Source organism: Musca domestica, unplaced genomic scaffold (genome assembly GCF_030504385.1).
Source record: "Musca domestica strain aabys unplaced genomic scaffold, Musca_domestica.polishedcontigs.V.1.1 69, whole genome shotgun sequence".
NCBI classification, from domain to species: domain Eukaryota; kingdom Metazoa; phylum Arthropoda; class Insecta; order Diptera; family Muscidae; genus Musca; species Musca domestica.
Window position 1 is genome coordinate 674,954 of NW_026712380.1, and position 144,179 is coordinate 819,132.

Sequence of the window (144,179 nt, forward strand, 5' to 3'; positions counted from 1 at the left end):
AAATTATTATACCTAGAGAAATAGTTTATTCTAAGATATATTCGACCGAAATATTCAATTTTCGTACCTTATCTAATACAAATAAAAATATTCGTATGAGCAAAATTACACGAAAATCGAACATTTATATCCGTTTTTTTTTGCGAAATCATAAATTCCATATACATATCAGGTTTCTGGTTTAGTACAATATTTTGATATAGCAAGTTGTAAAGAATCGCTGACTAGTTTCGTAAGTTATGACAGATATAAGTATTGAAAATTGTGACCCTTTTAACAAAAATGTTTGTATGTGGGAAATTTGAAGAGAGTTGGATACTTATCACGTTTTCTTTCAGCGTTTTGTTTTTCAAAATCTTAAACCTTATGTGGTGGAGGTATCAGAAGAAATGGTCCGATCTCTAACATTTTTTAGCAGATCTTGTATTGATGGAAATATTGAGATGTGCCAAGTCTGAACGGAATCGAATGTTAATTTCTAGTTTAATGAGCTTCATGGATATTCAAAATTTTGACCCTTTGTGAGGGAGGTACCAGAAAGAGTGGACCGATATATTTCATTTTCAACCCAAACCATGAGTTAGTAAAAATATTAAAAAAAAATCAGGCACTTACATCCAAATTTTAACCCATGATGTGGGCCGATATTGTCCATTTTCGCTCCTGACCCAGCACTGATGCAAATATTAGGTAATGCAAAGTTGAAGCAAAATCGGAATGTCCATTCTCTTTTCTTTGAAAATATTGGCATTTTGTGGCTCGATCTAAGTTTTACAATAATATTACGTTGTACCAAGTTTGAATCAAATCGGATACTCCCTTCGAGGGTTATCGTGCGCACCAGCCAGACTGACAGACGGGCGGACGGACGGACATCGCTAGATCGGCTCCAAATATCCTGAAACGGATTTGGTCCAAAGAGACCAAGGGTTTAAACCACTATTTCTATGAGGCGCGTTTTTGCCGTATCAAATGATAGCCTCTCTAGCCATATGGCTGTTCATTTTCGCCACATTTTTGAATGGAATTATATAAACTTCTATGCAAGGAGTACTTTACCCTCTTGGAAGATATTTGTGTACATAGATCTACGATGCTGTGTATCCCCCATGCAAGGGTACCCCCGTGATTCTGTATGGTGGTGATTGTAGTTAAATTGTCAATGGAATTGTCTTAAAATCAACAAAAGGAGTTCCTTGTAAGTACATTACCGCCTGGAGAGAAGGGAATTGTCTACATATGTCCACGTTTTAGCATAGGCCCCATATAACGACACGTCCCGATATTCGATATTTTCATGACTTTAGCGACATTCACCGTAATTGTTAAACATTTCGTATTTACGGAATCGGTACTACCCTATTGAAATCGAAGATAATCGGTCAAAATTTAGATTAGCCCCCATATATATTTAGATATTAGTGAAGCTCTACTAAGTACGCAAAGTGGTGTAGGGTATCCGACTTTTAGACTTTCTTTACTGGTTAAGAAATTAGTTTTCAAAAAAAAATTGTTCAAAAATGAATGATAGTCCTTGATAGAAAATCCACTATCATTCCTTTGATAGTCCCTGAATACATATTTAAAAAATAACGACTAAACATCGGATCGTAGGTCTTGAAAATCCAGAATTACAGCTCAAATAGTCCCTCAAAAATATTTTTTTACTAATCCGTAATTATTTCTCTGGTAGTCTATCAGAAACTATTTCTAGAAATATGAGGTTTTAGATCGAATAATCCATCTAAAAATAAAAATCATCGATTGATGCTCCGATAATCACTCAGAAAATAATATTGAATTTATATTTCAAAGGTCACTCAAAATATTCTTTAAAATCAAAGATTGTAGCTTCACGATTAATTTTCCTTTATTCGCGAATAATATTCCCTCAGTCCCACAAAGTATACTTTTATAACATCTTCAATTTTTGATTGTCTTCAAAAATGTTCTTGAAAAGTCGTTGATTATGGCTGTGTTAGACCTTCAAAAATATTTTAGAAAAATCTACTTTAATTCCTCTAATATCCGTTTAAAATACAGGTCTAAGAATCTCGAATATATTTCTCTCAGAGCTTTATCCAAAAATATTTCAAAAACAAAATACAATTTCCCCATTATTCCCAATACCTCTTTATTGCCTTATTTTGTTATTCAAAAATCATTACAACATCAGACCCCCACAATCTGTCGGTAATAGGTGCTACTTTTGGTTCTCTATGCCTAATTTAAATTTGTTGTTGAAAAAAAAAACAAAACCCCAATTGGATTAGCAGTCACGACATTTGGCTGTTGTAATCTTCAAATTTCAAATAAAATAAAAAATAAATAGAAAAACTTCAAAGATGTTCACTTGTTGTTGGCAATGGGAGAGGAGGTTGCATCGAACACTGTTGCCACTTCAGGTGTTTGGACAAAACAACAATCTGATGAAGTATTGTGGGAAAATGCATTTTTTATGGTTGGGGATTTCGTTTTTAGTTTTATTGTATTAAATTGTGGGAGTTGAATTTTTATAACGGATGGAATTGTCTGCTAACTTTTTATTAAATTAACAGAGTTTTTTCATTGTTCAAAAAAATTGTGGAATATTTGTAGGTGGCTAATTTTATGGCACACAACGATTAGGCAATCATGGGAGATTTTCCTTATCACCAGCTGAGTATGAAAAATGCAATTGGAAACATGAGCAAGAAAAGAGGAAGCTATAAATTATTAATGTTTCTTCTATAGTTAACAATGAATTCGAATGGTCCTTGGCTGCAAAAAGACAAGGACATGTGGTTTTAAACAAGTTTTTAGAACAGCTGTTGAGGTATCATCAGAGCCACAAGCGTGGATTTTTTAAGAATATCGTTTTGAGGCACCATTAGAACCATAAGCGTGGATTTTTTAGGCTCACGATGATTTCACCTAAAACAGTAGAATTTTTAAAAAAATTTTGCCACGAAAAAAAATGGTCTAGAGGTATAAGTTTGGTTTTTTAAGAATATTTTTAAGACCATTAGAGTCATAAGCGGTGATATTTAAAAATATTTGTTGATGATCCCTTGTTGTCATAAACGTGTATTCTTTAACAATAGATTTTTTTAAACTATTCCAACTTTAAACGTTGATTTTTTTTAGAATATTTTTTGAGGACCCTTTGGAGACATAAGCGAGGATTTTTAAAGAAAATGTTTTCCACGACCATAAACAAGGTTTTTTATACCCTCCACTACATACATAGTATGGAGTAATTCATCGAAAGTCTTTTGCCTGCAGTCAGGTCAAGTTCGAAGATGGGCTATATCGGTCCACTATATCGTATAGCCCCCATATAACGGACCCCCCACGATATTTGGTATTTAGTATTTTAAGCTACATTATTCATCGGATTTTATACCCTCCACATTACTCAAATGTGTATAATGTATGCAGGACTTTTGGTATTGAAAATGGGTGATGGTGATGGGCGTTTTGGTATAGCCCCCACATAATGGCACCTCCCTTTTTCCGGTATTTTGGTGATTTAAGCAACATTATTCACCTGAAATGTTTTAAATTTGGTATTTGAAGTTCGTAATGGATACTACAGCCTAAGCCAAAAAATTGTCTGTGCAGATCCACGTCTTCGTATAGCCCCCATATAACAGTACCTCCCGATATTCGGCATTTTGATGATTTTAACGACATTATTCACCGGAATTGTTTTAAATTTGGTATTTGAAGTTCGAAATGGATACTACACCCTAAGACAGAAAATTGTCTGTGCAAGTCCACGTCTTCAAATAGCCCCCATATAATGTTACCTCCCTATTTTCGGTATTTTGGTGATTTAAGTGACATTATCCACCGGAAATGTTTCAAATTTGGTATTTGAAGTTCGTAGTAGATACTTCAGCCTATGACAGAAAATTGTCTGTGCAGGTCCACGTCTTCGTATAGCCCCCACATAGCAGTACCTCCCCATAGTCGGTATTTTGATGATTTCAGCAACTTTATTCACCAGAATCGTTTCAAATTTCGTACTGGAAGGTCCTAATGGGTACTACAACCTATGGCAAAAAATTACGTATGTGGGTCCACGTCTTCATATAGCCCCCATATAACGTTACCTCCCGATATTCGGTATTTTCATGATTTTAGCAACATTATTCGTAGCAACATTATTCGTAATGGGTACTATAGCCTATGACAAAAATTGTTATATGCAGGTCCACATCTTTGTGTAGCCCCTATGTAACGGTACCTCCCGATATTCGGTATTTTGCTGACTTTAGCAACATTTTCCACCGGAATTATTTCAAATTACGTATTTGAAGTTCGTAATGAGTGCTACAGCCTATGACGAACATTTTTGTATGCAGGTCCACATCTTCGTGTAGCCCCCATATGACGGTACCTCCCTATATTCCGTATTTTCATGATTTTTGCGACATTATTGACCGGAGTTATTACAAACTTCGTATTAAGAATCATAATGGGAACTATAATCTATGTCGGTTCAGGTCTTCGTATAGGCCCCATATATCGGCAACTCCCTATTTTGACGATTTTAGGTACAATATTCACCAAAATTGTTTGAAATTTCGTATTTGAAGTTCCTAATAGGTACGACAACTTGTGACAGAAAATTGCATATGCAGGTCCATGTCTACGTTTAGATCCCAATGTAACGGTTATATTCGGTATTTTCAAGATTTAACAGAATTTTTAATGGATTTTATTTTTTGTGAAAATTTCCAAATTCGTTCCAAATGGTGGAGGGTATTCAAGATTAGGCCCGGCTGAACTTACTGCCTTTTATTTGTTTAAGTGTATTATATCCACAACTATTGGAACCATAATCGTAGATTTTTATCATTCTTTCAGGGATGGCTTTGTTTTTTTTTTTTATTATTTATCATTCGTCTTCCACGCTTTTTTGTTCTTTTTGGAAATGTCAAATATTTTTGCACGGTCCGCTAGACAGTAAAACCGGAAGCTTTTTCATTCTTTTCCAATACTACTACATACAATTTCAATATATTAAAACAGTATATAACAAAAAACTGCACAAGCTAACATAAATTATGGACATAAACTGCATAATCACATACAAATGGCTGAAGAGAACACACAAAAAAATCACAGCTGAAAAAAAGTGAATTAATTTATTTGGCCGCCGAACTATAACAACAACTACAAAAACAGTGGCGTAAACCCCGCGCGACTAATAACCATACAAATCACGTTTACTTTCAATATCAAGTGAATCAACAATCAAAAGACAGCTTGATGAAAATAAAACGAAAAGAAACAAAACATAAAATTCGAATCAACATTAATATCCATTAAAATAAAAAATTCTACGAAAATATTTTTTTGTGATTTGAAAAAAAAAGAACCCAACTTTTGCCGGATCATCAACAGAACATAGACAATATTTAATGATTTGTTATGGAAAAATACCCAATTTAATTATTTGCAAATTAATGTGTGTTCTGAAATTGGAGGTGGAGGGGCTGGGGGTTTAATATTCTACACCTCTCATCGAATTAATTTTATCCCATCTATCAGTTGATCACATAATTTACAATCTCTTTACATGTCGTGGCGACATCTCTTAGCCATTAATTTTTTTTTTTTTTTTGAAATTTGGGTTCCGCCATAAAACATATTTTTTTGGAGGCATATTTTGGTTTTAAAAGCCAAAAACCGGTACCCAAAGATGATAGAAAACATAACTGATGGCTACTGATTGAAAAATGTAAATAAAATTTGGTTAAATATTTGAAATTAGTGCCAATATTTTATGGACAACACGCAACAACGTAAAATATGTAAAACAAATTATGTCTAGAATTTCGTAATATATTTAATATATGAGTTATTTTACAGCAAAAGGAGCAAACTTTTAGAAATAGTTTTGAGAGCAATAATAACAAATTTTTTGATGAATATTTTCTATTGGATTTATCAGGATGATAAACGTAGATTTTTATATAGCTACTAGCTGGCCCGGTCCGCGTTGCCGGCCCGTTCTTTTAGTCTTTAAAGCATAATAAATCACAGATCTGACTTATGTAGGCGGCACAATTTTGATTATAAGTAATGACTTGATTATGAGTAATGACTCCATGACTAAATATAAATTAATATTCATGGCAAAAATTATAATTACCGTCGGTTTTAGATATTTTGAATACCCTGACCTTATTTTTCAGCTATAGGCTTTATTTTGAGTGTTAAATACCTATATGATAAAGAACATCTATAATAGCCCCATGTGAAAATTCAGCTCAATTTTTGATATTGTAAAAAGCATTCAAATGAGCTATAATTTGAAATTTGTATTTCCAACGTTTAAAATCCCGTACTGCGTGGTATTCAGTTTTGTCCACCTCATTCTTGAAGGCAGAATGTTGTCAGAATTGCCAAAAAATTACTCTTTTGCTCCGATTACCGTAAGATGGACATTAATTGTTTGTCATTTAAAGTATGCGGTTGGGATCCAGTTTCGTAGTTTTTCATGTTTCTGCCACAATTTCCGACTGAATGAGTCCCAGATTGACATTTAGGAGTTTATTTCATACCAAAACGTGATAATTTTTTGCAAAGATGGTTTCTTTTTAAATTATCAACATAAGCTAAAATTAGTACGAAAAATATGGTTAAAATGTAGAATATACTTGAAATCGGGTTGATCCGTTATCAGGGGTTATGATCCATATCATGACCTGGCAAAGCGATTAAAGGTATATTGAATGTTTAGGTAGAATTTATATTTTGCGTTCTTTATAGTCGGTATTTGACTGATTGCATTTCCAATGTATTTTGCATTTTGTGTTCTCATTTAACAATTTATCCACTTTTTGAAATTAGCCCCATAACGCATCTTTGGTCATTTTTGTTTGTTTAAATGTGTTCGCATCTTCCAGCTGAAGCACGATGTAGGTCCTGGAGCAGAAAGCATTTAACATCGTATTGCGCCCTCAATTCATTTTTAATATTATTCATTCAGAATTCAAACCAATAAAAAATGTACACTTCACTATAGAAAAAAGAAAAAGAATCTTCAACTGGTTCGCTGATTTTTTTGCGGCAAATTTTTTAAAGGTCCTTACGAAGTTTGTCGGTAGAATGTACTATTATTTTGAAATTCGATTCCATTGAAAAATTGTCGATTTTGCCCGATCTTAGAATTTTCATATAAAGCGACAACGGATAAAATTGTTCCAGATTTTATGTATTTATTGGGTATTACGAATAAATACATAAAATCTATAAATAACAATTTTATCCGTTGTGGCTTTATACTACCCAAAAAAAACCTACACATCATATTAGAATTCCAAAAAAAAACACTACAAATGTACATTCGAAAATAGTAAGTCAAAATGGAAAAAAATATGCAATATAAAACATTACTATTGTACATTTTAAAAGTCAAAATGAAAAATGTTCAAATTTCACATTTTTACGCGATTTTTTGGATTTTATTCTTTTCTGCCAAGAGGCAATTTTCGAATTTGTCAAGACCGGCGGTCTTTATGTTATAAGAGTAGAAACTAACACAACTTTCTTTTACATAAAGAGAGATAGATTTAAAAGTAGGCGCGTTCCTCAGCCCCTAAATAAGTACTTAGGGTTGGATGGAAAGCCAACAGCATCTCGTGTAATAATTCTCAAACCGATATCTTCACTATTTTGGCAAATATAAAGATTTTAGATAAATCGTAATAGTGGGCGTAAAAGAAGGCGTGGTCAATATTTTTTTTCTTTAAAAACCTAACTCGGGGTATGACGAACGTTTGTACAAAAAATTATGCAAATCAGTCCAACCGTTTCCAACTGATTCCGTTACCAACAAACAACAATTGATTTTTATATATATAGATAATGTTCTATTTCAGAAATATTGATTGAAAAATCTCTAGAAAAAAATATATTCGGGATTTTAAAAACTAGATTTTATGGGGTTTTTTATACCCTACACCACAAGGTGGTCGGGGTGTTATGTCTTTGTGCATTTGTTTGTAACTGGCAAAAGGAAACGAGATAGACCCATAGTTCCTTTTGATGATCTGCATAGAATCACATTCTGAGTCGATTAATGCATGTCCGTCCGTCTGTCCATGTACTTTTGGTTAAAATATATATACATATATATATATCTTCGTCCGATTTGCCTTTTACAGCTCAGCTCAGAAATACATTTGCTAAATTTTATCGAGATCGGTTCAGTTTTGGATATAGCTCCCATATATAACTTCGTCCGATTTACCTTTGATTGTGCACCTAACGTCTAATATTTACCCAAATTGGATGAAATTTGGCACTTACAACTGAATTGTCTAGTCTAGAAGGTAGTATGTCAAATTCGGTGAAGATCGGTTCAGATATAGCTATAGCTCCCATATATACTGTTCATCCGGTTTGTCATATTTGTTACCCACAGCCGTAACAACGATATTTAGGGAATTATATCAAATACAGCTCAGAAATATCTTTGCCAAATTTTATCGAGATCGGTTCCGATTTGGATATAGCTCCCATATATATTTTTATCCGATTTCAAATTAATTGTGCACCAAATGGGCAATACAAGTCCGAATTTAAAAGATACAAATGCTTCGGCATATTTAGTCCTTTGAACTTTAAATTAGCGTGTATGATTGAATTCTCCCATTAAAACTTTTAATTGTTATGCGCAGCTCTACTAAATTAGCAAAGTGGTGTAGGGTATCACAAAGTCGGTCCCGTCCGACTTTAAGACATTCTTTACTGGTCTTATTATTATCGAAAGTCTAACAGACCATATCAAATGTTGTGGTTTTTATAGAAGTATACGTTGAGGGACTTGGGAGGCCAAAACACTCTTAAAACCACGATTTTAGGAGTATTTTTCACTTTTCTTAAGATCAAATATTACGGATTAATCAAGATTATTTCATAAGGGACCATCAGAACTTAAATAGTAAGTTCTTAAATAATATTTCTCGGACCTATCGTGGATTTTCAAAAGTCAATCAGATTAACAATATGTATATGTATTAAGTATACATCTCGAGGAACTATCAGAGCTAAAATCTACAGTTTTTAAAAAATAATTTCAAATGGCCAATAGAACCCCAATCTTAGATTTTTTATGATTTTTTTCGGAGTAAATTTGTGGATAACACTGTGCGACAAAATTCAATTTTTTTCAATAATTATGGGAGAATTCTGCAGATTATGAAAGTAGAGCTAAAACAGAAGTGACTGTATTAAAGTTTGCAACGCCAATTAACCTTAATAGAGGGGGCAGGGGAATTTTAAGTATGAAGTGTCTTCGCCAATATTCCAGATACAAATTTTGGGGAATATTTTGGTCGAAAATGTTAACCATCAAGAGAATCCTTTTTTGAAATATGTTAAAAAAATAACAGGGTGAGATGAAAAAACTCCAACCAACTTCAGACGGCTGTCATTTCTAAGGCACTCGTCCGACCGCTGTTAAAATTATTCCAATGACAGCTCATTATATTGTTTACAAGCGTACCAAAATGCTTTTGAGAGAACTTTCCAGAAAAAAAGTTATTCGTGATGGAATTCAAGCGTGATATCTTTATATTTGGCTGGAAACCCAAAAGTGGCTATCGTTAGGACACTCCAGCATTTAAATGTGAATAAATCTTTTGTGTCTCGTACCATCGCCCATTACCGTGATACTAGTACCGTAGCCCGACGTCAAGGAAGTGGACGGAAAGAAAACAGCAACATCAGCAGAAATGGTTCGAAAAGTAAAGAAGCGACTTGATCGAAACCCGCGTCGCAGTGACCGAAAAATGGCTCGTGAGCTGAACATATTGCAATTTTCCATTCGGCAAATATTGAAAAATGAGCTCGGGGTAGAGCCATTGAAATTCCAAAAAGTGCTAGAACTTACACCGCAACAGAAAGAAAATTTGGTTGGAAATTTGGTTTTCTCCGATGAGAAAGCATTCGTTGTCCAGCGGTTTGTAAATAAACAAAATGATCGTGTTTATTTGTCAAAGACGTCATATGAAAAAGTGCACCTTCGGTTGGCCACCAGAACTCAAGCGCCGGCCATGGTAATGGTGTGGCCCGCCATAACAACCGTTGGTCGCTCTCCGCTCGTATTAATCGACCGTGGCATCAGAATAAATGCCGAATATTATCGCGAAAATATTCTGGAGGGTGTATTAAAGCCTTGGGCACGCCAACAGTTTGGCCGCATACCTTGGACATTCCAACGGGACTCAGCACCATAGCACTCAGAAAGAATGGTTACAACCAAAAATGATTACAAAATGAGGTTCCTCACTTCATTTCCAATCCGATGAACTATTGTGTCTAGAGTAGTTTGGAAAGCAAGGTTGGCGCTAAATAATACCAATGTGTCGATCACCGCAAGCAAACGCTTCGCTTGAAATGCTCCAAAATACCGCAAGCCAACATTCGGGCAGCGTGTGACGGTTTCATTGGCCGTTTCAAGGCCATAATTCGTGCCAAAGGTGACCAATTCCAACAAATCTAAACTTATTCTAAAATTTGATGGTTAGTCCTTTTGTGATACCTCCAAATATTAATAGGAGATCGCATGAAGTATATTTATACCCATGATCAGCATAAAACTCTTTATGGATGTGGGGATATCCGCATGTCTGTTTCTCTGTTGAAATCAATATGCGTCGCATATTATTTGAGGTAGAACTTCTAAATTTAAATTTAAAATAATAGTTTCAAATGTGTCTGGAATAATTGGTATTGAAAATTAGCTTGATTTTTGGTATTTTGAAGGATTTGATCCCAATTCGGGATATTTTTCGCGAAAAATATTTCTTATTGGTTCACAATTTGATGTAGCCCTCATATAAAGGAACTCACCGATATTCTGATGATTATTGTCGCATTTTTAAAGGAAGTGTTTTTCAATTTTCAATTTAAAGTTCAAAATAGTTTCTACCTCCTGTAGCTAAACATTGTCTTTATTGGCCCCCTTTTAAGTCATCCAAATAACGGTTCCCAAAATTTTGATAATAATTTTGATTTTAGCCACAATTTTCAACAGATTTGTTTCAAATTTTGGCATTTGAAACTCGCAACAGGCAACAAGCCTTGTCTATTGTCTATGAAGTTTAAAGTGTTGGTATGGCATCTATTTAACATTGCCATCTACTTAATGATATGTTAAAGACTCATTCCGATTTTGTATATTGAATCTCGATACCTTTATTTATACATTTTTTCTGTACCTCATGTCAGAGGGTAAAACTTTGGTTATAATTGTCTAAATTGAGAGAATATTTTTTTCAGGGGCAATCATGGGGATTTTTTTTATTTTTGAGAGACTATCACAAATGTGGACTTCCTTGAATTTATCCTGAAATACATCTGTCTATGTGTTTCGTACTCCCCAGCTCCATCTCTCACTTGACCTCTCTGTTTCAAACCCCGTCGAACTTGAGGCGGCATTTTCACACATAAAATATGGGGATTTTAACTACTACTTTTAACTACTTAATAAAATTACATTCAGATTTAAAAGTATTTTGCATCATCAAACTATGCAACAGTTCTCAATACTCTTGACCCACATCCCAACAAATCGTACACATGATCTCGTCATTACATCTAGCTGACAAAGAAAGAACGAAAACAAACACTTGCAAAATTTCAAAATTGTCAATAATAAAACAACTGATATGCTGCAGTTGCTGCTGCTGAACACTTGTTGCAAGTGATTAATTTACAAAAAGAAAGAAATCCGACAACAACAACAACAAAAGAACGACACTCAAGAATAATCCCATAACTAATTGTAATTTATGATAATAATGATGTTAAAAATTTTTTTATTTTGAAAAAATAATAAATTGCAAATCATTGAATGCAAATATTCAATCACATCAAAAAAATTAGAAAATAAAATAAGAATAAAATGTCAAATGGCTGCAAAGATTTTCCTTCCTTAAGTTTTCAAGCAGAACTTTAAAGTATCATTTCAAATCGATGCTTAAAGGGCTGACTTAAACTGTATGAATAAGGGAAATTAGTGGAAAAGCAAGTGTAATAACGTTAAGTTCCGCCAGGTCAAACTTTTAATAGCTCCCATCATGAGGTTAACCAAGATTTTATAAATAAAAGTATGGCGATTCTATATTTCGACGAGTTCTATTTTGAATGGCAAAGGCCAGTGAAATCGGTTGGAGTCTTCAATACTCCTTAAATTCGATGGTACTGTTATATGAGCGCTATACCAGAACCAAATTAAAACAGTGCCATTGAGAAATGTGCTTAATAACGTTAGAATACCGACCTCTAAATAACAAATTTAACAAAATAACAAAATACCATTACGAAAATGTGACTTAACTCGTCAAAATAGCGAATATAGGGAGGCAGACTTATATGAGATATCCGTCTGTTGTAATCACGCTAGATACAAAATGAATAAAGATAGGAAGCTTACATTCTGCACAAATCAGTTTTTTTCTGCACACAGGTCAAGTTCGAAACTGGACTATATCACTTTACGATATCGCATAGGCCCCATATAAGGTACCCGCCGATATTCGGTATTCTGATGACTGTAGCCAATTTTTTTTCAATAAAATTGTCTGAAAATCCAGAAAAGTAGTTCCTTCCTTCTCCCCCTGGAAGAGTGTTGTCAATATACAGGGTGAGATAAAAAAAAACTCCAACAAAGTCAAGCGCCATGATTTTTACTTTTTTTCAATTTTATTGAATGAAAGCAAAAAATGTCGAAAATAGCATCAAATTTAGTTTAGATTTCTTCGAATTGGTCACCTTTGGCACGAATTATGGCCTTTAAATGGCGAATGAAACCGTCACACGCTGCCCGAATGTTACTCTGCGATATTTAGGTCCATTCCCGGCGAAGCGCTTGCATTTTTGTATTTTTTAGTGTCAACCTTGCTTTCCAAAATAATCAAGACACAATAGTCCAACGGATTGGTATCCGGAGATTTTGGTGGTCATTGAGCGTTGGAAATGAAGCAACCATTCATTGGTGGCACGTGGCGTGTCCAAGGTCTGCAGCCAACATTTTTGCGTGCCCAAGGCTTTAATACACTCTCCAGAATATTTTCGGGATAATATTCGGCATTTATTCTAATGCCACGGTCGATTAATACGAGCGGAGAGCGACCATCGGCTGTTATGGCGGGCCACAACATCACCATGACCGGCGCTTGAGTTCTGGTAGACAACCAAAGGTGCATATTTTCTGCTGCTGGACAACGAATTTTTTCTCATCGGAGAAAACCAAGTTCGGCAGTTCACCACTTTCGGCCAAGCGAAGCAGCTCTTTTGAGTTTATTTTCAATGGCTTTACCCCGAATTTCAATGGCTTTACCCCGAGATCATTTTTCGATATTTGCCGAAGATTTATTCACATTTAAATGCTGGAGGGCTCTAACGATAGCCACTTGTGGTTTTCCAGCCAAATATAAATAAATCACACTATCACGCTTGAATCCCATCACGAATAACTTTTTTTTCTGGAAAATTCTCACCAAAATTCTTTTGTACGCTTGTAAACAATACAATAAGTTGTCACTGGAATATTTTTAACAGCTGTCGGACGATTGGCATAGAAATAACAGCAGTCTGAAATTGGTTGCAGTTTTTTATCGCACCCTCTACAATAGGTAGGCATGCTTATATGGGATATCCGGATATTCGTCTGTTGTAATCACGCTAGATTCAAAATCAGTCTTTTGTCTGCAGACAGGTCAAGTTCGAAGATGGGCTATATCGGTCCACGATATCGTATAGCTTCCATATAACGGTACCCCACCGATATTCGGTATTTTTATGATTTTAGCCAAATTTTTCAATGAAATTGTCAGAAAAATCCACAAAAGGAATTCCTTCTGAGTACTTTACCCCCTGGAAGAGTATTGTCTATATAAGTCCACGATATCATATAGGCCACATCGAACGCTACCCTCGATATTCGTTATTTCGACGATTTTCGGGACATTATTAATCGGAATTGTTTCAAATTTCGTATTTAGAATTTGTAATGGGTATTACAGGCTATGACAAAAATGTCGTTTGCAGGCCCACGTCTTCGTATAGCCTCCTTATAACTGTCCCTCCCAATATACGGTATTTTGATGATTTTAGCGACATTATTTACCGGAGTTGTTTAAAATTTCGTATTTCGAGTTCGTAATGGGAACTACAGTCTATGACAGAAAATTTTCTATGCCGGTCCAGGTCTTCCTATAGGGCCCATATATCAATACCTCCCTATATTCGGTATTTTGACGTTTTATCGAAATTGTTTGAAATTTCATATTTGAAGTTCTTAATAGGTGCTACAGCCTGTGACTGAAAATTGCCTATGCAAATCCAGGTCTTCCTATAGGCCCCATATATCAGTACCTCCCTATATTCGGTATTTTGACGATTTTAGGCACATTCTTCACCGGATTCTTTTCAAGTTTCGTATTTGAATATTTAGGTTACTTCGCGATGTAAACTTTCAAAACGCCGATACACTTCTCTTCCTTTTCAGCTCTACTTTCATAATCTGTTGGATTCTCTCTTTAATTATTGGATAAATTGAATTTTGTCGCACAGTGTAATCGACTGTGTTTTTCCTGCAATTGTTTGTTTGCTGCACAGTGTAATAATGCTAAAATGTGAGTACCGTTATTTGAGGACTCTTAATTAATGCAATGTTATGGCCTAACAAGGACACTACCATGCTCATAACAACTACAAACTCCAACCTCGATAATAAGCACCTTACGGACCCATAACATTTATTAATTCCTTTTATTCTACCCAGACAATTAATTACCTTCCAAGAGCAACACACGTTTGATATTTCTTCTATTCATTTCTATTTGAATATAATTTCTCAGACTTATCGACAACCAGTTTAGTTAAAAATTAATGACTTGAAGAAATATAGAATGTCAGCGTAAGTTAGCTATTCCCAAATCTTTTTCTATTTGCACTGGAAATAAACTATATAAATTATACAATTATAAATAGTAAAAGACCAGGGTTAAAGTCTAAAATCAGACTTGCTGTCGATACAATTTGAAATAAAGGCCCCGATGTAGTTTCCCATAAAACACATTAACCGGCTAAAAGTAGGCTTATAAAATTCAATCAGCAACTGTTAATGTTATTAAATGGCATCAATAAATAAAATTTTATTGCGGAAGGTGTTGACCTCACATGTCATTCTGGTTACTTTCAATGTGAGGGAAATGTTTTGTTGTAAGTGTAAATAGAATTGTTAAATTTTTAAGAGAAAATACGAATTTTACAATTATAAAAGATTTACAGATAATCTTATTCAAGACTTACATATCACACTATCACGCTTAAATTCCATCACGAATAACTTTTTTTTCTGGAAAATTCTCACCAAAATGCTTTTGTACGCTTGTAAACAATATAATAAGCTGTCACTGAAATAATTTTAACAGCTGTCGGACGAGTGGCTTAGAAATGAGAGCAGTCTGAAGTTGATTACAGTTTTTTTCATTTTAGCCTGTATGTTTCATCTGATTTGGTGTTTAAGTCCCTCACATTCGTAATATGCATTCGATAAAAATGAGATTTGGTACCAGATATCAGATACAGCCCAGAAATACCTCTGCCAAATTTTATCAAGATCGGTTCAGTTTTGGATATAGCTCCCATATATATCTTGAACCGATTTCGGGTTAATTGTGCACAAAATGACCAATATCAGTCCAAATGACCTGCATTTTGGGACATCCGACCGAATTCAATCTAGATGCAAGTACATCAAATTCGAAGAAAATCTTTTCGTGTATAGCTATATAGGTTTCATCCGATTTGGTTTCATCACAAGTGGAGTGAATTTCGGAACGTACGTTTCCATTTTGTGGAACTCGGCTCCGATATATGGAAATCACTCTAGCTTCCGAACGAAATGAAGTAGGTTGATAAAATTTTACTCAAATGTGTATTGTGTCTGCATGACTTTTGGAATTGAAAATGGGTGATGTAGGTACACGTTATTCGGTACCAATATTCGGTATTTTGATGGTTTTTGTGACATTTTCCACTGATTTGTCTAGAAATCGGTATTTTTAGTTCGCAATGAGTTCTAGCTAATGTGGCGGAACATAGAATATATAGTTCCACGTTATATTATAGCCTCCATATAATAGTACCTCCCTATATTTGGTGTTTTGATGATTTTTGTCACATTTTTCCAAGTATTTGTTCAAACAGTAGTATTTGTAGTTCGTATTGGGTTTTGCTCCGGTGGCAGAACATTGAATATTTGGGTCCATGTTTTCCAATAGCGCATATACACTCGCCGATATTCGGTATTTTAATATTCCTAATCACATTTAAGATTTGGTAGATGAAAGTCCTTTTCCTTTTGGTATGAACCCCATATAGCGGGCTCACCCACTTTAGCATTATCCAAACGGTCCTACTCTTATTTGTAGTTCAAAGTGGAACACGTTCGAATTCAAATACTTTTATATAAAAATGTGTTTTTTTTAACGAATGGCGGAGGGTTTTAAAAGTTCGGCCCGGTCGAACTTAATTTTTTTCCTTTTTATCGAAAAGTTTTGTCCAGCGACGAATCTTATTTTTGGCTCAATGGAGAGCAAAATCTACCAATGCATAGTGCATAGCGAACCGAACTTCTTAATAGGAGCTGTGAATCATAACGTAACTGTGAATTCTGAGCACTACCGTTAGATTATACCCACCTTGTTTGCCCAAACTACAAGAGGTTGATTTGCCTGGTCAAAGCTCATGTCCATAGAAACAGCCCCGCTTTAATTAACACATTCGAAAACGACATTGAAGTATTTTTTTTTTTTTTTTTTTTTTTTTTTTTTTGAGATACCGATCTAAATGTATGAAATAGTAGTCCGGGTCCAAACATCTCTGGATCCAGGAAAGATTGGATTGTTAGCAATAATTTGGTTTATATTCTATGAACTTCCATAATGGACCTTTTTCCACTTTTTGGAGGTTTTATTAACAAATTGGGGTCAAAAAACTTATTATCTGGATATAACTTCCCGAATAACTTCTCGTTGGAAATATAGTTTCATTAGCTTTCAAAAGATACCTATATTGTCCATATTGTTTGAGTAGATTCGTTTCTAACCCGGGTAATGAACACGGAATTTCGAAATCCAGGCCTTCCCCCAAGAAAAAATACTTTCCCGGAATCTTACCTCTAGAAAAAATTTCATAAAAATCTGAGAGATTTTAGTAAGTTAGAGATATTCCCATAGATGGTCTGTCAGAAATTGTGACGTATATGACATACTTTTCCGACGTATCATACATTCGTGGACACATGGATGCTCAATTCTTGTTCTATGAAAATCTGAAATGAAAACTTTAATAAAGGCAAAAATTGCGAAATGAACAATTTTATAAAGAAAAGAATTTTTATTTCATATTTTCATAGAACAAAAAACCAATCTCAGGTTTTAAGCTCTTTGAAGTAACTTGGCAGGATTTGGGAAATTAACACAAGAAATCTATCATCATTATGATTAGCGAGGTTTCAATAATACGACCTAAATGTTATCAACCAACTTAGAATGTATTATGTGGTATATTAAAATATTTTAGCAGTTTATGACATTTTATAGTTTTTTTACGTTTTACACATTTATATGACGTTTACAACTTTTCGACAGTCGAAACCTAAAATTAAAACGGACCAATTCTGGTTATTCCAAATAATCTTCAAACATGAAATTCTATAAATATTATGTGTTCTTTTTGAAAATCGTTCCTATAACTCTTAAATCATCACCCTTTACAATATATTCCCATATAACCAATAAAACCATTGAAATTAATTATAACTGCAAGCCATGCTACTCACTTTGAAGGTTTTGACAGCGGATGCAATCTGCTTGAGGGATTTGTAATACCAGTTTCAGACAAAGTAAAGCCGGATGAGAATCGCTGAGGCGAACCAAGATTTTCCAAACGAGATGTGAAAACAAAAGCGAAGACACAAAAAAACTAGATTTTACACTTTTCAATAAAAAAAAAAAAAGAAGAATAAAAAATTATAACTTTTTAATTGCACGAGTTTTTTATTTAATTTCGAAATTATTTATGCTAATTGCATTTTAACGCGATGTTGTCAAAACCGGCATTGATGCACTATTTTTAGAATATTCAAGTATTCAATTTCAACAACTACAACACTTGATACATTTGGTGTTGTTGTTTTGTCTCCAAACGCACTTTTCTGGTCTTTTGTTTTGTTTTGTTTAACAACATCAAAACAAGAATTTACAAGAAAGAAAACACCAACAAAAGAGAGTAAGTGTAACAAAACTATGCCGTAGAAGAAGAAAATTCAAAACAAAAAAATAAAATTAATTTCCATGGCACTTTACCCACTGGCCGTCGTCGATTGCAGCAAAATATTGAGCGCCAAATGCTGATCTCGCGCACAAAAAAAAAAACAACAAAATACCAGTTTCACTTTCCGTTGTTGTCCGTCTCTATTTTAATTTTTTGTTTTGGAATTTGATTTGTTTAACGACAGAAAAAAAAACACAAAACTATTACAACAACGCACTCTGTCGCACAGTGTCGCCTCAGTTCGTTGTAAAAGACACAAAACAAATAAACGACGAAGAAGACGAAATAAAAAAGAAATTATTACCCGATGATGACGATTCGCTGAATGTTGTGTTTTCAAATTCGCTCTATAACCAAATTTGTTTAAAATTGTAGATTACAAAATACTATTTATTTATTTTTTTATTTGGTTACTTGGATTTTCTATTTCTTTATTTAGAGTAAGAAACACACACACACTCCACGTTTTAGGGGTTTTTATTATTTGCTACGAATGTTTAACCGCTCACAACAACTGTTGCCACCAATCGCCGCTATTGAACTGAGCTTAAACTTAGTACAGAGGCTTAAAAACACCAGCGAAAATATCATCAAATCCCCCAGGTTTTTTTTAACAACCAACCAGTCAGTCAGTTAGCCCGCCAGCCAATCGACCCATCCAACCAACAACAATGCCAATCAGTCGGTGAGGTGCATTTACTGCCTTCTCACGCTCTCAATGCTATCGATCGAACGAACACACTCAGAGCTTAACTAAAGAGAACTCTCAGCATTGGCTTAAAAATGTTGCTAAACAGTTGGACCTACCGGAGCAACTTAGATATGTTGTTGAAAAAGACGTTATATTTTCGAATTTGAATTGGTAATAAAAATAGAACAAGTTGGATAGTATTAGTCAGTATGCCGACATATATTAAGAGAGATATTTTATACCCTCAGCTATATGGCTAGATAGGGTATATATATCATTTGATACGACCAAAACGTGCCTTATCTAAATAACGTTTTTAGACCCTAGGTCTCTTTGGACCAAATCCGTTTCAAGACATTTGAAGTCGATCTAGCGATGTCCGTCCGTCTGCCTGTCTCACTGGACGTGAGTATCCGATTTCTCCAAAGGGAGTAATATGGTAATATTTGCATTAGTGAGGACAATATCAGTCCACTCCATCAATAACCTCCCCCACAAATGGTCAAAATTTAGAATAACTACAACTCTCATAAAATGTGATGTAAAAGTCCGATTGTCTTCTTATTACTATCAGCACAATATTTCTATGAACCCAAGGTATGGTGTGAAGATGGAAGATGTCGGTTAACTCCTTCAGGTACCTAGACCAAGACTTACCCTCGTCCAAAAAGAAAATTACACGCTACGAGTAAGTTCGAAAATTCTGGCTTTAAAAGAAAAAAGAATTTTAGTCAAAAAACAAGTAAGCAAATGCCATAGTCGTGCAGGGCCGACCATGTGATACCCTACAACACTACACTATGTTAGCAGCCCCTTTATGTCCAAATCCATTTTGGAAGATTTCACTTTTGAAATTATGTCACGGTGCACTGCCCTGATATTACCCTTAGCATTTTTAGAGACATTTGCCCAATATTCACACACTCCGTCGTATTTTGCGATCATCTCAAAAAGCAAGAGGACCCCTTGTATCTCCAAATTAAGACTCATCTATATGATATTCTTGTCTACGATATTTGGCTATATTCGTCAACGAAATCAGCAAAAAAAAGTCTAAAGTTCGCCTTTTGTGTATTTCGGATATCGCCTGTAAGTAATGTTGGTATTTTTCAGACAAAATAGTTGTCCATTCTACCCGTTGTCCTAAACGCTAACTTCATGTGAGATTTCATGTCCTTTGCTTTCTATTTATGACCTTTATAACGGCTGCAAAATCAGAAATATTTTTAGTTGTTGGTCCATTTTAACCCCTAAATTTATTGCGGAAATCTTTGAAAACAATAGGCCTAGCCCTTCTGAAACAAAATATACACTTCAATTGAAAAAATCGCATGTGATACAAAATATGAAAAAAATGTCATAAAATCCTACAAAATCTATATCAACATTATTATTGGCATCTTTTTATGCGATTTCTTTAGATTTTATTCCTTTATGCAAATAGGGCATTCTGAATTGACAAAATTTGTCAAAATCGGCCCAGCCATTCTTGAGCTATAAGCATTCTAGCTTACATCCCTTTCCTTTGTATATACACATTGTATATATTTCGCTATATGTATCCGATATATTTACTATCGGCAGCTACGTAACGGTCAGAATTTACCTGTTCGTCTATTTGTGATTTCGCCAGGATTAAAAATATTCGCGTTTTAATGGAACATTTGACTTTTATTTAACACAAATGTTATGGTATATTTCGCCCATTAAATATTACCCGATGACCATCCAAATTGGAAAGCTTCTGCCCAGCCCTAAGCTCCAGCCCATGCTAACTTCCGCTTCGATTGATCCATAATTACGACCTGTAGGGCAACTGCAAAATCAGGATTTTTTTTAGAGTAATTACAAATTAACATGGACAGACGGACGGACGGACATACAATTTTACCAGAATATTAAAAGAAAATATGTAATATCCGCAAAATACATTGTTTACAAATGGAATTTTGTTAGTTTGTTATTGAGTTTTATCATGGAACTACGTCAATTCGGTACAAAACACATCGCGACCGGTGCACATTCTAGTATAGTCGCATACAACGGTGCCGCCCAATTTCTGGTATAATAAAAAAACTGAGTCTATTTGGCAATGGAACTCCTTCGTCAATTATTATTCAATATTTTAAGAGTCCATATTTCAGGTTGTTAAATCTACTACCTGCAATATAAACCCCACAAATCAATTAAGATGATAGCTGCATATAATAAAAATTCTGTCTTTTATTCAAATTGTATAGAAAACTATTATAATTATCATTTTTTTATAGGACTTATTTAAATAATTTACCACTTCGTTGATAAATAATTGTTTTGTAATGCCGTGACAATGCAAATTCGAAAGAATAGCCTCAACATTTGTTTGTCGGTTAGTATCATTTTTTTTATTTCAATAAAACGAGAATTTATTTCGTTATTAAGTAGAGGTTATTAAAGATTAACATGTTGAGGGGATGATAAATAGGTACACACAGTTATTTATTACCAAAATTGAATCACTATATACACACAAAATGTCAAATTCTTGAAAACTCCAGAAAAATATTAAGACCATTGTTATATAATTATTATTGACAGATGTACATTTTTAAGCCATCATTGTAAAGATACATCATTTGATATGAATCTCCAAAATTGAAGAAAGAACAATTTAAAAAGCAGTAAGTTCGGCCGGGCCGAACTTTGAATACCCTCCACCATTTGGAACGAATTTGGAAATTTTCCGTTAAAAAATCCGTTAAAAATTCGGTTAAAATCTTAAAAATGCCGAATATAGCCGTTATATTGGGGTCTCTACGACGTGTAACTACATAGGCTTTGTTTTTCATAAGCCATTACCATATTCAAATTCGAAACTTCAAATAAACGGTGTATAATGTAACTAAAAGCATCAAAATACCGTATATAGGGAGGTACCGTTATATCGAAGTTACACGAAGACCTGGACCTGCGTAGACAATTTTCTGTCACAGGCTGTAGTATCCATTATGAACTTCAAATACGACATCTCAAACAATTTCGGTGAGTATTGTACCTAAAATCATCAAAATACCGAATATAGGGAGGTACTGATATGTGTGGCCCATACGAAGACCTTCACCAGCATACACAATTTTCTGTCACAGACTGTAGTTCCCATAACGAACTGTAAATACGTAATTTGTAAATACTCCGGTGAATAATGACGCTAAAATTATCAAAAATACCGAATATCGGGGGTACCGTTACATGGGGGATATACGAAGACGTGGACCTGCATAGACAATTTTCATTACGAACTTCAAATACCAAATTTGAAATAGTTCCGGTAAATAATGTCGCTAAAATCATCAAAATACCGAATATCGGAAGGTACCGTTATTTGGGGGCTATACAAAGACGAGGACATACATGGCTCATTTTCTGTTATAGGCTGTAGTATCCATTACGGACTTCGAATACCAATTTTAAAACAATTCCGGTAAATAATGGGGGCTATACGAAGACGTGGAACTGCATGGCCCATTTACCATACCACAAGTCCTGCATAATACATATTTGAGTAAATTTTTATAAATTTACTTCATTTCGTTCGGGAGCTAGAGTGATTTCCTCAGGCGGACAGATGAGCAGACGGACGGACATTGCTAAATCGACATAGAATTTAATGGAGGGTATAAAAATAGAAAAATAGTCTCTCGAGTTTACACTCTAACACTCTGTAAACAAACGTGTAAAGTTTGCCGGAAAGAAAAGTGAGTGTTTGAGAGAGAGAGAGAGAGGGCTGAAAAAAAGAGGCATTTCATCTATTCAACTTCCCCCAATCGCATAAAACGCATTATTCCCTTATGTAAACTTTCGCCGTCTGTTTATCGAAAATTCGATCCATTTCTTAATCGTTATTATTTTGACATTCAAATTAGAATTGTGCACGTCATTTTGAAATAGTATTTTAACAAGAAGTCATAAATTTGCAAAAAAAAAAGAATTCAAACCAAATAAGTGAAGTGCAAAGTCTAAAGAGTCATTCGGCGAAAGTAAATTTAAATGAGTGACGGTCAACAGAGGGAATCCCCTTGCTTTAGATTCTAAGTTCACGTAATTATCCACAAGTTTATTAAATAAATAAAAAACTTATGCAAAAAGGTAACAGTGAACGGGGTCGATTGTATGATACACTACCACAATTAAAAGTGCATCATTAATATGAATAAACGAATAGGTATATATATGAAATAGCAGTCAAATAACTGACTGACTGAACTACAGGGTGAGATAAAAAAAAACTGCAACAAAGTCAAACGCCATAATTTTTACATTTTTTTTTTTTTAAATTTTATTGAATGAAAGCAAAAAATGTCGGAAATAGCATCAAATTTTGTAAAAAGTTTATATTTGTTCGAATTGGCACGAATGATGGCCTTCAAACGTCCAATGAGACCGTCATACGCTGCCGGAATGTTGCTCTGCGGTATATTGGCCCATTCCCGGCGAAGCGCTTGCTTGAGGTGATCGAAACTTTGGTATTTATTAGTGCCAACCTTGCTTTCCAAAATACTCCAAATGGAAATGAAGCGAGGAACCTCATTTTGTAACCATTCTTGGGTGCCGTATGCTGAGTGTGATGGTGCCAAATCCTGTTGGAATGTCCAAGGTCTGCGGCCAAAATGTTTGCGTGTCCAAGGCTTTAATACACCCTCCAGAATATTTTTGCAATAATATTCGGCATTTATTCTGATGCCACGATCGATTAATACGAGCGGAGAGCGACCATCGGCTGTTATGGCGGCTGTTTGGAGAAAACCAAATTCGGCGGTTCACCACTTTCGGCCAAGCAAAGAAACTCTTTCCTTTACTAAGTACTTGTACTTTTTGGAATTTCAATGCCTGAGGTATGGAGATTGTGTTGTGTAGATTGTTCAAAATTGGACATTGGATGAAGGAATAGAGCTGGCCTTAAATTTGATATGGATATCTCTGCTGATGTCTGGGATTGAAATATGGAGGGGTAATTGGAAATGTGTACTATAATTGTGCTAAATTGGGTAATGGAGGAATTACAGAGCTGAAATTTAATACTGAAGTCTCTGTTGGTGTCTGAGATTGATTTGCAAATGAGTACTTAAATTACACGAAAATTACTAAATTGTACTAAATTGAGTATTGGGCGAAGGGATAGCGTAGGAATCTTCAAATTTGATATTGTGGTATCTGGAATTGAGATATAGAGGGTATTTTGAAAATGTGTACTTTAATTGTACGAAAATTGCTAAATAGTACCAAATTTAGTATTGGATGGAGGAATAGAGCTGAAGTCCTAAAATATAATATTTATGTCACTATTGGTGCCAGTGGTAAAGATGTGGAGGTGGTTTTGGAAATGTGTACTATAACTGTTCGAAAATTTCAAAGTGGTACTAAATAGGGTATTGGGTAAAGGGTAGGCTGAAATCCTGACGATTGATTTTAAGTCTCTTTTGGTATCTGAGACTCAGATTAAGATATAGGTGTGGTTTTGGAAAAGTGTGCTTTAAATATTACTAAGTTTGGTGTTTAGGATGGAGAGGTAGGGTTAGACACATTTGCTAAATTTGGTATTGAGTGAAAGGGATAGAGCTGAAATTCAGAAAAATGATTTTTAGGTCACTGTTGGTTTCTAGGGTTTACATATGGAGACGTTGAAATAGTTTTTGGACAGAAAAATAGGATGTGGGTCCATTATGCAATGGTTTTACTTTTATCCTCCTCGGTTAACTTCAAAAAGAAGAATTTTGAAGACATTTTGTTGCAATAGATAAATATTTATTATTCTTTTGAGGCCAAAAACGAACTATTGGACGAATCTAAAATTTTATGGTCGATTTTTCGCTGATGAAGCAGTGCGCACTTTGCTAGTTAACTATAAAATTTAGCTCATTGATTTGTGAAAAATTAAAGACAGAATAAAGCTGTTAAAATTGAGGCAAATGAAAAGACATAAAGTTCGCCAAGTGCGAAAATTTTAATTCCCTTCATTATGACCAAAAATCCTTTGAAATTTAATAATTAAAAGTATGGAAACGCAGTAAATATATGACCATTAAACATTAAACCAGCCAATAATGTTCGTAAAAAATACCAATTTTTAATTTAATTTATTTATATATTTATTTAATTTTATTTATATATATATATTTTTTTTTTTTTTGACCAACGTTCTTTTTTATCAATATTTTTATTTTTAAGTCATTAGGCCCACAATGAACTTATAGCATCCTCCCCCTTACAAATGTATAATAACCTCCTCCATTATTAACCGAATAGCACACGAATGCTATTAATTAACGGTTTAACGTCTTTTACATGGAAAGAAATCATCATAATTAAAATAAAATAAATTTCAGATCCTGACAACGATATGACATTAATTATAAATTTATAATAAGTGACAAAAAAAAAACAAACAAATAATTGTCGATAACAATAGCGGACAGATGTGATTAATTATCTGTAATCGTTATTAATCAACAGCTCGTTTTTTGTGTAGGAATGGATATATAAAATCCTCATGCCTGGAATAACGGTGACAAAGCAAATATATATGACTTGGATATATTATTTTGTACAAAGGTTATTTTCTACAATGAATATTCAAAAAGATTTTTTTATCCATCATTGCCATGCTTTCTCTTTGGAGAGAGAGAGAGATCTGAGATATTCACACAAAAACAAAGATTCGCCTCAGAAAAGTTTTTGACAAATTTTATCCCCTAAATACCATCGAAATCCGTAAGAATCTAGAAATTTTGCACGAGGGTCGGTCTTGGTGGGTAGGAGTGTGATAAGGGTTTTTTTTTTGAAGAATCTTGAAGAAGGATCATTCTTGGTGCGTAAGGGTGTGATAAGGCTGGGTTTTTGGAAATCCGTACTAAAAGTACTAAAATGTACTAAAAATTTAATACTTTCTATTGAACAAACGGAATGAGGAAGAATTTTAAAATTTGAAATGAGGGTCACTGATGAAGTGCAGGATAGATGTACCATAGAGTTTTTGGAAATTCGAATTTTAAGGTTACGAAAAGTTTTGAAATGTTACTAAACTACCAAAATGGTACCATTCGGTATTTTGTGAACGTGTAGAGAATCAATGTTGGAAAGAAAGTTTGACATATGAATGTGGCTTCGGAAATGTGTACAATTACTTACTAACTTACTGCACTGAAATGAAACTGGAATTTGAAAAATTTCATATTGAGGTCCCTGATGGTGATATGTTTGTGATAAAGAGTTGGTTTTGGAAAAGTGCTAAATAGTATTATATTTGGTACAATTTGGTATTGGTTTAACAGAAAGAGCTTGAAATCTAAAATTTGGTTTAAAGATCGCTCTTCATAGGTAGGTTTCGAAAATGTGTACTAAAATTGTACGAAAAGTACTAAATGGTTTTATATTTGGCATTGGGTTAATGGATAGATATAAAATTCAGAAATTTAAATCCTCAAATTTAATATTGAAGTCTCTGTTGGTATTTGGAATTGCAATATGGAGGTGGTATTAGAAATGTGTACTTTAATTGTACGAAAACTACTAAATAGTACCAAATTTGATGATTAGTGAAAGGTGAGGGCTGGAATCCTGAAATTTGATATGATTGTCACTGTTGATGTATGTGGTTAAGATATGGAGGTGGTTTTGGAAATGTGTTCTGTAATTGTACGAAAAGTACGAATTGGTACTATATTTGGTAATGGGTAAAGAGATAGAGCTAAATTTGATATTAAAGTCGCTGTTGGTATCTGGGATTGTGATATGGAGGTCGTTTTGGAAAAGTGTACTACAAGTGAACGAAAAATAATAAATAGTACTATATTTGGTATTGGGTGAACAAATAGTGCTTGAAATCTAAAATTTGGTAAAGGGGTCGCTGTTCATGTGTAGTCGGGACATGTTGAGGTGGTTCGGAAAAGTGTCCTATGTTTGTACGAAAAGTACTAAATGGTACTTAATTTGTTATTAGGTGAAAGGATAGGGCTGAAATCATCAAAATTGATATTGAGGTCTCTGTTTGGTATTGGAAATTTATGCTTTAATTGTACCAAAAGTACTAAATAGTTCCAAATTTTGTGGTGGATGAAAGTATAGAGCAGGAATCCTAAAATTTGATATGGATGTGATTGTTGGTGTCAGTGGTTAAATTGTGGAGGAGTTTTGTAATTTGTATTATAATTGTACGAAAAGTACTAAATGTGGTATTAGGTGAAGGAATAGAGGTGAAAGTCTGACAATTGATATCTAGATTAGATTATCTCAGGCAGTAGTTTGGAAATGCGTCCTATATTTGTACGAAAAGTACTAAATGGTACTTAATTTGTTAATGGGTGAAAGGGCTGAAATCCTCAAATTTGACATTGAGGTCTCTGTTAGTATCGTGCATTGAAATATGGAGATGGTTTAGAAAATGTGTACAATAATTGTACGAAAAGTACTAAATAGTACCAAATTTATCATTGGTTGAAAGGGTAGAGCTTAAATTCTGAAATTTGATATCGAGGTCATTTTCCTATTATTCTGTTCGAAGAAGGAAAAAATTTAATTATGTTATGAATTAAGACCTTGAATATTTTGGGTACTAAAAAGGCCTAAAAAATCTGTTGGACAAATCTAAAATTTTAAGTTGGTTTTTCGTCGACGAATTAGCGGGCTCTTGTTAGTATTTTTATAAGGCCGGTTTATAATTAAATGGAATTTTTAAACATATTTTGAAAAAAGCACCAAAACTACGCCTTGGATGAATAGCTCAACGGTTTAAAATTTCGACCAAAAAATCCTTATCAGTAATATTGAGATGAAAAAACTGCAACAAACTTCAGACTACTATCATTTCTAAGCCACTTGTTCGACAGCTGTCCTATATTTGTACGAAAAAATATTTCCAGTGATAGCTCATTATATTGTTTACAAGCATACAAAAGCATTTTGGTGAGAATTTTCCAGAAAAAAAGTTATTCGTGATGGAATTCAAGAGAGATAGTTTGATTTCTTTATATTTGGCTGGAAAACCACAAGTGGCTATCGTTTTTTATTTCACCCTGTATGTACGTCTTTTATAATTAATAATAATAATAATATTAATAATAATAATAATAATAATAATAATAATAATAATAATAATAATAATAATATTAAAGTTACTCTTACATAAAATTGCTACTTTTTAAAAAATACAATATGTGTGTGTGCTTTGTTACTTGTTATGGCGCCCAAATGTTTTTTGATTTTTGCATTTTTTTATGAGTTAAGCAGAATAAACGTCTCTGGTAGACCGTCTGTAATAATAAACCCGTCTTCGACATAAATTTTCTATAGAAAGGCCGAGGTCTTCTATTCTTTCCGCAAAAATAACTTAGATATTTTGATATGCCTTGTTTGACCCAAAGATCACCAAATTTCTTGCGCTATCTCTACAATTCCTTTCTTCTCTCTTTTACTTATTTATCTTTCCTTACCTATCACCACAACTTTATTCTTCCTAGAATAAACATAATGGACGAAAGGTCTCCGAGTAAAGCAGCTGCCGAATCCCTTTTAACTGTGCATCCTGAAACCAAACCATTGTACAAAGCTAGAATATATATTTTTAATAGAAGAGCTAGAAGTTAATTCTGCTCTTAATAAAAAATCAAAAAAAGAATTGAAGGGAAGTCTTGTGTTTTATATTTGCGTTTTTCGTTTTCCATAAGCTAGCATGAAATCGATCAACAAGAATATCGGAAATAAACCGGCATCACGGAAAAACTTCTAGCTGCTATTCACGTTTTTCACGCAAAATGATTTTCTTCTGTTCGTGAATTGTTGTCACAGCCAACAATTGCCGCCCGCCGTCAAACAAATCAAGCGTAAACCATGCTTAATAAAAAGCTCATTTAACTCCAGGTCCAACAGTTGAATGCTTTTGCAATTTCATACATTTAATATCTGGCCAGTCATGTTGAAAAAGCAGTTATTTTTATTAGATTTTTTTCCTCCCCATTTACAATTGGCTGGCTGGGAGATGGTATGGGATATTGTCAATCGATATTTAGAGATGATTATAGAACAGCAACAACAATATAAAAAAATACAAATTAGAATTATTGCGAAAAAATCAAATGATTTGCGACGAAAATGCGACAGACAGCCTGCCGGACTGACTGCCCGTTGTTAATGTTAGTAATTAATTAAATGATTAATAATCAAGTAGAGGAATGCAAACGCAAAAAAAGTAAAATTATAATAAAAAACGAAGATGTTCAACAGTAATTATACGTTTGAATAGCAGCAAAACAATAATGAGGAAATAATAACGAAGCTACTGCCGGAATTGTCAAGTGACTTTATTCGGCAGCCTGATTGTTTTTTTATGAGTAGCATCACCTATCGGTCAATTCCAAATTTACACAACCTGAGAATCCATGAAGACATCTTTTCAAAAAAAAAAATGTCAGCAAATTCCGTCTTTGATACATTATGTAGTTAGGACGAAGAGGTCCTCCTGAATTCCTTTAAAATAACCATTCGCTCAGTTCGTTGCCCAAGTTTGGACTTCGTTCTTAAGAGATTCTCGGAGACCTGACATAATCCCCATTGAAATAACGAGAATTGTGCAATTCCGCTTTTTAAATGGATATAATGACCCTTTGCTGTCGGGATTATGTCCTAAAAATTTTCCCTATAAAGAAACCCGTAAGGAAATGTCAAAAGTCGGGTGGGGCCGAAATTCACTCCATTTGAGCTGATATTAGCCATTATTTGCACAAAAGACCTGAAATCGGATTATTTTATATGTGTAAGCTGTATCCAAATCTTAGGCGATCTCGGTAAAAGGTATTTCCGACCTCTATAAGATATCTGGTATCAAATATCATTGTTGTCGAATGCATATTACGAATGTGAGGGACTTAAACACCAAATCGGATCAAACATATATATGGGAGCTATAGCTATATCTGAACCGATTTTCTCCAAATTTGATGTACTCACTTCTGGACTGAATTCGGTAGGATGTATGGGAGATATATAATCTGAACCGATGTCGATAAAATTTCTGGCTTTTATCTGATATCTGGTACCAAATTTCATTCTTGTGGAGTGCATATTACGAATGTGAGGGGAAAAAAACACCAAATCGGATGAAACATATATATTGGAGCTATAGCAATATCTGAACCGATTTTCTCCTAATTCGATCTATATTCTACTGGATTAAATTCCGTCGGATGTGCCAAAATTCGGGACTTTTGGACTGATATTGACCATTTGGTGGACAATTAACCCGAAATCGGTTGAAGATTTATATGGGAACTATATCCTAATCTAAACCGATGTCGATAAAATTTGGCAGAGGTATTTCTGAGCTCTATCAAATATCCGGTACCAGACATCATTGTTGTCGAATACATATTACGCATGTGAGGGACTTAAAACGCCAAATCGTATGAAACATATATATTGGAGCTATAGCTATATCTGAACCGATCTCCACCAAATTTGTTGTACTTGCTTCTAGACTGAATTCCGTCGAATGTACCAAAATTCAGGTTATTTGGACTGATATTGCCCATTTGGTGCACAATTAACTCGAAATCGGTTGGAGATATATATGTGGGAGCTATATCTAAATTTGAACAGATTCTCTCCAATTTTAAATAGGGTTCGTCCTTGGGTCAAACCAATATTGTTTGCAAAATTCCATCTCAATCGGATAATAAATGCGACCTGCATTTTGTTCACAAAAAGACATGGCAGAATTAAATCGACTCCCACTATCTTCTCCATGTTAAAAACAAATGCACAAAGACATAGTACCCTGGTGGTGTAGGGTATAAAAAGGCTCAAATTGAGTTTAGCGAATATTAAAGACGAAAATGGAATCGTTTTGTCTTTCTAAAATGTTGTCCTATGTGCTGATATCTGTTGTAGTTCCGAAGATATTCATTTTAAAATCAAAGGTCGGCTACTTATAAAATTATAAAATTTAGAAAAAAAATATTCTAACCCTAATCCCACCTCCATTCTCAATTTCGAGAAGATTAGAACATTAACATGGACAGACGGATGGACGGACATACATAGCTAGATCGACTCATCTCGGCGAGATAGGAAGATCCATACATACATTCCTATGTGCTAGACCAATATTTTGAGGTGTTACATATCTTTTGACCCAATCATACTTATAATACCCCCAACACATAGTGTTGTAGAGGTATAATTAGTTATTGTCATGCCACAATTACATGTTGCCAAAATATACATATTTTTCCAATATGCGTCCCGGGTAGTGGACCAAACATTTGTTCAATTAATGGTAATTATATTTACTCAATTTACAATAGAACATTTTACGTTAATTTCAGTCAAAGTTCAATGTACACTTTATTGCCAAATCAGATACCTAATAAATACGTTTAGATATCAAGGCTATCTCAGATTTAAATGGCTATGAATAAAGCAGATTTAAATAATTGATTTTAAAAACATATAGGAAAGAAGACCTTGATATAATTAAATCTATATGATTGTCACTGTAGGTAATACGTTGTAACCATTTTACAAAATTTCGAATCTTTTTAAAGATATGTAAATTTATTTAGAAAAATATATAGATTTTTTTTTTCAAAATATTACAAAAAGAAATAAAAACATTTTATATCTATAACAGTATAAATGGCCAAATTCAATAAAAAACAATTTTATAAAAAAAAAACAAACATCTAAAATCCATAAAACAATTAAAGAAAAACATTTTAAAAAATAAAAAAGAGGAAATATAAACAACAGTTTATAATATTTGTTTTGTTAACAATTTATGTTATTGCTTGTGTTTTGTGTATTGCGGTCACTGCTATTGTTCCAGCAGACGTTTGTATTCGGCAAGAATTTGTTCCTCTTGCACGAGCGGTAAATCCAAGTAGTCATGTTCATTGTCAGGCATTTCTTCGGTGAAACGTTTATAGGCCTTTAGGGATTCCATTTCTTTTTGAGCCTTTTCCAGGGTTTTGCTTACCAACGACGAGACACCAGAGGATGTAGAAGGTCCTTCGTTGTCTTGGTTGGCAACAATGGCAGAGGCGGCAGCAGCAGCACTTGTCGAAATACGTTCCATTGCTGACAGTAGTTCCGTTTCGCTGCCATGTGTTTTGATTAGAAATTCAATTGCCTTGTCTAAACTATTTTGGGTGGTTTCCAAGGCAACGCGGGCCATTTCTTCGCTGAAACCCAATTGTTGCAGTTGTGTCAAAATTTCTGTATCAGCTGTTTGTGGTGGAGGAAGACTACGACTTAACTCATCGGCATTGGTGTTTAATAAATCCAACTGCAAAAAATAAGGTATTTCATTACTTTTTTCAATTATTTCTAAGTTCAAGTACTTACGGCCTTGGGAACATCATTTTTACTACGTTTCAAGGCCTCAACGACCACATCTCTTGCATAGCCCATTTCCATGAGGGTACAAACACTGCGTGGATTCACCCAATCCTTGCCATTGCCATTATTTTCATTAGCCAATTTCGCATTCAATTTTCGTTCTTCTTTGGAATTTTGTCTTGCCTCTCTCAGTTTGGCTTTACGTTCATGTATAAAATTAATAGCTTGCTCTAGATTTCCACCACAAGCTCTTAGTCCCAAACGTGCTTCATAGGGTTCATAACCCATTTCCATTAATGCCACCACCAAACTATCATCCACTTTAAGTGCATCCAATTCAGTACCGGCAACTATTAACTTTTCATAGGCTTCGTTGCGACGATTTTGATGGAACAGCACAACCCCTTGCAACAAATGTAAACGCATTATGAGCGCTTTTTCAGCACAGCCATTTCCCTTTAGGGTTATCAGACGTTGGAGATTTTCGCCATAGGAGCGGCGAAAACTTTTCTCGCATATATCAAGGCGACGTTGAGCATGAGGTAACTGGGTTACATTCTGTAAGAGATTAAGGAAACTATATTATCATAGCAAAAAGGCAAATATGAAAGGCGGGTGTGCCACACCCATTTGGATTTGATTTCAACCCAGCAGAACCTTTGACGCGTCATTTACATAAATTTCCTATGGAATTTATTCTTGGGTCGAGTGGGTTAACTGGACACTGGCAAGCTTTTAGAACATCGTCTGTTTTAAACCCTGTTCTAGGCTTTTTTCTATTGGAATGCAAATAATGGCCTTTTTTCATTCTATCTCTCTTTCAATTCCTAAATAAACTGTGGATTTTCTGAAAAATTTTCTTTCATTAAAATCTGTCTGGATGTATCTTAACCGGCTTAAACGCGGTGCGACAAGAATGAGGTCCGCTTGAAGGCAAATATAAGTATAATAGATGACAATATGTAGTTTATGTTCATTAAAGATGTGGCAATTCGATAAGTCAATATTCAAAAATTTAAAATTTTTCTTCAAATAATCATTTCATTCAAATATTGTGCCGCTTGCCCAGAGCATGTGGACCGTATTGAATCTTTCACTGAGGAAGTTTTAATTTCTAATGTAACAAAAAATGAATGAACTGGAATTTCTGTTAATCCACAAACGACTGATGGCACACCTTCCCTCTGCGCAACAATATTTAAAAAATTCCCCAAAAACCATAGCATACCTTTAGGCACAAATAACACCAAACAATATCCAAATTGACTAAGGCATAATTATCAACTGCTTCCAAAAATTTCGAATTACACGTTATGAATTTTTCATCTGATTCCAATAGGAGAATTAAAGCTTCATCATAGTGTTCACGTTTCATGGCAGCTCGAGCTTTTTCATAATAACTCATGGCCATCAGAAGGGCACGATTTTCGGCGGGTGGTAGAAAAACGGGATTGCCATCTTGATCTTCCATCTATTACAGAGAAAATAAAAAAATACTTTAAAACAAAAACTACAACACATGAAACCACATTACCTCAAACAATTGTTGACTAGAATCGACAATGGCCTCAACATCCATTTTAATTTTACGTATACGATCATACATGGCCTCCTCTTGATTTTGTGCTGATGCCAGATCAATTTCACTGACAATCACCATTAGCTGTTGATTGTTCTTAAGACCCTGCGAGTCTAGTGTCATCTCGGAATTGACAATTTTACCCGATGATATACACTTTATGCGACTAGCATCAACCACATCCAATGCCTGGGCTATTTTTTCATGTAACTCACTACCCAATGCCTTCAGGGAACATTTTACTTCAACTATGTTTTGGGTACCCTGACGATTGTTTATGCGTCGCACACTGAATGTGGCCAAACCTGTAGAATAAAATAAATTGTTCCACGTCACATGCATATTTATGTTCTACAATTTCATAGTAGATTTAAACTATACACACCAGTCTGTTCAAACTCTTTACGGGCAGCCAGCTTCCTTAAGGCACCTTCTTGCAGTTCACTTAAGGCCAGTTTACAATTGGATTTTGATATGCCCAAATTGTTGCTAAAGCTTTCAGCCAATTTCTATACCAACAAAAAAAGAAACACGTGGTACACGTGGTGTTATCATTGCAAGCAATTCGATCAGATAATGCAACTTACCTCTATCTCATCTTCCACACAACCAACTTCCTCATAGTAGTATGGCTCCAGCCATAATTTAATGGCAAGTGCTTGTAGACGTGCCCTTACTTGAATGATAATATTATCTATTTGGGACATCTTTATGGAATATTATCACCAAGATTATTTCGAGTTTCGAAGGCAAGTAAAGCAGTTCATCAAGGTTTATTTTTTCCTTGGCTTTCCGACGCTGATTTTCCGAATTAGTGTTCCCCCAGGATGATATGCACTTCTCTGTGTATTTCACAATTGATTTGACGTTGTAGCCTTTGTTTATTTATATTTTTTTACTTTGTTTTTGTTACTGTTTTATTTTGACCACAATTACGTTGTCCAGCGTTGTCAGTATTGGCAACTTTTTCCCCAAAATCGGGGGATTTCATTCTTGCGAATGCAGGAAGAGGCAACACGTCAAATGTAAAATGTGAACTCGACAGTCAGCTTACAGCTGACCACGTTGTACGTTGTTGAAGTGGGGGTGATTAGTATAACGTAACGATTACGTAGACTTGACAGGACTGCATGTAGACATAAATAACGGTTACATATTTGTATTCATTAAGTAGGTTAATGGCGCATTTGCACTTTTGAAGATTTAGCCACAGGGTTTAATAGATCCAGTGGCTTAACCCTGTTTGTTCAGAAACACCTGTATGAAGATATAAATGCTGCTGAGCTGATTTTTGTTTACGTATAAATACGCAACCAAAGGAGAATTAAAAATAGTCAAACATTTTGTATCAAAAAGTTAATGTGTAGAAATTTATGTTGATAATAAGTGTTTATTCAAATTGGAGACCTTCTGCAAGGAAAATAATGTGTATTATCGTAAAGTATCCATTACAAACTTCAAATACCGAATTTGAAACAATTCCTGTGAAAAATGTCGCTAAAATCGTCAAAATATCGAATATCGTAAGGTACTTTTATATGGGTGCTATACTAAGACGTGGACCTGCACATACAATTTTCTGTCATAGGCTGAATTATTCATTACGAACAAAGACCAAATCTGAAACAATTCCGGTGAATAATGTCGCTAAATTTATCAAAATACCGAATATAAAGAGGAACTATTATTCCAAAACGTGGACCTACACAGACAGTTTTCTGTCTTAGGCTGAAGTATCCATTACGAACTTCTAATACCAAATTTAAATAATTCTGTTGAATAATGTCGCTTAAATCATTAAAATACCGAATATCAGGAGATACCGTTATATGGGGGTATAAGAAGACATGGACCTGCGCTGACAATTTTCTGTCATAGGCTGTAGTATCCATTACGAACTTCAAATACCAAATTTGAAAAAATTCTGGTGAATAATGTCGCTAAAATCATCAATGTACCGAATATCGGAAGGTACCGTTATATGGGGGCTATACCAAAACGTGGACCTACATAGCCCATTTCCAATACCAAAAGTCCTTCAGACATAATATACATTTGAGTAAAATTTTATCAAACCTACTTCTAATTCGTTCGGAAGCTAGAGTGATTTCCAGAGACGGACGGACATCGCCAAATCGACATAGAATTTTATGCTGATCAAGAATATATATACTTTGTGGGGTCTAAAATGTATATTTCGAGGTGTTACTAACGGAATGACAAATCTCATCAAATCCATTATAGTATGGAGGGTAAAAATCGGCTATCGTAGTAAAAAGGTTTTCATTGTTGCAGTTCTAGAACAAAGCAATTATTTTGAGTAATTCTGACGGGAAGCGGGCACAGTCTTAGAGCTGTATTTCTCTAGTTTTAGGAAGCTGTTCTATCGCCTTTTTGTTAACATGATGTATCACTTGCAAGAATCTACAAGTTTTGATTGTTTATTTTTTTTTCGATTAGAGAAAATCGGTTATCGCAGTAAAAACTTTGACATTCTTGCAGATTTGGAACAGATAAGTTTTTAAGAAAACGGGCACAACCTGTATAGCTGTATTTCTCTTGTTTTACGAATCTATTATCTAAGAAGTCATTTTTAGGAAGTCTGGATATTCTCCTATTTTTCCAGAACTTCCCAGTTTTTTTTTGTCAAATCCAAGCATTTTTTTCTATTGTCTGAACGCAACATTAGCAAATATTATTTGTAATCCTTGAAAGTTGATGTGTGGCCAGTAGTCTATAGAAACATAGTACAAATCATCACTATTCTCCATCTTCTCATTCGCAAAATTTTCACATTTTCTTTGCAACCTATTCTAAACAAACGAGTAAACACTAACAAATTTTCACCACATTCCATCTCAACGTGCGCAAAATTTTCCCATTTTGCTTTATAACCTATTCTAAACAACATATTTTCACCATACTTTATCTTCACATTCGCAAAAATTTCACATTTCCTCTATCGCCAGCCATTCTAAACAAGCAGCAACAAAACATCAACATCAAGTCGAAGATGTTGGTTTGACAGACAAAATTTTGCCGTCGTCATTTGTCGTGGATGGTTGTGTATTTAGTGAGACGCCTTGGGAAATACACAAAAAATCATTTTGCCAATTTCGGTGCAAAGAAATCAAGCGAAAAAATACCTAAAATTGCATTACATAACGGTCGGAAGTGTGGAATTGTTTTCTTCGAAAAGTGTTAAAAATTTGGAAATTTTAAAGAAAGTGTGTGCTTTTCTTTTTTTAATTACGAGTGCTTAAAGGTCAACTTGAAAATTTTTGGGTTTGATATGCTTCGTTTGTTCGCTGCTTCTTGTGTGTATTGTGTGCGAAAAAATTTGAAAAATTCGTGAAGAAACCCCGGAACACCCAGCAAAAGTTGCAGAAAAGTTTAGATTTTTTGCACTTTTCACCCCCCACAAAAGAAAAGAAAAAGTAATCAAGTCCGTAATTTCTTCCTTCGTAATTGTGTGCATATTGCAGCAAATTCAGATTAATGCATTCACTACAAAATTCCCCAAAAACTTTACTAAAAACACCATCTACCCCTCAAAACCGTCAGACATCTGAAACATTTCGCCTACTCACGGATCCACAAAAGAAGGCACACCTAGATTTAGCAGCACCAGCATCATCATCAAGCACCAAGACCTTGACACCAACACCACCACCGCCATCAACACATTCTCAAGGTTCTTCGCCAGTAGCAGCAGCAGCAGAAGTAGCAGCAGCATCAACATTAACTGTGAAAAGATGTCCTACACCGAACTAGAGTCAGGTTACCAGGATCTGCGTCAACAATCTTCCCAACAAGCAGCAGCCGCGGCCGCCGCCGCTGCAGCCGTGTCATCACAACAATCCCATCATACCTCGTTAGCAGGCAGCGGCGGCATTGAGCGTACCCATCAACGTCCGGAATTTTTCTTGGGTCATGATGGCAATGTAATTTCCTGTTACTAATTATAAACGTTTTTGCTCCTTCTTCTTTCCTCATTGGCTAGACAATTAATAATGATTTATGTAGAATTTGAAATTTGTCATTTGGCGTAGTCAAAAAAACCCCCTGCTCAATTCCTCTCCCACTTCCCACTATCTAATATCCCATGCATGCATTTGTTTAAATGTTTTGGTTTATTTGTGGTTCTTCTTCTGTATTTTAGCAAAAAAAAAATGCACACACATATCGAAAAATCAATAAGTGTTAAGTTTTCGCTTAAAATGGCCTTGAAGTGTAGCGTATATAATTGTGTTGTAGTTGTCGGAATTTCTGTACACCAAGTCATATGTTCCTCAACGATGATGATTTTGTTGTTTTTGGAGAGTAAGGATATGATTTTTTGTTGGTCGTTGTTGCTGCAAAAGAAAACACAATTTGCTGTTGCTTTTATTTACTTCTTTAGGGAGGAACAAACAAGGACGACGACATTGTGTGGGAGGAAAGTAAACGAGATTACTTGTTATGTGAATGACTTACTTGGATTTAATTGGATTTCGATAAGGGTCTTAACGATGATTTAAAGAGGATATTGACAAATCAATTTATTTTCAAGAGTAATCGTGGGGAATTAAACGTTTCTACGAATGTCCCAAAAGCCGGATATTACTCTTGGCTGCAATTATTTGAAGGCGTATTATGTAAAATTAAATTACTATGTGACATTTAATTGGCTATGAATGATAGCTATTTATTGATATTATGAAACGGTTGCAATGTTGGCACTTCTTTATGGCGAGTATTTTTGAATCGATTTTATAGGGAAACAAGTTGCACACAGGGTGAGATAAAAAAACTGCAACAAAGTCAAACGCCATAATTTTTACATTTTTATACCCTACACCATTCTATGGGGAATATATTAACTTTGTCATTCCGTTTGTAAATCCTCGAAATATTCATATTAGACCCCACAAAGTATATATATTCTGGATTAGCGTAACAATCTAAGATGATCTAGCGATGTCCGTCTGTCTGTCTGTTGTAATCATGCTATCTCTCGAACAAATTGAGGTAGAAGACTACAATTTTGCATACATGCATAGTTTACCAGTAGGCAGGTTAAGTTCGTAAATGGGCCCTGTCGGTCCACGTCTTCGTATAGCCCCCATATAACGGCACCTCCTGATATTCTGTATTTTTATGATATCAGCGACATTATTTATCGGAATCATTTTAAATTTCATATTTGAAGTTTGTAATGGGTACGACAGCCTATGATAAACATTTTTGTATGCAGGTCCACGTCTTCGTATAGCCTCCATATAACGGTAGCTCCCGATATTTTGTATTTTTATGATTTGGGCAAAATTATTCACCGGAATTGTTTCAAATTTCGTATTGGGAAATCTTAATGGTTACTACAATCTATGAAAAAAATTTCGTATGAAGGTCCACGTCTTCGTATATCCCCTATATAACAGTACATCGCGATATTCGGTATTTTGATGATTGTAGCGACATTATTTACCGCAATTATTTCAAATGTCGTATTTGAAGTTCGTAATGGGTGCTACAGCCTATGACAAAAAATTTTTGTATTCAGGTCTACGCTTCGTATAGCCCCCATATAACGGTACCTCTCGATACTCGGCATTTTTATGATTTGGGCAAAATTATTCACCGGAATTGTTTCAAATTTGGTGTTTGAAGTTCGTAATGGGTACTACAGCCTATGACAAAAAAGTTCGTAAGCAGGTCCACGTCTTCATATATCATTTCATTTAATTGGTAGTTTCCGAAAGTTTTTGGAAAAGTTTCAAGTTCTTTCCAAATGGCGGAGGATATTAAAAGTTCGGCCCTGCCGAACTTAGCTCCTATTTTATTTGTTTTTTTTTTTAATTTTATTGAATGAAAGCAAAAAAAAAAAAATGTCGGAAATAGCATCAAATTTTAGAAAACGCTTAGATTTGTTCGAAGTGGTCACCTTTGGCACGAAATATGGCATTCAAACCGCCAATGAAAACGTCACACGCTGCCCGAATATTGCTCTGCGGTATTTTGGCGCATTCCCAGCGAAGCGGTTGCTTGAGGTGATCGATACTTTGGTAATCTTTTGTGCCAACCTTGCTTTCCAAAATACTCAAGACACAGTAGTCCACCGGGTTGGTATCCGGGGATTTTGGTGGCCAAGGTTTGCGGCCAAAATGTTGGCGTGCCCAAGGCTTTTATACACCCTCCAGAATATTTTCGCGATGATATTCGGCTTATTCTGATGCCACGATCGATTAATACGAGCGGAGAGCGACCATCGTCTGTTTTGGCCCACACCATCACCATGGTCGGCGATTGAGTTCTGGTGGCCAACCGAAGGTGCACATTTTCAGCTGACCTCTTTGGCAAGTAAACACGATCCTTTTGTTTGTTTGCAAATTGCTGAACAGCGAATGTTTTCTCGTCGGAGAAAACCAAATTCGACAGTTTTCCAATTCCGGCCAAGCGAAGCAACTCTTTAGCTGTTTTGAGTCTATTTTCTTGCTGTTGCGGTGTAAGTTCTTGCACTCTTTGGAATTTCAATGGCTTTATCCCGAGCTCATTTTTCAATATTTGCCGAATGGAATATTGCGATATGTTCAGTCGCTTCATTACATTTCGAACCATTTCTGCTGATGTTACTGTTTTCTTCCGTCCACTTCCTTGACGTCGGGCTACGCTACCAGTATCACGGTAACGAGCGATGGTACGAGACACAAACAATTTATTCACATTTAAATGCAGGAGTGCTGTAACGAGATAGCCACTTGTGGTTTTCCAGCCAAATGTAAAGAAATCACGCTATCACGCTTAAATTCCATCACGAATAACTTTTTTTCTGGAAAATTCTCACCAAAATGCTTTTGTACGCTTGTAAACAATATAATGAGCTGTCACTGGAATAATTTTAACAGCTGTCGGACGAGTCGCTTTGAAATTGTAGCAGTCTGGTTTCAGTTTTTTGATCTCAAATCCTAAAATTTGCATCAGTGCTAGGTCAGGTGCGAAAATGGACAATATCGGTGCAGACTACCATTATTTCTACTAACACAAGATTTGATGTGGGGTTGGGATATATCGGTCCACACCTCCTGGTCCTCCCCCACAAAGGGTCAAATTTTTGAATATCCATGAAGCTCATAAAACGCGAAATTAACATCCAAATCCATTCAGACTTGGCACGTCTGCCATTCCTTCTGGTACATCCCTCACAAGGGGTCAAAATTTTGAATACATAAAATGATCATAAAATCCGTAATTACGTCCGGTTCTCCTCGAATTACACACATCACAATATTTGTATTAACCCAAGGTCTGATGTGAAGATGGGACGTATCGGTTCACTTCTTCTGGTACCTCCCCCACAAAAGGTCAAAATTTAGAGTATCCATGAAGCTCATAAAACGAGAAATTAACATCCACAACCACAAGATCTGTTATAAGGATGGTACAGATCAGGCCAATTCTTCTGGTACCTCCCCCACATAGGGTTCAAAATTTCTGAAAAACAAAATGCTCAAAGAAAGCGAGATAAGCATCAAACTGTCTTCACATTTCACACATCCAAATATTTTTGCAAACGCAAGATCTGTTGTGAAGATTAATATTTTATATCTGGCAACACCTTCTGGTACCTCACCCACAAAGGGTCACAATTTCCAATACTTATAACTGTTATAACTTGCGAAATAAGTCGGTGATTCTTTACAACTTGCTATATCTAAATGTTTCTCTTAACCAGAAATCTAATATGAATAAGTAATTTATCGTAATTTATGATTTCGCATAAAATTTAGATGAAGTATGAAAATGGAATATTTCGGTCCGTTATGTCTGTTACCTCACGCATATTTCCACATTTTCCAAAAAATTGCATATGGTGCAAATTTCATAAATCTCAAATAAATCTCATATAAAGTGTAGGAAGTAGAAGATATATCTATCAATTCAAACATCCAAATTCAATACATCACTATAATGAGTGTTGGTTTTCTATCAAAGGACACACACGAATGGCAATAGGAACAAAATAAAATTGCAATTTTCCTTGCGTTTCTAAACATTTATGTAATGTGCGTTTTCATGTCCTCTTGTAGCCAATTAAAAATCAATATTTTAAGAAAATCTCTTGCAACACAAAGCATCTAAAAAAGATTGAAATCAAAAAGACAAATCTCCACCTACCCATACAATGGGAAATAGTTTTGAGAAAATCGTTTGTGCTGCTGGTGGCAATTGTAATGAGCCAGCAAATAATTGGTCACCATATCGTCGCAGTTCGCATTATAGACGTAACAATGCCCACAGCTATTGTCGTCAAAATCATATGCAATGTCAAATATGCAAACGTCAACAACAGCAGCAACATCTGCATCAGCAGCAACACCAACAACAACAGACAACATGTCAAGAGTGTATGAATTGCAGTTCATGTGCTGAAGGTTTAACAGCAACAACATTGTTACATGTCAGTTCGACGCCTAATCTAGGGGGTGGGTATATGTCGTACTATGATGCATCACATGCACATGGGATTTGCTAAGAAATTACTCATATCATTATTTGTTTTTTTTCTTCTTTTGTCACGTTTCCGTTTTCTTTTTTTTTTTTTGTCAACTTCCTCCTTTGCTGTCTTTTTTTCTCTTTCGATGATTTTTATTTTAGAATCGGCATCCTCTACTACACCCACCATGGACTTACGTTGTTCTTCATTTTCTTATGGGGTGGGTGTATCTCTTTACATTTCTTTAGCTTTACTTTTACTATCTTATAAATTGTTTTCGTTTGCTGTTTTATTCCTTTCTTGCATTTTTTTTTTAAATTTGTTTACTTGATTTCTGGCCCATTAAATATTTGCTTTTTTCGTTGTTGTTTTTTTTTTTTTGCCTTCATGCATACATGTACATATGTATTTTTTTATTTATTAACTGATAATTAGTTCGATTTTATTTTGTTTATCTTTTAGGAAAAAATTATTAATTAGTTTGACAAACATTGCATGAAATTCATGGGTCTGGTCAGGCCAGTTGTAGATAAAGATCGAGCCAATGAACGCATTTTTATTTGAGTGGAGTGTTGGAAATCTTCTCATTTTCACAATTCATTCATCTTTTAACAATAATCATGCAGCGCATGGCATGCGACGTTCATTTTTAAAATAGCTTAAGTCTTCTAATATAGAATTAAAACTAAGTTTTAAATGAGCCGACAGTCATGATGGGTTGGTTAATGTGATGACTATAAACCCATTTAACCCTTTCAGTGTCAATGAAAATTTTTGTCGAGATAAAAATCTGAAATTCCGTACTAATTTACTAAAATGTGCTCAGAAATTCGAAAACGAAACTAATAGAATATAACTGCAATATTTTTAAATAGCGAACGTGTCTGTTATTAAAAAATATCAAAACTAACGGTTCGTAAGAAAAACAAAAAATGGCAAAGAAAGAGAGTACTTTTAAATGTCAAATATATTTGACAAAAACACTGAAAGGGTTAAGCTTTCATGTTGTTATTTTTAGGTATGTCATTGGTGGAAAAATCGCTCCACAAAAACCTTTTATATAGTTTCAGATTTTACAATTTGTCATTTTAATATCATATTGAGTGGAAGACATACTTGCAAAATATCTTGATTGTAAATCCAGGAATTGAAAAGTAGCATTGAAATAGGTGCATTCATATTTATTCCCTAAAATATAGTGGCTGATGATATAGTTCGAAGCGGATCCCAGTCGATTGATATACCGATCGACGAGACTGTTAAACCACCAATAAGCTATTACTTTAGCTTCTTCAAAAATCCCTTATCGAAGAAGCTAGAAAAATATGGTACTTGAAAACCGGTTGCATGGTAACTAAGGCCTTCCGGCCGGTAATCTTGAGGAGAAGAACAAACTTTCTTCTTTCAATTAGTTGGTCTGATCTAAAAATCATGGTGGGTATACTGACTGGTCACTGCAGTAGTAGATATGTGAACTCAAGATGGTACTATGTTGCTTCTAAATACAGTAGACTATGTGAAGATGAAGAAGAGGTAGAGACGATTGAAAATCTACTTTGCAGATGTCCCATGTTATCCAACAAGAGGAATAGCCTATTTTGAAGGTGAGAGATAGAAATTCCAACATTCTTCTCAGACATAGATCCTTGGAGAAAGGTCTCTAAGTGAATCAGTTGCCGAACTCTTGTTGCTGCGCGTCCTTAAACCACAACCTTGGATTTTGGAAATATTTTTTAAGGGACTTTAAGAGGATTTGTTTTAAAAATTTATATCAGAAAGTCTCGGAGCAACAATCAAGGATTTTTAGAATAATTCTCCAGACTTTTCACAGCAATAATCGCGGTTTTTAACGATTATTTGTCTTATGACGATTATTGGTCTTATGACTATTTGTAGTTGTATTTGTTGTAGAGAAATAATTTTGTTATTTCAAGAAAATATATATATTTGTAAATTCTTATTTATATTTAAAGGCATCTATATTAAGAAACCCTTACTCCTAATTTGGATACCTTCCGATGGCAATTAGGACGGAATTCATCCTAGAAACCATTAAATCGGTTCAGATATGGATATAGCTCCCATATATATCTTCAACTGATTTCGGGTCAATTGTACAACAAATGGTCAATATAAGTCTAAATCACCTGAATTTTGGCACACATAACCGAATTTAGTCTAGAAGCAAGTACAGCAAATGTGGTGAAAATCGGTTCAGATATAGCTATAGCTCCCATATATATGTTTCAACTGATTTGGTGTTTAAGTACCTCATATTCGTAATATGCATTCGACAACAATGATATTTGGTACCAGATATCATATACAGCCCAGAAATGCCTTTGCCAAATTTGATCAAGATCGGTTCAGATTTGGATATAGGTCCCATGTATATTTTCAACCGATTTCGGGTTAGTTGTGCACCAAATGGCCAATATCAATCCAAACGTCCTGAATTTGTGTACATCCGACCGAATTCAGTCTAAAACCAAGTACATCGAATTCGGAGAAAATCGGTTTAGATATAGCTATTGCTCCCATATAGATGTTTAATCCGATTTGGATATTTGGTACCAGATATCTTATAGAGCCCGGACATACACTGTAAAATTTTATCAAGATCGTTTCAAATTTGGATATAAGTCCCCCATATATATTTTCAACCAATTTCGGGTTTATTATAGAAATCATGGCTAATACCAGCCCAAATGGAATGAGTTTCGGGACGCACGTTTCCATTTTGTGCAACTCGGCTCCTATATATATTTTTTAATATAATCCTTCTCCGAGTGATATCATGCACTCTATAGCAAACTATAACTGCTCTAAACCCAAATGTTGAGGGGTGGTATGATCTACTTGAAATAAATGTTTTTCTTACGGGAGCTCTACTAAATAATTATAGTGGTGTAGGGTATCATATAATCGGCCCCGCGCGATTTTTGCCTTTTCCTTACTGTTTTTCTTGCACATATAAACTTTTGTGAATATATTGAACTCTATAACGTTTAGATATAATTAATAAGCCATTTACGCTACATTATTTCAATTTTTTGCAAATTAAAAAAGGGCTAGGTGAACGCCGATTTAAGGAATAATCAAAATACATTTGTATTAAATTATTTACAAGTTTTTAAGTCTAATTTAATTTTGTTTTAGACTTTTAAAATAAGATATCCCTCACTAACATTGTGAAAGCCCCCTTCCCACCTCAGGCTATTTATATTTGTTTATTTGGCCTTATCATCATTTGTGCTCCCTCCTCCATCCAAGCCTACTTTGTTGTTTCAATGAAATTTTGCTCTCCTTCTATTTTGCTTGTAAGTTTATCTCTATTTTTAATCAGCGACAGCTACAACAAATAAGCAGCATGTGTATATTTTTTGTTCTTGTTTTTTTCTTTTTTCGACTTTGTTATGCTAAGCATGCTCTACAGGTCTTACAAATTTCATTCATTTGTTTTCTGGTCTGACTCGTGTCAACAGGTGGTTTATAATTATTTTTGGATCGAGTCGAGTAATATTGGTCGTGTTAAAAATAATAACATTGAAAATTATAAATAAGACAGTTTAAAATAAATATGTTTTACTATGACGACGTAAGTATTTTTCGCAAACGAAATAAAGTGGAGACGTATTGAAACATTCAATGGAACAAAATAATTTAGGAAAGAGCGAACGAGACTAGTTTTGTTTTTTTTTTCAATTAGAAAACCAAAACATAAATTATGACATTTGAAGAAAATGCAAAGTGTAAAATTATCGAGCAATGCTTTATTTTGATATTTCTATTTGAAAAATAATTTTCAAGCAAATATCTCAATATCCCAAATAATTAAGAATTATGATTTATTCAAACAATTCCATCAATCAATATCGTCTGTGTCTATTTCTGTGTGTGCATAAAATATTTAGTTGCTAATCAAAATATTTGTGTTATATCAATTATGATAAATGACAACAAGTTGATGGAGTGTGACTGGCAAGGGCTGACTGATAATGTCAGTGGAAAATTAACTCTTCTTGCCAACATCATCATCAAGGTTGTTAACCGTAAAATTTGTACTTAGGTATGTACATTGCGTACGTGTATTTTATAGATATTCCATATTGGACGCCACAGAATATGTTGGAATATGAATGGCAGATCAGAAACCGTTGAAATCAATCAATCAGTGAGAAGACTGCGAAATATCGGCATTTTTGTCATTATTTAAAAAAGGACTAACATTTTAAAGGGATTGATGGCGAATATCGACTACAATCGTTACGTTGTAGCAGCAAAGCATAGCATACAATTTTAATGTAGATTTTCTTAAAGATATTTTCACATCTCTCTAAAAGCCTCAAGTGGATTTTAAAAGAGCCTCTAATGACCCCGAAATTAAGGACCATAAGACGTGGATTTTTAAGACATTTTTTGCGTATCCCTGAAAGTTCCCAAAATGACCTGTTCAGGCCTAAATGGATTTTTTAAACCTTTTTGAGTGAATTTTAAAAGAATTATTTGAGTATCTCTACAAATTCCCAAAACGACCTGTTAAGACCATAGTGTATTTTTTAAAAATTTGAGCCTTTAGATTTTTCCAGATATTTTGGAGTATACATAAGCGTTCTAAAACCAGAATTTTTAAGGGCACAAATTATGGATTTGTGCATATTTTTTTTTAATATCCATAAAGGTTCCCAAAACGTGAATTTTTTTACCTTCTTAAATGTCACATAAGATGGATTCTAAAGAATTTGTCGAACATCCTTAAAAGTCATAGAGCGTGGAGTTTTAAAGATTTATTTATTATTCTTAAATGCTATCAAACTTGAATTTTTGTAAAGGGTTTGTTGAACTTGCCAAAAAGTTACAGAACGTGGATTATTTATAGATTTGGTTGAGATTCCCTACAGCCCCTGAAAGGTGGATTTTTTTAAAGCCTTCTATGAGGTCATTAAGCGTGGATTTTTTGAGACGAATATATTTTGAAATAATGTTTAAGCCTTAGAATGCAAAATTACATTTTTTCTGACCTCTCAAATGGTCCTGGAACATGGATTTTTAAAGAATTTTTCAAGCTTATATAAAGGACATAGAACGTAAGTTTAGAAAAAACTGTTAAGCCTCCCTTGAGGTCATGGAAAGTAGATTTTCAAGCCTCCTTAAATTCCTTGAAACGTGAAATGGTTTAAAGATTTTAGAAGCCTCCCTAAAGGACGTAGAACGACGTTTTTAAAGATATATTTTGGTATCTCTTAAGTTTATGAAACATGGATTTTTCAAGGAATTTTTAAGTCTTTCTTAAGGTCATGAAATTTAGTTTTTTTAAAGAATTTTGAATGTTTGAGACACTCGAAAATAACAAGATTTTTACAGATTTGCTAGAAATTATTTTTGAGGAACTGAAATCGAGGGTTTTTTAAGAATATGCCATAAGATCCTAAATCGTGCACTTATCAAAAAATTAAGTCCTAAAACCCCTTAAACACTCAAATTTGTTCTTCAACGAACCTGATATCGAATACAAAGAGAATACTTTAAATGTTTGTGTGTACAAATACATTTGGATATTCTTTAAATAGAGGAATAGAAAAGTATTTTTTATCTTCACGAGTGGTTAAGTTTACTCTAGAAGTTATTGCGGCTCCTTAAAGGTCACAAATCGAAGATAATTTTTAAGATCCTTAATCAAGGACTTATTAAATAATTTGAAAATTTTTCTTTGAGACTCAGGTTCAAAAACGATCATGTTTTAAAGATCCTTAATCAAGAACTTATTTAAAATTTTGGTCCTACATTGGCTATCTTCTAAAGTGTTTTGTTAAAATTCCTAAAGTTTTAAAATTTTCGATTTTAACGAACTTTTTAAGTCTTCCTTAGGTTGGCGAACCCGATATCGAACATAGATTTTTATACCCTCCACCTTGGAAATAAGGGCATATTATTTTTTTCATTCCGTTTGTAACATCCCTAAATATTCATCGTAGACCCCATAAAGTATTTATATTCATAATCAGCATAAAATTCTAAGTCTGTCTGTCCCTCTGTCGGTCAGTTGAAATCACGATACAGTCCACATTATTTGACGTAGAGCGTCAGAACAATTTGTATTGTGCCTAGGATAGTTGGTACTGAAAATGAGACATATCGGTCCACGTTTTGGTATAGTCCCCATATAACAGTACCTCCCGATATTCGGTATTTTTTTGATTTTTTGCAAATGTTTTCACGGATTTGTATTTGTAGGTCATAATAGATTCTTCTTCATGTGGCGAAACATTGTATGTACAGGTCCACGTTTTGGTATAGCTCCCATGTAACGGTACCTCCCGATATTCGGTATTTTGATGATCTGTGCCACATTTGTTTACGGATTTGTCTAAAAATATGTATTTGTAGGTTATAATAGGTTCTAGCTTGTGTGGCGAAACATTGTATATACAGGTCCACGTTTTGGTATAGCCCCCATACAAGTGTATCTCCCGATATTCGGTATTTTGATGATTTTTGCAACATTTTTTCATATTAACACGTGAATACAATTCGATATTCTTGGAATATAATATGGGCTTATAAAGAATTTATAGCTCCTCGAAGGGACCAAAACTTCGAAGATTTTTCATGAACTTATTTCAAAAATTAATACAAATGTAAGTTTCCTAAAGATCCCAAATTGAGGATATTTTCAAGATCTTTAATCTTTCACATAAAAAATTGGTAATACTTTTTCAAAGAGTGTATTGACCTTTATCAAGTATTAAAATATTCGATTTAAATAACTTTTTGAGCTCCCTTAAGGTTAATGAACTTGATATCGAAAATACCTTAAATAACGAAAATTTGGCGTCATACTACAAGATTTTTAAATATTATTGCGATATTTTTCAAATCGAATATGCCTTTATTTTGCATTTTATGCAAGGTTATGGCATCATGTGAATGAACCTTCCAACCATCAGAAATTAATGCAAATCTGGCAGTCCCGCATTGTTGTTAAAACCAAATTTTTCCAGCGGTAATAAAAACTACAATTTTTTGTTTTCCTACCCAATTCGTGACGTCAGAAATGGCAATATTGTGATAATTTTATTTAGATAATAACAACATCAATCTAAATGAGAGCGAATGTCGACTGTCTGATAAGGTGCTAAAGATAGCCGGCCGGCTGTTATCCATCCTACCCTTTAAACGCTGCCAACGCTTAAGAGGCAAATGTAGAACGAATGCTTTAGTGGAGAATAGAATTTTTTATCTCTTTGTTGAGAAACAGTAAAACACAACAATAAATTTAAATTATTGTTTTAAATGAAAAAAAAAAAAAACGTACACCAACAACAACAAAAGCAATAACAAAATAATTATTATTTTAAATGAGACCTCTTGGTGAAATGAGAATTGCACAATTTTTCAATACCAAAGAGTCAGTAGATTGGGCGCACTTGAGTATGACAGTCGTTGTATTGTTGACGGTATTGCGGGTTTTCGGAAAAAAATATAACGTGCGTTGTTATTGAAAAACGATTCCATTGTAACGGTCGATGGAATTTCAAAATATTCAATCAAAGCAAGGATTCAATTTTTGGTTCGTGTGTGTGTGGGAAATTCAATTAAAAAGTCATGGAATGGACTTGGCTTAAAGATTGGTGGCGCTTGAAAAAATATCGTTCCCAACAGAGGCGCCGTAAATTGAAACATGCCCACTTGGGTGATCCATCATCATCGTCGTCCGCCTTTGGCCCGGATGGAAACTATGATGAAAACAATGACTGCGCTAGGGGGGCAAATGGCGTTGAAGGTCATCGCCGCCAATGCGGTGCTACAGATGACAATGGGGAAATTGATCCTAATAACACAAAATGTAGAATGCAAAATCGTCGAAAACGCAGAAGCCGTCTTCGCCGCCGCCGTTCTCGCTGTCCAAGTGGGCGGGAGGCGGTGATTAACAAAGAAAATGCCAATAACAATGACGATATTAAAAATGAATCCGGTGATGCCGTTGCAGCTGAAGAAGGCATAGCCGCCAAACAAGACAATGCTTGTGTAAATGACGCTGATAATAAGGAGGATGATGAATTTGAGGACGGCTACGATGACTACTATGACGATGATGATGATGAAGAAGACTACGACGACGATGATGATGATGAAGTCGATGACTTTTGCTATTGTGATGAATGTTTAAATGTAGGTTTGTCGTACACTTTTGTTTGGTTCGTCGTTGTTTTATTTTGATTATTGTTTTCGTTTTTATTTTAGTATTTTTTCCATTCCTCTATTTTCGATGGTTGATTTTATCATTGCAGCCACTAAAACGGGCATTACCGTCACGGACAATTACAATATTTTATAAATATTGGCATTTGTTTATTCATTCGTTTGGAAACTTTGTTTCCGCTTTTGTTATTTTCGCCGTCTGCTCTATGATATTTAGCGCCAAAAATATGCACAATTCTTAATTGGTCATTTAAATATATATATTTATTTGTGTATGCAATACGTGCCCCATTTATCTACCCACCTCGAACTAAATACTTGCAATTACAATTGCTTTGTCATAAATTATTGAGTGTTTGTACCCCACACTATCTTAGGTTGCGTACATTTCGGGAAGGAAGGAAGGCAGGTACTTTTCACCTGTTGTCACATTTCGAATTCTCCCACAAATTTTGTTTCAATGTATTTTAGAATTAGCTAAAAACTTTGTCATTGTATTTTAATTGTTTGATTTTTTTGTGAATGAAAGTGTTTGCCTTATTTCTGAGATAAGAAAAGTTAAATTTAACGCTACTTAAAGTCAAATAAGTTTTTAAAGAGAAAGTCTTCCATAGATATAAGGCATTTTATAGGCGTTCTATAAACAAATGAGATTTTACAGGTCATCTAAAAACAGAAGAAGTTAACAGACCTCCTTTGAATGTATGATAATTTACAAAGAGTAGTGAAATAACTGACTGACTGAGAATCAACGCCCAGGCGAAACGGCTTAATTTTGCACGGGGGTCGGTCTTGATACGTAGGCTGGGTTTTTTAAAATACGTACTAAAGAGTACGAAAAGTACTAAAATGTAATAAAAATGAAATACGTTGTATTGGATAAACGGACTGAGCTGATGGAGTGCAGTATAGAGACACAAAAGTTTTTTTTTTTTTAGGAATTCGAACTTTAGGGTTACAAAAATTCCTAAAATGGTACTAAACTTCTGAAACGGTACGATTAACTAAAAGCTCGAAATTTGGTATGAGAATCAAGGTTGGAAAGATTTGTGCGGTGTTTTGGAAATGTGTTCTGACTTTTTGAAATTGTACTAAATTTGGTATTGGGCGAAAGGTTAGGGCTAGAATCCTAAAATTTGATATTGAAGATTCTGTTGATATCTGGAATTGAGATATGGAGGTGGTTTTGGAAATGTGTACCATAATTGTACGAAGAGTACTAAATTTGGTCATTTGAATAGAGCTGAAATCATGAATTTGATATTTAGATTACCGATGGCATCTGTGTTCGAGATTTGGCTGTGGTTCGGAAATTTGGTAAAGGGTGAAAGATTGGGGCTGGAATTTGATATTGAGACCTCTGTTGGTAAATGAAATTGAGATATGGAGGTGGCTTTGGAAATGTATAATAAAATTGTAAGAAAGTACTAAATAGTACTAAATTTGGTATTGGATGAAGAGAAATTTAATACTCGGCTCTCTGTTGGTATCTGGAATTAAGATGTTTGGGTGATAAAATCGCACGAAAAATACTAAAAAGGACTAAATTTAGTATTACGCAGGATAGTTTAATATTGGGTGAAGAAATAGAACTAATATCCTGAAATTTGGTATTGCGATAGTTGTACTAAATGTAAGTAAATTTGGTATTGGGTGAGTGTATAGAGCTGGAATCCAGAAATTTGCTATTGAGATTCTGTTGGCCTCTGGTTTTGAGATCTGGTGGTACTTTTGAAAATGTATACCAAATGGTACTAATTTTAGAATCACTGTTGTTTTCTAGGGTTTATATATATCCTCCTTGGTAAAGTTCATAATGAAAGATTTTGAAGACATGTAAAAGGTAAATGTTTTCCTATTAGTCCTTCTAAACGAAGAAAAAAATTCAAAATTCAAAATTTAGTACGGCGGATTAAGTTTTAATTTAAAATTGTCAAACTGGACAAATTGTACATTTTGGGTACTACACGGACTATTGGAAGGAATCTAAAAATTTAAGGTGTGCCTTTGGCTAACGAAGCAACGGACACTTGAAGACAACTTCCAGAACTTCTGTAGATGGAGGGCTTTGGACAGGCCTTCTACAGGTAATAGACCGTATATACAATCCTTGAACGTCTTCTATCTTAATATCTTCCATGGGTATAAAACCTACTGCAGCTGTTCTATAGAAGACCCTCTAAGTGGGACCAGCAGGAACATCACCAGTCTAAATATCATTGACACTCGGGTATTTAAAACTCTCTACACAGACTCGCTGACTGCTTATTAAAGTGCAAAAAATGCTTCCTAATTTAATGTATAGAGAAGTGGACATGGTCAAAATCATCATAGAGTTTTACGCTGATCAAGAATATATATACTTGGTTGGGTCTTAAATGATTATTTCAATAAGTTACAAACGGTATGAGGAGGTACGATGGTAGGTATAAAAATATTCTTTTCTTGATTGCATATTGGGGCAGGTTATGAAAATCCCTCTTTCTAACTGGTGGTTAATTTCTATTGATTTTGTTTGGCAAACGATTGTTCATAGGTTTTTTTTTTGCTTATTGCAGTATGGCTGTGTTACATAAATATTACCGCATTATGATATTCTTTCAATATTTTTTCTACTGTATTTTAAAAATAAATTCTAGCATTTGTTATTGTGTGTGACATTGACAAACCAGAAAACAAATTGAATTTTTTTCATTTTTTTATTTCGTCTTCTAAATTTCCTTCAAAAGCACGTAAAATTTACAGCTTGCATTTATTTATGTCGCTAAAACGTTTTACATTCTTGGAATATTTAACATAAATTTCTTCAAATCTATTTCCAGGGCGACACCGATTTCTGTGAAAGTAATGACGGCATGGATTCCGATGCCAGTACATCTTCAAATACCGGCAAACAAGTGGTTGTGGGCATTTGTGCCATGGCCAAGAAGACACAGTCAAAGCCGATGAAAGAGATCTTGACACGACTGCAGGAATTTGAATTCATTAAAATGGTCATCTTCGAGGAAGATGTCATTTTAAAGGTAAGCGTATTTCATTTTAAGTTTAATACAATTCACCTAATATGCTTCTTTGTTTTGTTTCCCCAGGAACCCGTCGAAAATTGGCCAATTTGTGATTGCCTCGTTTCTTTCCATTCCAAGGGCTTTCCCCTGGAAAAGGCCATACAATATGCTCAATTGCGTAAACCATATGTCCTCAACAATCTCCACATGCAATATGATATTCAAGATCGTCGTCGTGTCTATGCAATATTGGAAAAGGAAGGAATTGAAATACCACGTTATGCGGTATTAGATCGTGATTCACCAGATCCAAAACGTAAGTATATGACAGTGAGGATTTGCTCAAGTTTGGTGGATATTTTAAAACAAGTTTTGGTAGGAAGTTTTTGAACTTGATTTAAAGCAATTATTTCAGATATTTAAAAAAAATATTTTTTAAGAGATACTCAGAGCAATAATACTATAAGAATACTCGTTTGAAAACCGATAGAACGACTAGGCGTATATTTTTTTGACAGTTTTAGTGGTCCATTGATTAGCTTTGTTGAATTGAATTTTTGCAGAAACAAATGTTTATATATTTCTAAAACATTTTGGATATTTTTTGTATTTTAAACAATTTTTAGAGCTGAAATAATCGCGGTTTTTTTAAGAAAAAATTTTGAAAAACTTTTGATGCAATAATCGTTGGTTAGTTATGAGTATTTTTTGAAGGTCTATCAGATCAATAATCGCGGAATTTTAAGATTATTTTTGAGCCACTAGTCATTCATTAGAATACTTTTTTCCACGTTAAGATTGGAATTTTAACCATATTTTTCCAAGGCCACTAGATATACATAATTTTAACAATAATTTGTCTATAAGTGTGTTTTTTTCACGAGATTTCCCAACAATCGAGAATTTTTTGAAAATATTTTGGAGAGGTCTGTCTGAGCAATACAGTATCCACATAACGGAAACTCCAGATGTTTGGAATTTTGATGATTTATGACACATTTTTTAATAACTAATATTAGCATTTTAAGAAATTATAATGAATTTTCGAATGACCTGAGGAATATTTTGTGAGGGTAAAAGGTGATTTTTTTAAGAATACTTTGTGTCATTTCAACAACATAAAATCTGCCTATAACTAATAATTATTAGACCCTCAAAACAATTTGGTATTTTTTAGTGCCAACCTTGCTTTCCAAAATACCGCAGACACAATAGTCCAACGGATTGGTATCATTTTATTTGTTCACAAACTGCTGGACAACGAATGTTTTCTCATCGGAGAAAACCAAATTTGGCAGTTCACCACTTTCGGCTCTTTAGCTCTTTTGAGTCTATTTTCTTTCTGTTGCGGTGTAAGTTCTTGCACTTTTTGAAATTTCACTGGCCTTACCCCGAGTTCATTTTTCAATATTTGCCGCTGCGACGCGGGTTTCGATCAAGTCGCTTCTTTACTTTTCGAACCATTTCTGCTGATGTTGCTGTTTTCTTCCGTCCACTTCCTTGACGTCGGGCTACGCTACCAGTATCACGGTAATGAGCCATGGTACGAAACACAAAAGATTTATTCACATTTAAATGCTGGAGTACTCTAACGATATCCACTTGTGGTTTTCCAGCCAAATGTTCCAGCCACTATCCATCATGCATAACTTTTCAATAACTTTTGCACGCTTGTAAACAATATAATGGGCTGTCACTGGAATAAATTTAACAGCTGTCGGACGAGTGGCTTAGAAATGAAAGCAGTCTGAAGTTGGTTGCAGTTTTTATGTTACCTCACGCATATTTTAACATTTTCTAAAAATTAACACATATCTCATATAGAGTGAAGGAAATAACCAATATAGTCCGAACCTGGCACGTCGCAAGTTTTACATCATATTTATTTAGGTGCGATACGAAATGGACAATATGGACCCATTCCTTTGGAACCTACTCCATAGAGGGCCAACAATTTGTATAATCATAACAGAAGTCAAAATATATTTAAAAATCGAACATTGACTGAGGTTATACATCTGTCGACAAAACCGACTGATACTTATTAACTTATTTAGAATCTTTTTGAGGCCATGCATTGACAGTTATCGAATTTACATTTAATTGTTTCTTCTTTTCTGAGGTCCATCTGTAGTTTATTTAATTTTTCTGATTCAATTGTGATATAATTCAAATTTTAATCGCTTGTATTTTACTTGTGTTTGTATTTCCAGAACATGAATTAATCGAGTCCGAGGATCATGTTGAAGTCAATGGTATTATATTCAATAAACCTTTTGTTGAGAAACCCGTTTCTGCTGAAGATCATAACATTTACATTTATTATCCAACTTCGGCGGGTGGCGGTAGTCAACGATTATTCCGAAAGGTTTGTCTAATTTAGTATTACTCTTAAACAACTTTTACAAAATAAGATAATTTTTTACTTACAGATCGGTAGCCGTAGCAGTGTTTATTCACCTGAATCTCGTGTTCGCAAAACGGGTTCATTTATTTATGAAGATTTTATGCCCACAGATGGTACGTATTTAATGTTTTTTACATTCTTGTTTTTAATGTTGTTTTCTTTTTCTTTATTATTTTTTTATTTGTGTTCGTTTTTAAGAAGAACAAAACAAATTGTCAGACTTTGTTTCTTAAAAACTCTGTTTTTTTTAACGAAATAATTTATTTTTTTTTTCAAATGTTTTTTTTTAATATTCAATATTTTTTGATTTTAAATGACAATATTTTTTTCAAGTTTTATTTTTGTGTTCTTTTTGTATTAATCACAGTTTGTTTTTATTCTTGAATGTTGCTTTGATTATTTTAAATGAAGCCTCAATTTTTTAAACTTCAATTTGCTTGTGATTTTTGGTTTATTGTTGTTATTTTTTTATTGACTGATTTTTTCTAATACTGTTTTACTGCTAATTAAAAGTTTTGAATTACAAACGAGTTTCTAGTCTACTATCGTTAACTAATGTTTTTTTTCTGTGAAGAGAATTGTAGAACTGTTCTACTTGCTTTGTAGGTAACAATTTCCATTTCTACACTTGGCTTCAACACCATACTCATTGTAGTAAAATAAAACGGCATTCTCACCATTTCCACTGCTATAATTTTTCACAAAAATATCATCCAAACAAATTCGTTCATTCGTGATGTGTTGCATCTTTTGAAAACATCTTTTAACCTTCAAACTTTCCTACATTTTAATGCATTTTGTTCAAAAAGACGACTTCAGTGTTCCGTATATAACTGGTCTAAAACTAATCCTTTTGTAGGAAGAGGAGCCCTATCCACCACATGAAAGTCTGGGTAGCTCCCTTGGATAAGTTCGATACACTGCCGAGAAGCTCTCAGTCTGCGTTCCCGCAAGTCTGAATACTTCTATATTATTAGGTTAGGTTAAAGAATACGCGGTTGTATAAACAACCATTCAACTCGGAGACTTAATGGTTCATTGTGTTCATCATAATTTAAGAAGATAGAAGAATAGAATCGAGAGAAAAGAAGGAAATGGATAACGGATTAGTCTCCTGGCTAACTGAAGAATGACTGCTGGCTCAATGTCGTAGAAGGAGGAAAAGTCTGGCAGAATTTGCTTACCCAGTAGCCTCTGTCTCATTCCTATAAGAGTTGGGCAGTGGCAGAGTAAGTGCTCACCCTTGTCCTTGATCTCCATTCGGAGTTCACCGGCCAAATCTTTTGGAGACATTACATCCCCTTCAAGTTAGCCAGTTCTGTTGAAATTTCCCAAGATTATGCTTATATAGTACTTGTATTTGCCAACAGCTCTATGGCCTTCCTGACAGCAAAGATTTATGCCAGAAAAGCGCTACAGTCGTTGTTTGAAGGATCGTTGGATACTCAGACTTTCACAGTACACTCCAACTCCCGTTCCACTTATTTATATTATTTAGTGCTAGTATTCTCGGACCATATTTACGCCAGAGGACAATCTAACGCCTTTCAAAATGTCAGGCAGATCTTTTTGTCTGTACTCTTCGCTTTGCCCTGTCACTCTCGGTGCGCTCCAAGAATTAACTGTTAATACAATCGGAGTACTTCTTTCGAGCGTTCGCACCATCGTTTGCAATGTTCCCACATTTTCCTCTTATGCTACTCGACCCAATTGTTGAACTCTAAGACCCTGAGATAAGTGGAGTGGAGTCGTAGTGCATGGTCATTCACTAGTCTTTCAAAGTAAATAGTGAGCGGATACAGCTGTGAAGGTGTCTTGGAAAATTATTAAAAATGATTAGGAAGTCCCTGAATCGATGATTAATGAACCCTTTGGGGAATTAGCTTTCCAGTAGTTAAGGATAGCTCGACCATCAGAGGTTATTAAATGGGTGGATGTGTTAATGGACCCGGATAAAGGCAGTTTATCTGATCAAAGAGAAATGGCGGGTTGCCAGATCTAGTGAAACGTTGGTTAAGTCAGGGAATTTTCAAAAACTTTTCTCCCCAATCCACTCTACAGGGTGAGATAAAAAACTGCAACAAAGTCCATCGCCATATTTTTTTAAATTTTATTGAATGAAAGCAAAAAAGGTGATCGACACTTTGGTATTTTTTAGTGCCAACCTTGCTTTCCGAACTACTCCAGACACAATAGTCCAACGGGTTGGTATCCGGAAATTTTGGTGGCCATTGTGCGCTGGAAATGAAGCGAGGAATCTAATTTTGTAACCATTTTTGGGTGGCGCGTGCTGAGTGCGATGATGCCGAGTCCTGTTGGAATGTACAAGGTCTGCGGTCGGCATGGCCGGCGCTTGAGTTCAGGTTGCCAACCGAAGGTGCACATTTTCAGCTGTAAACACGATTATTTTGTTAGTTTACAAACTGCTGGACAACGAATGTTTTCTCATCGGAGACGGAGAAAACCAAATTCGGCAGTTCACCACATTCGGCCAAGCGAAGCAAATCCTTAGCTCTTTTAAGTCTATTTTCTTTCTATTGCGTTGTAAGTTCTTGCACTTCTTGGAATTGAAATGGCTTTACCCCATGCTCATTTTTTAATATTTGCCGAATGGAATATTGCGATATGTCCAGCTCACGAGCCATTTTTCAGCCACTGCGACGCGGGTTTCGATAAAGTCGCTTCTTTACTTTTCGAACCATTTCTGCTGATGTTGCTGTTTTCTTTCGTCCACTTTCTTGACGTCGGGCTACGCTACCAGTATAACGGTAACGATCGATGGTACGAGATACAAAAGATGTATTCACATTTAAATGCTGGAGTGCTCTAACGATAGCCACTTGTGGTTTTCCAGCCAAATATAAAGAAATCATACTATCACGATTTAATTCTATCATGAATAACTTTTTTCCTGGAAAATAAGTAGTAGTCCCTTAACTCAATTAAAGTGGATCCATTTCAAAAAATCTCACCATCTTGAAATTACTCACATAGCTTGTCTATTCGACGTTGCTTCTATACCCAGTATGATTCCACATAGCAACGTGTAAATTATTTAGGAAGATAAGTCTTTTGGAAAGATAGGCTTAATTAATTTTCAAAATTGAGATCTGGAGCTGATCCTTTATTGTGAGGCATTCTGTTGTGACATTGTAGATTCCTTCCCTTTTTTTCTTATTTTATTTGATCCAAAATTGGTACAGGTCGTGGTTGTATCGGATTTTACATTTTTTTGTACGACTTTCATACCGAATTAGCCGTTTGTTGTGTTTCGAAAAGAATCTTATCTTCTGGTTTTTTAAAAATTTTTAAGGTTTTTGAAAGATTTTCAAACCGAATTAGCAGTTTGTTTTGTTTCGAAAAGACCCCTTTCTTCTGGCAATATGAGTCCATTACTTTACGGCATTTTTCATCTTGATGCCACTGTGCATTTATCATTATAAATCATTCCAGCATTCTTTTCATTCTTTTACATGTTTTGCTTATTCTGTTTTTTTATTAGTTGGTTTGTTTCTTAAATTTTCTTTTTATAGTTTGCATGCCATTAACACGACCTTGCTTTTTTATGAAAAATCAATTTTTATTTATTAAAAAAAATATATTCTAACAATTTCTTATTAAAAAATATATAATTATTAATCACAATTAAATAAAATCAAAATTATTTTTTCCATATCAGCGGCTGAATAAACAAAAACATTAATAATAATTAAAAATATACAAAAACTCAACTTTGCCCCCCAAAACTCATTCTTTCACAGTCTATCGAAACGTATATTCAGAAATCATTTGCGAATAAAATAAAAATGTCCTGCCTGAACGTTAAACGAAATACATAAGTTGCGCAAACAGTTTGTACACCCACTCTTGCTGTTGTTGTTGTTCTCGTTATTTTGATGTTCGTAATGAAAAAAGAGAAAATGAAAAAGAAAAACGCAATTTTTTAATAATTTTTAGTTTTTTCTTTCTTTTCAAAATATTCCAAAAAAAAAAAGAACTACAACATCCTCAGATATCCAATACCTTTGTTTTTTTGGTTTTTGAACACCCAACCCCAAAAATACACACCCACACCAACCACTCTCCTTTACTAGTTAACCGAAACCAAAGATCACAAAAACAAAATCTTAAGAAAAAATAATTGAGATTTTATATAACAACCCGGTATTACTTTTAAAACGTAGTATATTTTCCAGGTACCGACGTTAAGGTCTACACCGTTGGCCCGGACTATGCCCATGCTGAGGCACGGAAAAGTCCCGCACTGGATGGGAAAGTGGAACGTGACAGCGAAGGCAAAGAGATTCGTTATCCGGTAATACTTAATCATGCTGAGAAGCTTATTTCACGTAAAGTTTGCTTGGCTTTCAAACAGACCGTTTGTGGATTTGATTTGTTAAGGTAATATGAATATATATTCTATTTATATTTTTATTTGGAGTTAATTATTAGTTGGAGAAGACCTGTAAATACGCTAAACACGTTTTTTGTTATTAATATCAAAATATATCCTAGCTTTGTTTTATAAATTCAATATCATTATCGCTTTGCTATAAAAAAAGTTGCTAATTTATGGCTCCGAATCAAGGCTTACAATTTTATGATTATCAATCGTGAAAATAGTCCTAATTGATATCAAAGTATTTATTCAAGCTTCATTGTATTATAGCATTCTCGTCCAAAATACCCTTTTCTATAAAAATGATAATTTATGTTTTAAATTCAATTATTGACGGAGGCGTAAAAGGTTTTCATATATAGATCACAAATATTTTATTTTTCACCTATATGAGATGGCCATTTAAAAGAATTGAATTTGAAGATAATCTATCTATATAATCTATCTATATATATATCTATATATATATTTTTCATATTATCCATCAGGAAACGCTTCCTCCTGCGATAAATTTGATTTAGCTTGAAATTGTTTTTTTTTTTTCTTTCATTTAGATTTAATATGTTATTTGGGAAACTTGCTGAATGCATAACGCATAGGCAGCTTTTTATAAAAGGCCCATAATTTTATGAATCTTAGCTTTCAATGCTATTATAGTCCAAGTTATGCTTTGCTTTAATAAATTTGTTAATTTTTGGCTCCTATTACAGGCTGTTAATTTCTTGAGCATGGACTTCAACAAAATCATATAATCGTAAAAATAATTCTAATTGATATTAAAATATTTGTCCTAGCTTCGCTTTATCATTTCATTAGCATTTTCCTCCAAAATGTCCTTTGTTATAAAATATGCTAGTTTATGTCTTATATTCAATTATTGGCGGGCCCTAAATGTCTTTTTAGTTAAATGAGACCCATAAATGGTAAACTTTATATGTGGAAGACCACTTGAAGCCGTAACATATGCTCGTTTCTAATCGGCTTCTGCTTCAATATCAAGATTTAGGAAATCAGGTGCTCTAATGGGCTGTGGAGTAAGTTGGGTAGGTTTAGCAGGACGATTGAAGAGATGAAACGCATTATGCGTCAAAACGGCTTTGGTTTGTCTAAGCAGCCAACGTTCTTCAGTTGCGATAGATGGAGGTGGCCTCCGAGGATGGTATTCATACTGTAATTGTTGATAGGATTCTTGATTCTGCAGATGTTGACAGGCTTCATGATATATTGGCTCTCTGTTATAGCTTTCGACCTCTCTCCTCAGATCATGTATGTCCTTCCTAGCACGCCTGGGTGGGGTAGTAGTATCCACCATATGATAGTTTGGATGACTCCCACATTGCATGATGCTGACGTATGGGAACCAGCACATTCAGCTCTGTTGTCATCTCTACAGACCATGTGGTAAAGGTTGTTCCCGTTGATTTTGTGGTGAATATTTTCATATTCTCGCGTGGTAGTAGGTGACAAGCTCCTGGAGATAGGTGATCAAACTTACACATAGGTCAACAGCAACACGGCCCGTTGTCATGATCGTACAATCGTTCTTCACGTTACGATCTGTATGCCGTCTGGAGCGCGAGGAAAGTTAGAAGTTAAAAAGTTTCGGAGATATCACCCCAGAGGTTAAACAACTTCGGAGATATCACCCCAACTGCCTGTTTTACTCTATGGGGTTTGGACTTCTTGCGCTGGAATTCCACATACGACTGGTGTCCGCATATATAGTTAATTATCGGAGGGTAATTCCATCTACATCAGCAAACAGTATGGCGTGGTTGACTGTAACAATTGCCTTTTGTAGGACAAGGCCTACCCACATTGTTCAATGACACGACTTATTCTGATTTAATCCTCGACTGCATGTGTGAATGTGGCGTGCAATGCTGTTGTGGACGGAATACTTGTTGATGATTGGCAACTGGACATTTGTCTCTCATGCTGGGGAGGAGTGAAGCCTCAGGAGTCTTTGCTACTGGTGACAAAAGTTATTAACTTCGTTAAACGTGTCTGCTGTCCTGTAATCCTTATTCTCAGGGTGTGAGAGTGACTTAACCGTTACACATAATTTATTTATATCAGTCCCAATGTCGCAACCCTTCAGATGGTCTCTTATGCTCCTATACCAAGCGATTGACTTCCACAGTAGGTTTTGGAACAACGGAGGTCAACAGGCCCATTTGCAGTCTTTCTGCCTCTGTAGGGAATTTTGGTCTTATTTCGGGTATTCGGCAAACAGGTTTATATACCAATCGGGCGCCGATTTCATGATGTCGCGGAATTTCTTGCAGTGACCTGTTATCATTCCCACCACAAGTTTTGTTTCAGATTTCGCCATTGAGATAAACGACATTATTCTCTTTCAGGAGAGTGGCCGCCAAATTAAGTGAGTTATTTTACCTTCCCGCGGGGCGATGTTTCTTTATCATTCGAAAGATGTAGCATAGAGGTGTCTTCAAAGAGTGAACTATATCTATGTCACTTTACTCGGATCCCCGTCCTGCTTAATTATCGCTGGAAGATTTGCTTTTTGTTTTGGATTTGGATTATGGATCCTCCTCTGACTAAAAATTCGTATAAAAATGCCTTATAACAGTTTCGGACGATTTCGAAGATATTCGGGTCAAAAAGTTCCCTTTTTTATATAAGCCCAAAAATATAATTTCTTTGTTCAAATTCAATTATTCAAAAAATTAGCTGCATACCCTAGCCGAATAACAAACGACGAATCCTGTGCCATCATTTTTCAAATAACGAATAAAGTAATAAATTAGTGAACATCAATAAACTAGTTGTTCATATTTTTTCATGAATTTTTCAACCAATACCAGAAAATAACAATACAAAATGTATATTTTACAAAGAAATGTTTGTCTTGTTATTGTATACTTTCTTTAACTATTTTTTTGATCAAAATTTTACTCTATTATTCTCTTTTACTTTTAGAGCAAATGGCAAATCGTTTGTGTGCGATGTAAACGGTTTTAGTTTTGTTAAAAATTCCAATAAATATTATGACGATTGTGCAAAAATATTGGGCAATATGATACTGAGAGAACTTACACCCACGCTGCACATTCCCTGGTCGGTACCATTTCAATTGGATGATCCACCAATTGTGCCAACAACATTTGGTAAAATGATGGAACTGCGCTGTGTTGTGGCCGTAATACGGCATGGTGATCGAACGCCTAAACAAAAAATGAAAGTTGAAGTTCGGCATCCAAAGTAAGTCTTTAAAAATAATTAGAAATATAAGTGATATTTAAAATAAATTCTCCCTTTTCAGATTCTTTGAAATTTTTGAAAAATATGATGGCTTTAAAAATGGCCATGTCAAATTGAAGCGGCCCAAACAATTGCAAGAGATCTTAGACATTGCCCGTTTTCTTTTGGCCGAAATTGAGACAAAAGATAATCCCGAAATTGAGGAGAAGAAAAGTAAATTGGAACAATTGAAAAGTGTTTTGGAAATGTAAGCGTAAATATGGTGCAATAATAATTTTTTAAAATCTTAATTTGCTTTTTTTTGTTTCAAGGTATGGCCACTTCTCTGGCATAAATCGCAAAGTACAAATGAAATATCAACCCAAAGGCCGGCCAAGAGGTTCCAGTTCTGATGACGGTAATAATGTTAAAAATTGTATGTATAATTTGGTTTTATTTATTGTTTTGATTGTTCACTATTTCATTCTGAAACTATCTTACAACAGAACACAGCCAGACACAAACGATGCACGTTTTCGTTTTCCAATTGCACGTTGCACCTTTATTAACTTTTAGTACCTTTAATTCGACATTTTAATTCAACTAGGATTTTTAGAAGATTGTTCTATATATATATATATATTGTTCATTTGACGCAAAGTGTAGAGTAATAGTTACTTTCAGAGGGCGTCTAAACAAGAAAGATTTTCTGTAGGTATTCTGTATATATAAGATGTTTTGAACGTATTCGGTACATGTTAGATCTTCTGGAGATTTCTTATAAAAGGATATCTATATATACCTAAAAGTATCCACTTAAATGACCATCTACAAGCCCTGTTTATATTGGAAGATTATTTGGAGCTGTTCAATACAGAAGTCTTCATATACACAGTACTACTTACAGTCTACACCCAAACTATAATTATTGTGCATTAAGGACATTCAGGATCACTGATGAAAAATATTTTCTTATATCGTTGCAATGTAGACATCGTGTATTGCCTAATTTCATTTAGGTGTCCCCTATTAAAACCCTGAACTTCACAAAAAGATGCACCAGAACTCTGTCCTCCTATCTAGTAGCCATACTGAAATGTTTGCGTTTTCCCACGAGCACTCATCCGCGAGAAGGCAAGTCCTCCAACCATCGCTTAGAAGATAATTTAACTCATCTGAAGTTCGAGTAAGCTTGGCTAGTCCACTATAAGATATTATCGTGTCGTTTCAGCCACTTTAACCTGCTTGAAGAATAACTTCTGGTTCTGTATCGCAGAACTAAGGCAGATCGTGTGTTATATGTTATCCCATAAGCCTAACCATACACAGAAGAGAATTGAACAATTGTAGAGCAAATCTTTGACTGTTTCAGTCTTCTCAACGTCATCAAACCCTGCAGTAGACAGTGTGGTCGTCGCTCCACTTGCAATTTATGGCCCTTACATTGCAGTGAGCTGTAATGATTCTTACCATAAATTTTATATCAGCGACCTTGTTTTCATTCTGCCAGTTTTGTTGGACTAGTGTTTCTCTATAATTTAAAAGAAATGTAATTGAATGTGGAGCCAGGAGGGATCTATATACATATCTATTGATTCGGATCCTCATCTTGCAGATTCATTTGCTGATTTATTGCCGAATATTTTGCGAATTCCAGGAACCCAATAAAGCTTGATGGACGACTTCTTCTAGCGCATTCCTACACTTCAAATCAGCCATAAATATAATTGAATTCGAGTCCAATACGAATTGAGGCGCTTTTTTAAAATTCCATTGCCCTACAATCGCATCTTGACCAAATGGTCGACACAGTTTCAGCTCCTAGAGTCCCTTAACACACTTGGCTTCCTGTTTCTCTACAAATAGACCTAAAGGCTTTAAATTATCTAGAGTGTCCAATGTTCGGTAGCAATAATTATTTTTCCAGACATTATCACGACTGCCGCGCGCTACACATATTCTAGTCGAATATCCGAAAGTGAAACCAAACATACCAATAACCGAAGATAAGATCGAAGAGGTGCAGCTGCTGTTTATCGTCAAAACGTCGGGACTCCCGAGACCAACAAGGCAGTGGTTTTCGGAACGACTATAATATATGTTCCCTAGGGGTTACACGTAGGCTCTCTGTATCCTCTTCTATTCAAAATTAATCCCTATACTTATTAGGACTATCTGGAAATATTTCATTCAATTTTCAATTATATCATCTTTTATATCCTGAATCGTCCATACACTTTTAATTATGTTCTTGATCAGAAACTAAAACAAGATACACAATATTGGTAAACTGAAAATGATTCGTAATGTTTAAAATTTTATATTTTTTTAATATAATTACAATATTTAAGAAGCAAGGAAAAATCTCATTTAGCCTTGAAGGAATCTCCCTTCCATATTTTTATATCGGTCAAATGTTTTATACCAACCACAAAAATTCCATTGACATTTATGATCAAAACTTCCCCAATTAAGAAAAAAACAATTTTGGGCAAGCTTTGGTAGCAGTCCGGCGATATTTAAAATCGTCATGTAATTGTATCATGATTTAATGTTATAATAATATAGATGAAGAAATATTTTCAGTATACCAACTAAATACACATATTTCCTAAATATCTCTAAATAACTCTTATTTCCAAGAAACAAATCTAACATATCCGATTTTTCTCTTACCATATAAAGTAGACGCACCATCAGAGCCATCCTTGGTTTTGATATTGAAATGGGGTGGTGAATTGACTCCAGCTGGTCGCATACAAGCCGAGGAGTTGGGACGTATTTTCAGATGTATGTACCCAGGTGGACAAGGTCGCCAAGATTATTCGGGAACTCAAGGCTTGGGTTTGCTAAGGTAATTCATTAATTTATACATAACAGGAATATTACAATTTTTACATCGTCAATTTATTTAGATTGCATTCAACATTTCGTCATGATTTAAAAATCTATGCTTCCGATGAGGGTCGAGTTCAAATGACAGCGGCAGCCTTTGCCAAAGGTCTTTTGGCATTGGAAGGTGAACTTACTCCAATTTTAGTACAAATGGTTAAGAGTGCTAATACTAATGGTCTATTGGATAATGATTGTGATTCAAGCAAATATCAAAATATGTAAGCGTACAATTATGATTTCCCCTAAATTTGTTTTAATTATTAATTAAACTTTTCTTAAAGGGCCAAAAATCGTTTGCACGAACTCATGCAAGTTGATCGCGAATTCACAGCTGAAGATCGGGCCGCCATTAATCCCAACAATAGCATCTCCATTAATCAAGCCCTGGACTTTGTTAAGAATCCCGTAGAATGTTGTAATCATGTACACAGCTTGATAAAAGAACTTTTGATCATAATCAGCGTTAAAAAAGATGATCCCAAGACCAAAGATGCCATATTGTATCATGGTGAAACATGGGATCTAATGCGTTGTCGTTGGGAGAAAATCGAAAAAGATTTTAGTACCAAATCGAAACTTTATGATATCTCTAAAATTCCTGATATTTATGATTGTATCAAATATGATTTGCAACACAATCAACATACCTTGCAATATGATCAGGCTGAGGAATTGTATATTTATGCCAAATATCTAGCCGATATTGTTATACCGCAGGAATATGGTTTGACAATGCAAGAAAAACTAACCATAGGTCAGGGTATTTGTACACCCCTGTTGAAAAAAATCAAATCCGATTTGCAGCGTAATATTGAAGAAGTCGAGGATGAATCGGTGAATCGTTTAAATCCTCAATATAGTCATGGTGTTGCCAGCCCGGGTAGGCATGTACGCACTCGTTTGTATTTCACCAGTGAAAGTCATGTCCATTCATTGTTGACGGTATTACGTTATGGGGGATTATTGAATGTTCTAACCGATGAACAATGGCGTCGTGCCATGGATTATATTTCCATGGTCTCCGAATTGAATTATATGTCACAAATTGTCATAATGCTATATGAGGATCCCACAAAAGATCCTACATCAGAAGAGCGATTCCATGTTGAGTTACACTTTAGTCCGGGTGTAAATTGTTGTGTGCAAAAGAATTTACCACCTGGACCAGGATTTCGACCACATTCACGCAATGATTCGGGCACATTGAAAACATCGGTAAGTTGCGGAATTTTAAATAAGATTGGGGTTTTTATTTTGGTTTTCTTTTTAATACAGACTCATGAAGAATGCTCAAACAATCCCTCGCGCATAGATGAGGAAAATGATACGGATGAAAGTCCAGTCAAAACTCATTTGGTAAGTATATTTTAGTCTTATAGTGGGTTATTGTTTTTAAGAATAATTTTTAGGGACTTATATGTGTAGATTTTCAGAATTGAATACGAACCCTTTTGAATTTTACAATAATCGATCTGAATATAAAAATAGCTCCAATATATATCATCGTATTTCGGTATTTTGATGATTTTAGCGACATTATTTGCCGGAATTGTTTCAAATTTAGTATGCGGAATGTATACTACAGCCTAAGACAGAAAATTGTCGGTGCAGCTCCACGTCTTCGTATAGCCTACATATCGGTATATTCCGATATTCGGTATTCTGATGATTTTAGCGACATTATTCAGCGGAAATGTTTAAAATTTGGTATTTGATGTTCGTAGTGGTCCACGTTTTTGTATAGCCCCATATAACGGTACCTCCCGATATTCAGTATTTTGATGATTTTAGCTACATTATTCACCAATATTTGATTTCAAGTTTCGCATTTGAATATTGTAATGGCTTATGATAAAAGTTCCCTATGCAGGTTCACGTCGTTGTAAAGACCCAAATATAACGGCTACATTCGGTATTTTTAAGTTTTTAACAGGTTTTTTAACGGTATTTAATTTTTTTTTTGGAAAATTCGATTCAAATGGTGGAGGGTATTAAAGTTCGGCTCAGCCGAACATACATTTTTTTACTTGCCAAACTTTTATATTAAATTTTCTCGAATTTGTTTATTCCTTTTATTTCCATAGATTTCTCCCGATGGTTTTGATTGTGAAATACGACATTCCAAGTCGAAACCCATACCGATTGGGTCTCATCACACTGTGGCTGGACATGAGGCTATGGATTTGGCAAAGCGTTTGAATAAGGAATTGGCTTCACAGCAGCAACAGCAAACCAAACAAACGGGTTCATTGGAAGCCAATCGGCCCATTAGCCCTGATGGTGAACCACGTTCTCGTAGTTTTGAGCAAAGATCACAAAAATCAAAAGGTATGTTCTTTGAATTAGCTGTTGTTTTTGGTTATGTTTCGTTTTTGATAATTATTATTTGCCCTTTCTTGCATAGACGTTATGCTTTCGTTAGTTACATTTTATTTTTTTAATAATTTAGATTTTCTTTCTTTAACAACAAATCCCTAACTTTATTGTCTAATAAACATGCGGGAGAAAGTTGTAATTAAAAAAATGCATGACAATATGGGGTGTTTTGGAAAATTAATAGCCAACAGCAGGTTTTTTTTATTAAATTTTTAGAAAAAAAACATAACTGTGGTTTAAGGCTTCAAAAGTCATAAATTCAAAAGAATAGTTTTTAAATTGTATAATATTAGAATGTAAAATATCGGAGTTAAAAATGATACACATTTCAAAAAACAAAGTTCAGGTTTTAATTGTGAAGAAGTATATTTATGCGAATATGAATAAAAAAACTACGGACCTGTTTCTTTATGAAGATAGGAATGTAAATAGGGGTAAAAATTATCATTTCTCATAAGTTTTTAAAATTTTGGATTTAAATCAAATTCTTAAAACCAATTTAAACTGGACTGTATAATAAAAATGACCCATTTACATTGTGCTGTTGGCAATAATAGAAGCGAGACGAAAGAAGGATTTACAAATTTGTTGTTAACCCAAATTGTTATTTGCAAAAAAGAATTTGTCCATGTAAATATGTCTTTGTGAATCCCTACTTTCATAAATAACAAGGGTACTAAACTTTTATTTAACCCAAGGGGAATTCTTTTGATTTAGTTTTTTTTTTTTAGATTATAACTTTAATATTAATTTTTTCTAATACAAATTTTCTTTTTATTTAATTTCATTTGATTTATGTATATACAAAATACGACCTCTCTTGTGTTTTGTAACATAAACGAATCTCTACAAATCCAATCCAACAAACAAACAAAAAAATCGAATTTTTTGTGAACTTTCAAAATGAGTTTATATAAGCATCTGGTCGGGAAATTCCGTGTATTTGGCTGAAATATATTATATTAAATTGTGATGTTAAATTAACTACTGACAATACAGTTCCTCTGAATTTTCGGCCTATTCAATCCTTATAAAAGTTTAGCGTAAACTTTTATTTGAGATAAATGCATTGTGTATTGCCAGTAGTTAAATTAACATATTTACTCTTGCTGTGTATCTTTCAAATTCAAACGACAAATTTTTGGGAGCAATAATTTTGGATTTTTTTATTCAGTATAATTTTTAGAAAAAATTAATGTTTTTTCTTTGGAAAAGTAAAAACTAGTTGAAATGTGTTTTTATAACACAAACATATCATCTATTAATATGAATTCTAAAACGTATATAATCCCACAGTAAAAATTGTTCAGGAGAGCTACTACTTGTGTCTGTCTCTTCTATATCTTGATATTTTTGGAACTTTTTAATCGTCAATATAAAATGTTACATATTAATTACATTGAATTAATTTGAATTAATATTATAATATATTGAGACTGTGAGATTGTAGAAAGAGAGGGGAGAGAAAACGAAGCAGAAAGAGAAAATATTTAGCGGTAACGGCTAAGGTTCAGAAAACGAAGGTTTACCTTGTCTACTCCATAACACTTATAGACAAGGTAGCAAGATTTGCAGGTTCAGTGTCCGAGATTTGTTAATGTCCACGCGAAGAACGAAAACAACAGCAGGGACTCAACTCTTCCGCATCCTCACATTGTTTATAAGTCGATATCATCGTCCCCCAGTGCGTAACAATTTATATATTACCACAATTGCCATTTTTACCTACGATATACAGTGAAAGTGTTGGGATCTTGTTTATCAAGTTGAGAAGACCGGCTACTTCGGCATTAAAACCTCCCATCATGCCGAATCTTCGCAACTTCATTCCTAATGGAATGTGTCAATGTAGTAGTAGAGGACCTGATTATCAAATTAACCCTAGGTGTAGTTTGCAGATGGGATATATCGGTCCACTCCTTCTAGTACCTTCCCCACAAAAGATCAAAATTTTGAGTAGCCATGAAGGTCCTATAATGCGAAAATAACGTCCGAATTTATCCAGACTTTTTTAAAGATGATAGAGATCGCACGTTTTCTTCTGGTACCTCCCACACACAGGGTTCAATATATTGAAAAACAAAACGCTTAAAAAAAGAGAAATAAGCATCCAAATCGCTTTAAATTTCACACTGTCATAACTTGCGAAACAAGTCGAATTTATGATTTCGCAAAAAATTGGATATAAAAGTTCGATTTCCTTCAAATTTTGCACATACCAATATTTTTATTTTCCAAATCTGAACCATTGTAATATTTATATCAGTCTTAGTTCAGATACGAATTGGTCAATATTGGCCAACTGCTTCGGAACCTCTCCCATAAAGAGTCAACAGTTTGAATAATTATAACTCAAGGCTGGGTGTATACATTTTCGTACATTTCGCTCTTAGAATAACACTTTGGTCCATTGTGTTTATCCTAGAAAAAATATAATTGTTGCCGATAGAATAGATAAAAAAAGAAGTGTTTATAGAGAGAATTATATTTAGTAGGAAGGTCTGCTTAGCCAGGAATTCCTTGTAGCAAATTTGTAGATGATGATGGGATCTATGTACTCTTCGAGTACTCTAACTCACGAGTAAAATCGAGTAAGACGGAGCTCGGAATAAAAATTATATCTCCTTGAAACATGTTCTATTAAAATAAATCATTCTAGCATCTAAAGGGTCCGCCAAATACTTATTTTTATGAAAATTAAAAAAGTTACCAATATCCTCCTCCATACCGGTTCAACGCAAGGGTAAAACAAATTATTTTTTTAAATCAGAGATGGGCAAAGTATTACCATTCATGAAATAAGCACTAGTTGAAAAAATTATGATTTTTTTTCTACTTTTTAGGTTTTTGCTCGTTTACCCTCCCATATTTTGTGGGGAAATTGATTTTTTCACATTGTTTAAAGCAGATAAACTTTCTATTTAATTAATAAAATAAATACTGAATACAAAATCCAAAATTATTTGATATATTCTATGAATTAACAATAATAGGGACCCAAAAAATCACTTTTCAAAAACCGTGTTTCCAAAAGTGAAACAAATCACAAAACTTTTTGCATGCCTGTAAAAATGTTGTGTTAATACTTGTTGTTGATTTATATACTTCCTAAGTTCTGTAACATCACTTCTACTACTTCTTCTTCTAAAGCCATAACCTTACTAATAGAAAAATGTACATTTCACCAAAGAAATAACTAGCCAATTAAAAAAAAAGAAAAAATAAAATAATTGCTTGCTTTGTCTGCCTGCCTGTTGATTTCTACTTCATTCGTCCTTTTCTTCTTCTTCAATGTGTTGTGTGCGCTGTACAACAAAAAAATCTTAACACCATAATTTTGTCGCTCAACTAAACCATTCACGTTTCACATACTACCACCATATGGTTGGCACAATTCTATTGTAAAGGTATGCCTCAGATGATGGAACACGGATCCAGTTTCGATTTTATTGGGCACAAAAAAAAAATTTGTTACAATTCGAATTTCGAATATTTCCAATTATAGTATCTATTCCAAATTAAGCTGTGAAGAAAAAATTTTTTTTGTCAGATTTAGAAATCTTAATAATATGTAAATAGTAAATCAAATATGCCAGATTTTTTATGACTCCATCTTCCCAGCTCAGTATGTACTTTGAAATAACCAACATTTGTTTCTTTAAGGACAATATTTTGAAACTTCTGTAATTTCATACCCCAAAAAATTTATTTTATGGACGAGCAGAATAGGGAAGCTACGTAATTTCTGCTCTTTACCAAAAAACCGAATTTTCTTTTATGGAAAAAGTCTATCTCTTTTAAAACAAGAATAAAACTGAATCAATATAATTTTTCTGTAAAAAAATTCAGGTTAAAAAAATTTTATTTTTTACCGCAGAAAAAGATGCATACATTTTGGCCTCTACCTTTACAATATTGTTTTGTTCCCTGAGCCACCACCAATCAGCCGGCTACTCACTCGTTCCAAAAATATGTTCGCCTAACCTTAAAAACGAAAATGTTATGCATTATTGTTGTGTCATACCTTTAAGTTTATGCCATATAAACATTTATTAAACGTAAATCTACAATTTTTTCGTTTATTTTCCAACAACAACACAACAACAACATTACATTTCAAAACCTTCTGACCCAAAAATAAAATCAAACAACCTGTCTTATCTCTGTGAATGCCCGCCCGCCCACTGCCTCTTTTAATATTCGCTTCATTCCTTGCTCTGTATGTGTGCGTGTTATGGCTTAAAGCTGATTCGCCTTGCAACGACGCCCCCATTACACCCTCTCCACCCCCAGCTCATGTCAAAGAATTCAAAGAGATTTTAACATCGCGTCCCAATACTAACCTCAACCAATCTTGTTTTCAAATACGTGTAACCGATAATCTGACCTTCTTTAAAATCGATTCTTCCACCAATGAGTTGCCTTTGTCGGAAATAGATTTCTCCCTCACTCCTGGCACGCCCGAATCCCATAACATGTGTACAGCCCACAAATCGCCCTCGCCCAGTAGTCAAATGCAAAAGAAACAGGCCCAATTGTTAACCATGCGACGCATGGAAAGTGGTGATGAGGGAGATTTTATGCACAAGCTAAGAGAAATAAGACGTATGTCGCCATTGGCCACAAATGAGAGGCCTTTGACCTGTAACTGTTCAGGCCATTTGTCAGCCACTCAAGAGGAGCTGGTCCAACCCCATGCCCATTCGAAAAGTGAGACAAATCTTTGTGACATGGGTAACTATACAAAAATATCCAGTCCTCCTTTGGCCATAAGCAATGTTTCCTCATCGTACGACTGTCCCACATCCTTTGAAGAAGAAATACAAATCTCATCTTCGGCCCCAGCCTCTTTGCTAAGTGGTGAATTTCTTACGCCAGCAGCCAGAAAAAGGCACATGAATAGTTTGAAGGCCCCAGGCGGTTCGCCCACAAATTCACCCACCGCCTCCACCCTAGAATTGTGTGAGGCTTTGGATAATTCCAACAAACATTCTTCAACACAACATAGCAACAACAACAGTAACAACAAGCATGCCCAAAGTCTACAACAAAATCCCCAAATTAAACGAAAAATGTCCAATTTAGTTGCTTCACAATCGGCACCGGTTATTGCTGAGCTAAACTCCTGCAGTCCCTTTAAGTTTCCCACAATTAGTAGTTTTAGGCAATTCGATCCGATTGCTGAAAATGCTCCGGCCTCTAATAATACTGCATCATACAATTTAACTAACCCATTTCAAGAATTGGACATGGATCTTCTACCCACCACCAACCAGCCCCCCAATTCCTCCTCTTCTAATCAACTAACAGATGACCTGACCCCAGCTCACCGACCACATCATATGCATTATCATCACCATATACATCATCACCACCATCATCATCATTATCACATTCATCCACATGCGGGTCACTATCGTTTATATAGTTTGAGTTCAAGACCCTCCACCATCAACACCACCAGTACCACCAACACCACTAATCCAAGTAATTCTTCTTCTTCAAATCTACTACTTTCTGCTTCCCATGATAATGATATTGATCTAAATGAAACTAACAATGATGAATTTCCCATTTCCTCTGCTTCCTTTTTCCCCACAACAATAACCATAACAACGACCACAAACACGTTGCGTCCCACACCTCCTTGCATAACCATCAATGACGATCATACACCATACAACAACACCCATGCCCCATCGCCATATAAAAAACTTCAAAAAACCATTTCCCTTGACTATTCCTCCACTCCCCCCTCAAACATTTTTGATAATTACAATGACCATGAAAATAACGCCACCACCGACCCTATCATATCCTCCATTATCAACAATCCTCCTATTACTGATACCACTACAGATAATACTGTCACTTCGACATCGTCGTCGTCATCGGTATCATCCAGACGCCAAAGACACAGTATTGCCGGCCAGATGTCTTATATGAAAATGTTGGGATTCGGTGGTTTTAGTAAAAAGATGACCACAAGCGCCAACAGTCTATTCAGTACAGCGGTAATAAGTGGCAGTTCATCGGCTCCCAATTTGAGAGATATGATCCCGGTATCATCGTCGGGTAAGTACTTTATTTTGTTTGTTGTAATGTATTTTAAGTAAAGAGTTTCCTTGGACATTTAAACTACTGATATGGAGAAGACAAATAAAAAAGTCCTTGCTGTAAGGAAAGTACTTAAGGGCCACTAAGGGGAAAGTAAGGAGAAAACAAATTAGCTCAGGCATTTCAGTGCTTCAATGGATGTCATGCAAAACTTGTTTATATATACGTTCAGGGTTTTGATTATGTCTCATATAATGGCAAAACCATATTTTAGATATTGAAAGACCTTTATAAAATTTTCCAGCCGATTTTCATCATGGCAAAGGGTGTGCAAATTTGTTCAAACTCAAATAACTGTTTCTAACCTTAGTCATGGGATTTCAAAATGCGCCTCATCGAAACAACAGTTTCAGACCCTTTGTACGCAATCAGTTTCAGGAAGTTTGGAGTCGATTTAGAGATGTCCGTTTGTCTGTCTGGCTAACTGGTACACATGATGACCATCGATGAGAGATTAGATCCAATTTGGAAATTATGAACGAAAAACATTACCTCACAGAAATCATAATATTTGTATCGGTGCTAGGTTAGGTGCGAAAATAAACAATATTGGTCCACTTCTTCTAGTACCTCCCCCACATCTCAATGTATATACATATGTTCGTGTTTCTGTGGGTTGGCAACCTGTCATTTGTCCTTGATTAGAGCATCTCCCCAAAATTATCTCAAATAGCTGCCGTCCGATTTCCTAACCTTTGGCCAGAATTCAGAAAGTTCACCAACCCTCGCTTCAGAACTGTCCACACCTTCCGATGTTCGGGTAACAGAAAGGGTTTTCCCGAGATATCATCAGAGCTGCAGCCACTCGTTATACACCTGCTGCGAACACCCGAAATTAGACCAAAGTTCAAAGCAATGGCAACGGGAATTGACAGTGGAAGTCAACCGGTTGGTACAGGAGCATAAGAGGAGAAGGGGCTAGAGAAAATATGGGTAACGGTTAAGTCATTCTCAACCACTCGGAAAAACGATGATAGGACCGCAGTCACGTTTAACGACGTCACAGTTACTGATCCGAAGAGGCGCGCTGGCCACTTTAATCGACAATTCGTCGAGCACTCCGAGATTGATAGGGCTTTTCTTTTCGCCGCGAAGGTACCACCACACTTTACGATGGATGATGTTGCGAAAGTCATCAGAAAGCGTTAGGTCCGGATGGAATTTCAATGGTTTCAATGTTGAAACAGCTGGATACGCCGAGTATCTCACTAAGTCCTCAACCACATCATTCCCGAAGCCTGAAAAATTCTTTGACAATTCGTTGAGCACTCCGATGTTGATAGGGTTTTTCTTTTCGCCGAAGAGGTCCCACCACAATTTACGATGGATGATGTTGCGAATGTTATCAGAAAGCGTTGGGTCCGGATGGAATTTCAATGGTTTCAATGTTGAAACAGCTAGATATGCCGAGTATCTCACTAAGTCCTCAACCTGTCGTTAGCCACCACATCGTTCCCAAAGCCTGAAAAATTGATAGGGTGGTCCCGCTACTGAAGTCAGGCACAGATGCCAACAAACTCGAGATATACAGTCCAAATTCGATTTAGTAGTCAGTAGCAAAGACCTTGAAGCTTTACTCCTCCCCAGCCTCAGTGGGAGCTATCCAGCTCCGGATTCCGCCCACAACAGCATTGCATGCCATATGTGTAATGCTGAACAAAAATCTTCCCTATCGCCTACTTCTATGCGAGAAATGCAAAATTATCCGCCACTAAGTCACATTCTTTGCCACATGGTCTGCGGAGATGAGAACACAGCTGAATGTTTGCAGCTCGAGGTGTACATTAATTCCACCACTAACTACCCCAAAACCCCTGGGGTCACATGTTCAAGTCGTCCGCGCAAGCCACATCTATCTGTGATCAATTGAAAAGTAGTAGCAAGATTCTTAAGGCACTAGTCCGGAGCACATTATAACGGCCAGTGTGGTCTGCGAATACGAATGCAACGCAATGGAAAAATATTCAGACCTTCCAGAAGGCCGAACTTTGAACTATAACAGGGTGTTTTCTCGTGATACCAGTGGACCATCTATTGAGAAGGTTCTTCCTCTACGTCAACATAACCATATGTTTGTATAGCAGTACTTTCTTGGGTGAAATTGTGAGAGTCATTCAAACCATCATATGGTAGGTAAAACTCTTCCACCCAGGTGTGTCCGGAACGATATACACCATCTGGAGAGGGGGTCCAACGCTATAAGAGTGCCTCTAGCTCAAGCAGGTCTGAGTGGCATTCGTACTAATAGAGTCACAGATGTCATCAACAATTCCATTAAAAATGTGGTCTTGGAGACCACCCCCAATCCTTGGTGGTTGAAGAACGTCGGCTTTATAGACAAACCTAGGGTAGTTTTTGCAGCCGTCTCCATTAGTTACATTTTCAAACCTTGAGTTAGAACCGGAAAAAATCAAATTTTGACGCTCATGTGAATTGGACCACAAAGCTCCAATGTTTCCCGTTAAAGTAGGAGACCCGTTAAAGTATGACATTTGGTTGAGAAGAATTTTGAGCGTCATTATTTTTAACAAAGGTTTTCGCAACACTTAAGTGTTGAACTTTCTCTTTTAGTTTGATTATCTCTTACCCCACCTACGATAAGTGTTTAATCGTAAGCAAGAGTAGGACATACTGTTCATTAGTGGGCGTAAAACAAAAATTAAATATTACTTTCTCTATATCAGTAGCAGGGCTGCAGGGTCTAACTTCAAGAATGCAGCTGTATTTATATAATTTTTTTTTTTTTTTGTTATTCAAAAACAAATTTCTACTTTTTTTTTCCAAATATTTAACCAAATATCCTCATTTCATAACCTCTCTGGATGTTTTTGTACTCTACTCGACAATATATGAACTAACTAATAAACCAAACAACAAAAATCACCTTCCATATCAATGTGTTTTCATCTAAAACCGAAATTCTATTATTCATTTGTAAAGTCTTCCCTTTAACAGTTCTGGACGGTTTTGGTGGTGTACCACCGATACGACCCTTAGAAACATTGCACAATGCTTTGTCGCTCAAACAACTTGATAATTTTTTGGAAAAAATGACTTCGGCACCGCTATTCAAGACACCCACATGCACACCCCCGAAAAATCCCTCAACACCGCTGTCGATGATGACAACCATAACGGATGAGGATATTTGCTCGGCAACGGCCAGTACACCAACCAATAACATTTGTCGTTGTAATGACAATAGTATTCTGAATGAAAAGAATCCGGAACGATGTGGTTTGTGTGGATATCAAATAAGGAATGCTGTACCAGATGCCGAGTCAACACCCGTGGCAGCTGGTGGGGATCAACAGCAGCAGCAACAGCGTTTGCAGACAACAAATCCAGTAGCAGCAGGGTCAAGTTGTAAGTTATAAATTACAAGTTTAAATGATTTCAAATAGATTTTTCTGTTCAATGTTAAATGAATAAAACAAAGACATTTTCTTAAATTATTTGTTGTAATTAAAAATTTTATATAATTTCATTTGATTGAGAATTTTAATGATGAGAAACAAAAAAATATGTTTTTTTTTTTAATATAATAAATATTGTTTAATATAAATGGATTTTTGTATTGTTTTTATTTTGAGTTTAAATTTTTTATGTTGCGAATATTGAGATTTTGGTTGCATTTCGCTGAGTAAATACTTTTTCAGTTTCAAAAATTTGGTAAGATTTTATACCTTTTTATGCCACCCAAACGCACTCACATTAATCAATTAAGGACAACATTTATTCTTTTAATTTTAGAGGGATTTTTGTCTATTGATTTGATTGAAAAACGGAGACTGGTAGCATTTATATTCCGATTGAAATGAATTTTTTTAGAAATTATTTGTTTGTTCCCTATTGAAATCTGTGATAATTGGTCCAAATATAGATATGGCTCCGACATATTCCTTCCCCCGATTTCAATTTCATTGTGAGTCATATGTGTAATATTATGGTACAATTACAGAAGATTAAAACTGTTGTACTTTTATAGTTTGAAATAAAAGCCAATGTTTGTTAATACTAAAGGTGTAAAGATTTATTGGATGATGAGCGTTCACAGCTACTAATTTGAAAGGAATGTAGAAGTTACAATGTAGTGAGTCAGACTCGAGTGACAGACAAAACAAGACTGAGCAAGCTAAAATGGCGGTAGCACGGCGTCCTATTATATGGGCGTTGCCGTATAGGATGTTGCAACATGAGATGCCATATTGTTAATGTGGGTTGCCCCAACATCTCCCTCCTTAAGATGAGAAGGTGATCTTGAAATAGGTTCGACTGGTTGTCTGCGACTTGTTATTCTTTGAGGTGTCCAGTTTGGTGAACCTGTTGGAGTTGCAAAATGTTCTTGATGGTTAGGCAAAGCGATTTCGAATTCTTCAAGTAGTACGTCCAATGGTAGTTTTTGTCGTTCTTGACTGCTTGACTCTACCGATTCTCTATGTCGAAGTTGATCAGTATGAGCTCGTACTAGAATTTTCCTGTCCCCAACGTCGATTAGAGTGTTGTAAATGACTTTCCCTTTACGCTCGACTATTTCGCCTGTTGTCCAGTAACTTTTGTTTCCTTTGAAGTTTCTGGCATAGACCAATTCTCCGTTGCTAAACTCTCTGTTTTTGGTACCGTGTTTGGTATTGTACTGCTGTTCCATTTTGTGATTGACGTTATACTCAGGCGATTGTTGCTTCCTTAGAACGTCGAAGACCGTTCTCATTTTTCTTCCGATGAAGGATTCTGCTGGAGACTTACCTTCTGGTGCATTTGGATTTGGTGTGGATCTGTAGACTTCTAGGAAGGTTTGGAGAGATTCCGTAGGCGTTTCTTCCCCTTCTAGTTTTTTTAATGCACGTTTAAGTGTATCAACGAAACGCTCGGCTTGTCCATTTGAACTTGGATGAAAACGAACAGTCCTTGTGTGTTTAATGCCTTTTTTGCTGCACCACTTCTCAAATTGTTCTGAACAGAACTGTGTTCCGTTGTCCGAGACCAATTGTTCAGGATTTCCGAAGAGTGCACAATATTCGTTTAACATTTTTAATGTTGCATATGTGGTTGTCGTTGTTGTCTCGTATATAACAGGGTATTTTGAATACGAGTCGATGATAAGAAGATAATATTTACCTTTTTCTGGACCAGCATAGTCTATATGTATCCTTTCAAGAGGGTGTGAAGTTAATGGCCATGGGCAAAGATTTGTTTTTACTGGACTTTTTGCCGCATGTTGACAATTTTTGCATTTCCGAACAAAGTCTTCAATTTGTTTGTCGATGTTTGGCCAATAAACATAACTTCTGGCGATGGCTTTGCTGTGTTCTGCTGATAAGTGTCCTCTGTGAAGTTGTTGTAAGATTTGTCTCTGATATGATTTAGGAATTACTATACGATTATTGAAGAGAATACAACCATCGAAGGTTGAAAGATTTTCCTTGCGGTTGAAAAATTGAATAATTGATGGGTTAATATTTTTCTTGCTTTCTGGCCATTCTGTTTGAATGTATTTGAGGACCATTTGTAAATCCGTGTCTTTTGTTGTTGCATCGACGATCATTTTAAATGATACTGGGAGAACTGACATAGTTTCATTTATCTCGTTACGTATGTCTTCTTCGAATGATATTGAAGCCACTATAAAGTCATCTGCTGGTTTTTCGTGATTGTTGACTTTTGTTTTGCACAGACCTGGGGTACTGTTATCAAAAACTGATTGATAATTCATTTTCAATTCTGCTATTTCATCAACGAAGTTTATTTGATGACACCATGAGGTTATTGGTTTCTGCCATAGATTGAATGCTTGAATCCAATCGATTCCCATGATATTGAGTTTTTCTATATCTGTTATATAACATTTTAATGTTTTTGATGTTTTGTCGATTGTGACGTCACATTGAAATTCTGCTAGGAGCTTGATTGAGTTTGCGTTTGCGTCGCTAGCGTTGTCAAAAGTTTCGTAGGCTTCAGGCTTACCTATAGCTTTCCATGTGTTGATAGATACAATTGATATGTCTGATGCAGTATCAATTTGAAGTTTTACAGGATTGTTGTTAATTAGGACAGTTGTGTATTTCCTTAAGTCGCGGAAATTAATGTTGTGTGTTTTGAAAACTGCCTTAGTTTTGAATGATTTCCTTGAATTGCTGTATTTCCTGAATTCGTTCTGGTTGTTTTCAGACGATGATTTGAAATTCTTACCAGTCTTAGCGATGTTGCAAAAGTTATTTTTATGACCCACTTGATTGCATGTTGTGCATTTATGTTTCTGGAAAGGACAAAATTTGACGTAGTGAAGGTCTCCGCAATACCAACAGGGTGAATTGGGTGTTTTGTGCTTCTTAAAGTCTTTTGCGTGCTTGTTGAGTGAACAGACGATTTTTGATTGATGTTCAATGAGAATGTTGTCCGATTTGAGATCTAGAATTCGTTGTGTTTCGTCTACTAGTTGATCTAGGTTCATTGTAGTGTTTTCATCATCCAGTACCTTTAGTAAGCGAAGTCTTATGTCGTTGTCCTTTGCTGACTTGAGTCCTAAGACGAAAATGAGACATTTGAATTGGTCGATTTTCATTTCTTTCATTTTGAATAGTTCGCATTGTAGGTTTACTCTGCTTGCGTATTCTCTGAAATCTTCGCTGTCGCCTTTTGCTAGCTGAAGGCATTTGTATCTTTGTGAGACTTGTGTTTCTGTTTTACCAAAGAGTTTCTTGAGTTTCTCTACTGTATCCTTTAGAGTCATGTCTTCAGGTTTTGCTGGTAATACGTAGTTGGCAAATCTTTCATGTACTTGGTTCGACATTTTTCTCCATAACAAGGCCACTTTGTCATGTTCTTCGAGTGAGCTTGCTTCTTTTTCGAAAACATGCACAAACCTGTTGTACCACGCTTGAAATATCAGACCGCTCTCTGGCTCGTATACGAATGCTGTCATTGACTGTGCTAGTGATTCCATTAGTGCTGCTTTGGATGAATTTGATGTTTGTGGTGAGTGTGGTGAATTTGGTGCTCCTTGTGCTTGAAGAAGATCAGCCATATGCTTTAGCAGTTGCGTTTGTTGCGACATTGCTTTTTGTTGCTCTGTTAACAATTGTAGAATTATATCTTGAGACATTTTTGCGGATTGTTGTGTGTGCAATTATTGATCAATTTCCACTATCCTCGTCGCCACTTTTGTTGTACTTTTATAGTTTGAAATAAAAGCCAATGTTTGTTAATACTAAAGGTGTAAAGATTTATTGGATGATGAGCGTTCACAGCTACTAATTTAAAAAGGAATGTAGAAGTTACAATGTAGTGAGTCAGACTCGAGTGACAGACAAAACAAGACTGAGCAAGCTAAAATGGCGGTAGCACGGCGTCCTATTATATGGGCGTTGCCGTATAGGATGTTGCAACATGAGATGCCATATTGTTAATGTGGGTTGCCCCAACAAAAACTCACTTATGATTCAATTTATACTATAAGCAAGTATGTCAAATTTGGTGAAAATCGCTTTAGAATTAGCTACAGCTCAAATATATGTGGTTTTCCAGCCAAATATAAAGAAATCACACTATCAGGCTTGAATTCCATAATTTTTTCTGGAAAATTCTCACCAAAATGCTTTTGTACGCTAGTAAATAATATAATGAGCTGTCACTGAAATAACTTTAACGAGTGGCCTAGAAATGACAGCCGTCTGGAGTTGGATGCAGTTTTTTCATTTCCCCTGTATTTGGTAAAACTCGGATCTCAATATTTACGGGTAGCTCTAATAAATATAAATACGACTTTTGACTCTTCTTTATTGTAGCTAATGCAGAGAACTTTCCTTTTTTATGGGCGATCTGAAGCAATAATCCCTTAAGCAGAGCTTTCCTTTCTTAAAGGTAAATATTGCAGGGATCTTTTCCTTTATTTTGCCTTTTTCAAAGGATGACTCTAGCTGGGAGCCTTTTTCCTTATAAGCAAGCTAAAGCTCAGAGCCTTTCTTACGTAGATACGAGCTTTCTCACAGGCAATAAAAAATATGGTTTTCCTTACTGTCGAAAGGTTTCCACAACACTATGGCTATTGAGATGTGATCCGATATCACTGAAATTTTAGTTTTTGCCGTTGACCCTCTGTCTATGAAAACTCCATAATCACGATGAGGAAGTCCGATTTGATCCACAAATAGATTATCATACAAATCTGGAGTAAGCTGAGAAACCCTAACCCATGGCTTTAAAGAAGCAGGTGGTTAGGGGCACTGACTAGAACAACCTCACTATCCTGATGAGGAAGTCATTATTTATGGGAGTCAAAAAAATCGAGAAAAAATCTCAAAAAAAAATTAAAGAATGTTAGGGTAATTAATTAGTCGGGTAAGGTAATTAGTCGAGGAAATTCTATCTTCAAGAGTGAAACATTTCCGGACTAATACTATAGCTGAATTATTCCCATGGAGAGGAAAATTAATTATTAATTAATTTGCAAGTAGTCAAAATTGCGAAGAACTGATTAGGATATCCATTTTTTGGTCATCGTAATCTTTTCACTACTATATCACATCCATTCTTTAAAAATCCTGCACCAATCAACTTTTTTCAAAATACCAACTATTTAAATGTTTTGCATGCTTAAATTAAATTAATCTTATTTTTTTAGTTTAAAGCACCGATGCCCGTTTCTAATTTCCTCTGCCAAATCACAATGCAAAAATAAATATTTTTTAAATACAATTTCAAATATTGTTTTCTTCGGAAATGGTATGAATATAATTTTTTAATAAAAAAATTCAATCTCGTTTTAAAAAGTGCTAAATTTAAAGATTTTTTTTCAAAACTACTTTTCTTCTCAAGTATGGAGTAAGCAATCGAGTATAGCAAGTAGTATCACCGAACCATCTTCGCCGGCCATATCGGATACATATTCCCAGGAGACGCCTAGCTGTGAGATGTCAATTAGTTTGACCAGCAATGAGGGTGGCAATTATAGTCTACCACCATCATCGGCCACGGCGGCCAAATTGGCACGTTTCTTTCCCCGCTTGGATGGTGATTTGAATACTGTCAGTGTCTATACGCCCATGAATTTGGATAGTTTGGATAGCAATGATACGGAATTTAATATGGGTGCAATTGGTGGGGGTGGTGGCGGAGGTCCGGGAGGTAAAAGTGCCTGTTTGACACCGGTTAGCTTTAATATGGATTTAAGTATTGTGGCCAACAAGGGATCGCTGACATTGTCCGTGGATGTAAGTTCGTTGTTGTTACTTTAAAGGAAAATTTATGGTTTTTCTTATGATTTTCTGTTTTTTATAGGGCTTTGAGGATGAAGATGCCACTCCCTCAGCTGCAACCACACCATCTTTGCCCCATGATGAGGGACCCCAATTGGAAATGTGTTACTGCTGTGAGGGCCATGCCGAATCTGATCAACCACCCGATGATGATGCTGAACAATCAACGGAACTCTTTAGCAGCATGAGAAATAAACGTTTAGATGAAAATGAACCCAAGGTTGCTTGCTGTTGTCACGCCGATGAGGAGCCACCCTTAAGTGCTGGACCAACCTTTGGCGATCCTGTACCTCCCTTGCTTAGCATACGCAAAGCTTCCGATACCATTTCCCCCAAAATACAAAAACAGATAAGTCTCTTTGAAAGTGGCGATATTGACAGACAGAAAGACTATGCGGCCTTGCATGCCTCAATAAATATACCCCAGCCCAATAGTTTACAATTGAAACAGGATGCTCGCCTAAGGAAATTTGAAAATTTAACCCAGTCTACATCCAATTCAAATTTTCCATTCGAAAGCAATACTTTGAAAAGAGTGCCAAATAATGTGGAAGATTTTGTCGATGTCAATCTAACACAGTCTTGTATAAATCTGAAAACCTCAGATGTGGTAGCATCTGATTTGGTTTCCGGTGGCGGTTCTCCCCAGCACAAGGCATCACAATCGGCAATATTTCGCCCCATAACTATGCCCTCGGAAATGGGCTCAGCCAGTGGCCCGGCAAGTCCCCGCCCGGGCGCTTTAATTGTGAAAGAGAAATTTATCGAACCACCCAAACGCATTACACGCAGCTTTCATGGCAAAACACAATCAATGGATGCCGATTTCCTCTTCAATGAATTCCTCTTGGTTCCCGCTCAGGCACCCAATACACAACAGAATTCCTCAAGCAGTGAGGCGGGTAGTTCATCAACTTCACCGTCCACTAATCGTCCAAATAAACGTTTCACCACCACTAAGGTATTGGATGAAGCTTTACAAGATATAGATAAAGTTTAGATATACATAAAGAAAAGTATACTGGAGTACGTTTGAGAGTTATGTCAGATTAGGCAAAAACTATGTAGTTGTAAGTTTAAAACAAACAAAAACAGAACAATCCAACAAAATTAAAACTATGAAAATGTATGTGTTATGAGAATAGCGGATCTAAATGAAATTTAAATTAAATAAAACTCTACTTTCAAAGGAAAACGAGATTCATTTAATTTAGAAGTGGGTGGCTATGACACCGAGGGGTTGGGTCACCATGATTTCACTACTGCATTCAAAGCAGAACATTTAAAGTATTTAAAAGTTAGGTTAGGTTAAAGGACGCGCCATCTTTATTTCCATTCGGAGACGTGCTGGTTGTATTTGCCCCAAAATTAGGAAAAAAGAGAAGAAATGGGGGAAATAATATGATAATTAACCACTTGAATTTTCTGGCTAGTTGAAAAATTTCTGAAGGCTTTGTATTAGAGACAACAAGCTTGTGTTTCCCATTGAGAGCTGGACAGTGGCAGAGTAAATGGTCAACTGTCTCAGTTTCTTTCTCATCTTAGCAGATTTTACAGTAATCAGTATCGTCACTACTCCATTTAGGAGTCGTAACTGTAACACTGCAGTGACCTTGGATGGATGTGAGTGATCTTGTTCTCTCCTTAGAGATTATATACCAGATTTAGAAGGAAGTATTTAAAAGTTGGATTACATATTTTGGTATTTTTATCCTTTACTTTTTTTCTCATATATTTTTGCTTTGAAATTTAGTGCTTAATCCAATAATATTTCCCTTTGTATGTTATATTAGAAAATCGACAATCGGATCAAACCAAAAAATAGGCAAAAATAAATGTTATAAATTGATGTTTCTTTATTTTTCAATTTTATGATAGGAATCTCCAAAAGTCATCATGGAATTGAAATAGAGTTGTAGTAACTTTCCTTCCTTCAATTACCGAGTATTTCACATTTTTCCTCCATTTGTTCACTAAACAAAAATCGTAAAAATCAATAATTTAAGCTTAGTTTTAATTTCTTAAAACCTCTAGTACACTTAAGACGAATGTACTTCTCCTTCTCTGTTGCAACATCCAGACACTTAATCGACTATAATTCAAAATTATCTTCATAGTTATCCTTAAACTGTAACAGACTTTCAAGTACTTCAGCATAATCATCATCTTCCAAACCGGCTTCTTTAAAACGATGTAACTTTGCAATTTTAATACGTTTCGCTTCACGGTGCAACGTCTCCAGCGTGTCACCTAATTCACTTGATGATTGTACAGATGCAACACATGGTACGGTGTTGACACGTTTATCTTCCGTTCTCTTTTCACTGGGATGTATAAATCCTGAGGTAGTTAGGTTATCGGCAAATATTTCATCTGGATATGGTAGACGTGTTGGTATGGCTGACTTAATAGAAGTTACATGAGCCATGCCTGCATGGTTGGAACATTGTAAATATAGTTGGAACATTTCCGATACACTTTCACAACGATACGCAGCCATACGCATTTGATCTTTGTTGCATGCTTCACGAGGTCTTTTCAAGCGATCCGAGGGTATTCCACGAACACAGAGAGATTGTATTACATAATCATTGCCCACCTTGCAATTTGGTGTTAACTGTGTAAACAGTGGTCCTTCAAATTTATCCAGGCAATCTATCAAATCCATATTGTACTGCATTGTGAAGGGAAGATTGAAGGCAGCCGCAGCAAATTTACGTCCATAATTGCTCATATCACCACAAAATCCTGCTAAGCTATTGGAGCCGGGCGCCTCTTTAAGTCGGTAGCGTAGTGAAATTGTATCTAGATAAGAAGCCAATACTGCCGATGTCTGGTATAGATTATCATTTCGGAATTCAATGGAATTAAATTTGCGCGAGGATCCCAGCTGACGCCAAACACGATCTTGAGTACTCAAGGGCACGAAAAGATTGGTCTGTTCGATAAGTTGACTAAAAGTTAGAACACTATTCACCACGCGTATGGAGTCGGACATGGCTTCATCTGGAAGAAAAGAAAATAATAATAAAATATTAAAGACATTAATTGACTGTGCAAGCTCTCCACAAATCTAAATCCAAATTAATCAGGGAACAAATTTTTGGGGATTCTGGAATAAAGGTATTGATTGATTGTGTATGATCTCCACCAATCTAAAGCCAAATAAATCAGGAAACAAATTTTTGGGAATTCTGGGATAATCCTCCAAACACTATATACATTCGCATTTAAAATGAAGAGTTTCCCTTGCGGAGAGCATGCATAATTCATTTGCTTACCTGCATTTTCATAGAGCATATTCTTCGGTGAATATAAGGGTATTGCCAAATTAGCTTTACCATATTCGTCATTCAAATGCTCCATACATTGTGTGGCCATACCGCCAAAGCCGTTAAAGGCGTCAAAGAGCGTTTGAAAGCCCTGCATAAAATCACATTCTTCTACATATTGACGTATACGATCACAAAAATCTTCCTCAAATTGCTCGGTTTTCCATAACTGCACACCATTACAAAATGTATCAAATGTTTGCTTCTCGGGATCATGTCTGTATTGTTTGACAACATGAACTGTGCGTGGGTGATAGCGACCATATAAAAAATCTGCCCACGAATCAACATTATCAGCTAGATCATATTTTTTATTCTCAGTAGCCGCAGCGGCATTATCCAGATCTTCTTGGAATTCATGTTTTGCCGTTTCTTTTTCGGCAACTATTTCTACATCTGATGGCTGCCATGCTACATCTTCTTTTAGCTTTTTAACTGACTCATGTTCTTCTGAACTGTCATCGCCCTCGGTTGGAAATAGTTTTTCATGGATATCTCTTTTTAAACTGTTGCCATATAGCTCACCCTCGCGTGGCAGGTGTTTTAGGGATCCATCCAAATCAACTAGTAGTAAACGTGGTGTATAGGTGGTTTGTCTCTAAAATAAGGCATGTAATTAAATGGTATATTTAAATAATATTAATTCACATACATTGTGATTAACACCTTCTCTGTATAATACATCATGAGATATCTCCGAAGGTCCAGCACTGCTGTCATAGGAAAATCCAGATTCCTAAAAGAAATTGAATAGATTTTATATTGAACACCTGCTCATTAACCGTAAATTTTTGAAAGCAATAGTTCACCTGTATGTTCCACCAGTGGGTCCCCACATAATTGGCATAGTTACCAAACTGCAGCGTTAATATTTCACGAACATTCGACATCCTGGAAGTTGTTTATAACACAAATCTGACGAAGGATGCTGCCTGACGATTTTATGGTGAAAACACTAATAGTGTGAGGTACTTATGACATAAGTTTTATTACACTTCCTTATTTTTCTTATCTCCAAGGTTTCCTCGTTTAAACAGCCGTGGTTTAAGAGTGATATTTTAATATTCCGGGATAAATAATTTCATATGGTATGGAGGAAGGCGTGAGAATGCCCGGAATTGTATTTTGTAAACAAAACAACATATGATTCATGTATGTCTTCTTGTTCTCTATTTAGCACATCACTGTGAAATGATAACATATCAGAACAATGCGCTGAATGAGATACAGTGACTCTCAGTAAATTTACTCAACTCTCAGTTGATTAACTTAAATGATTCTTTCCTTATAAAAATAAAAACTAAACAATATATTACTAAAAAATTGCTTAGTAGATATTAAGATTATAAAGCATAACATAACAGAAGAGAGAATATTTGTAGCCCTCCGAATTTTGAGTGGTGTCGTAATATGGATTTGCGAAGTACACGGCGAGAAGTTAAGTAGCAAATTCTCCATGTGCTTCGAATTGATACTCTTACAAATATCGGGAAAAAGCTTCATAATACCTAAAAGAGTGGATATATACTTTGCACAAAATTCAATTAACGAAATTGGAGATTTAAAAAAATCAAAGTAGTTAGAATCGGTTAGTACTTTTATATGGGATATGTACCAAAAAGTGGACGAATATATCCCATTTTCCATTTAATAAATCTTTCAAACAAAACAATTAGATTGATTGAATATAGAAACCTATGACCTACATTTTTTCCTATTTTTTTCTGTTCTTTATATTTCAATGTGTAAAATGGAACCACCTTTCTAATTCAGTTAGAAAATGTATCTTATTTCCGGCAAGAACTTTTCAATTACAGAAAATGTGTTCGTTATATTGGAAGTATGTTTTACATCACATATTTATGTTATTGGTCATTTTTTAACTTATAATTAAAAATAATTTAAAATAAGATTATAAAAACTATAAAACTTTTAACGATATTCCGCTATGATAATTTGATCATAAAGACTTCTCCTGTTCGTCCATTAGCTGGGGTGTTTTATCGGCCAGTTTTTCATTTAACCTTTGGGATACAAAGCAATTCCAAAATACGGCTATCGTCTGCACAAACACCACTTGATATCTTAGAGGCACCAAACCAAAATTAAGAATCTGGACCGCTGGCCAAATAATATAATTTGTCTTCATTATATCCGGATATTGGGTTTTAAGACGTTCAGCTATGTCTCCAGGTTTTTCATTGTTGATTAATCCCACCAAGCTGGCAATGGCTAAATTCAGCGATGGTGCCATTATCGCCTGGTCCACAGCCATTTTCTTTAAAGCCCGCTGTACACCTTGTTTGCCTCTTATTTGGCGATCTAATAGACCAAACCAATATTTTAGAACGGGACCAACAAAAAGCATACCCAGGGAACCATACTTTGCTGTGCGTATGAGATCAATGTCTTTGAAGGATTTCTTCTCCACAACGGTTTGCGCCAATATATCACCGGCACCCATGATTCCTGCTGCTCGCAAACCCTCAGAAACATAGGGGCGTAGGAAGCGTATATTGGAAGCCATTTTACAAAACTGTAGATACTTTTACAAACTGAAACACTAAATTAATTTAATTTGTTGTTAAATAAGATTTTTGGTTATGTTCCCCCAAAAATATAAACAAGGCATTCACGATGACATGATAACTTTTGTTTACACGGCATCACATCATATGGATGCTAATAACTCACAGTGAATATTATTTGTTGGAAGAAGAAGCATTAAAAACGTGCATTGTTTTGTGGGGTTGAAGATACTTTTAGGAATTTCGGAGATTTTATTGAAAAATACATAAAACAATGACGGAGAAACGTAAAATCAAACAATTCCATGAAATGGAATTAGATGATCGTATTCTAAAGGTAAGCCACTTTAGAGAAATATGTATCGGAGTTCTCAATTATAATTTCATTTGCATTTTAGGCCATATCAAAAATGGGCTGGAGCGAGCCCACATTGATACAAGAGGCTGCCATACCTTTGTTATTGGAAGGTAAAGATGTCATAGTCAAGGCTCGCACTGGTTCTGGCAAGACAGCGGCATTTGCCTTGCCCTTGATACAAAAGATCCTCAATTCCAAATTGAATGCTGCCGAACAATGTATCAGCGCCTTAGTTTTGGCTCCCAGTAAAGAACTTTGCCAACAGACGCGCAAAGCTATGGAACAAATGAGCGAAAAATGTGGTAAAGTTTTGCGTGTAGTTGACTTGTCATCTAGCGACACCGTGGCACAACGGCATGTTCTCTCCGAAAGGCCTGATGTTGTTGTAACCACTCCAGCTAAGGTTTTGGCACATTTACAATCGGGCGCCATGGATTTAAAACATCTGGAGACATTGGTAGTGGATGAAGCCGACTTGGTGTTTTCATTTGGTTTTGAGAAAGATGTAAAAAAATTAGTTGAATATTTACCACCAATTTATCAAGCCGTTTTAGTCTCGGCCACAATAACCGAAGATGTGATGAATATGAAAAACATCATTTTAAATAACCCGGTAATTTTGAAACTTGAAGAGCCAGAGCTGGTGCCAGAAAGTCAGCTGTCACATCAACGCATTTTGGCCGAAGAGCTGGATAAACCGGCAATTTTATACGCTTTGCTAAAATTGCGTTTGGTACGTGGCAAGAATGTTATTTTTGTCAACTCTGTGGATCGATGTTACAAGTAAGTAAAACTCACTCAAAAGAATTGAAGCTATTGAATGGGAAGGGAAAAGTATAATCGCTTGATACAACAAAACCTCCTTGTTTAAAGAAGGGTTTGAAAAAGTCATATTTCGCTACATATGATGGCCTCAAAGTACTCTAGCTTTGGGAAATGCGTAAAGCAGAATAAAAAAATTAAAATCTGTAATAATTAATGCAACAGGACAAGGACATCATTGGATCGCTGTTTAATATGGAACACAAATGTATCATATTTATCACTGACCATAAATAAAAATGAAGGAAAAGGAAAAATAAACCTCATGTATCACAAACGACTATACATTTCCCTTCCATATCCTAATATTAACGACTATGATGAAACTTTGTTATCAATATCAAAGAAGTAGCATCTGTGTCGAACACACAGTTGGCTTCTAAATGATTTACCCAACTAATCTTCTCTCTGACTTATACATAAGCTTTTACATTTTTGAAATATCAATATGTAGTCCTAATTAATGTAATTCTTTTTTATTCCATATTTTTTAGGTTGAAATTATTCTTGGAGCAATTTAGCATAAAATCCTGTGTCCTCAACTCAGAACTTCCGGCAAAAATTCGCATTCATACCATTAATCAATTTAATCAAGGAATTTATGATTTTATTATTGCCTCTGATGAACATATGTTGGAAAATCCTGGTCGCAACAAATCTGATCGCGAATCGGGAGCATCAAGAGGCATTGATTTCCAATGTGTCACCAATGTCATTAATTTCGATTTCCCCAAGGATGTGAATTCTTATATCCACAGAGCGGGACGCACGGCTAGAGGAAATAACAAGGGTACTGTTTTGTCAATGGTTAGTATAAAGGATAAAGAAATCAATGATGAGGTGGAGGAGCGTCTAAAAGCGGGTTACATGAGTGAGGAACAGGTTATAAAGTAAGTAATAATACTTTGTTGGTTTTGGAGAATGTATTTTAATAGTTTTCGTTTTTTTTTTCCAGAAATTATCAATTCAAAATGGAAGAAGTTGAGGCCTTCCGCTACCGTGCCAAAGATGCCTGGCGTGCTGTTACCCGTACCGCAGTCCACGAGGCTCGTGTACGTGAAATTAAACAGGAAATTTTCAACAGCGAAAAACTGAAAGCTTTCTTTAGCGAAAACACTCGGGATTTGCAAGTGCTGCGCCATGACAAACCTTTGAAGACAGTTAAAGTACAGCCCCACTTATCACATGTTCCCGAGTACATTGTACCAAAGGCATTGAAACGTATTGCCACAACACCTCTATCAACGTCGTCCGCATCGTCATCTACCTCAAAGAAACCACGTTATTTTAATTCTTCTGCAAAGGCTGCCTATGAAAGTAAGGCCAGCAATCCTCTGCTGTGTAGCGAAATTGATTTTGGCAAAAAGACCGGAGGCAATCGACGTCGTAAATGAGTGAACATTGGAAGGATTGTTTTAGTTCATTAGTTATGTTTTAATTTATAAGTAATAATTTTAATGTAAAAAAGAACATTAACATGTAGATGTTAAGAAAATCTGCCTTTTCAAATGAAATACACACATAATGTTGTGATATGTACTGTAAAGAGCGATGTTTTTTGAATATAAATATGGTACCAGAATTTGCTCGCCCATAAGCCTATGTCTAACAGAATTGGCAGTGGCAAAGTAACTGTTCTAGCGTTCTAGTTTCTTCCTCATCTTAAAGCCTGCAGTAATCGATGTTGTCGTCACCCCGTTTAGAAGTCATGACCCTTATGTTACAGTGATCTCCGATTAATCCAACCACAAGTTTTAGTTCCGATTTCGCCATGGAAATGAGCGACTTTTACCTCTTCTCAGAAAGCATTGGTCAATTTTTGGCACATTGCATCCCCTTCCATTTAGCCATTTTTTTTTTTTTTTTGAAATATCTCGGAATGTATCGAATGACTCGGATTCATGTATTTTTGTATCGAAAGACTGATATCTTTATATTTGGCTGGAAAACCACAAGTGGTTATGGTTAGAGCACTCCAGCATTTAAATGTGAATAAATATTTAGTGTCTGGTACCATCGCTCGTTACCGTGATACTGGTAGCGTAGCCTGACGTCAAGGAAGTGGACGGAAAACAGCAACATCAGCAAAAGCGGTTCGAAAAGTAAAGAAGCGACTTGATCGAATCTCGAGTCGTAGTGGCCGAAAAATGGTTCGTGAGCTGAACATATCGTAATATTCCATTCGGCCAATATTGAAAAATGAGTACGGGTTAAAGCCATTGAAATTTCAAAAAGTGCAAGAACTTACACCACAACTGAAAGAAAATAGACTCAAAAAAGTTGCTTCGCTTGGCCGAAAATGGTGAACTGCCGAATTTGGCTTGCAGTTCGTAAACAAACAAAATGATAGTGTTTACTTGCCAAAGAGGTCAGCACCTTCGTTTGGCCACAAGAACTCAAGCGCCGGCCATGGTGATGGTGTGGGCTGCCATTACAGCCGATGGTCGCTCTACGCTCGTATTAATCGACCGTGGCATCAGAATAAATGTCGAATATTATCGCGAAAATATTCTGGAGAGTGTATTTTGGCCGCAGACCCAACAGGACTCAGCACGCAGCACCAAAGAATGGTTATTTCCAGCGCACAATGGCCACCAAAATCTCCGGATACCAATCAGTTGGACTATTGTGTCTAGAGTATTTTGGAAAGCAAGGTTGGCACTTAAAAATACCAAGTGTCGATCCCCTCAAGCAAGCGCTTCGCCGGGAATGGGCCAAAATACCGCAGAGCAACATTCGGGCAGCGTCTGGCGGTATCATTGGCCGTCTGAAGGCCACAACTCGTGCCAAAAGGTGACCAATTCGAACAAATCTAAACTTATTCTTATATTTGATGCTATTTCCGACATTTTTTGTTTTCATTCAATAAAATTAAAAAAAATGTAAAGATTATGGCGGCTTGGAATATGCTGATGTTTTTTAGATTGAAGTTTCGCAGAAGATGGCTATACCGTTGAAAGATGGGCTGGTGTAAATATCTGCTGCAGAAAAGTTTAAAAACAAACTTTATAAACTTAGTTCATCCTCGAATATCAAAAGTCTAGCCGCAGGAGAGAATTGAAAAGCTTTTATTCCACCTTTGTCTGGACTACTTCCTGGGCCAAATTCTTGGTATTGAATAAGAGAATTTGAACTCAGATGTCTAAATTTAGGCTTAGGAATCCATAAATAAATCCAATAAAATCCAGTTCCAATAAATCAATATTCATTTTGAGAATGTAAAAGTTAAATTTCAATTTATTTCATAAATACATTTTCTTATATGTATATACTAAATATATATCACTTATAAATACATAAATATGCATATGCTTTACGGGTTTTCATTAAAAAAGAAGAAAATAAAACAATACGAAATATTTGCATTTGTTTTTTTGTACGATAGGTAGTTCGTTACTTTTGCACATTAAAATAAAAATATGAATTATGTGTTTGACTTCAAAATACATACAATTTGTCTTAAATAGAGGTAAAGATAAAAAATCTAAAGAAAAGTATTCTATAGAAACCACTATATTTTATTCGAAAAAGGAATTGAAATACTTGCGACAATAGATGATATAGAACGTATATACTGGAGTTCGGATACAGGTGTTGAATGCAAACGAAAGAAAAATTTGTAATTTAAAATCACTAGCAAACTCCAGGACATCCCACAGGGCGAGAAGTTTAGAAAGTATATATGCATTATTATATATTAAAAAAATATATATGACAAAATATTTAAGAACCAAATTGAGGGTAATTATAGCTTAATACCTACATTTATAGAATAGAATATGGAAAATGACATGAGTAGATATGGATAAAATATACATATTAAAATTAAATTGAACTAACAAAAGAATTGTGAAAAGAGAATGGTATGAGATGATGCTAAACAAATCACTTAAATTTTGTTGCAAATCAAATAAATGCTTTCTTTTATTATATATTCATTTCTTATAGGCCTTGAAAATAGATAGTTTTTTTTTTTTTTTTTTTTGAAAATCACAGAATTAATTTTCATGTCGTCTTTGTAACAATTTCCAAACAAATTACAGATAAATTTTGATTTGTGTGCCAAATGGTTTTTGTACAAACAGAAATAGTTTATATATAAATATATTCTTTAAGATAGGAATGCTATTTTTTGGAGGGATTTGCAAACAAATAATATGCAACAATTCGTAGATGATTAGAAATTTAATTTTTTTTACAAAATTTGCTACCATTTGGTTTAATTTCTTCAATTTTCCTTTGTGGCCTTTCCCAGCGGCCTAACTAAAAAAATGTACATTGGTATATTCTCGGTCTCAAATGACCACAAAATCTAAGTGAATTTACTGTTTGTGTAAAGAAGGTGCATGACTGGTCGTCTTAGATTCGCTTTATTTTCATACAAGATTTATCCAAATTTAAGTTTTCTGGGATCCAATAACGTTGCAGCCGTTCCCACCATCGAAGGTGCTGCTGCACCATTGGGATGTGGTGAAATAGTTACGACAGGTGCTATCGAAACATTGACAGGTAACTTTTGCAAAAAGGCGGGACTGAGTAATGCTGCATTTGTGTTTTTATGATGTCTGACATCATCTTCATCATCTGAGATCAATGAAATACTCAAATCACTGGACAATTTCAATGAAATTGGCGCCTGTGGCTGTGTAACAACAGGTGGCGCTTGGACCATGCCTTTCCGCCGTGTTGGTGAGATTTTCTGTTGGCCATCATTGAACTCGGGTATGCCACAGGATGCCAAACCTTCACGTAATTTGGTCAAGGATAGTTCATAGATACGATTTGCAATGACTGTATGAACGGTTGTCTCATCCGGTAACATGGGAAATGGGGGAGGTGGATGTTGTTGTTGATCTGGTGATGACTGTTTTACATTACTGTTAGGACTATTAATCGAGCACGCCAAAGATGTGGTACGAGCGCATGTAGTGGCATTAAGTGAACGTGGTACCAGTGATATTGTTACATCTTCATCAACTTGCATGGAGTTTGATGATAATACTACCGATGTATTGCAGTGTGCAGGTGAAGAGGCAGGAATAGTTGTAGTGGTAGCCGGGAAGGCCGGTTGACAAGGTGATGATTGGTTAGTTGGATATATTACAGCTAAGTCAGGATGTACAGCAATAAATTGTGATTGTTGTGTTAGCAGACCATTTCTTTGTTCGCTATCACTATCATCACTGAGGACAATACTTTCATTGTTGAGTAGAACGGGCAAAGAACGACGCTGTGGTCGTGATTTACGTTTACGGGCTGGCTGTTGTTGCAGCTGCTGCTGTTGTTGTTGTTTTCGTTGATACTGGGGCTGCAGCTGCGTTTGTTGTGCTTGTAATGCCAATAGCTGTGATGGTGGTGGAATTTGCAATGATCTTCTTTGATTTGACAAATGACTTTGTTGCTGTTGTTGGGCTCGATTTATGGTTTGCTTTTGTTTACTCAACGGCACCAAGGGAGGAGGTTCAATTTGGATGGGCCCATTCGACATACGCACCACGGGCATTAAGCCCAGTATGGCTGCCCTTTCCAAGCACATTTTCCCCGCAAAAACATTTTCATGCATTGTCGTTGCTCTTTGCCCTTCTTCCTCATCATCGGACAGCAAATCTATTGTAACTTCAGCTCTTAGAGAATTTAGCTTTTGACGACGTTTATCAGTCTTATTTTTATTGCGAACAGATGATGAAGCCTTTTCGGCTTGCTTAAGGGCCCGGCGAAAGATCTCCACATATTTAGAACGTTTTAGCTTTAAGCGTTTGTTATGACACAAATAATGGGCCGATATGTAAAAGGGATTGGAATGTTTTGGTTCAACTGCCACATGTGATGCTGCAGCCGCCGCTGCTGTTGGTGGTGAAACTACGCCTGCTGCGGTGTTGTGAGGTGGCGGTTGTTGTTGTGGAGCCATACCTCAATATGTTTTTAAGTAAGCTTATTGTGTTTTGTAACTCTATGGTGCTTTTCTCTTTTATGACACACGAAAATTACATTGTTTCAATGCGCAAACCATTCACATTATTTATCACTTTGTTTATTCATGAGAAATCCAAACTGCGTCCTGTTTTGCCTGTCTTTATCAATACAATATTTCACAAGAGCATAAGTGTACGGCGCTCTGCCGCTGTTGTCCGCTCGTTCCTTCCTTCGTTCAGCGAGCACCACTGCAACAACAGCAACCACCACCAAGTACAGTTTTATTTGTTTTTCTTCTGATGTTCATTGCGTTGATTCTTATTCAAACCACCAACTTGCATAATTTCGAGTTCTTTAACACTTTGCTTTGCAATATTCGATAAATTTTGTGGCAAGCTTTTTAAAACAATTGTGTTTATTGTTCTCTGCGTTGTCGTTTTTATGTTTTTTCGCTGTAAAAACTCTTATATTTCTTAAAAAATATGCACTTTTATTAAATCTCTTTTGCACTTTCTTTCGATGTTCGATAGTGAATGTTTATTAGGGATATTTAGGTCGACTATTGGCCTTCGACCCGACAATCGATGGTGCTTTGAAAAACATGAGCCCTACTTACACTTGACAATAATTGCATGTAATATAAATATTTTTGTCGTTAAATCGTCAATTTAAAATTATAGCAGTCTTGCATGAGCATTTACATTTAGCGAAATCTGTCAAGAAATATTAAAGGGTGATTTTTAAAAGCCATACGAGAGATTAAATACAAACATAAAATTCAGAAACGTGCTTGAAATCTTTATTTCAATTAATAGTAGTAAATAAAAAAATAATAAATAAATAAAATATATAAATAAAACCCGTTAACAATTCTGTCAAAATCTTAAAAATATCGAATGTAGTCGTAATATTAGGATATGCTCAGACAATTTTCTGTCATAGGCTGTAGTATCCATTGCGAACTTCAAATACCAAATTTGAAACAATTCCGGTGAATAATGTCGCTAAAATCATCAAAATATCGAATATCGGGGGTACCGCTAAATGGGGGCTATACGAAGAAGTGAACCTGCACACACAATTTTCTGTCATAGGCTGTAGTATTCATTACGAAATTCAAATATCAAATTTTAAACAATTGCGGTGAATAATGTCGCTTAAATCACCAAATAACGAAAATAGGGAGGTACAATTATATGGTGGCTATACCAAAACGTGGACCTACATGGCCCATTTTCCAGGCGATTTCACAAATATCTTGGTTATCTTTGTATCAGCCCTAAACTCTAGCCCCATACTAAAATTCGCGTCGATTGGTCTATACATGTTGCATGTCTATACATGTTGTCCGATCCTCACGATATTTTGCATGGGGGCAAAAGCCACACCTTTCCACAAAATGTCCAAAATGTTCCGATGTAGATTAAATTTATTGATTTTTGGACCTGGACTTTTTTTAAATTCCCCAAAAGTCGAAAAAGGTCCCATTCGTAGATAGGTATATTTATTAGCCCTCAAATTATACTTATATTGACTACATCGGCTTAATAGGTACGGGTCTTGGTCCTGGACTTTCAGATTAAATATACGGGGTAATCAGGTCCGTCCCCAAAAAAATCCCGGTATCAGGATTCAAATACCTACCTCTTTTAAAAAAAATCCCAGAGTTTTGACTAAACTAGAGTTGTTCCGTAGACCTATACAGACAATATTCTACCGTCAGGGGTAGAACCTGTTTCCAACTCTTAATAAACAATTTGGATCAATTTCATGTATAAATAAATAAAAGTCATCAAAATACCGAAGATACCGTTATATGAGAGCTATAAGAAAGCGTGGACCTACAGGGTGAGATAAAAAAATGCAATAATGTCAAACGCCATAACTTTCACATTTTCTTTTTAGAATTTTATTGAATGAAAGCAAAAATTTTCGGAAATAGCTTAAAATTTTAGAAAGAGTTTAGATTTGTTCGAATTGGTCACCTCTAGCACGAATTATGACCTTTAAACGGCCAATGAAACCGTCACACGCTGCCCGAATGTTGCTCTGCGGTATTTTGGCGCATTTCTGGCGAAGCGCTTGCTTGAATTGATCGACACTTTGGTATTTTTTAGTACCAACCTTGCTTTCCAAAATACCCCAGACATAATGGTCCAACGGATTGGTATCCGGAGATTTGGGTGGCCGTTGTGCGCTGGATATGAAGTGAGGAACCTCATTTTGTAACCATTCTTGGGTGACGCGTGCTGAGTGCTATTGGAATGTCCAAGCTCTGCGGCCAAAAAATTTGCGTACCCAAGGCTTTAAAACACCCTCCACAATATTCGCCATTTATTCTGATACCACGGTCGATTAATACAAGCGGAGAGCGACCATCGGCTGTTATGGCCGGCGCTCGAGTTCTGGTGGCCAACCGAAGGTGCCCATTTTCAGCTGACCTTTCGGAAAGTAAACACGATAATTTTGTTATACTCTCCACCATACATAGTATGGAGGGTATATTAAGTTCGTCATTTCATTTGTAACTCATCGAAATAATAATTTTAGACCCAACAAAGTATATCTATTCTTGATCAGCCTAATATTCTAAGACGATTTAGCCCTGTCTGTCGCAATCACGCTACAGTCTAAACGAATTAAGATACGAAGATAAAATTTTGCACAGATCTGTCTTTTGTCTGCAGGCAGGTCAAGTTTGAAGATGGGCTATATAGGTCACGATATTGTATAGCCCCCATATAACGGTACCCCCCGATATTCGGTATTTTGATGATTTTAGACACATTTTCCAGTGGAATTGTACATTTCGCATTTATTGTCCAGATGAAATTTTGCACAAATCATTTGTTTGGCCCAAGGACGAACCCTATTGAAATTGGAGATAATCGGTCAAAATTTAGATATAGCTCCCGTATATATCTTCGTCCGATTTGCCTTTTATTGTGCACCAAACGTGTAATATCAGTCCGAATAGTATGAAATTTTGCACGTATGATCAGAAAATAAGTATGCCAAATTTGATCGAAATCGGTCCAGATATAGCTATAGCTCTCATATATATTGTTCATTCGATTTGTTATTTTTGTCCTCCGCAGCCGTAATATGCACTCTGTAACAATATTATTTGAGGAAATATATCAAATACAGCTCAGAAATACATTTGCTAAATTTTATCGAAATCGGTTCAGATTTGGATATAGCTCCCATATATAACTTCGTCCGATTTACCTTTAATTGTGCACCAAACGTCTAATATCTGCCCGAATGGGCACTTATGACCGAATTGAGTCTGGAAGCTAGTACGTAAAATTTGGTGAAGATCGGTTCAGATATAGCTATAGCTTCCATATATATTGTTCATCCGATTTGTTATTTTTGTCCTCCGCAGCCGTAAAATGCACTCCGTAACAACGATATTCAGGGAAATATAACAAATACAGCTCAGAAATATCTTTGCCGAGTTTTATCGAGATCGTTTCCGATTTGGATATAGCTCCCATATATATTTTTATCCGATTTCAAATTTGTTGTGCACCAAATGGACAATACAAGTCCGAATTTAAAAGATACAAATGCTTCGACATATTTACTTTAAATTATAATCAAATCCTAGCGTGTATGATAGTATTCTCCCATAAAAATTTAAATTAGCAAAGTGGTGTAGGGTATCATAAAGTCGGCCCCGCCCGACTTTAAGACTTTCTTTACTGTTTTATTTTTGGTTTACTTGAAACCCTAAATATTTTGCGCTCACCTCCAAATGCAAGAGGTCCTCTGCATCTCAAAATTTAGACTTATCTATATGATTTGCTTGTCTACGATATTTGGCTGTATTCGTCAGCTAAATCAGCTTAAAATTGCCTGAAGTTCGTCATTTGTGTATTTCGGATATCGCTTGTAAGTAATGATGGTATTTTTTCACACAAAAGTAGAGGTCCATTCTACCCGCTGTCCTAAACTCTAACTTCATGTGAGATTTCGAGTCCTTTGGTTTCTATTTCTAACCCTTATAACGGCGGCAAAATCAGGAACATTTTTAGTTGTTGGTCCATTTCAACCCCTTAATATATTGCGGACATCTTTAAAGACAATAGGCCTAGCCCTTGTGAGCCTAACCCTACCCTTGTAAAAATGTTCGTGAGGATCGGACGATAATTGCAATCTGTACATAATAACTCCAACCTGTGTTGTGAGGTGAAAAAATATTACAAAATATACACTTCAATATTATAGGTCAAATTGAAAAAATCGCATGCGATAAAAAATATGAAAAAATAAAAATATGTTACAAAGTTTTAAATATTATAATAAAATTTAATTAATAATTAAATCTATATTAACATCATTTTTGGCATCTTTTTATGCGATTTTTTTTCGATTTTATACTTCTATGCCTAGAGGGCATTCTGAATGAACAAAATTTGTCAAAATTGATCCAGCCATTCTTGAGATATAAGCATTCTAGCTAACATCCTCTTCCTTTGTATATTTTTCGCTATATATATATATATATATATATATATCCGATATATTTACTATCGGCATCTATGTAACGGTCAGAATTGACCTGTTCGTCTATTTGTGATTTTGCCGGGATTAAGAATATTCGCGGTTTAATGAAAAATTTGACTTTTATTTAAAACAAATGTTGTGGTCTAATTCACCCACTAAATATTACCCGATGGCCATCAAAATTGGAAGGCTTCTGGCCAGCCCTAAGATCTAGCCCCGAGCGTACTTCCGCTTCGGTTGGTCTATAACTGCGACCTGTAGAGCAACTGCAAAATCAGGAAATTTTTCAGTTTTTGGTCCACTTCAACCTAAATATTATGCGATCATCTCCAAAAGCAAGAGGCCTATATTCTGGCCCTAGCCCCACCTCCATGCTAAATTTCATGAAGATCGTGCCATAATTGCGACCTGTAGACTGATTACAAATTAACATGGACAGACGGACGGACGGACATACATAGCCAGATCGACTCAGCTCGTCGATATAAAAAGATCCATATGTACTTTCCTATGTGGAAAACCAATATTTCGAGGTGTTACATAATTTTTGGCCCAATCAAAAATTTTTGACCCCCAACACAAAGTGTTGAAGGGTATAAAAATCATATTGTATATATAATATTTGAATAATATTTACAAAAAATCGTGTAATATTTATTGCTAATAAATAAGATCTACATACTATTTATTCATTGACCTCGAATGGAGACAAAATTTAAAATTCATAATCTTGAGACAAGTAGGAGTATAAAATTATATTTATATATTGCAGACGTAGTAAGTGAAATGTCGTCTACATGCCCACTAAGATACCCACTCACACACAGTTATGCTTCTACGTATATAAACACTTTCTTATATATTATATACGTTGAAGTCCTATTTGCTAGAATGCTAATGTTCCAGGGTGTTGAGAAACTGTTTGATGTTTTGTATTTGTTGTTGTCGGTTCTTTGGAGGATGGTAGTGGTTACACTGCTACAGTAAAATGAATAACAACAACAAAAAGAAGAAGAAATATGGCTAGAAGTCATGCTCATAAAATACTCCAAGCTTACTCTCCTACACACACATATAAATATTTATATATTCATACAATTTTCTCCTAACACACAAAACCCACTTCCAGCTCAACTCATACATATATGAAGCAAGTAAGAATTGCTAACCTTGTAGGAACCAAGCCACAAATTCAACCACACACATACAGTAAGGAATATATAAAATAAAAAACCTTCACACAAATACATGCACAAATTCTCTTTGCCAACAACACAACAGGAACAACACAAACAATTTTATTTCAACAGCTTAATTTCAATGTGTGTGTGTGCTTGTTAGTGTGCTCGTTTGAACCATTTTTGGCGCCACCCACAAATTGTTATGCTCACAGCCAGCCAACACAAAGTGATGAACCAAGAAACCATGGAGACTCTTGTTAAATAACTGGGTGTAGGAGAGGCAACAACACAAACACCAACAAACAACAATTTTGACAGGATAAATAGATGGTGGGAGATGTACAACAACAAAAATCCACTCTTAGTTAGTATTGTTAACAAATGCCGGTTGCCGGCAATTTGTAATGAGAACACAACGCACAGAATGAGAGAAAGAGAGAATATACTCAATTGAGTGCTCGCTCAAATAATGCGTCTCAGTGAGCAGTTCAAATACTAGGATAAAAAAGCTTTTACTCAACAGACAAAAGGGGTTTGCAGAGATTTAAATGAATTCGCATCTAACATTTCTGGGAGACTGAAATACAAAATTAGTTGACATACACTGGTGGCCAAAACTAAAGCAACTTAAATCGCAAAGACAATGAATGTCCTGTAACTTTTACAAAAATAAACAAATCGTAATTATTTTTCCAGTTTTAAATGAGGGGTTTATTTAACTTTTAAGAAACTTAAAATAAATATACAAAAATAATTTTGAACGAAAAATAATATGTGGAAAACTAAAATGACCCAATTTTTGCTTGGTCAAAACTAAAGCAACTTTTGATTTTTTATTTTAAAATAATTAAATTTTGGCTAGCAGTCAATAGCATAACCATTATTTTTGATACCAGCTGCACACCTACGAGGCATTGAATCTATAACACGCTCAATTTGATCCTTGGGTGTGCTTTCCCAGGCACCCCGAATTCTTTAGAAAATGTTGTGCTTATTTATTTCCGAATCTCTCTTGATCTTCCTATCTACGATACTCCAAAGGTTTTCTAAGGAGTTTAGGTCAGGTGATTGTGCCGGCCATAACAAAACATGAATTTTTGACTCCCGCAACCAATATTTGACAAGTTTTGATACATGTTTGGGATCATTGTCATGCTGAAAAACCCAAATCAGCCGAATATTTTACTCAGCGTAAGGGAACAACGTGATGTCCAACACATCTTTGTAAACAAACCGATCCACAACTTCCTTTATTTTATGGATAGGCCCAAGTCAATAGAAAGAAAAACAGTGTCACGCCATTTTTGACCCTCCCTCATGCTTCACTGTACCTTTGCAACACTACGGCTTGAGTCCTTCATTTTTTGGTCTTCTCACCGTAAAATTTTTCACGTTTGAGCCTTTAATATTAAACGTAGACTCATCCCAGAAATAATGTTTTTTCCATTGAGCTTGATTCCACTTAATATTATCGTTTCCGAAAGCCTTTTTGATTTTTTCAGATATAAATGGTTTTTTGATGTCTTACGGGCATGCAGACCAGCTGCCACTACTTGTCTACGCACTGCTCTCGAGCTTATATCCAATGATTGCTCTCTCACCAATCCAGTTGAACTCTTAAATAGTTGTTTTTTTTTTATTTCTCTCACAATTTGTGGATCAGAACGGGCTGAAGTTTTTCACGGCCTTCATCCGTTATAGACTGTTACTACTGATCCAGTTTCAAAAAACCGACTTACAGAAATAATTATGAAATCACATAAATATTTATGAAATATTTCTCGGAAATCATTTTCTGTAATATGTTGTTTTGATAGTCACTGATAATTTGCTGTTTTATTCAGGTACTGTATTTGCTTTTAGCCATTTTTAAAATTTTTTTGGTCAGTACCTAAAAAACGAAAAGAAAAACACATACTGTTGTAAAAAACTTCTCAAAAAGGATTTATGACAAGCGAAATTGTCGAAGGAAGCAAAAAGCGATAAATATCACAGTAAAAACAACTGAAATTGCAGCAGTTATATGAATGTACAACAGAGTTGCTTTTGTTTTGTCCAAGCCAAAATCGGGTTAATTGAATTTACCAAACATTATTTTTTATATAAAAATGAATTTTGGTTTTATGTTTTAGGTTTTTAAAAAGTGAATAAAGTGCCTAATTTAAAACAAGAAAAACTTTCTCATTTTCTTTATTTTTCAAAAAGTTACAGGGCATTCATTCTCCTTGTAATTTCAGTTGCTTTAGTTTTGGCCACCAGTGTAGGTCACTTGGTATGAGAAGTTTATTGATGCAGGGAGCATTGAATATTTAGCTTATTGTAGGATAATATACGTATGAGTGATAGAACATGCAGGGTAGATATATTAAAATACATATGGCGGTATTGACTCTTGATTCTTGAGAAAAATATTATTTTTTATGATTATTGCTGTGAAAAAAATAGATTTAAAATATTCGTCATTATACCCTCCACCTTGAAAAGGAGGTTATCTTTTGTCATTCCGTCTGTAACATCCCTAAATATTCGTCGTAGACCCATTAAAGTATACATATTCATGATCAGCATAAAATTCCAAGTCGATTTAATGATACTCCTCTGTCTGATCCTATTCCTAGATCTTCAAAATTTAGCAGAACAATTTGTATTGTGTCTAGGATGGCTGGTATTGAAAATGAGATACACTGGTGGCCAAAACTAAAGCAACTTAAATCGCAAAGACAATAAATGTCCTTTAACTTTTACAAAAATAAACAAATCGTAATTATTTTTCCAGTTTTAAATGAGGGGTTTAATTCACTTTTAAGAAACTAAAATTAAAAATACAAAAATAATTTTGAACGAAAAATAATATGTGGAAAACTAAAATGACCCAATTTTTGCTTGGACAAAACTAAAGCAACTTTTGATATTTTATTTTAAAATAATTAAATTTTGGCTAGTAGTCGATAGCATAACCATTATTTTTGATAGCAGCTGCACACCTACGAGGCATTGAATCTATAACACGCTCAATTTGATCCTTGGGTGTGCTTTCCCAGGCACCCCGAATTCTTTAGAAAAAGTTGTGCTTATATATTTCCGAATCTCGCTTGATCTTCCTATCTACGATACTCCAAAGGTTTTCTATGGAGTTTAGGTAAGGTGATTGTGCCGGCCATAACAAAACATCAATTTTTGACTCCCGCAACCAATATTTGACAAGTTTTGATACAAGTTTGGTATCATTGTCATGCTGAAACACCCAAATCAGCCGAATATTTTACTCAGCGTAAGGGAACAACGTGATGTCCAACACATCTTTGTAAACAAACCGATCCACAACTTCCTTTATTTTACGGATAGGCCCAAATCCATAGAAAGAAAAACAGCGCCACGCCATTTTTGACCCACCCTCATGCTTCACTGTACCTTTGCAACTCTGCGGCTTGAGTCCTTCATTTTTTGGTCTTCTCACCGTAAAATTTTTCACGTCTGGGCCTTTAATATTAAACGTAGACTCATCCCAGAAATAATGTTTTTTCCATTGAGCTTGATTCCACTTAATATTTTTGTTTCCGAAAGCCTTTTTGATTTTTTCAGATATAAATGGTTTTCTGATGTCTTACGGGCATGCAGACCAGCTGCCACTACTCGTCTACGCACTGATCTCGAGCTTATATCCAATGATTGCTCTCTCACCAATCCAGTTGAACTCTTAAATAGTTGTTTTTTATTTCTCTCACAATTTGTGGATCAGTACGGGCTGAAGTTTTTCATGGCCATCATCCGTTATTGACTGTTACTACTGATCCAGTTTCAAAAAACCGACTTAGTATACAGAAATAATTATGAAATCACATAAATATTTATGAAATATTTGTCGGAAATCATTTTCTGAGATATGTTGTTTTGATAGTCACTGATAATTTGCTGTTTTATTCAGGTACTGTATTTGCTTCTAACCATTTTTAAAATTTTTTGGGCAGTACTTAAAAAACGAAAAGAAAAACACATACTGTTGTAAAAAACTTCTCAAAAAGGATTTATGACAAGCGAAATTGTCGAAGGAAGCAAAAAGCGATAAATATCACAGTAAAAACAACTGAAATTGAAGCGGTTATATGAATATACAACAGAGTTGCTTTTGTTTTGTCCAAGCCAAAACCGGGTTAATTGACTTTACCAAACATTATTTTTTATATAAAAATGAATTTTGGTTTTATGTTTTAAGTTTTTAAAAAGTGAATAAAGTACCTTATTTAAAACAAGAAAAACTTTCTCATTTTCTTAATTTTTAAAAAAGTTACAGGGCATTCATTCTCCTTTTAATTTCAGTTGCTTTAGTTTTGGCCACCAGTGTATATCGGTTAACGTTTTGGTGTAGCCGCTATATAACAGTACCTTCCGATATTCGGTATTTTGATGATTTTTTCCATATTTTTTTACGGATTTGTCTAAAACTTGGTATTTGTAGGTCATAATGGATTCTACCTCCGGTGGCGAAACATTGTATGTATAGGTCCACGTTTTTGTATAGCTTCCATGTAACGGTACCTCCCGATATTCGGTATCTTGATGATTTTCGCTACATTTTTCTACGAATTTGTCTAAAAAATTGTATTTGCAGGTCATAATGGGTTCTAGATCCGGTGGTGAGATTTTGTATGCATAGGTCCACGTTTTTGTATAGCCCCCATATAACGGCATCTCCCGATATTGGTATTTTGATGATTTTTGTCACATTTCACTACGGATTTGCCTAAAACTCGGTATTTGTAGGTCATAATAGATTCTAGCTCCGGTGGCGAAACATTGTATGTATAGGTCCACGTTTTTATAGCGCCCATATAACCTACCGATATTCGGTATTTTGATAATCCTAGCCACATTTATTCACGAAAATGTTTTAAATTTAGTATTTAAGATGAGATGACAATCCTTAAAGGATTATATTGTCTATAGAGGTTACCGTTTTGGTATGGACACGACATAACGGCCTCATCCACTTTATGGTTTTTTGAAAAACATTATCCAAACGGTCTTACTGTTATTTGTAGTTTTAAGTAGAACGCGTTTGAATTCAGATACTTTCATAAAAAATTATTTTCTTTACCCAATGGTGGAGGGGATTAAAAGTTCGGCCTGGCCGAACTTAATGTGTTTTTACTTGTTATAACCTAACTTCGTTCCAGAGTGTGTAACCATTTTTGCCACTTTTGACTACAAACCTCAAAACATTTTTAAAGCTTCTTGGTCGAATAAAATATTAGGCCTTGTTTACATCGAACATGTTCACATCAAAATCCTAAAAAGCGAAATTTAGTTGCCGGTGTTAAGCAGTTTTTAGCTGCGTGCGATAGCCTTACATTTTGTTAATGTTTATCGAACTCACCTCTCTATAAGTCTATTGTTAGGGGGGGCTGTGTTGCATGTGGCACCATTTTGTAGAATCCACATGTCATGCAATTCAAGTTCTCGCAAAGAAAGTAGGATATCATCACCGTTCACAGTTACGTTATGAAGAAGAAGAAGAAGTTTATTTTTGAAGAAGTGCGGTCCAATGATGCCACCAGCTCATAAACCGCATCAAGCTACTACTTCTTCTGGATGCAATTGTAGCTTTTGCAATGTTTTAAGGTGATATTCTCTTCAAAATCAAAAATTCAACTTATTTACGTTCCCGCTGAACCATAAAAAGACCCCCACGAAGAGTCAAAATTTTGAATAAGTACAACTCGTATTAAATGTGAAATAAGAGTCCGATTGTTTTCAAATTTTGCACATCGTAGTTCAGCGGGGGCAGATTTTTTAATACCCTTCAACATTTTTAAGGAATTTGTTATATGGGGGATATACGAAGATGTGGTCCTGCATATAAAAATAGGCTGTAGTACTCGTTGTCATAGGCTGTAATACTTATTACGAACTTTAAATAAGAAATTTGAAACAATTCCTGTAAAAATGTCGCTTAAATCATCCAAATAGCGAATATTTGGGGGGAACCGTTGTATTGGTGTTTACACGATATCGTGGATCTATATAGACAATTCAGAGGGTAAAGACCTCATAAGGAACTACGTTTGTGTGTGTTTCAGACAATTCCATTGAAAAACATGACTAAAATCATCAAAATCCCGAATATCGGGAGGTTACATAGACAATTTACAGACAAATTGCATAGACAATTTTCTGCCATAGGTTGTAGTACCAATTACGAGTTTTACATTTTTTAGACAATTTCATTGAAGAATGTGGCAAAAATCATCAAAATGCCGAATATCGGAAGGAACCGTTATACGGGGACCTAAATCCCTTCCAGGGGTAGAACACTCACAAATAACTTCTTGTGTAGAAGTTCAAACATTTCCATTTGAAAATGTGGCTACAATCATCAAAATACCGAAAATAGGGGGGTATCGTTGTATGGTGGCTATACGATATCGCGGTCCGATATAGCCCATCTTCGAACTTGACCTGCCTGTAGACAAAAGACTGATCTGTGCAAAATCTATCTTAATTCGGTTTGACTCTAGCGTGATTACAACATACGGGTAGACGGACGGACAGAGCTAAATCGTCTTAGAGTTTTTCGCTGATCAAGAATATATTCAGGGTGAGATAAAAAAATTGCAAAAAAGTCAAACGCCATAATTTTTACATTTTTTAATTTTATTGAATGAAAGCTAAAAATGTCGAAAATAGGATCAAATTTTAGTATTAGTCTAGATTTGTTCGAATTGGTCTCCTTTGGCACGAATTATGGTATTCAAACGTCCAATGAAACCGTCACACGCTGCCCGAATGTTGCTCTGCGGTATTTTGGCCCATTCCCGGCAAAGCACTTGCTTGAGTTGATCGACACTTTGGTATTTTTTAGTGCCAAACTTAGTTTCGAAAATACTCCAGACACAATAGTCTAACGCATTGGTATCCGGAGATGTTGGTGGCCATTGTGCGCTGGAAATGAAGCGTAACCATTCTTGGGTGGCGCGTGCTCAGTGCGATGATGCTGAGTCCTTTTGGAATATCCAATGTCTGCGGCCAAAATGTTTGCGTGCCCAAGGCTTTAATACACCCTCCAGAATATTTTCGCGAAAATATTGGGCATTTATTTTGATGCCACGGTCGATTAATTCGAACGAAGAGCGACCATCGGCTGTTATGGCGGCCCACACCATCACCATGGCCGGTGCTTGAATTCTGGTGGCCAACCGAAGGTGCACATTTTCAGCTGACCTCTTTTGCAAGTAAACACGATCATTTTGTTTGTTTACAAACTGCTGAACGACGAATGTTTTCTCATCGGAGAAAACCAAATTCGGCAGTTCACCACTTTCGGCCAAGCGAAGAAACTCTTTAGCTCTTTTGAGTCGATTTTCTTTCTGATGCGGTGTAAGTTCTTTCACTTTTTGGAATTACAATGGCTTTACACCGAGCTAATTTTTTTTATTTTTGTCAAATTGAATATTGCTATAAGTTCAGCTCACGAGCCATTTTTCGGCCACTGCGACGCGGGTTTCGATCAAGTCCCTTCTTTACTTTTCGAACCATTTCTGCTGGTGTTGCTGTTTTCTTCCGTCCACTTTCTTGACGTAACTGTAACGAGCGATGGTACGAGACACAAAAGATTTATTCACATTTAAATGCTGGTGTGCTCTAACCATAGCCACTTGTGGTTTTCCAGCCGAATATAAAGAAATCACACTACCACGCTTGAATTCCATCACGAATAACTTTTTTTCTGGAAAATTCTGACCAAAATGCTTTTGTACGCCTGTAAACAATATAAAGAGCTGTCACTGGAATAATTTTAACAGCTGTCGGACGAGTGGCTTAGAAATGACAGCAGTCTGAAGTTGGTTTCAGTTTTTTCATCTCAGACTGTATACTCGGCCTCGCCCGACTTTTGACCTTTCCTCACTGGTTATACCCTACACCACATAGTCGTAAGGGTATTATGTCTTTGTGCATTTGTTTGTTACATGGGGAAGGAAGCAAGATAGGACCATAGTTACTTTTGAGGATCTGCATAGAATCACTTTCTGAGTTGATTTATGCATGTCAGTCCGTCTGTCCGTCCGTCTGTCCATGTATTTTTGTAAACAAAGTACATTTCGTATTTATTACCCGATCCAGATGAAATTTTGCACAAATCATTTGTTTGGCCCTAGTGAAATTGGAGATAATCGGTAAAAATTTAGATATAACTCTCATATATATCTTCGTCCGATTTGCCTTTTATTGTACACCAAACCAAAAATCAGCCCGAATAGTATGGAATTTTGCACATACAACCAAATTAGGCCTGAAAAAAATATGCCAAATTTGATCGAAATCGGTTCAGATATAGCTATAGCTCCCATATATATTATTCATCCGATTTGTTATTCTTGTCCTCCGCAGCCGTAATATGCACTCTGTAACAACAATATTTGGGGAAATAAATCAAATGCAGCTCAGAAATACTTTTGCTAAATTTAATCGAGATCGGTTCAGATTTGGGTGTAGCTCCCATATATAACTTGGTCCGATTTACCTTTTATTGTACACCAAACGTCTAATATTTGCCCAAATGGGATGGAATTTGGAATTTGGTGAATTGAGTCTAGAAGCTAGTATGCCAAATTTGGTGAAGATCGGTTCAGATATAACTATAGCTCCCATATATATTGTTCATTCGATTTGTTGTATTTGTTACCCACAGCCGTAATATGCACAACGGTATTCAGGGAAATATATCAAATACAGCTCAGAAATATCTTTGCCAAATTTTATCGAGATCGGTTCAGATTTGGATATAGCTCCCATATATATCTTTATCTGATTTCAAATTAATTTTGAACCGGACTTTTTTTACTGGTTTTATTTTAGAAAATATATATTTTTAAATTTCGCTATCATAGCCTCGTTGGCCGCCGAAAAAACAGTACGAATTATGACTTGTTTGCATATAGCAATACACATTCCAAGCTAATTTAAAAATTCCCTCCACCTTTCCTTTTTTTATTCCACATGCCTATTTAACCCTGCCGAACAATGTGCTGTTCATTGTCACTTCAATTTGTCCGACGATTACCATTTATATGAGCCTTCATGTTAAGCATTGTCAACATTAATAATGACTTTGTTGTTGTTGTTTTTTATTATTATTTTTTGATGTGTGATTCATGGCGACCAGAGTTCATCATCTACTGGCTTATAGACCAACTCCACAGTGCATCATAATGGGCGACAAAAATGTAACACCTTTCAGCAGCCGCCTTTCATTTATGGCATTTTGATTTTGTTTTTTTTTTAATTTTCCTTTCGGTTCAGTTTTTTGTGTGTGCTTCGAAAAAGCCTCTGCTCTCCACCTGAACATTTATAATTAAATCATCTATTTTTTGTTGCAATGATGCACTTCAGCGTTTGCCTCGATGGGTGAGTGGTCTGTAAATGCAGACGGAGGAGTTTTTACACTTGTTTTGGTTTGGTTGTTGCTATTGTCGTTGCTGTTGTTGTGGCTGTTGTTTCAGATGTTAAATGTTACATTTTGTTGTTTACACGTGTAATGGTGTTTAAATAATTGCATATTTTAGTAGAGGTTTTGTTGTGGATTTAATTTTTGCAGTTTATTTTTTATTGCCACAAAAATGGTTGTTGATAATGAAATCATTAAATATTTAAGTTTTATTAATTTTAAATTCATAAATATAAATTGGGAATAGATGCTTTATGGCAGAATATAAAAGAATAGTGAAAGACATATGGTTCCAAAAATGACAGTCCTGAAAAATGGCTCCAAAATCTATTAAAAAATTCGCTATTATCGGTATGATGGTTGATAAAAATATAATCACAAAAATCCACGTTCTCCATTGGTTTGGTAGCTCAAAAAGTATAATTAAAGGAACCATTATTATTTATCTTTAGGAGTCTCTAGACCCATTTAAAACTCCCACCCATGATGGTTCAAGAAAATATACCTTAAAAATCCAAATTATTGGCAATAGGCTCCAAAACGAAAATCTCAAAAATTCCATGATCTTTGGTGTGACACCTCCCCGAATACTTTCACATAACATTTTCCTAAAGAAAACTTTCACTAGAAAATTTCCTCTACCTTATGTTGATGTACAGCTTTACAATAAAAAGTAAAAATTTACCAGGAAAAAAAAAAACAAAAAAAAAAAAAAAAAAAAAAAACAAGTCAAAAGGTTAACACAATTAATTTAAAAATGATGAGCAATTTCCTATGAAAAGCCACATGCGGACGGACGTTCGGCTATTGTTTATGCACACATACGAGTGTAAATGTATTTGTGTAAATAAATAAAATCGAATCGAAAAAGGAAAAATAAATCCAAACACATTAAAAATGTTAACAATTGATTAACAGCAATTAGCCTTTGGCCGTGTTACAACAACATTACACCAATTGGCCAACAAACGGTTAAAACGAAATCAATGGCGAGGGGCCTTTTTGGCAAAGTAACTAAAATTGATGATAATCTCCATAGAAGAGCTTGAGCTCTTCTATTCCTCCATAGAAGAGCTTGAGCTCTTCTATGCTCCATAGAAGAGCAGGAGGTCTTTTATGATCCATAGAAGAGCAGGAGGTCTTCTATGATCCATAGAAGAGCAGGAGGTCTTCTATGCTCCATAGAAGAGCAAAAGATCTTCTATGTTCCATAAAAGAGCAAGAGGAGACTGTAGCTCTTCTAGTCCCCATAGAAGAGCTACAGCTCTTCTAGTCCCCATAAAAGAGCTACAGCTCTTCTAGTCCCCATAAAAGAGCTACAGCTCTTCTAGTCCCCATAAAAGAGCTACAGCTCTTCTAGTCCCCACAGAAGAGCTACAGCTCTTCTAGTCCCCGCAGAAGAGCTAGAGGTCTTCTAGTCCCCATAGAAGAGCTACAGCTCTTCTGTGTGAGCTGTAGCTCTAGAGCAGGAGCTACAGCTCCTGCTCTAGAAGAGCAGGAGGTCTTCTATGCTCCATAGAAGAGCAAAAGATCTTCTATGTTCCATAAAAGAGCAAGAGGAGACTGTAGCTCTTCTAGTCCCCATAGAAGAGCTACAGCTCTTCTAGTCCCCATAAAAGAGCTACAGCTCTTCTAGTCCCCATAAAAGAGCTACAGCTCTTCTAGTCCCCACAGAAGAGCTACAGCTCTTCTAGTCCCCATAGAAGAGCTAGAGCTCTTCTAGTCCCCATAGAGGAGCTACAGCTCTTCTAGTCCCCGCAGAAGAGCTAGAGGTCTTCTAGTCCCCATAGAAGAGCTACAGCTCTTCTAGTCCCCATAGAAGAGCTACAGCTCTTCTAGTCCCCATAGAAGAGCTACAGCTCTTCTAGTCCCCATAGAAGAGCTACAGCTCTTCTAGTCCCCATAGAAGAGCTACAGCTCTTCTAGTCCCCATAGAAGAGCTACAGCTCTTCTAGTCCCCATAGAAGAGCTACAGCTCTTCTAGTACCCATAGAGGAGCTATAGCTCTGCTTGTCTCCATAGAGGAGCTATAGCTCTGCTTGTCTCCATAGAAGAGCTACAGCTCTGCTTGTCCCCATAGAATAGCTACAGCTCTTCTAGTCCCCATAGAAGAGCTACAGCTCTTCTAGTCCCCATAGAAGAGCTACAGCTCTTCTAGTCCCCATAGAAGAGCTACAGCTCTTCTAGTCCCCATAGAAGAGCTACAGCTCTTCTAGTCCCATAGAAGAGCTACAGCTCTTCTAGTCCCCATAGAAGAGCTACAGCTCTTCTAGTCCCCATAGAAGAGCTACAGCTCTTCTAGTCCCCATAGAAGAGCTACAGCTCTTCTAGTCCCCATAGAAGAGCTACAGCTCTTCTAGTACCCATAGAGGAGCTATAGCTCTGCTTGTCTCCATAGAAGAGCTACAGCTCTGCTTGTCCCCATAGAAGAGCTACAGCTCTGCCTGTCCCCATAGAAGAGCTACAGCTCTGCTTGTCCCCATAGAAGAGCTACAGCTCTGCCTGTCCCCATAGAAGAGCTACAGCTCTGCTTGTCCCCATAGAAGAGCTACAGCTCTGCTTGTCCCCATAGAAGAGCTACAGCTCTGCTTGTCCCCATAGAAGAGCTACAGCTCTGCTAGTCCCCATAGAAGAGCTACAGCTCTGGTAGTCCCCATAGAAGAGCTACATCTCTTCTATTCGCCATTGACGAGCTACAGCTCTTCAGTGCCTCGATTTAAAAATTCTATTGCTTGACTTTCAAAAGTCTGGATCCTTGATGATCCATTTTCCTTTATAAAAATTACCGTTAATTTAAGTTTAATTTATTCTCCGAATTTCTTAGCGTTATTTATTGGTTTGTAGTTTTTTTTTTTTTTTTTTTTTTTTTTTTTTTGCAAATTATCAACTGGCGACAAAATATAAATTTTCAGGCCTTGATTTGTCAGCAGAGGATAACGGAATAAACGATCTCTGGTTATAATTGTTGTTGTTGCTCTTGCTGTTGTGTTAATGAAAACAACAACAACAATTATAACATTGGCGATAAAAAAAGAAACTCAACAATTATTTACGCATTGTGCGTAAATGCATTTCCACGTATCACAAACATTTATAGCCAAACACTTGCACGCACACAGACACTCAGAGGCAAGTATTTATGTATGTATGTTGATTTTTTGTGGTTAATGCAACATAAACACTTGCAGCAGCAGCTACTCATATACATGGCATAGATATACAAATATAAAGTCACACGCACACACACAGACACACTCGGACTCACCCATTCGCAGAATGGACAAAGTAGCCACGAAAGCTCATTTTAAAATATGCTATAATAGCAACAGCAAAAACAAAAATCTACAACAACAAATTGTTGAATAAAATTGACGACTATAAAAATTTCTGCTCTGTTATGGATGCGTTGTTGGCAGGCATTTATTTGTTGTAGATGTTGTTGGATTTGTATACCCCTCGATTCAAATACCGGAAGTGCAATTTAATACATTTTGGTTATGTGGTGTCAGAATAGACACAGCAAGTAAACAGACAATCATCATTTATCCGTGCACACACACACACAGGCACTCACTAGCGAACACACATAAACGTAGACACACACACATTGATGAGTGTGTGAGCATTTCATGAACATCAGCGGACACCCACTGAATAACTTAACAAACGGATGTGGCAACGTCATAACAATACTGCCAATTAATAACAACAACAGCAACAGCATTTTGTGGTATGCGCAAAAAAAAAAAAACAACAACATTTTATATACATCCGCTTGTATGGGAAAATGTTGTTGTTTTTTCATTGTTGCTGGCATTTTAGATTATTGACAGTGACTTTGAAGAGAGTAGCTGAGGAAAATAATTAGGGTAATAATGATTTAATATTAAGCAAATATTCCTGAATTATAGAATTATATCAATCTACAGGGTGAGATGAAAAAACTGCAACCAACTACAAACTGCTCTCATTTCTAAGCCACTCGTTCGACAGCAGTTAAAATTATTCCAGTGACAGCTTATTATATTGTTTACAAGCGTACAAGAGCATTTTTGTGAGAATTTTAAAGAAAAAAAGTTCAAGCGTGATGGTGCGATTTCTTTACATTTGGCTGGAAAACTACAAGTGGCTATCGTTAGAGCACTCCAGCATTTAATGTGAATAAATGTTTTGTGTCTCGTACAATCGCTCATTACCGTGATACGGGTAGCGTAGCCCAACGTCAAGGAAATGGACGGAAGAAAACAACAACAGCAGAAATGTTTCGAAAAGTGAAGAAGCGACTTGATCGAAAACCTCGTGGCTCGTGAGCTGGACATATCGCAATATTCCATTCGGCAAATATTGAAAAATGAGCTCGGGGTAAAGCCATTGAAATTAGAAAAAGTGCAAGAAATTACACGGCAACAAATTACTTCGCTTGAACGTAAGTGGTGAACTGCCTAAATTGGTTTTCTCCGATGAGAAAACAGCACTTTGTAAACAAACAAAATTATTGTGTTTACTTGCCAAAGAGGCCGCCATAACAGCAGATGGTCGCTCTCCGCTGGTATTAATCGACCGTGTCATCAGAATAAATACCGAATATAATCGCGAAAATATTCTGGAGTGTGTATTAAAGCCTTGGGCCCGCAAACATTGTAACCGCAGACTTTGGACATTCCAACAGGACTCAGCACCATCGCACTCAGCACGCGCCACCCAAGAATGGTTATAAAATGAGGCACAATGGCCAACCAAAATCTCTGGATACAAATCCGTTGGACTATTGTGTCTGGAGTATTTTGGAAGCAAGGTTGGCACTGAAAAATACCAAAGTGTTGATCACCTCAAACAAGTGCTTCGCCGGGAATGGGCCAAAATACCGCAGAGCAACATTCGGGCAGCGTGTGGCGGTTTCATAGGCCGTCGTGCCAAAGTTGACAAATTCTAAAAAATCTATTTTGACTTTGGTTATGATTATTGAAACATTTGGTCCTCTATGGAGTAGGTTCTGAAGGGGTGGGCCAATATTGCCCATTTCGCATCGGATCTAAATAAATATTATATAACTATTGCGACGTGCTAAGTTTGGGCTGTATCGACTACTTCTTTCACTTTATGTAAGATATGTTTTTGAAAACTTTGAAATGTGTGTGAGGTACCAGATATAATGGACCGAAGAATTCCATGTTCACACTTCATCTAATACAGATAAAAATATTGGTTTAGGCAAAATAACATGAAAATCTTACATTTATAACTAATTTTATGCGAAATCATAAATTCCATATTCATCTCAGGTTTCTGGTTGAGAGAAATATTCAGATATAGCTAGTTGTAAAGAATCGTTGACTAGTTTCACTAAATATTGACCCTTTGGGGGTGAGATACCAGAAGTGGTTGGCAGATATCTATCACCTTCATAACAGATCTTGCGTTAGCAAAAATGATTGGATGTGTGAAATTTTAAAAGATTTGGATGCTTATTTCGCTTTCTTGGGGCGTTTTGTTTTACAAAATCTTGAACCCTATGTGTGGAAAGGTACCAGAAGAAATAGTCCGATATCTACCATTTTTATAATAGATCATGAGTTGATAAAAATATTGAGATGGAAATGGTCTGAAAGGAGTCGAATGTTAATTTCGCGTTGTATGATCTTCATGGATATTCAAAATGTTGATGTTTGTGGGGGAAGTACCCCTGTGCCAAATTTTAGCTTCCAATCTTAATTTGTTTTTACTATAGCGTGATTACGTGATTAGAATTTTACGAAGATCAAGAACATATATTATTTTTTTATTAACACAAGATCTGGTATGAAGATGGAATTTTGAATATTCATGAAGATCATAAAACACGAAATTTTGTGAGGTCGTCATTTATTATTTCGATGAGTTACAAACGGAATGACAAGCTTTGTATGCTGAAGGCTAAAAAACAAGTAAGCAAAGTCTATAGCCGTGCGGGGCCGACCATGTGATACCCTACAATATGTTGGAAGCCCCTTTATGTCCAAATCCATTTTGGAAGATTTCGTTTTTGAAATGATGCCGTAGAGCACTGCCCTTTGGCCTATTTGAATCCATAAAAAAAATAGGTTTTAATTCCCTAATTCTACTCTCATGCAAAATTTCGTGAGGCTCGCACGGTCTGTATACAATACCCTCAACACATAGTGTTGCGGGGTGTAGAAAAACTTTAGAAAATGTACAATTCAATTGTAAGTCAAATTAAACAAAAATTACATTTTTTCTGTTTTTGGATCATTTCAACCCCTAAATATTTCGCGATCATCTCCAAAAACAATAGGCTTCTATTCCAACCCTATTTCCCTAACCTCCATTTTCCATAGCCTGATTTCAAAATTATCGTGGAAAAACAGACGGGCATACATAGCTAGATCGACTCAGCTTCGCCAGATAGGAAGATCCATATATAGTTTTCTATGTGCAGGACCAATATTTCGGGGTGTTACATTATTTTTGGCCAACCAACACATAGTGTTGCAGGGAATAGACATGAAAAAATATATCAAAAATGTAACAAAAACTGTTCACTTTTTATTGGCATACTTTTATGCGTTTTTTTTTTAGATTTTATCTTTTTCTGTCAAGAGGTTTGGTAAGAATTGTCAAAATTCGACCAGCGATTCTTTGATATATTAGATTAGATTGCTATATATCCGAGTCAGAAATTACCTAAAATTTATGGTGCCCGATGTTAAATTACGCGTCGTGTGGACCATAAGGCTTCTATCCTCCTAACCCCCTCCTCCATGCTAAATTTCACTAGGATCGGCCCATAATTCGAACCTGTAGCGTTACAACAAATTAAGAGACGGACAGGCGGACCGCGGACGGACACACATTGGTAGATCGACTCAACTCGGCGAGATAGCAAAATCCATCGTGGGTCTAGGACCAATAGTTCAAGGTGTTACAAACGGGTTTTTCGATAAATGCTTTCATTTGTTAGGGATGGCACACATTTCATCGTAGTTCTGCGAGTGATTTGAATTGAACGAAGAACAAAAATCTTCGCTCAGAAAATGTTGTGTGGGGAATCAAGTAGATATTTCACAAGAACAACAAAAAACCTACAAGAAACTACTAGTTTTGAATTTGAATTTCGATATCATAAGGAGAAATCGGGTTTCGTAGTAAAAAGTTTCACATTCTTGAAATTCTGGAGCACGGAAACTATTTACCTCAAATGCATTATTATTTCCCATTTCAATACCATCCAATGCAATGTGCACTGCATTATAATTATAATCGTGGTAAGAGTGGCATTGAAGTTGGATTTTTTTTCTCTCTTAAAATGCTTGTGCGGTGTGGATTGATGCCGCCGCTGTATTCATGGTCTCTTAATGTGCTGGATGTTGCTTTAGTCAGCCTTTAATACGAGAGTGTGTGTGCTTGTGTTGTTGTTAAATAAATTTATGAAATGAAATAAAAGCAACGTACAACAACAGCGGCAACAACACTGAAAATAAAATGTATGTTTATATATAAATTATCACAATTATTGGGTCTCACAGCTCGCATAATTTAGTTTTCGGGGAGGTCTGATTTTTGTTCCAGTTTTTGAAGTTGCTAGCGAGGTTGCCACCCCACTCTCTCTCTCTCTCTCTCTCTTTCGAACGACAAACAAGTTGACAATAAAATGTTATAGGAAATGATGCGGCGTGTTTTCTGTTTTTGTAGATAATTTGTTTATAATTATGCACATACACATACCATGATGTGTGCGTGTGTGTGATGCACACATAAACATATCGCGAATCACATAATATATAATGAGTATGTTTATTATACATTGAATATCATTTTCAGGAATATATACAAACCAACATTGTTGTTTTTTTTTTATTTTGTTTTCATATTTTATCAACAAACAAAAATTGTTATTTCCGTTTGGCAAATTAAACATAGCGCCCTTGCGGAATATGTGGAATTGTTGCTCATTGCATGGCTGGGTAAGGTTTTAAATGTATGTAAATAATACATAAGACATTTAAGGTGGTTATTAATTCAAAAATAATTTTTTGGGAATTTTCCCAGATATTCAGGAATAGAAATTTGAGTTGTGGAATTGGAAGATATAGCTAAGAAAATTTTATTATACCCTACAACACTATGTGTTGGGGGTATTATAAGTTTGATTGGGCCAAAAATTATGTAACACCTCGAAATATTGGTGGGAAATAGGAAAGTATATATGGATCTTCCTATCTCGCCGAGCTGAGTCGATCTAGCTATATATGTCCGTCTGTCCATGTTAATTTGTAATCACTCTACAGTTCGCAATTATGGCCCGATCTTCACGAAATTTAGAATGGAGGTGGGGCTAGGGTCAGAATAGAATAGAATATAGAATATTTCTTTTGGAGATGATCGCATAATATTTAGGGGTTGAAATGGACCAAAAACTGAAAAAATTCATGATTTTGCAGATGCTCTACAGGCCGCACTTATATACCAATCGACGCGGAAGTTAGCATTGGGCTAGAGCTTAGGGCTGGACAGAAGCCTTCCAATTTTGATGATCATCGGGTAATATTTAGTGGGTGAAATAGACCATTACATTTGTGTTAAATAAAATTCAAATTTTCCATTACACCGCAAATATTTTTAATCCCGACTAAATCACAAATTGACGAACTGGTCAATTCTGAACGTTACGTCGATGCCGATAATAAATATATCGGATATATATAGCGAAATATATGCAATGTATGTACATAGGAAGGGGATGTTAGCTAGAATGCTTATATCTCAAGAATGGCTGCAGCGATTTTGACAAATTTTGTCAATTCAGAATGCCCTCTTGACATAAAAGAATAAAATCTAAAAAAATCGCATAAAAAGATGTCAATAATGATGTTAATATAGATTTTCTGCTATTTTGTGACATATTTTTTTTTATATTTTTTATGGCATGCCATTTTTTCAATTTGACTTAAAATATTGAAGTGTATATTTTGTAATATTTTTTCACATTACAACACCGGTTGGGGCAGATTGCAATTATTATCCGATCCTCACGAAAATTTTTACAAGGGTAAGGCTCAGAAGGGAAAGGCCTATTGGTTTTAAAGATGTCCGCAATATATTGGAGGTTGAAATGGACTAACAACTAAAAATGTTCCTGATTTTGCAGCCGTTATAAAGGTCACAAATAGAAACCAAAGGATACGAAATCTCGCATGAAATTAGAGTTTAGGACAGCGAGTAGAATGGACCACTACTTTTGTGTGAAAAAGTACCAGCATTACTTACAAGCGATATCCGAAATGCACAAAAGCCGAACTTTTGGCTTTTTTATGCTGATTTCGTTGACGAATATAGCCAAATATCGTAGACAAGCAAATCATATAGTCTAAATTTGGAGATACAGAGGGACCTCTTGCATTTGGAGATGATCGCAAAATATTAAAAGTTCTAATGAACCAAAAATAGGAAAAGTTTACTGATCACACACTTGAAGCCTATCGACACGCTTGAGAAGAGGGTTTAAGACAGGGAAGGATTTAAGCATTTTGGATGGAAAATGGACCACAACAACTAACAGCATGACGGACTGCCTAAATATTGGGCAAATGTCCCTGGTCAGGTCAGTGCTCCGTGACATAATTTCAAAAGCGAAATCTTCAAAAATCGATCTGGATATAAGGAGGCTTCTAACATACGGTAGTGTTGTAGAGTATCACATGCTCGGCCCCACACGACTATAGCCTTTGCTTACTTGTTTTTTATTAACATTGGGATAATCTCTGTAAAGAAATGAACCGAAACTGAATCAATATCGGTCATATAATACACTAATACTTTAATTTTTCAATCAACCCTCTTATAAGTATTTACACATATTTGTTTATATTAATTCGCAGCACTTCTGCTGTTGTTAATATTCTACCATTATAATTCATATTACAAATTAGATGTAAGCATTGCTAATTGCTAAATATTCTTTATTTATACATTGAACAGCTTAAACGGGTATTATAACACGTGAGTTTTATTTGGTAGTTAGACTAATCTATTTACTTCTTTGGGAAGACAAAAATAGTGGAATGAATATGCTGAACAGGCTTTCTCTTCATATATCTATATTCATAGAAGACGAGTTAAATAATTGACTGACTGACCGAGAATCAAAGCCCAGACGAAACGCCTGAAGCAAGAATCTTGAAATTTTTAACGAGGATCAGTCTTGGTGCGTAGTTTTTTGATACGGCTAGGTTTTTGTAAATTCATGCTAAAAGGGTACTAGAGGTATTAAAATGTACAAAAATTTAATACTTTGTACTGTACAGATGGATGTATCAAAGGATTTTTGGAAATTCGAACTTTATGGTTACGAAAAGTTCCAAAATGGCAAAAGAAGTTTGATATATGAAGGGGGTTTTTATACCCTACAACACTAAGTGTTGGGGGTATTATAAGTTTGATTGGGCCAAAAATTATGTAACACCTCGAAATTTTGGTTTCCCACATAGGAAAGTATATATGGATCTTCCTATCTCGCCGAGCTGAGTCGATCTAGCTATGTATGTCCGTCCGTCCGTCTGTCCATGTTTAATTGTAATCACTCTACAGATCGCAATTGTGGCCCAATCTTCACGAAATTTACAATGGAGGTGGGGTTGAGGGCAGAATAGAACCCTATTTCTTTTGGAGATGATCGCACAATATTAAGGGGTTGAAATGGACCAAAAACTGAAAATGTTCCTGATGTTGCAGCCGTTATAACCGCCACAAATAGAAACCAAAGGACACGAAATCTCGCATGAAGTTAAAATTTAAGACAGCGGGTAGAATGGACTACTACTTTTGTGTAAAAAATACCAGCATTATTTATTGATATCCGAAATACACAATAGGCGAACTGGCTTTTTTATGCTGATTTCTTTGACGAATATAACTAAATATCGTAGACAAGCAAATCATATAGATGAATCTAAATTCGGAGACACTGAGGGGCCTCTTGCTTTTAGAGATGATCGCAAAATATTTCCTGATAACACAATTGAAGCCAATCTACACGCCTTAGAAGATAGTTAAGCACAGGGAAGAATTCTGGCATTTTGGATGACCATTGGAATATATTTAGCCGTAAAATGGACCACAAAAACTAACAGCACGATGAAGTGCGTAATTATTGGGCAAATATTCCTGGTCAAAATGCTAAGGGTAATATGTGGGCAGTGTTCCGTGACATAATTTCAAAAGCGAAATCATCCAAAATGGATTTGGATATAAGGGGGCTTCTAATATATTGTAGTGTTGTAGGGTATCACATGGTCGGGCCCGCACGACTATAGCCTTTGCTTACTTGTTTTAATGTGTATTTAAAGTGTGCGAACTGTAGTACATGTTACTAAATTTTGAACATTTTGGTTTAGTGTGAACGGATGAAGCTGGAATTTCGAAGTTTTTGTATTCGGGTTTCTGTTGGTGGTGGGTTTGTGATAAAGAGGTGTTTTAGGATATGTGTATTACAAGTGCACCGAAAGTACTAAATATGGTACAATTTGGAATGTGTGAGTAGATAATGCTTGAAATCTGAAACTTGGTATTAGAGTTACTGTTCATGTGAAGCCTGGACATATGGAGATACATATTCGTGATGGAATTCAAGCGTGATAGTGTGATTTCTATGTATTTGGCTGGAAACCCACATGTGGCTATCGTTAGAGCACTCCAGCATTTAAATGTGAATAAATCTTTTGTGTCTCGTACCATCGTTCGTACCAAGGGAGTGGACGGAAAAAACAGCAACACCAGCAGAAATTGTTCGCAAAAGAAAATAGCGACTTGATCGAAACCCGCGTCGCAGTTACCGAAAGATGGCTCGTGAGCTGAACATATCGCAATATTCCATTCGGCAAATATTGAAAAATGAGCTCGGGGTGAAGCCATTGGTATTCCAAAAAGTGTAAGTACCTACATCGCAACAGAAAGAAAAAAGACTCAAAAGAGCTAAGGAGTTGCTTCGCTTGGCCGAAAGTGGTGAACTGCCTAATTTGATTTTCTCCGATTAGAAAGCATTTGTCCTGAAATTTGGAAACAAACAAAATGATCGTGTTTACTTGCCAAAGAGATCAGCTGAAAATGTGCTCCTTCAGTTGGCCACCAGAACTCAAGCTACGGCCATGCTGATGTGGGCCGCCATAACAGCCGATGGTCGTTCTCCGCTCGTGTTAATCGACGTAGCATTAGAATAATTGCCGAATATTATCGCGAAAATATTCTGGAGGGTGTATTAAAGCCTTGAACACGCAAACATTTTGGCCGCAGACTTTGGTCATTCCAACAGGACTCAGCACCATCGCACTTAGCACGCGTCACCCAAGAATGGTTAAAAAATGGGGTTCCTCGCTTCATTTCCAGCGAACAATGGCCACCAAAATCTCCAGATACCAATCCGTTGGACTATTGTGTCTGGAGTATTTTGGAAAGCAAGGTCGACACTAAAAAATACCAAAGTGTCGATCACTTCAAGCAAGCGCTTCACCGGGAATGTGCCAAAATACCACAGAGCAACATTCGGTCAGCGTGTGACGGTTTCATTGGCCATTTAAAGGCCATAATTCGTGCCAAAGGTGCCCAATTCGAACTAATCTAAACTTATCCCAAAATTTGATGCTATTTCCGACATTTTTTGCTTTCATTCAATAAAATTTAAAAAAAATGTAAAAACTATGGCGTTTGACTTTGTTGCAGTTTTTTCATCTCACCCTGTATAAACATTATTATGTACCAAGTTCGACCAACATCGATACTCCTCTCGATCAATATGATATTCACGTTTTTATTGGGAATTTTTTTAGTTGAGGTACCACAAAGTGTGGACATTATATATTCCATTTTCACACTTGCTCAACATAGGCCATAACATTGAAATGTAATAAGTTGAAAGAAAGCGGGGGAGTCATATCCAAGTATGAGAATTAAAAAAGCGGTTAAAGTCAATAAAAATGTGCAAATGCTCATCTAGAGTTTATGAAAAACTGTTCCTGAATTCAGAGTTTTTTTTAACGTAGAAAAAAAATATTCTGGGCAATCATCTTTAACATTTTCAGTCATCCGATGACTTAATTGAGAATAATTGGCCTTCGCTTGTTAAGTCATTAAAAAATATTGTCTTTCCTTTGTGGAAATATTCTTATCTATTGGGAACCGAAAATAAAATTATAATGCCCGTAAAATAATACGCATCAGTTCTGTAATCCAATAATACAACAATATTGTAAGTGAAATGCAAAAAATATAAATTTATATATTTTTAAACGTTTAAATTAACATCATAATAAAAAATATTCATTTAAAAATATTATTCCGAAACAATCAAAAGTGAAAAGGCACAAAAAAATTAAAAATTATAGCTTATCGAAGCTCTAAAAGTGCGTAGCTAATTACATTACGACAAATCCTCTAACACCCAGTGCGTATGAGTTATAAAAACTTTAATGACTAAATAAATATTATTCATACGCTCAAGTGGTTCTAAGCATATGTGCGTGTATACATATGTACGTTTGTATGTTTGACAGGCATGTTAGCTTCTGCTTCCATTGAAATTAATAATTCGCTTAAACAAAACAAGAAAGCGTGTAAAAACTAAATAAATTAAAACATTAATTTGCAACAATAACAATTAAGTTTTTTTTTTTTTGGTTTTTTTTGTTCTTTGAATAACCACAATTGTATAAAAATAAAATGCTTTCTCAAAAATAAATTGAAAATTGCATTAACAAAAAACTGTTAAAAGGTGAAAAAGTGCATTTGTTTTTTTTTTTAATGCAAATGTATTATGTGAACATTAATATGTAACAGAATTTATTTAACAATTTTTAATAGAAAAATTTAAAAACGATTTAAATGTGTGGATGTAAAACGAGAGTATTTAGCTGAAATTAAATTTCGATGGTTCTTACAAAAACTTTTTTAATTTTTTTAAATGTAAATATAATTATATTGATAAAATTGTCAAAAGACTTAATGACTCATCAACGCTCAAATGAAACGGCCGACGCAAGAATCTGGAAGTTTTGAGTGAGGGTCACCCTATGGTACGAAGGTGCCAGATATGGCTGGGGTTTTGGATATACATACTAGAACGGTGCGAAAAGTACTAAAAGGTACTAATGATTAATTACTTTGTAGGAGGCAAACAGAATGGACTAAAATTCTGAAATGTGAGATGGGAGCCGCTGATGGAGTGAAGGATTGATGTACCAAAGGCTTTTTGGAAATTCGAGCTTTTACAAAATGATCTTAAACTACTAAAATGGTACCATTTGGTATTATGTGAATGGATGTAGATTTGAAATTAGGTACTGCAATCAAGGTTTAAAAGTTAGTTTGATATAAGAAGATGGTTTTGGAAATGTGCGAACTAAGTGTGCGAACTGTATTAAATTGTACTAATTCAGAACAGTTTGCTTCAGGGTAAATGGGTGATGCTGGAAATTTATACCCTCCATCCTTCTATGGAGGGTATATTAGCTTTGTCATTCCGTTTGTAACTCCTCGAAATATTTAAAATAGACCCTACAAAGTATATATATTCTGGATCAGCGCAAAATTCTAAGACGATCTAGCGATGTTCGCCTGTCTGTCCGTCTCTCTGTTGTAATCACGATATCTTTCGAACGAATTGAGATAGAAGGCTAAAAGTTTGCATAAATGCATAGTGGGCAGATTAAGTTCGTAAATTGGCCATGTCGGTCCATGTTTTCGTATAGCCCTCATATAACGGTGCCTCCCGACTTTAGCGACTTTATTTACCAGAACTATTATAAATTCAATATTTAAAGTTCGTAATGGGTACTACAGCCTATGACAAAAAAATTTGTATGCAGGTCCACGTCTTCATATAGCCCCCATATAACGGTACCTCCCGATATTCGGTATTTTGATGATTCCAGCAACATTTTTCACCGCAATCTTTTCAAATTTTGTATTGGAAAATCTTAATGGATACTACAGCCTATGACAAAAAAAATGTGTATGCAGGTCCTCGTCTTCGTATAGCCCCCATATGACGGTACTTCCCGATACTTGGTATTTTCATGATTTTTGCGACATTATTCACGAAATTTCGTATTTAAACTTCGTAATGGGTACCACAGCTTATGACTAAAAATTTCGTACGCATGTCCACGTCTTCGTATAGTCCCCATAAAACGGTTTTCATTTAAGTGGTAGTTTTCGATTTTTTTTTTGAAAAATTTCAAGTTCCTTCCAAATGGAGGAGGGAATTGAAAGTTCGGCCCGGCCGAACTTAGCTGTTGTTTTATTTGTAAATATTGTATTGGGGTCCCTCTTTGTCTTATGTTTGCGATAAAGAGGTGATTTTGGAAATCTATACTACAAGAGTACGTAAAGTACTAAATAGTACTATTTTGGGTACAATTTGGTATTGGATGAACAAATAGAGCTTGAAATGTGAAATTTGGTGTGAAGGTCTCTCTGTTCACTTGTAGCCTGACATATGGAGATGGTTTCCGAAATGTCTACTATAATTGTACGAAAAGTACTAAGTTGTACTAAATGGCGTATTGGATGGCGGGATAGAGATGGATTCCCGAAATTTGATATTGAGATCTCTGTTGTTATGTGAAAATTGAATTCTGGAATTGAAATAAATCTGGAGTTGAAATATGGAGGTGCTTTTGGAAAAGTTCGCTATAATTGTTCGAACTAAATAGTACTAAGTATGGTATTGAGCTTCAACTTGATATGGATATCATTGTTGGTGCTGTTGTTCAGACAAAGAGCTGGTTTTGGATATGCGTACTATAATTGTACTAAATGGTACTAAATTTGGTAATGGGGAAAATAAAAGAGCTGAAATCCAGAAATTTGATATTAAGGTCACTGTTGGTGTATATGGTTGGAGATGTGTACTATAATTGTTCGAAAAGTACTAAGTGGTACTAAATTGGATATTGGATGAAGGGATAGAGATGAAATCCAGAAATTTGATATTGAGGCCTTTGTTGGTATCTGGAATTGAGATATGGTGGTGTTTTTGGAAAAGTGCACTTGAATTGTACGAAAATTACTAAATAGTACTAAAATTGGTATTGGGTTAAGAAATAGAGCTGATATTTGGAAATTTGTTATTGAGGTCTCTGTTGGTATCTGAGGTTGTGATATGGAGGTGGTATTGTAAATGTGTACTATAATTGTACGAAAAGTACTAAATAGTACTAAAATTGGTATTGGGTGAAGGGATAGAGATAGAATCTAGAAAATTTGTTATTGAGGTCTTTGTTGGTATCTGATGTTCAGATCTGGTATTGGTTTTGCAAATGCCTACTATAATTGGCATGGGTAAAGGAATACAGTTGAAATCCTGAAATTTGATACGAATATCACTGTTGATGTCTGTGGTTAAGATTTGGAGGTGGTATTGTAAATGTGTACTATCATAGTTCGAATAGTACTAAATGGTATTAAATTTTGTATTGAGTGTATGTATAGGGCTAGAATTCCGACATATGATGTTTAATATCTGGTGATGGTTTTGCAAATGTGTTCTATAATCATTCGAAGAGTACAAAAACGGTACTAATTTTGAGAGAGAGAGATGTAGATTATTTTGAATATTTGTACAAAATGTTACTAAAGTTGGTATTGGATGAAGGGATAGATCAGAAATCCTAAAATTTGATTTTGAGGTTACTGTTGGTCTCTAGAGTTTACATATGAAGACGATGAAATTGTTTTGGACATAAAAATTCGATGTGGGTCCATGGTGTCCAAAATTAAAGATTTTGAAGACTTTTTGTTGTAAAAGTTAAAACTTTTCCTATTATACACTCCGATAAAGGAAAAAATTTTGAAAAATATATAAAACCTTGAAAGTCTGAATAATGAAATGAAGTTTTCATTACAAATTTTTTTCAAAATTAAATACGAACCAGTAAAGAAAGTCCTAAAGTCGGGCGGGGCTGATTTTATGATACCCTACACCACTTTGCTAATTTAGTAGAGCTCCGCATAACAATTAAAAGTTTTTATGGGAGAATTCAATCATACACGCTATGATTATAATTATAATTTAAAGTTCAAAGGACTAAATATGCCGAAGCATTTGTATTTTTTAAATTCGGATTTGTATTGCCCATTTGGTGCGAAATTAATTTGAAATCGGATAAAAATATATATGGGAACTATATCCAAATCTGAACTGATCTCGATAAAATTTGGCAAAGATATGTCTGAGCTGTATTTGATATATTTCCCTGAATATCGTTGTTACGGAGTGCATATTACGGCTGTGGGTAACAAATACAATAAATCGGATGAACAATATATATGGGAGCTTTAGCTATATCTTAACCGATCTTCACCAAATTTGGCATACTACCTTCTAGACTAAATTCGGTCGTCTGTGCCAAATTCCATCCCATTTGGACAAATATTAGACGTTTGGTGCACAATAAAAGGTAAATCGGACGAAGTTATATATGGGAGCTATATCCAAATCTGAACCGATCTCGATAAAATTTAGCAAAGGTATTTCTGAGCTGCATTTGATATATTTCCCCAAATATTGTTGTTACAGAGTGCATATTACGGCTGCGGAGGACAACAAATCGGATGAACAATATATATGGGAGCTATAGCTATATCTGAACCGATTTCGATAAAATTTGGCATACTTATTTTCAGGCCTAATTTGGTTGTATATGCAAAATTCCATACTATTCGGACTGATTTTTGGTTTGGTGTACAATATAAGGCAAATCGGACGAAGATATATATGGGAGCTATATCTAAATTTTTACCGATTATCTCCAATTTCAATAGTGTTCGTCCTTGGGCCAAACAAATGTTGTTTGCATCTCAATCTCAATCGGATAATAAATGCGACCTGCATTTTGTTCACAAGAATACATGGACAGACGGACGGACGGATGGACAGACGGACTGACATGCATAAATCAACTCAGAAATAGTTTCTCATTTCCAATAGTCTATGGACATAGACTTCCTGTTCAGCTCGTCTATGAAGAAAAGGCTCCACATTCAGGTCGTCCATGAAAATGGACTTCATGTTCACTTCTTTAATTAAAATAAACTCTAGTCGAGCTCGTCTCTGAGCACGTATGCATTTGAAGCTTTTTCATGGGCCCTGACTCCTTTTTATACCCTACAACACTATGTGTTGGGGGTATTATAAGTTTGATTGGGCCAAAAATTATGTAACACCTCGAAATATTGATTTCCCACATAGGAAAGTATATATGGATCTTCCTATCTCGCGGAGTTGAGTCGATCTAGCTATGTATGTCCGTCCGTCCGTCTGTCCGTCTGTCCATGTTAATTTGTAATCACTCTACAGGTCGCAATTATGGCCCGATCTTCACGAAATTTAGAATGGAGGTGGGGCTAGAGTCAGAATAGAACCCTATTTCTTTTGGAGATGATCGCATAATATTTAGGGGTTGAAATGGACCAAATACTGAAAAAATGTCGGATTTAGCAGTAGCTATACAGGTCGCAATTATAGACCAATCGACACGAAATTTCGCATGTAGCTAGAGTTTAGGGCAGGGAAGAAGCCAGGGTGGTCATCGGATAACATTTAGCGGGTAAAATAGGCCATATCTTTTTTGTTGAAAAAATTCAAAATTTTTCATTAAACCGCGAATATTTTAAATCCCGGCGAAATCACAAAGCCATGACAAGGTTACTTCTGATCTTTACATTGATGTTAACATCCAACAAATCGGATATACAGCAAATATATGCGATATATATGTCTATCAAAGAAGATATGCTTGAAAGATCTCTTATATGTCGAGAACGGCTCAACTGATTTCGAAAGTTCTCATTAATTCAGAATGGCCTCTTGGCAGGAAAGAAAAAACGTCTAAAAAAATCGCATAAAAATATCTCTCTAAAGATGAAAATATTGATTTTGTAAAATTTTCTCATATTTTTTCAATTTTGTCATATTTTTGGCATATTTTCATTTTGAATTAAACATTTGGTAATATTTCTACAGCTAACAAAACTAAGTAGTTAGGATATCAGGATATCATATACAGATCGCATTAATGGCCCGATCCTTACGAAATTTTGCATGGGGATAAGATGAGGGTCAGAATAGAAGCCTACTCTTTTTGGAGATGATCGCCATATATTTAGGGGTTGAAATGGACCAAAAAACTGCAAAATTGTCGGCAGGTCGTAATTATCGCCCGATCCTCACGCACATTTGAAAGGGGGTTACCGGACATTGCAAAAGCCAAGCAGTTTTGGATGGCCATCCAAAAATATTCAATGTGTGAAATAGTTTGCCAACTTTGGTAGACAAAATACGAAAATGTCCATTCCAGAGACTTTTTCGAGAATTCACAAATACGCACTTCTGAATATTTCGTTAACGCTGATTTCGTGGAAGAATATAGTCAAATGTCTGTATCTAAATAGATGCGTTTCAGTCATAAACCAATAATAAATGTTAATCTTTTGCCACTTCTGAGAGATTATAGGTATTTGGGAAATATTGGTTCCAGATCTAGGAAGACCATTTACGTGCAACATCTGCCAATAAATTGGAAATGAGTAAATTAGTTTAAGTTGATATTATTCGAAAATTAGAGAACGAAACCTGCCGAAACCTGGTTTTCTTTTATTATTTGTCACAATATCTTGTGGAATTCTTTCGAGTATTTCGCCTATATAAACTGTATCGTTTATTATAGTGTTGTAGGGTATTCAACGGTCGGCCCCGCTCGACTGTAGCCTTTGCTTACTTGTTCAGAATAGATTTGTTTTTCAGCTTCTCTTTAGAAAAAATTGTAATTTTTTGTCAATTCTTGCTGACCTACCATATCTGCTTCAAATGCTGCCAAAATAGTTTGACACAAGATTTTTCAATACTTTGCTCAATTAAATCTTATTTCATTACCCCCAAAAAATTATTTTCCTGGTTTGCGGATTGAAAATTGACTTCATCGATGTGGCTGTGTATGTTTGTGTGTGTGTGTTGGCTTCGAATTGTTTGCATAAATATTATGCCAGCTATGAGGATATACGAGTATGTATGAGGGTTAACAACTAAAAGGGGATGTCATGTGGTGAGGAATATTTGCTGACTGCTGGACAACCAAACAGCCAGCCAGCAAGCCATCTAACGGAAAGTTAGTGGTAACTGAAAGATTGGTTGGTCATTTGGTTGCTTGTTTCGACTGCTGCGTGGCTGGTTGTAAAAGGCAGCATGTGTCAGTGTGTGTGTGTGTGCGTGCGTGTGTTTGAATTGAGGTTACGGTTGTTGATGTTGTCGGCCACATTTTGCACACCCCATTACTGATAACAAACCAAAAAGGCATAAACAAAGCAACAATATCCAACACACGTTGACACCTACATGAGATCAAACCGCACACACACACACACACACACACGAGCATGCACACATAGTTAACAAAAGCCTTCACTAACAATAGCCACCACCAAAAGTGTTGCCAATGTCAACGACACAACATAATACCGCAACACTTTCTCTCTTCTCGATGCGGGGAGACGCACAAAATTGGTGAGGTCCATGTTATGTAAATTTACAGGGATGTGTGTGTGTGTGTGTTACTTTGTCTCTATATGTATACCTGGGAGATATTGCTACTCCATTCTTTGTGTATATCCGTGAAAATGTTCGAGTCTCTGTTTTGGCCAGCTTATGTAGATGATGTCTAGTGATTCTAGCCAACTCGCCCGGTGGCTAAGCTTAACAAAGAATAACAGGTTTTTTGGATTTTAAGAAAGCGATGATATTAATTCTGCTGATGTCTGCATGTAGGGAGGTTTGTGAGATAAAATTCTATACTTGGGGAAAAATGGAGGCAAAATTTAGCAGACCTTTTTTGTTCATCGATAAAATTGACATACTGGATGAAGTGAAAAAAACAGCAACCAACTTCAGACCGCTGTCATTTCCAAGTCACTTGTCCGACATCTATTAAAATTATTCCAGTGAAAGCTCATTATATTGTTTACGAGCGTACAAAAGCATTTTGGTGAGAATTTTCCAGAAAAAAATTTATTCGTGATGAAATTCAAGCGCGATAGCAGATTTCTTTATATTTGGCTGGAAACCCACAAGTGGCTATCGTTAGAGCACTCTAGCATTTAAATGTGAATAAATCTTTTGTGTCTCGTACCATCGCTTGTTACCGTGATACTGGTAGCGTAGCCCGACGTCAAGGAAGTGGACGGAAGAAAACAGCAACATCAGCAGAAATGGTTTGAAAAGTAAAGAAGCGACTTGATCGAAACCCGCGTGGCAGTGGCCGAAAAAAGGCTAGTGCGCTGAACATATAGCAATATTCCATTTGGCAAATATTGAAAAATTGCCTCGAGGTAAAACCATTGAAATTTCAAAAAGTGCAAGAACTTACATCGCAATAGAAAGAAAATATACTCAAAAGAGCTAAAGAGTTGCTTCACTGCGCCGAAAGTGGAGAACTTCCGAATTTGGGTTTCTCCGATGAGAAAACATCCGTTGTCCAGCATTTTGTAAAGAAACCAAATGATCGTGTTTTCTTGCCAAATAGGACAGCTGAAAATGTGCACTTTCGGTTGGCCACCAGAACTCAAGCACCGGCCATGGAGATGGTGTGGGCCATAACAGCCGAAGGTCGCTCTCCGCTCGTATTAATCGACCGTGGCATCAGAACAAATGCCGAATATTATCGCGAAAATATTCTGGAGGGTGTATTAAAGCCTTCGGCACGAAAACATTTTGACCGCAGAACTTGGATATTCCTACAGGACTCAGTACCTTCGCACGACCAACCACCAAAATCTCCGGATACCAATCCGTTGGACTATTGTGTCTGGAGTATTTTGGAAAGCAAGGTTGGCACTAAAAAATACCAAAGTGTCGATCACCTCAAGTAAACGCTTCGCCGGGAATGGGCCAAAATACCGCAGAGCAACATTCGGGCAGCGTGTGACGGTTTCATTGGCCGTTTGAAGGCCATAATTCCTGCCAGAGGTGACCAATTCGAACATATCTAAACGTAATCTAAAATTTGATGCTATTTCCGATCTATTTTGCATTCATCCAATAAAATTAAGAACAAATTAAAAGCAGCTATTTCCGAGCTATTTTTGCTTTCATCCAAATAAATTAAAAACAAATTAAAAAGCAGCAAGTTCGGCCGGGCCGAACTTCAAATACCCTCCACCATTTGGAACGAATTTAGAAATGTTCAAAAAATTAAATCCTTAAAAAATTCTGTTAAAATTTAAAAAAAACCGAATATAGCCGTTATATTGGGGACTATACAACTTGGACCTACATAGGCATTGCTTGTCATAAGTCATTACCATATTCAAATTCGAAACTTGAAATAAAAGGTGAATAATGTAGCTAAAATCATCAAAATAGGGAGGTACCGTTATATCGGAGCTGTGCGAAGACCTGGACCAGCATAGACAATATTCTGTCATGGGCTGTAGCTTCCATTACGAACTTCAAATACGACATCTCAAACAATTTCGGTGGGTATTGTACCTAAACTGGTCAAAATACAGAATATCGGGAGGTAGTGGTATATGGGGCCTATACGAAGACCTGGACCTGCATAGACAATTTTCCGTCACCGACTGTAGTTCCCATTATGAACTCTAAATACGTAATTTGAAACAATTCCGGTGAATAATGACGCTAAAAATCATCAAAATACCGAATATTGGGAGGTACCGTTATAGAGGGGCTATACGAAGACGTGAACCTGCACAGACTGTCTTAGGCTGTAGTATCCATTACGAATTTCAAATACCAAATTTGAAACAATTCCGATGAATTATGTGGCTAAAATCATCAAAATACCGAATATCGGGAGGTACCATTATATGGGGGCTATATGAAAACGTGGACCTACATGGCCCATTTACGAACTTAACCTGCCTAATGTAATGTATAAATTATGGTGTTTGACTTTTTTTATCACACCCTGTATGTAAGTGTATATTTTTTTGATAAAGGATCTTTAAATTGTTCTTCATTCTGTGCCAATCAATAAACGATTGCTTGAATCTGAATTTTTTTTAAAGTTTTCCTCAGTAGAAAAAAACACTCTCTTTCACACTCATTAAAACGGGGAAAATCGCATTTGAAACCATTCTCATAAACATCTATACAGAGCTCTCCATACAGACCCAGGCCAACTCATATACGTCTGATACAATGTGGCTTCATTTACAAAATAAATTACCTCCCCGGACAAGAGTCTCTTGACGGTAAGTGGTATAACCGACACGAATAACACACCATCAGCAACTCCGCCATGGCAAGAAAAATGCATAACGGAAGTGGATGGAAGCAACAACAACAACAACAACAACATATTTGACATTTGCTATTAAAACCATAAATGTCATAGCAAGTTAAGTTTGACCATAAGGCTCGTTACCTCTTTGGCTAAACAGGCAGCCAGCCGGCCAACTAGCCACAACATCCGCACCCCTCCCCTAACCCCTCTTACTGATCAAATCCATTAAATAGTTTCTGTATTTTGTATGTAATGGAGTTTGTGTGGCAGGGCATGTGAATAAGTTTTAGTGAAAGTCTAAATACCTTAGACAGTTTAAAAGTCCTCTTGGCTGGATTTATGGTATTGTTCGGGTTGTTATTGTTGTTGATGTCACACATTTGGGCTATTGGTCAGCATTTATAAGTAAAATGGGTTAACACCAAATGTAAACAAAAATTCCACAAAAAAGTCATATTTAATTTAAGCCATTACCTCCGAAAAAAACATTGTTCTTATTTAAATTCAAGGACAGTGGCTCAATGCCATCATTTTTTAAAAAATTTTCTATTAAAAATGAAAATATTCTTTAAAAAATTAAATAAAACCGTAAAGAAAGGAGAAAAGTCGGGCGGGACCGATTACTGTGCGTATTCGACCTCGTAGGTCCCTGAAAAAAATTCTTTAAAAAATTCACATTTATAACCTTGTACGAGTAGGTCCTTGAAAAATATTCAGAAAAATTTAAGGTCCTTGAAAAATACTCCTTAAAAATCCACGTTTACAGCCTTGTAGGTACTTAAAAATATTCAGAAAAAATCCATATTTATAGCCTTTAAGGTCCTTGAAAAATATTCTTTAAAAAATCCACGTTTATAGTCTTTAAGGTCCTTGAAAATATTCTTTAAAAAATCCACATTTATAGCCTTTAAGGTCCTTGAAAAATACTCCTTAAAAATCCACGTTTACAGCCTTGTAGGAACTTAAAATATTCAGAAAAAATCCATATTTATAGCCTTTAAGGTCCTTGAAAAATATTCTTTAAAAAATCCACGTTTATAGCCTTTAAGGTCCTTGAAAAATATTGTTTAAAAAATCCACGTTTATAGCCTTTAAGGTCCTTGAAAAATATTGCTTAAAAAATCCACGTTTATAGCCTTTAAGGTCCTTGAAAAATATTGTTTAAAAAATCCACGTTTATAGCCTTTCAGGTCCTTAAAAATTATTCTTTAAAAAATCCACGTTTATAGTCTTTAAGGTCCTTGAAAATATTCTTTAAAAAATCCACATTTATAGCCTTAAAGGTCCTTGAAAAATATTGTTTAAAAAATCCACGTTTATATTAAGGTCCTTGAAAAATATTGTTTAAAAAATCCCCGTTTATAGCCTTTAAGGTCCTTGAAAAATATTGTTTAAAAAATCCACGTTTATAGCCTTTAAGGTCCTTGAAAAATATTGTTTAAAAAATCCACGTTTATAGCCTTTAAGGTCCTTGAAAAATATTGTTTAAAAATCCACGTTTATAGCCTTTAAGGTCCTTGAAAAATATTGTTTTGAAAAATCCACGTTTATAGCCTTTAAGGTCCTTGAAAAATATTGTTTAAAAAATCCATGTTAATGGCCTTTAAGGTCCTTGAAAAATATTCTTTAAAAGAGCCACGTTTATAGCCTTTAAGGTCCTTGAAAAATGTTTTTTAAAAAATCCACGTTTATAGCCTTTAAGGTCCTTGAAAAATATTGTTTAAAAAATCCACGTTTATAGCCTTTAAGTTCCTTGAAAAATATTCTTTAAAAAATCCACGCTTATAACCTTTAAGGTCCTTGAAAAATATTCTTAAAAAAATCCATGTTTATAGCTTTAAAGGTCCTTGAAAAATATTCTTTAAAAAATCCACGTTTATAGCCTTTCAGGTCCTTGAAAAATATTGTTTAAACAATCCACGTTTATAGCCTTTAAGGTCCTTGAAAAATATTGTTTAAAAAATCCACGTTTATAGCCTTTAAGGTCCTTGAAAATAATCTTTCAAAAATCCACCTTTATAGCATTTTTAGTGCATTGTTTGTCCCACTGTCAAATAAATTACGAGAAAACTATTTGGACATTTAAATGTGTAAACATGTCAAAGAACCTCTTAAATCCTGTGTCTATGCTGGAAATCATGGCAACATAGTTTTTCTCTCGGAATACCAACTTCCTAAATCCTCTTTGTTTGTAATTGCTTCAAAGGACCTTTTAATACTTGAAATATGTTATTTCGTGCCAATTCGAAGACACACACACACACACTAGTATTTACATACACATTCCAAAATTATATTTAAATACCCCGGCAAGGCCCTAACATAACCTGGTGAGTCCTAGTTGACCAAGTGACTCCTATGCCATCCAACAACAACTGTCTAATGAATTGTCGTCATATTTTTGCTGTTGTTGGGAATGTGAGAAATGGCTATCGTTAAGCTGCTACAGGGTCACTTTTAATTACTTTGAAGAAGGTCACTCTGAATTAGTGTCCGGTGTTCACTTTCTCCATTTTCATTGTCTTCATGACGAGAAATTAAACCCTTCCAAGAGGGCAAAAAATGCAAAAAGGCTTAGACAAAGAATGGCTGGTGGTGCGAATAGTTGTCGGGATGCAATTAAATTTGAAAAAACGATGATTTTGTTGTTAGTTTTGCCGTGAACGGATGTCAAAGTGTCAGTTTTTTTGTTGTAATTGTTGAGACTGTTGGAAATTTTTTCTCGGTTATCCTTGGAATACGGCTAGAAATAATGATGCCGATGATGATGATAATGATTGAGGCTAAGGACGTAACAAACACCCACACCACGAAGTCTCCCCTTCTTTGGCTACAAGTCCTGTCGCTTATATTTTTTTCTTTCAATCGATTTATTTAAGGCCATACTTCCTTTGGCTTCACTTTCAAGTGGAATTCTGCTGCCATGAGGTTTTAGTTGTGTGTATGTGTTGGCGTGTGTTCCAGATGATGCTGTAATTAAAGTAAAACTTTTTACATTTGTGTCGGTAATTTTGTGGTCTTGTTTGCTCTTGCTGCTAAATGGTTGTTTGGACTTTGGATCGATTGGGTGTCCGTCCGTCCGTCGGTCCGTCTATTCCTTCATCCGTAAGGAAATAAAACCAATGACTACAACTTGTCAAATTGTAAAGTTTGCTTTAAACGACTTTATGGCATATTTGATAGCCGGAAGAAAGGAAATTGTCGTATATATGTGTGTGGGTGTTTTTGTTTAATTTTCTGATTAAATTTAATTACTTAATGGGATTTTGAAGGGGTATTCAGACAGTTTCTGTTGCTGTAATTCAAAACGAAATTGTGGGTTAAATTTTTAGTTTAAATTTGGCAAAGCTGAAAATGGAAAATACATGTGATAATCCTTGAAAGCATATTATTGAAAATTATATTTTAAAAGATGGTCTTAAAAAAAGAATAATTTAAGTTTTCTTTGCTTCTAAAAATTAGTTTAAAAAATTGCTCTTAAAATGAGAGATTGGAATTAATTTTGCTCTTTGAAAATAGCCTTGAAATATTAATTTAAAAAATATCAACTAATTTAGCTTAGGCATACCTTTAAAGTCTTTAAATGTGGTTCCCATACTTTTTAAATAAATATTTCTAAAAATAGATAGGATTAATGCTATTTTGGTTCTTAAAATAAAACGTTAAAGATAATCAAGATTTTGAAAAAATATTTTTAAAAATTCAAGAATACGGCTTCAAAAGAAATAAAGTAAAATATTAAAAAAAATTGCTATCCTAAAATTCTGTGATCTATACATTAAGTCTTTAATTATTATTCTGATGGTAGTTAAAGATATACTTGAAAAAGGAATTTTGAAGGATCTATGACTCGAATTAATATGGTCCCATAAATATTGTATTGTCACTTGAAAAAAAAATTATGATTTTGAAACTGGTTCTAATAATCCTCGACAAAAAGCACATCTTATAATTTATATTCTCGTAATATCCATTCTAATAGTTCGAAAAGTCCTTGTAAAAAAGTTCTGACATTTTTGTTGTTGTATAAAAATTCCAAAATCCACTAGTATGATCTAATAATCCTTTAAACGACGCTCATTAAAATTAACCCCTATAAAATATTATTTAAGTCAGTGGCTGTGGCTTCGAAGTCCTTCAAAATAGTTTTAAAAAGCTCATTTATATCTCTCAAAGGTCGTGTTTTTTTTTGTTAAAATCTCTAATTCTGAGTTTGAATGCAACAACTCCTTGAAAAATATTCTTTAAAGAATCCATTTTTATATCATGGAAAATATTTTTGAAAAATCCATGTTTATAGCCTTGTAGGTCCTTGAAATATATCCCTTAAAAAGGCAAGTTTAAAGCCTTGCAAGTCATTGAAAAATATTCTTTGAAAATTGATTGTTTATAGCCTCCTTGGTCCTTGAAAGTATTCTTTAAAAAATCAAGGTTCATAGTCTTGTAGGTCCTTGAAAAATAGTCTTTAAAAATATTGTAGATCTGCTTTAAATACTGTCTTCATAGCACCGCATTTATTGCTTTGTGGGTCCTTAAAAATATTTTTAAAAAATTGCTCTTTTATAGCCTCGTAGGCCCTTAAAATATTCTCAAAAAATTCACGTTTATAGCCTTGTATGTTCTTGAAAAATATTCATAGAAACCCAACGTTTGTAGCAATGTAAGTCCTTGAAAATATACTCATAAAAATCTATGTTTATAGCCTTGTAAGACCCTGAAATATGTTCCTTAAAAATCCAAGTTTATAACCTTGTAAGACCTTGAAATATATTCATTAAAAAATACACGTTTAGACCCTTGTAAGTCCCATAAAATATTCATTAAAAATTCAAGTTTATAAACTTGTTGGCCCATGAAAAATATTCTTGAAAATGCATGTTTAAAGTATAGCCTCGTTGGTCCTTGAAAATATTCTTTGAAATCCCGGTTTTTAGTCTTTAAGACCCTTGAAAAATATTCTTTAAAAAATCCACGTTTATAGCCTAAAAGTCATTGAAAAACATTCTTTTAAAAATCGGCGTTAATAGGACGGCGAGTCAAAGAAAAAAAAACATGTTATAGCTTTGTAAGTCCCTGACATATATTCTTTGAAAAATCCACTTTTATAGCCTTTTAGGTCCTTCGTTAAAATCTCCGATTATGAGTTCAAAGAAGGATTTATGTTAAGAAAAATATTCTCTCTTTGATAATATCAACAATAATACATATAGGGTAAGTGTGCCTAAGTTCGGCATGTCCCAGTAGTCGGCACTTTTTATTTTTAAGCCCAAATAAATGAGTCTATTATAACTAAATATATTTTGTTTACTTCAAATAAATTGTCAGCTATCTTTGTGTACAATTTCGCTAAGAAAAGATGATTTACTCTAATAAAAATTAAATTTTTGTCTGTGAAGGTCCTCAACAATCCATATTCTTAACAAAAGTACAATAAAGACGTCGAATCAGTTTAACTAAATAAAAATATTATATTTTAATGAATTAATTTATTATTATTATTAATTATTATTACAAAAAAATTGTTATGCCGACTGTTGGAATATGCCATACCGACAATGAGCAAGTGGTGCCGACTACTGGCAAAAAAGCATTGTTTTAGTAAAACTACAAATTTATGAAATTTAATAAAAGGTTATTAAAACTTTATTTATTATTGCAAAAACTATACAAAATTTCGACTCTGAATAAATTAACTTTGTAATAATTGAAAAGTTCCACTCAGAATGGTGAGCGATTAAAAACGCGAAAATCCTAAAAGTGCCGACTACTGGTACACTTACCCTATACCGCATAATATCTTTAATTTTTTTAATAATACTAATACTCCATAGATTAGCCACGTATCCCAAAGTTACAAGCACCATTCCCCAAGATGAGGATTTAAAATTTCAACCAAATTGATTTATTTCGTTGATTAAAAATGGGATGTTGTTTATTGGTCGTAACATTAAAAAGTCATCCCAAATGCCATAGCAATTATTCTAATGGGTAAATAATAAATTTTATTTAAACATGAATAAACGGTAATGTTTGTCAGAAAAGGAGAGAAAAAGGTTGAATGAAGTTCAGATAATTTAAACGTTGCTCAAAGATAACCTGTTAAATATTTTTGAAGATTTTCTTTTTCACAAACTAAGCTATAATGGTGAACTTACAATTTTTTGACAATTTTGAGAACCAATAGATTGATAACCCTAGATTTTTAAGGATTAGTTTTAAGACACAATTAAAGAATCATGGATTATTAATAAACATTTTTCATGGACAAACAGTGGATTTTCTATATATTCCAGATATTTTATTCAATGATTAGCAGACCAATACTCATGGATTGCTTTTTCAACGTGGAGTTTTAATTTTTTTTCAGGGCAAAAAGGATTCTAATCTTGTTTTTTGTTTTAATTTTTTTATAGATCAATTAGGTAATAATATTTATTAAGGACCAATAATCCTGGATTTTTTAGGAATATCATTTAAGAACCAATAGAGCAATAAACATAGATCTTTTTATGAATAGTTCAAGGTTCAACAGAATTTAATCGTGGATTATTAAAGAATACTTCTTCAAGGAAGAAAGATCGATAAACGTGAATTTCTTAAGGAATATTTTTTAAAGACCAACAGAGTGATAATTTTGTATTTTTAAATAAAATTTTTTCAAGGTGCAATATTCCAATGATGGTGGATTTCTTAAAAAATATTTTTATGGGATAGCGAAACATTTTTATAAGGACTAACAACCCAATAGAAGCGGATTTTTTTAAATATTTTTAGAAAAAATAAAAGAAAATTTGCCTTTTTTGAAGCTATTGTTTTCAAGGACCACTAAACCTCTAATCGTGGACATATGTTCAAGCACCAGGCCGTGCATTTTTAAAGAACATTTCTCGTGGATCTTAAAAATAATTTTCCAAGGACTAATAGGAACATGATCAAGGATCACCAGAGATATTACCGTGGATTTTTAAATACTATTTGTAAGGATCAAACGAGCTATGATAATATTTTATGAAGGACCCACAGAACATTAATCGTGGACTTTGTAAAAATATACTTTAAGAATGAAGGAATTTATGATCGGGGATATTTTAAAGGCGAACGTATTACGAATTATATGTCTTTAATATTATATTTAAGAACTATTTTTCAAGGGCAAAGGGGACAATAATGGTGGATTTTTAAGACTATTGTTTTAAAGGACCATAAAAGCTCTAATCGTAGACATTTTTTTAAAGACCAGGATGTGGATTTTTAAAGGAAATCTCTTATAGATCTTAAAGAAAAATATTCAATGACCAATAGAAACATAATCAAGGACCACAAGAGCTATTAGCGTGGATTTTTAAATACTACTTTTTCCAAAGACCAAACGTGCTATAATAATTTTTATGAAGGATAAAGCAAAATTTGTCTTTAAACTATATATTTTAAAAATATAGTTTAAAGACAAAGGGACGACAAAGGGAATTAAGAGAGCTATAGTCGCGAATTTTTAAAATAATTTTCTGGAACGAAAAGCCAATAATAGTGGATTTTTTATAGAACACATTTTCAAGGACCAATATATATTTTTTTTAACGACCAATAGAACTCTGACGTGATGTTTTGAAAAAAATTTTAAGTGTTTTTTTTAAGGAGTATTTTTTCAAGTACCAACAAAGCAGCAATCGTGAATTTTTCAAATAATATATTTCCAATGTAGAACGCAGCAATAATCGTGGATTTTTTAAAGAATATTTCGTAAAGATTAACTGGGCTGTAATCTTGGATTTTTTAAGGACTAACTGATTAATGAACATGAATTTTTTAAATAATATTTATTCAAGGACTAACAAACCAATAATATATTCGTGAATTTCTATTTTTCAAGGACAAATCCGGCAATTATATTTGATAAATCTTCTTTAACCACTTATTTATTATAATGCATTTTTAAGATATATTTATTCCAAAGAATCTATAATCGTGAATTTTGAAGTATTTTTTTCATTGTGAATATTTATAAAGATCAACAACAGATTATTAAAAAATATTCTTCGTGGATCAGTGATTTTTATGATATAATTGTCAAGGATTTAAGATAATGAGATGTTAAACATTATTTTTTATACCCTCCAGTTTGAAATGGAGGTTATATTAACTTTGTCATTCCGTTTGTAACATCCCTAAATATTCTTCGTAGATCCCATAAAGTATATATATTCATAATCAGCATAAAATTCTAAGTCGATTTAATGCTGTCCGTCTGTCTGTTAAAATCACGGCACAGCCCAGAACAATTTGTATTGTGTCTAGGATGGTTGGTATTAAAAATGAGATATTCCGATAGTTAGTATTTTGATGATTACGCCACATTTTTTCACGGATATGTCTAAAAATTGTTATTTATAGGTCATAATGTATTCTAGCTCTGGTGGCGGAACATTGTACGTATAGGTCGACGTTTTCGCATACCCCCCATATAACAGTACCTCTCGATATT

General features: G+C 35.2%; 7 protein-coding genes across 21 annotated transcripts; 2 read left to right on the forward strand and 5 right to left on the reverse strand.

The window, feature by feature from the left end:
- Positions 1-31,603: 31,603 nt before the first annotated feature.
- On the reverse strand, positions 31,604-34,963 carry LOC131806003 (NEDD8 ultimate buster 1-like). Its single transcript, XM_059129867.1, has 6 exons — positions 34,574-34,963; positions 34,372-34,495; positions 33,942-34,291; positions 33,636-33,878; positions 32,414-32,965; positions 31,604-32,354 (listed from the first exon to the last, which is right to left on the reverse strand). Exons 1-6 carry the CDS (start codon positions 34,691-34,693, stop codon positions 31,884-31,886), a joined length of 1,860 nt encoding a protein of 619 aa, XP_058985850.1. The 5' UTR covers positions 34,694-34,963; the 3' UTR covers positions 31,604-31,883.
- On the forward strand, positions 32,253-85,482 carry LOC101898430 (inositol hexakisphosphate and diphosphoinositol-pentakisphosphate kinase). Of its 15 annotated transcripts, XM_059129859.1 has the most exons (19): positions 42,133-42,448; positions 42,621-42,679; positions 53,484-53,684; positions 53,751-53,982; positions 55,880-56,034; positions 56,099-56,186; positions 60,258-60,474; positions 63,416-63,697; positions 63,759-63,944; positions 64,009-64,112; positions 66,362-66,530; positions 66,592-66,789; positions 66,853-67,786; positions 67,847-67,927; positions 68,656-68,899; positions 74,189-75,022; positions 78,005-78,430; positions 83,879-84,273; positions 84,341-85,482. In XM_059129859.1, exons 1-19 carry the CDS (start codon positions 42,148-42,150, stop codon positions 85,316-85,318), a joined length of 6,084 nt encoding a protein of 2,027 aa, XP_058985842.1. In that variant the 5' UTR covers positions 42,133-42,147; the 3' UTR covers positions 85,319-85,482. The 15 variants fall into 15 exon arrangements, with proteins under 15 accessions (XP_058985846.1, XP_058985843.1, XP_058985845.1 ...); XM_059129863.1 differs by lacking the exons at positions 42,133-42,448; positions 42,621-42,679 and adding an exon at positions 32,253-32,368 and having other exon boundaries at positions 84,341-85,481; XM_059129860.1 differs by lacking the exons at positions 42,133-42,448; positions 42,621-42,679 and adding an exon at positions 36,703-37,930 and having other exon boundaries at positions 60,270-60,474; positions 84,341-85,481.
- On the reverse strand, positions 79,116-82,163 carry LOC131806002 (uncharacterized protein K02A2.6-like). Its single transcript, XM_059129865.1, has 2 exons — positions 81,663-82,163; positions 79,116-81,586 (listed from the first exon to the last, which is right to left on the reverse strand). The coding sequence occupies exons 1-2, from the start codon at positions 81,715-81,717 to the stop codon at positions 79,227-79,229; spliced, it is 2,415 nt and encodes an 804-aa protein (XP_058985848.1). The 5' UTR covers positions 81,718-82,163; the 3' UTR covers positions 79,116-79,226.
- A 668-nt stretch (positions 85,483-86,150) lies between the features above and the next one.
- On the reverse strand, positions 86,151-89,246 carry LOC131806004 (protein misato-like). Its single transcript, XM_059129869.1, has 4 exons — positions 88,460-89,246; positions 88,303-88,386; positions 87,600-88,248; positions 86,151-87,324 (listed from the first exon to the last, which is right to left on the reverse strand). The coding sequence occupies exons 1-4, from the start codon at positions 88,538-88,540 to the stop codon at positions 86,411-86,413; spliced, it is 1,728 nt and encodes a 575-aa protein (XP_058985852.1). The 5' UTR covers positions 88,541-89,246; the 3' UTR covers positions 86,151-86,410.
- A 191-nt stretch (positions 89,247-89,437) lies between these two features.
- LOC131806006 (mpv17-like protein) lies at positions 89,438-90,273 on the reverse strand. The gene has a single exon (XM_059129871.1). It carries the CDS (start codon positions 90,175-90,177, stop codon positions 89,611-89,613), a length of 567 nt encoding a protein of 188 aa, XP_058985854.1. The 5' UTR covers positions 90,178-90,273; the 3' UTR covers positions 89,438-89,610.
- Positions 90,274-90,412: 139 nt separating this feature from the next.
- On the forward strand, positions 90,413-92,904 carry LOC131806005 (probable ATP-dependent RNA helicase DDX56). Its single transcript, XM_059129870.1, has 4 exons — positions 90,413-90,515; positions 90,577-91,319; positions 91,853-92,248; positions 92,314-92,904. Exons 1-4 carry the CDS (start codon positions 90,453-90,455, stop codon positions 92,750-92,752), a joined length of 1,641 nt encoding a protein of 546 aa, XP_058985853.1. The 5' UTR covers positions 90,413-90,452; the 3' UTR covers positions 92,753-92,904.
- Positions 92,905-94,874: 1,970 nt separating this feature from the next.
- Positions 94,875-97,810, reverse strand: LOC101897853 (uncharacterized). The gene has a single exon (XM_005182656.4). It carries the CDS (start codon positions 97,264-97,266, stop codon positions 95,746-95,748), a length of 1,521 nt encoding a protein of 506 aa, XP_005182713.2. The 5' UTR covers positions 97,267-97,810; the 3' UTR covers positions 94,875-95,745.
- Between the last annotated feature and the right edge of the window lie 46,369 nt (positions 97,811-144,179).

Coding starts and splice junctions, on each gene's coding strand:
- LOC131806003 (XM_059129867.1), bottom strand. CDS start 34,693: ATGTCCCAAATAGATAATATTATCATTCAAGTAAGGGCACGTCTACAA. Junction 32,966..33,635: donor GGTGTTATTTGTGCCTAAAG/GTATGCTATGGT, acceptor AATCTCTTACAG/AATGTAACCCAGTTACCTCA. Junction 32,355..32,413: donor AAAATGATGTTCCCAAGGCC/GTAAGTACTTGA, acceptor TATTTTTTGCAG/TTGGATTTATTAAACACCAA.
- LOC101898430 (XM_059129849.1), top strand. CDS start 50,065: ATGGAATGGACTTGGCTTAAAGATTGGTGGCGCTTGAAAAAATATCGT. Junction 66,531..66,591: donor CAAGGCTTGGGTTTGCTAAG/GTAATTCATTAA, acceptor CAATTTATTTAG/ATTGCATTCAACATTTCGTC. Junction 68,900..74,188: donor AAGATCACAAAAATCAAAAG/GTATGTTCTTTG, acceptor ACCCATTTCAAG/AATTGGACATGGATCTTCTA.
- LOC131806002 (XM_059129865.1), bottom strand. CDS start 81,717: ATGCCTTCAGCTAGCAAAAGGCGACAGCGAAGATTTCAGAGAATACGC. Junction 81,587..81,662: donor TCAGAGAATACGCAAGCAGA/GTAAACCTACAA, acceptor TTTTCGTCTTAG/GACTCAAGTCAGCAAAGGAC.
- LOC131806004 (XM_059129869.1), bottom strand. CDS start 88,540: ATGTCGAATGTTCGTGAAATATTAACGCTGCAGTTTGGTAACTATGCC. Junction 88,249..88,302: donor GAGAAGGTGTTAATCACAAT/GTATGTGAATTA, acceptor GCCTTATTTTAG/AGACAAACCACCTATACACC. Junction 87,325..87,599: donor TATGCTCTATGAAAATGCAG/GTAAGCAAATGA, acceptor CTTTTCTTCCAG/ATGAAGCCATGTCCGACTCC.
- LOC131806006 (XM_059129871.1), bottom strand. CDS start 90,177: ATGGCTTCCAATATACGCTTCCTACGCCCCTATGTTTCTGAGGGTTTG.
- LOC131806005 (XM_059129870.1), top strand. CDS start 90,453: ATGACGGAGAAACGTAAAATCAAACAATTCCATGAAATGGAATTAGAT. Junction 91,320..91,852: donor TCTGTGGATCGATGTTACAA/GTAAGTAAAACT, acceptor CATATTTTTTAG/GTTGAAATTATTCTTGGAGC. Junction 92,249..92,313: donor AGTGAGGAACAGGTTATAAA/GTAAGTAATAAT, acceptor TTTTTTTTCCAG/AAATTATCAATTCAAAATGG.
- LOC101897853 (XM_005182656.4), bottom strand. CDS start 97,266: ATGGCTCCACAACAACAACCGCCACCTCACAACACCGCAGCAGGCGTA.